At 40.9% G+C, this 104613-nt stretch overlaps 6 protein-coding genes, 1 long non-coding RNA gene and 1 other non-coding gene across 13 annotated transcripts; 1 reads left to right on the plus strand and 7 right to left on the minus strand.

Annotated features, from left to right (window-relative positions):
- Positions 1-4057: 4057 nt before the first annotated feature.
- Positions 4058-5848, minus strand: gpr65 (G protein-coupled receptor 65). The gene is made up of 2 exons (XM_030045050.1): positions 5739-5848; positions 4058-5565 (listed from the first exon to the last, which is right to left on the minus strand). Coding segments are annotated over exons 1-2 (990 nt in total). The 5' UTR covers positions 5741-5848; the 3' UTR covers positions 4058-4577.
- Positions 5849-7548: 1700 nt separating this feature from the next.
- On the minus strand, positions 7549-8535 carry LOC115354503 (G-protein coupled receptor 4-like). Its single transcript, XM_030044891.1, has one exon. The coding sequence runs from the start codon at positions 8533-8535 to the stop codon at positions 7549-7551; it is 987 nt and encodes a 328-aa protein (XP_029900751.1).
- A 2563-nt stretch (positions 8536-11098) lies between these two features.
- bdkrb1 (bradykinin receptor B1) lies at positions 11099-12172 on the minus strand. The gene has a single exon (XM_030044892.1). The coding sequence runs from the start codon at positions 12170-12172 to the stop codon at positions 11099-11101; it is 1074 nt and encodes a 357-aa protein (XP_029900752.1).
- Positions 12173-14334: 2162 nt separating this feature from the next.
- On the minus strand, positions 14335-16063 carry LOC115354433 (B2 bradykinin receptor-like). The gene has a single exon (XM_030044828.1). It carries the CDS (start codon positions 15611-15613, stop codon positions 14582-14584), a length of 1032 nt encoding a protein of 343 aa, XP_029900688.1. The 5' UTR covers positions 15614-16063; the 3' UTR covers positions 14335-14581.
- A 1210-nt stretch (positions 16064-17273) lies between these two features.
- On the minus strand, positions 17274-19277 carry bdkrb2 (bradykinin receptor B2). The gene is made up of 2 exons (XM_030044709.1): positions 19185-19277; positions 17274-18408 (listed from the first exon to the last, which is right to left on the minus strand). Exons 1-2 carry the CDS (start codon positions 19202-19204, stop codon positions 17370-17372), a joined length of 1059 nt encoding a protein of 352 aa, XP_029900569.1. The 5' UTR covers positions 19205-19277; the 3' UTR covers positions 17274-17369.
- A 15060-nt stretch (positions 19278-34337) lies between these two features.
- LOC115380684 (uncharacterized protein C14orf132) lies at positions 34338-67265 on the minus strand. Of its 6 annotated transcripts, none has more exons than XR_003930362.1 (4): positions 67191-67265; positions 64858-64977; positions 63594-63714; positions 62602-63204 (listed from the first exon to the last, which is right to left on the minus strand). XR_003930362.1 is itself a non-coding variant. In XM_030081836.1 (3 exons), the coding sequence occupies exons 2-3, from the start codon at positions 64864-64866 to the stop codon at positions 35646-35648; spliced, it is 243 nt and encodes an 80-aa protein (XP_029937696.1). In that variant the 5' UTR covers positions 64867-64977; positions 67191-67265; the 3' UTR covers positions 34338-35645. The 6 variants fall into 6 exon arrangements, 3 of the variants coding, with proteins under 3 accessions (XP_029937696.1, XP_029937695.1, XP_029937694.1); XR_003930361.1 differs by lacking the exon at positions 67191-67265 and adding an exon at positions 67045-67173; XM_030081836.1 differs by lacking the exons at positions 62602-63204; positions 63594-63714 and adding an exon at positions 34338-35879.
- Positions 67266-67587: 322 nt separating this feature from the next.
- Positions 67588-70084, plus strand: LOC115354575 (uncharacterized). The gene is made up of 3 exons (XR_003927784.1): positions 67588-67701; positions 68607-68812; positions 68926-70084. It is a non-coding gene; the product is annotated as an uncharacterized LOC115354575 (long non-coding RNA).
- A 5547-nt stretch (positions 70085-75631) lies between these two features.
- On the minus strand, positions 75632-75703 carry trnae-uuc (transfer RNA glutamic acid (anticodon UUC)). Its single transcript has one exon. It is a non-coding gene; the product is annotated as a tRNA-Glu (tRNA).
- Between the last annotated feature and the right edge of the window lie 28910 nt (positions 75704-104613).

A 104613-nucleotide genomic window follows, 5' to 3' on the forward strand; every position in this document is an offset into this window, starting at 1 on the left:
ATTCATTAAAATGTTGTTAATTTCCAACAGAAATAGCATTTTTCTTAGTGAGACATGATTTATCCAAATTCCCAAGAATCAGTGATAGATAGATATGATGCCGAGTGTTTATTTTTCTAGCGCTGAATTGAGACTGTAATAAATTGCAATGCCGCTGTTGCCATGGGAACTGTCATAATAAGATACAACGATAACATTGTTGTCAGGTCAGATACCATGAACACTAGAAATGTGCTGTTGGAGAAATTCAGAAATGACCTGGATCCTCAATCAAATCTTCTTGCTTTGTCTGTAATCTGGTTCAACAGTTTGTTCATCCAGTGACTGTATTAAGTTTGGCTGCACCGCCGTAATGAGATCATTCAGTTGTCCTCATCTACCTTACAAGTGTCTAACTCATCATACATGTGCATAACAAATTTTAAAAGAGTTCAGTAAAACTACTGGAGTTATTGGTTTCACAAATTGAAAGGTTGGTCTGATGATGATGCTAGAGGAAAGGTCACGGGGTCATCAAAATAAATAGGACTCTTCCTCTAGGGGTCATGAAGATAATAATAATGTGCACTGAAAATTTAAATATATCCGCATAAAAGCTATTTTAGTTCACACCCATGATCTGTAGTGGCAGATGTGGCAACAGTCGGGACAAAGCCGTAATGCCCCAACCTCATGTGTCAGGGATATAATTACCAAAACTGCTGTTTCAAGATTTTTTATTGCGGCTGAAGGAAAACATGCCCCTCTGTCATCCACTGAAAATATCCTGCCACCCTAGGGTTTATGAAACCTTTCAAAATCACTTGGACAAACTCAAAAATGTGTGGCTGTCAGGCAAAACCAGGCTGTTTTTCTTAGTCTCTGAAAAACTGACATTTTGCAGGTACATATATTTTCACCCACAGCAGCAGTATGTAATTCAGCTATGCTTTGTTAACTGGGATTTTATGTTTATGGTGTCAACAGGACGTAGCTCTGGTGAAAGACTCTCCCCGCCCGAACTCTAAAAAATGCCTGAGTCAGAATGGCAGGGTCCTGATGATGATAATTCCCCCACATCTACAGTTTCAAAGGTTGCAGCTGGAACAAGCGAGAACGGGAGCAAGGGTGAGGTGTGAAAGCACCGAGAGTGACAGGGAGGGTGATGAAGAGGAAAGGTTCGAGGGAGTGTCAGACGACTGTCTGGAGAAGCCCTGCCTGGTTGGCATCAAACTCTGCAGAAAAGAGACGTGCAACCTGCCTGTCATCGCGTTTGGCAGCTGCGATACTGAGAAGTAGACCGGGGAAGCATAATGCCTTGTCATCTAAACCACTCAAGAGAAACTGACATCTCACCGTGGCTTGTGAATTTGAAGCACCACACGGGCGGCTTTTGATCAAACCAGGAATAGGTTCAAGGTTTCAACCAGCTTTGGATAGAAGAGAGATGGCAGAGGTGCTGTGATTGGCAACATAAGTCAGATGGTTAAATTTAGCGATGATGTTAAAGGTTTATGTGATCAGATCTGCAAGCAAGCAGTTTTCCACTGTGACTGAAGCTTTAATTTTGAGCATATGTGTTTGTGTAACCATGACAAAACCTTTATATATTATAAAGCTTTACCAAATAACCAGATTTAGCTGCATAAACCTGAAGCTGACCTTTTTCACTTGCCTAAACATTTCAAGGCCCTAAGACTGCTGAGGAGATCAGAATAGCAGCTGGTCATCTATATGGGTCAATAAAGACTATAGATTACTTAATTCCCCTGTTAAAAACCTATTTTGTTGCACAAACCGTCAGAAAATGAGAAACTGAGATCCACAAGGAGGCTTCTCCGTGAGACAAGGGGCTTCCTTGCCGATGAAAAGGAGGACTGTGATTTTCGCTGAGTCAGAATGTGTTAGAAACACTTCTAGAAAGTGAGAAAGAAACAATTTTAGTGTTCCTCCAATGTAGAGAACACACGGACACACACACACACACACACACACATACACATACACATACACACAGACACACACACACACACACACACACACACACACAGATGGGGTGAAAGTTGGGGAAAAAAGACATCTTCAAAGGCAGACTCCATAAAGCTGTTAACTTAATTAATATTTTGCAAAGGAGACAAAAAGGGCATGAAAGAAATGAAAGTGATTTTAAACTAATGAATCCACTAGGAAGGTAATATTATTGACATTTTGCTGCACTATTGCCATGTTCATCACAGCAAATGAATTTTATAGTAGGAACAAATTGCAGATTATAATTATTAAACGGAGTGAGGGTACTGAACCAAAATAAAAAAGAGAACTCCACCTTCACAGCCTCATATATCCATAAAACTATAATAAAAAACTACGCTCACCCATTATATAGAGCTTATGTAATGCTATTACCACACACTAAACTGCTATATTTGTCCATTTGTTTCTATTTTTAGCATGTGTGTGTATTTGGTTCAGATTTCCTAGGAATCACGTGTTTATGTACTCTACCATGTTGGCTCGTGACTGCTCCCACGCCACCCAGCCGGGACCCAGCGCTGGTCACAGCTGCCAGGGCCTGGACTGGGACAAATGGAGCTGCACCATCTGAGTGAACCCCCCTTTACATCAAACCAATCAGGTTCAAAGGGCTCGCTGCATGAGGTTAACAGAAATAATGATCGGTTTGAAAAAAATCCAGAACTACTACCCAAATTCATAGTTCTTTAGTCTTCAATGATGTTAATCATACAACATCATTTTTAATCTAAACCCTTTGTATCCCAAAAACAAAACAGGTATGTATAATGCATATGAATATATTGCAGCTTGAACTAGTCTGATCATCCGTGTTGATACGAGTCCCATTCATTCATCATTCCTGCGTTGGGGCAGACTTTCTCCCATGTGCCTCTGCTGTGGCTGTGTATCTGCCAGTCTCCGGGTTAATGCTGGGACGCACAGACAAGACCTATTGATCTTAAATTATCAGATGTACATTCGCTTTGCATGTAGAGAAAGCTGTCTTTCACCGGTCAAGGGCGATGGAAGGTGAGAAGATGGGCGTTCAGAGGGGTTTAATAGCCCTCATTTCTGCAGATGAAGCATATTATGTGCCATGGATGGATGTGTGTGTGTGTGTGTGTGTGTGTGTAGAGGGGGTGGGGGGCAAAGATTCACATGGAAAGGCACATGTCCTCCTCTCTGTCCACGCCTCCCTCTCACCTTATGTGGAGCTGAGAGCAAAGTGTGCAGTGTGATGCATTTTGAATACCTGAGAAAACATGAGGCCAAAGTTTTCCCATGTCTGAGTATGTGAATCTTTGTATAGGATGTATATGACCGTGTTTTTGGTTCACTTTTTTGTTTTGGTTCATGCTTCAGAAGAGGTGATAATATATTTCAAGGCATCGCATGAAAAGTCTGGAAGGATATGTGTGTGTGGAGTTACATGTGTTTGTCCATTTATGTATTACTATTAGTGCTATTACCACCAAGTAATGCATTACTACTATACGATATGAATACAGTTTACAAATACAGGCCTATTCTCCTCCATTACTATATGTTTACATCAAAATGTGTAAAATCTATACTGAGCAAGTGCTTTGTATTTATCAAATAAATTTAATTAAGAGAGCTTTATATCAAAGAATTAACATTTATGTCAGTTATCATCAAACACTGGCACTGTAAACTTCATGAGGTGATCTGGTTTTCATGAAAGGGACTGACAGTGTGCTGCACTTCCATAAGGGTCCACTAGAGGGCTGCAGATATCCAGGTTTGTTTGTGTAGTGAAGTCAAGCCTTGTTACAATAATACCTGTAAAAAGTATTCACGTTGTTCAAAATGTCCACTTAACCACCTAAAGATTAATTCTTGAGTATAAACGAAATGTGGAACATATTTTAAATAATCAGTGATACATAAGGTCACCTCTGTAAATCAGCTTTTCTGTCATCAAATGTTTTATACATTCATATTGTTTTATTGAATGTTCATTTCACAGAACAGAACAGAAGAAAAAAAAAAGTCAAATACAAAGGTAGGTCTGGCTCTGGGTACACACTTATCTGGCCAAATATACAAAGCAGTATGGCAGAAGGACAGAAGCGAAACCACAGTCAAATGTGCTACACAGGAAGAGTAAATATGGTTTGGTCACAGAGCCAGCGGTCTGATGACACGAGGCATGTGTTCTGTGAACAAAACAAAAGAACTATTCCTGGATCACCCCAGTGAGGGCATGGGTCAAACTGGCACTGAAAACCCTTCAAGTGCCTTAGATTTCTTTGCCTGGGCTTAGAGGATGTTTTATATAATAGACTGACTCTTTTTGCTCAAGTTGTCTTTTTCAGGATGTTGTGTTAAAAGTATAGTTCATAGATTATTTTACTGACTAGACATTAAATGTGGAAGAAAAACACTAAAAAAATAGACTATTGCATAACAAATGCATTTCCTCTGGGCAATTACTTTTCATGATTCTCTGCTTAATTAGTAGAGATATCTGTGCTGATTTTATGAAAGGTGATCAGCATTTACCAACACCGTTGCAACGTAAAATATCACATTAAATGTATTTTACAGGCTTGTGTTCTTTATTTAGCCTGCAACATGGTATCTTGACCTTTGCCCCTCTTCTTGCCCTGAATGAAAAGAACAACCTGTGTGACGTTGGCCTTGCCTGTTCTGGTGACAAAACAGTAGAGGACTGGGTCTACCAGGCAGTTGAGGCTTGAAATAGCTAAGCTGATCTTGTAGGGATAGAGGAGCAACGCAAGGCTCCTGCAGTCATCCGTCAGCGAACGCAGCAGCATCATGATGTGGATGGGTCCGAAGCAGAAGCCCAGGCAGAGCAGGACCACCCCGAGGAGCCTGGACACCCGCTTGCGCTCCTGTTCCTCTGTAGCCTGGTTGGATTTCACCGCCTCACAGATCCCACAGCTGGAGCACACCACCAACACCACCGGGACGATAAACCCCAGGAAGAAGCGCACTACATTAACACGAGCCACATTTTCTGACAGTGGGAAGATATCAAAGCACACTGACACCATGTTGTATTCATTGTACGAGTCGTCCCAGGTGATGGTGGCAGCATTGAAAGAGACCACCAGGACCCAAATGGCAACGCTGACCACCGTTGCAGTTCCAACTTTCCTCAAGAACAAGTACTTTAATGGGTGAACCACAGCCAGGTACCGGTCCACGGCGATGCAGCATAGGAGGGCGTCACTGATATAAAAGTTAGTGAAGAGGAGGTAGACAGACAGTACACACACATGGCCTCCGTGAACCCAAGTGCCTTGCCACAGGAAGTCCAGCCACAGAGAGAGGCCAACGGTGAAGGTGAGGTCACTCAGTGCCAGGTTGAATAGATACACACCGAGCTCGTTCCTCTGTCTGATGTGCTGCCAGGACACATACAGGGAGAAGGAGTTGGACGGGATGGCGATGATGATGACGGCCAGGTAGAAGAATAGAAACGGCTTCCTCTTCCCTGCGCCCTCATCTAGGTGACACTCTGAGTGATTGCTGGCAAAGCTGAAGTTTTCCATAAGAGATGTGGCATTCATGTGCGCACACCTTGCAGAGAAACACAAGAATGCAAGAAGTAATTCAAGTTAAGAAAGATCAACAAATGATGTCAACAATTTAACTGATTCATAGAAAGTGTTACATGCAGATAGGGTAAAAACAGAACACATTTATAGTGCAGATTTAAACAAAATATGTCCTAAAGATGAGTTTGTACTTACATTTTACTCAGGCACGCTCCTGTTCATCCAAATTCTGTATATAAAACGTTACGCCAAAGATTAAAATGGTAAAAATCGATAGAGATGTGGAACAGTTTCAATCAGCTGGCTTGTGTCGCACTGCTTGCTCAATCAGCTTAATGAAACAGGAAGAGTCAGCCCCTGTCTTGTCGTCGTCCCTGGCTACCATGCAGCAGTCACTCAGTGGGTGACAGGCCATGACAGAGCAAACTGCCATGGACTACACTGCAGGTTTAATTAGGCTGCAAAGTCTATATAGCTGCTTGTCTTTTTTTGGCGTGTAAACACAGGCACGGACTCAAGTAAAGCTCATGTTGACATTATTGTCTGTTTTGTGATAAAGGCACACATACCTGCATGACTAATTGTTTCTAGAGTGTGGCATATGAAGGCCTTGGTTGTTACGGATAAGCATCTTTTTAGTACAATACAGAAGCAAAGACAGCACAGCAGGATATTGTCATTAGAGTTTTCTGTTATTCAAGTAAAAAAAAAAAAACAATCAGCAAATAAAAATATGGTATTTCAGTCTCAGGCCATCATCAGAGCACAGTGAGCAGTGTGCCAAAGTGATCGCCATATAGTTGGGGGAAATCAGCGCATTAATACAGTTAACCAATCACATCATCATCCAGGGAGTCATTAATATTACTTAAAAGCCTCAGTCATTTTCAGTTCAAAGCAACATGAATGTGAAGATAATGGTAACAGGTAAAATACAGGTAATGAAAAACAACCAAACACAGCATCATTTTTCCAGTCATCAGTGCTGGTTTAACAGGTTACATCACTTCAAAACAAGGTCTACAACATACATTTATAAGAAGTTTTCATTTTAAATATCCCTTGGTTTTAGAGTTTGAAGGGTAAATATCCAATTGGTCGCATGTTTTTTTTGTTTTGTTTTGTTTTTTGCATGTTACCTTTGCTGAGTGGAGGTTTGACATTTTCAAAGTGAAATGTTCTGAGATCACATTGCAACTCGCTGGAATGAACAGGACAGAATTACAAATGATATCATCTTTTATGGCGAATTGTTTTTCAGAAATGGGGTGGAAAAAGTGGAACTTCTCATGGTACGTGACACTGAGCACAGTGTCCCCAAGTTCAACCTTCCTCTAAACAGAATATGCCAACAATTTGTAAAGCATCCCTTCTATTCTTGAGAACTTGTGTGGGTGGAAATAAAAATAGGAGGCGACTATTTATTCCCCTGCATTTTCATGCAAAAAGCTGTAAACAAATTTTCTACAAGCTCATTCACAGACATCCTCAACCCAGGCAGAAGAAGAGATAAAAACTTCTCGTTCATTTCCTTATTCTGTATTTTAGCCTCAATGTTTTAAGAAACACAGTGGAAATAAACTGTTGCATTTTATTGTGTTTTATCCTTGTGACAAATTGCCTCCAGGCATGAGGCTGCATATATTATTTATTTGTTTATATATGTAATATCAGTGTCAGTAAAGAATATCAGCCAATCAATCAATGACAATTGATGACAATGTAACTGTGAGTTTTTCAGATTATTTTCAGGACATGCAATTTTGTACAGTACAGTACTGGAGATAATTTATCTTACAACATAGTATAAATGATCACAATAAAAATGAAACAGTCAGCAAAAAAATGACAAAAGTAGGTTACATGAACATTCAGTCCTCACTGTAATTATTAGCACTGAATTACACACTGGCTCATATCATCATTGTACATTCAAATCGTGTTTTAGCATTACACAGTTTAGAACAATTGGACAAACAAATAAAAAAAAACAGCAATATAGACCTTAAGAAATTGTTTTAACTACAACAGAGTTGCTTGGAGAGGTTCTCTTCCTGAAAACACCTCTGCCTTTCTCCAGAGCTTTCCTCATCTCTGCCTGAGCGCTCTCGCTGATTAAACAGTATATGATGGGGTCCAGCATACTGTTGAGTGTGGTGGTAGCCACTGTAACCAGGTATGGAGCTCTGAGCCTCTTGGCCCAGGTGCAGCTGCCCGACGGCTCCAGCACAGCCCTGAGCAGCATGACAGTCTGGTACGGCACAAAGGCCACCATGTAGGTGACAAGGAGCAGCATCAGCAGCTGTCCCACTTTCCTGCGCTCCACAGCCAGGATGGAGGTGCTCTCTCTGAGTGATTGCATGATCTGCTGGAAGCAGAAGATCATGATGAATACCGGGAGCAAGAAGCCCAGGGTGAACCGTGTAAGAGCCAGGTTGGCGTCTGCCTGGGTCATGGGCATTCTCTCATCACACAGGTATCTTGAGGAGAAAGCTCGCAGCGCCCCTGTGTGGCCAAGTAAGATAATGTGGATGATTATTTCCACACACCACACCACAATACTCACAATCACTGAAGTCCGCACTTCTCGAACCCTGTGGAAGTAGAGAGGGTAGACCAGTGCTAGATAGCGATCGACCGAGATGCAGCAAAGGAGGCCGGAGCCGACATAGAAGCTGTTGTTCATAATGACAGCCACTAAACTGCAGAGAGCGCCCCCAACAGGGCGACTCAGAGCCAACTCGATCCACACAGGCAGGGTGATGGTGTACAGCAGGTCAGAAATGGACAGGCTGACCAGGTACACTGCCAGGTTGTTCCCTTTCCTCATCAGCACCAGGGCCACATAGAGAGACAGGCAGTTCGCTGGAAAACCCACAATGAAAAAGAGAGAATATGCAGTCGGGTACATGTGCTCCTCCACCAAGGTGTTCTCCGTACAGGTATGAGGCACACTGCTGTTGGTTTGGTTGAGTGATGCGTGTGAATCCATCCTATCTCCGTGATGAGAGGAGGCCTGAATGAAAGGGAAGCTCTGTGTGCAGTGGAGATATTTGTATGCTTGGTCCGGTGACAAAAAAGGATGTTGATGTGGGCAATGTGCAATGCAAATACTTCCTACTTAAATATGTTGCGTCTCACTCTATGCAGACATACAGGCAGTCTCATTTGGCTGGCAAGCAAGAGGTCAGCCCAACGTCCAAACTGTAGCTGAACATTTGCAGTTACAAGAACAACAAAGCCTGAAAAACTTGATTTGATAGTTTGATATTCATGAAATTGTTTACTCATGGTAAAGGTGGTCAGTGTTAGCAGTGTCCTCGCTGCATGATTATTCCTTTTAATAACCAGATTAAAATAACAAACAAGAGCCACCACATTATGGTTTGCCTGGCACAACGTGGTGCAGTGAATCATACTGTTTGTTCAGTTGTGTTTCATTAGGTTTAACTGTGGTGGAGCTGCCTGAAGCACAGCACCACTGAGACAAACCAGACACAGAAACAGCCTGCCTAGCTGCAGCACATAACCCCCATGAGCCGGCCTGTGTTGACATTTAAACATACAATGACACTGAGGTGCTTTTCCACTGAGAGAACAGAGCAGCTGGTGGTCCTGGAAAAATATGCGGTCTGTACATATTTCTGTGAAGTCCGTAGAAATAAACATGGCGAGGCTGTGCACATTTGTTTACTCTGTCATCTACGCTGGTATTTCCTTTCCTTTGTAAAATTTGATAAGTTAGACGCAAAGAAAGCGATGCAGTCATTGTGTGTTCACATAAAGTGGATGAACCCACCAGGAAATTTGAAATATTCTGCAAATATAGGTGCGCTTGTAAAGCTCCATTTGAGAGGTAAAATTTTACTGAACAAATTAACATTATCGCTTTTCTGCCCCGAACATCAAGATATCATTGAGGATGCATCGCTTATTTTCCCTTCATTGGGATGTAACTCAGTAAAGAAGTTTAACTTGGTTAACCAAAGCAATCACAGTAAACCTTGATGGGGTAATTTTCTGTGATGTTTCTTCTGATTAGATTTAGAGAACAGCCTGTGAGGAAATGGATGTCAACTCGGGGCAGTTACCAGATCAAATGACAGACAGATTACAAGAGGTGAACAGAGTAGAATCATATAGAATAGAAATGGAGACAGGTGGAAAATTCTGATTGAGACTAGTTAAATATGTTAGTGTTAATCTGAAATATTTATGGTTAAGTGTAGGTGCATGGATTTCAGTATGCCAGCTAACACATATTACCTCAAGAATAACTTCCCGACCCTAACCCTTCAAAACGGCCATTGTTTTTTTTGTTTTTTTTGTTTTTTGTTTTTTTTTATTTTAATTTTAAAATACACTATCTGACAACAATACATACCTTGTGTCCAGACTGTTTATCATTTTTTTCATTGTGGATTGGTTCCCCAAAATTTTGCATTAGAGACGCTCCAGAAAATAAACAAAGAAAAAAAAAAGTTTCAAATTACATAGTGGTGTACTTTGCTTAATGTGCATGAAAGTCAAAAGGATAAAACTTTCACTGTGAAAAGATAATGATGCTCAGGGACAGCCTTAAAGATTTCTATTCTGTAGCATTTCAGTGTATTGGACAAAAATACTCAACATTACGCAATATTGCTATTAAAAGACTGGAATGGAATGATGGAAATTTCATTATAAATGGCCTCAAACAAACTATATAAACTACTGAATCATCTCACAGGCTCTTTTGTGGCTCGTTTCCAGCTGTTCACACTAAAGCCCACTATTGACTTTTACGTCAGTGCCTTGCTGCAGTCTACTGTAACTTTGAATAAATATTTTATCAGTGTCAGAATATACAGAGTTTATTATAAGGCAAAATGTAGACAAAGTGTGTGGGCGGCCATTTGTCAAGTTCGCGTGTTGCATGTAAACTACCTACCAGAGTCAACAGAGCTCGGACCAAGCATCGGTGACTTGGTTAATGAATAATGATTTATTTCACTAGAATGTGCATCAGAAAACAGGAAGATGAAATATATTCCTTAGGGTTTTTTTATATGTCCAGCATTAAATATGCATAAGTTACCAAGAGGCCATGTAATCATATCGAGATACTGATTCAGAACAAAAAATACAGTGTAAATAGAAAAGGCCATCTTAATAAAAGGGCCACAAATGAAACTGCACACACACACACACACACACACACACACACACACACACACACACACACACACACACACTTTTTCAATCTTACTTTGAGTCCATTACTCCAGCAAGCATATCTTTAGTACAATGTCAGACTCAATTTGGCAATGCCGTTTCATTGCACGCACACACACACACACACACACACACACACACACACACACACACACATACACATACACAAATACACACGTACAACTCTCTTTTAGAGTGCCATAAAATTGACTCTCAAGTCTCATATATCACTTCATTCAATTGATCACCCCCAAATTTGACTATATTTGAATTAAACCAAACAAAATAAACAAATCTGAAAGGTCTTTCGGGCAATCCTGGTATATAGTTACAGCAGCCACTCAGTTAGGAAGAACTACAGGCTTGATTTGCTCTGCTCTGTTGATATAAGTCGACACAACAGAGCGCTGGTAGGTGGTCATGTCTGATCCTCGGCGACGGCCTCTAGTCCTCCTGTAGATGGTGCTAACCTTCCTCCTGAAGTACTGCCCGGAGAAGACATACAGCACCGGGTTCAGAGTGCTGTTGAGGAATGCCAGATACACTGAAACCTGATGTCCGATATCCAGCGTGTGGAACCACAGCATCTCATCTAACGCTTGAACATCACACAGTATCTCGAGGAAGGTGAAGATTTGGAACGGACCCCAACACAGAAAGAACACCAGCGTCACGGCGTACACCAAAGCCGTGGCCTTTGTGTCGTTAGATTCATTGAAACGAACAGTCTCCTTCCTCTTCCTTAAGGCCCTGATTATGTTACAGCTGCAGAAAACAATTACCAGAAGAGGTAGAATAAAACCTGCCACATTCAGCATGGTCTCGTGGGCCAGCTTCCAGGAGTCGTCATAATCCAGGATACAGGACAGCGTCCCGAGGCTCTCGATGAACATGACCTTTCTGTGAAGTATGGTCGGCATGCTCATGAAAAGCCCAACCAGCAACAGGATGAAACACACTATCTTGGCGTGAAGTGTCCGCCTCAGCCACCGGGCCTCCATGGTCTTCACAAGTGCAAGATAGCGGTCGATGCTGATCATGGTCAGGGTGTAGATGCTGGTGTAGAAATTGAAAACGATACAGGAGTTTACGATTTTGCATAAGGCGTCTCCGTAAGGCCAGTTGAAGTGGTTGTGGATGTACATGGCCCAGAATGGGAGGCCGGCCAGGAGAATAAAGTCGGCCAGCGCCAGGTTGCCCAGGTAGATCTCTGGGACGGTCAGACGTTCCTTGTGGATGAAGAACACCAGCAGGACGAAGCCGTTGCCCAGCAGGCCGAACACACACAGCGTGAAGATGTATGGAGGAATGATGGCCCGCACGAGGCCCCATTCAGGAGGCTCAGTGGGGGGGAGGGAGACACTGCTGTTTTCAGTCCACACCGTTGGCACAGACACGAGCTTCAGCGTCTCCATGGGCAACACAAACTGAAAGTGATCAATGAATTGATGTTCACACGATTTTTAAAAAAGCACGTTCTTGTAAAATGTGATGCTGTGTATAAAATCAACAAGCACTACATGAGTTATCAACAGAACAGAAATTAAACTGGACATCAGGACTTTCTTATATATCTCTAATATAATATATGCTAATAAAAGCCTTAATGAAGTGCTTTAGTATCTATAATCTTACATTGTATATCACAACACAACTTCCAATACAGTTTAGAGGTAGAATCAAGAAAGAGCCTAATTTTCTGACTATATTCATTTCTTGCCATATTGTTAGATAAAACACACTGAAACAATCTGTTTCAGAGTTTGAAGTCAAATTGCTACTCAAAAAGAAAAACAGGGTGAAACATTAGATTGGTGAAAATGTCTTACCTCCAATTTGGTACAAATGTAGCCTACTTTTTATGGTTAAAATGCTAATGGTGAAACCTTTCTCTGAAAGTGTGCAGACGAAGCTTTGGACAGAGCAGAGTGAGTGAGAGGGGAGATCTACGAGAGAAAATGGTTTTGTATACAGAGGTGCATTCCTCCACACCCCCGACTCAAGCAGTTTAATATATCAGGTTGTTTACAAAAGGATCAAAATTGGCTCCTTGTACGTATTGGAGACAAACTGTGTTTAAAATGCAGATGGATCTTGCGCAAACACATTACATTAATCATCAGTATGGTAGCCTATTAAATAATGGACAAAGAAAAGAGGTAGGAACTTATTACTTTAACTTGAAAAAGGTTATCTTTTAATGTCACACTGACACTATCACATGCACAGACTGTGCCGCTTAATATGTAATAGTTCTGGGAGTGACTATGCCTTGCAGCTGAGATGTCACTAATTCATTCATTTCTGTTCAGTCTTTTTACATTACATGCTACACCCTTTATCAAAGTAACAGCTGTTACATTTTTAAATAAATCAATAGTGAAAGTCATTAAACATATTTTTTGATTCATTACTCACCCTATGTGTTCTTAGTTTTATGAAATGACAACTGTATTAAACTCAACTTGGCACACAACAAGCCTCCACCAGGATAAAAACATGATTAAAAGTCTGTCGGTCAGGAAATTCAGAGCTTAATCTATATGAGAGAATTAGTTAAACCGTGGTTTGCCTTTTTATGGTGAAAATGATATTAATGAGACATGCTTGAATAACAGGCGACATCACACATGCTGGAAGGGCCACAACTCCCGAAGTGGATAATTCATTAACTCATCCTATACTTATCTGGTCCAAGTTTTATGAAAAGACAACATCATTAAACTTCATTTGGCCCTGAAAAAGCCCCCACCAGGATAGCATATGAGTAAAAATCTTTCTTATCAGTCGGTAAATGCAGAGCTTTGTCTAGGAGAGAATCAGTAAAACTGTTGTTTGCCTTTTTATGGTTAAAATTATAGTAATGAGACACACTTGAATAACGGGTGACATCATGCATGCTGGAATGGCCACAACTCAAAAAGTGGATTTTTTGTAATCCATCCCATAAACAATCTTGTCTGGTCAAAACAAAGATACTCCATCCTCCTAATGTTCATACATGAGATGTTTCATTATCCTGTTATGTCATGAGATGCAGATGTACAATTCTTTAGACATGAGAAGATCTTTTTGCCTGTGATTTTTAATTACTAGTCATGCTTTTTTTTTTTTTTTTTTTTTTTTTAGTTTTAAGCCATTTTTAGTTAATTTAGTAAAGTTGAAACAATGAGTTTCAGTGGAATGTCTCAATGAATCAATGAATCAATCAATCAGTCAGTCAGTCAATCAGTCAGTTTATCAAGTAATCAAAAAAGATGCCCCAAAATGACTCCTTCTCTATTTTAAAATAAAATCATAGGAAAACTGGAGATTTATGTGTTTGAAACAAGTCTCAAATACCATCCCCATGACAGTGTCCCAAACCAAAACTACAGAAAAGGAACTAATCTTTATTAGAGAGAAAAATCGAGTTACAGAACAGTTTTGAAAAGAACATGCTACCCAGAATCCAAAAATACAACATCAAGGACAAATCTGAGTAAAATACAACAAATTTAGACAAACTGACCATCATTTTGCTTTGGACATTATCTCAAATGAAACAATGGACCTGCTTAATTTTGCACTCTTAAATGTTACTTTTACTTCAGTTTAAATATAATAGATTGCTTTGCACAGTCTAATAATCCAAATAAAATTATTTTCAAATCATTTTACAGCACAACAAAATTTGTAAAGTCAAAGGAGAGTTAATGATTGACTGCCGGTATGTTGGTAGGTGTGTGAACATGACAGTTTTTTTTTTTTTTTTTCATCAAACAGTGAACATTTATCATTGCTTTGTAGTGAAAAAATACAAAGCATATTTACATAGACATAGATTACACTTTGGTGCTGTCCGTGTATTTAGTGTTAGAGCTGAGATTGGCATTGGTGTGACTAGACTTCCTTATTTTCCATTTCCCCTTACACAACATTGGTCTAAACACTTCTCTGGCCCGGTGCTTAAAGTGCTTTCCCACAATCACATACAGGAAAGGATTCAATGCACTGTTGCTATAGCCAAGATAAGTGGTTAGCTGGGTGCCAATATCCAACACATACACCCACATGCATCCGGAAATGACCTGGTAATAATCCAGGGTATCCAGGAAGATCACAATCTGGAAGGGCAGCCAGCAGAGAACAAATACGGCAAGGACAAAAAGCACCAGGTAGGCGGCCTTCCTCTCCACACTGCCTCTGCTGCTTTTTTTCAGGCCCTGGCTCATCTTAAGGACTTTGGCGATGTGGTAACTGCAGAAGGATACGATGGGAACGGGGATGAGGAAGCCGACCACATTGACAGTCAGGTTGAAACGCAGCCTCCAGCCATCATGGGGGTACGCCATGTAGCACACGTCCACTCCGAGTTGAGGGAAGAACCGGACGGAGCGGAAGAGGAGCGCTGGGAGGCTGAGCAAGACCCCAACTACCCAGACGCCAAAGCAGATACCACGTGCCCGGGCTGCCTGCCTCGCCCTTCCGTGGGACAGGGGCCTGGTGAGGGCCAGGTAGCGGTCCACGCTCACCAGCGTAAGGAACAGCACACTACAGTAATAATTCATCCCGATGATGATGCTGACCAGCTGGCACATGGGCTCCCCAAACCTCCAGTGGAACTTGTGGATGATGGTTGCCACCCAGAACGGCAGGCAGGAAACCATGAGGAGGTCAGCAGCCGCCAGGTTACCCAGATAGATGTCGGCCACAGACCTGTGTCGCTTCTGGAGGCAGAACACGCACAGCACAAAGGAGTTGCCGATCACTCCCAAGAGGCAGATAATGGACATGTAGGCAGGCTGCATTGTGTAGACCCATTGCCATGCATCCGTGTGGTTGCAGGCGTCCTCTGCTCCAACATCGCTCTCCATGAGTCTCTCACTTGATGAGTTTAAGATCACTGAGGGAGCTGCCGCAAAGTAACAGTGATTTGAGAGGGAGAGAGATGTCGAGAGACCGAGATGTGTGCCTCTGTGTGTGTTTATGTGTGTGTGTGTGTTCAAAACTATCCAAAAAACATCGAAAACCTTTTAACTGTGTCAACACTGTTCAATGCATGTGCTGCCACCTTGATGTCACAATTTGTCTTAAAAGTGCAAAGGGATTTAATGGAGTGTGAGAAGAGAATGGAAGGGCCACATGTAGTTATCAGTGAGAGCGCACAGCCCTGCTGCATGCTGCTGTCAGACAGAGGAGTCATAGCAACAGATGGCCCATCTCTGCCGTAAAAAAAAAATCCCAGGCTTACACATTTACAGGAACACACACAGAAATGCATGCATGCACTCACAAGCACATACAGGATGCACATGTGTACACACTTAAGTACACACATACACACCGACACAGACACAAAACACATACATATGCACGCACACACTCACACAATCAAATTATAATTTTAAATACACTGGGAAGCAGATCCAGCAAGCTCCTCTGAATAGGAGGAGAATTTTTATTCTAGATGTGGAAAAATTGGGTGGAAAAGCCAGACAACACACATAACCAAATCAAAGTTTTTGTTTTTGGCATCAATTTCACCATTTGAGGTAACTTTGTCTGCCTGAATGTTTTTTGTTCCACAACAGTTTTCTGTGCCTACATAATGGTAAAGCCCTGACTCATAACAAAGATTTCCTGTTTGGCACAGCAAGCCCTCATTTTGGAAATGACCAGGGGTGTAGCCGTGCCCACAGCCCACACTGACTCAACATCTGGCCAATAACTTGCTGGTGTGGGGAAAATGCATAATGAGAAAACTGTTGTCCATACAGGCCACACAAAGGAACACAATTTTTTGTCAGCACTGGAAACTCTTAAAAAGATTACTGTTTTTATCCATGCAGACACTGAGTCAGAAACACCAGAAAACACGAAGCCGGGAGTTGTCTAGACTCTCGCTCGCCCTGGTTTTGTGTTTGACATTTAAACACATTACAAAGATTCAACAAGAACTACAAAATATCATGTACTCCTTTCAATCTGAGGAAATTAATATAGTTAATGGTACTATGTACATTTCAAACTGCCAACATTTCGTCACCACTTAATTAGTAAATTACATATAAAGAACCTATTTTACAGAAAAATATATTATAGTGTGAGTGAAGTGAGTGTACCGAGTTGGCTTGCACTATATTCATAGTGCAGCGTGACACCATAAAACATTGTTGTATGGACTTGGTAATAAGGGGTGTGGCCATGTGGCTGCAAGTTTGTGGCATGTTGTGTGTGTTATGGAAGTGTATGGAAGTGTGTTAAATGAGTGTGTGGGTCAAACTTGACTGTTCTTGTTGTGGTAAGACATATAAAATTACTCATTCTATGCTGAACACCACTGTGTTAGAAATCTGCTATCATGTTTGACCAGGAGAAAGGACAGAGACTGATAACTTCAAGAGGATATACATTTTTCCTGTCTTATACTGTGACATGCATGCTGTGAATGTTAAGTTAGGACTGACTCTAGACTTCAGTTTAGCTGATCATTTAAATAATTTAAATAACTTAAATCACTGCAGTACAATACTATTAAGTGATTGCCCACCAGAGGCATCGTAACATGAAGATCAAGGTGTAACCCTAAAATGAAATGTTCTGATTCTAATTAGTTTTCCCAACATTTGTTCATGCCAAGGTCTTGAGTGTTGCAGAGGACAGGTGTGAGCGTGCAGAGTCAGAGATCACCAGTCTCTTCGTGGACAGCTGCACAAACAGTTCCCTAACTTTTTTCCGGAAGTTCTTCCCCACAATGACATAGAGGATGGGGTTGAGCACGCTGTTGAAGAAGGCTAGGTAGCCGAAGACCTGGTTGCAGATCTCCAGAATTGAGCTGAGGCGGCACCCCTGAAGGACTTTAGCTCTCACAAGTATATCCAGGGCGGTGACCAGGTGGAAGGGGACCCAGCAGATCAGGAAGGCCAAGAGGACTGCCAGCACCAGAAGGGTGGCCTTCCTCTCTGTGTTCTCGGCATTGAACCTCTCTGTTGCCTGGTTCTTCAGAGCCTGAATAATCTTGACGGTACAGCAGGAAATGATGGAGACAGGGATGATGAAGCCAAAAATGGTCAGCATGCCATCAAAGGCCAGCTCGGTTGTCTTGTTTGGGTAGTTAAGGTAGCAGGCATTAATCTCGAAGTCAGGGAAGTAGTCAATAGTCCTGAATATGAATGTGGGAAAGCTCAGAAGCAGGCCAAAGCCCCACACCAGTAGACAGGCCATCTTGGCATATTTCGGCCTGCGCATTCTGCCATGGGTCATTGTATGCACTAATGCCACATACCGATCTATGCTCACCAGAACCAGGAAATAGATACTGCAGTAGATGTTCATCTTGATGCCCAGGTTCACCAGTCGGCACATGAAGAGACCAAAGGACCAGTTGAATCCATTGGCTACGTTGACGGCCCAGAAGGGCAAGCTGGACACCAGGATGAGGTCAGCAGCAGCCAGGTTGCTCAGGTAGATCTCAGCCACTGTGCAGGCCTTCTTGTGGAGGCAGAAAACCAACAGGACAAACACATTTCCCAAAATCCCGAGCACAATGACAACTATGATGTACGCTGTTTGTTTGGTGTTCAGCCAATGCCAATCCTCATCAGGACAGTCACTGCCATTGGTGTTGTTTTTGTCACCATATATAGCTGTGGTGAAGTTGACTGGGAAGCTGAGGAGAAATATGTGGAGAAAGAAAAATATATGAAAATGATACAGTATGTATTTCCATGTTCAGTTGACTTCATAAAAAAAATACTTTCACTGGAAATTGCACTTCAGTGATCACTACCCAGTCATTACATGGCCACATAATTCTGTTCCGCTATATGTACAAATTGCTGTTCCATTAATTAAGTATTGCTTTTCTATGTGTGCTGCTATTACCACACAAATATGCACTACAAAATAACTGTTTCCCAAACACTGACTGTGTTTAAGGCTAATATCACTATATCTTAACATATATTTTAGAGCTACAACAACATATTTGATATGAGGGACTGTGCTGACAATAAAAACTATATAGACGCATGCATTAATGTATTGTCATCATACATCCAAAACGATTTTTTTTTACCCATTTTAATTTAACTATTGAAGAGCTGAAGCTAGTGTTCACTGATATTTTACAGCGGGTACAGTCTATGAAAAGAGTGCACCAATGAGTATCTTTGAACATGTTAACACATGCCTACTGGCAGTGGCTATTTTCAGTTTCTGTTACATCTCACGCCTATTGTAGGTTTACTCCTTTTTTTTTTTTTTTTTAGCTCTTCTGACATGTCTACAAATTTTGCAGAGCCTCTGTGCATTGTCATTGACAGGAAATCATAATATTTTACTTAAAACTGTAAATGAAAGGCTTAAACAAGTCACAGTGAAGGTTTAAGTAGTACAGTGTCACACAAAGGGGTAAAGTATGAGACAAATTTAGCTTTTAAATACCTTGTTGGCTGAAGAGTCATTCCTTCTGAGTTTAAGTCCAGATATGAAACGTGCAGATGCCCAGTCACACTGTTACCAGTGCCCTCCCCTTCTCTCCTCTGTCTCTCAGCCGCTTTCTTAAAGGAGAAAAGAAACTCACAATGGAGTGATGTCACTCAAAACTTTGGTATTTATCTCCCTCTCTCTCTCTCTCTCTCTCTCTCTCTCTCTCTCTCTCTCTCTCCTCCTTCTCTCCTCCTTTTCCTCCTTGATAGTCATACAAGACACGACCTGAAGGATTTTCATGCTTACAGTTTTATTCCAGGGCTTTTAATATTCTTTAAACCTATGGTAGGGCAGATGAGCTTTTGTTATAAGTCAATATGCATGTCTATTGATGTGCACATATTAGCTGTTGCTAAAGCAGTCATGTTGTCATTACAGCTGGAAAAAAAACACATAAAGGATCTGCCCACTCTTCAACAATAGGAAAAAAGATCCCTCTGCCTGAGTCACTTGAAAAATATATTATTAATTTCCATGATGCATGATGCACTTCAAAACATAAATCACAAAGTGCTCCAGTAAAAGTGCTGCACAAAATCTGTCAAATGTTATGATCACATTTTCCTAAGTGACAGTGAACTGAGCAAATCTACCCAACTCATACGTATATACTATACAGGCTTTGTCTCATCACCTGCAGTATCTTTTGGGACAGACTTAACTTCTCATCACAACAACAGGAAATGTCATCACAGAACTCGCCATTCTTATAGAGAGAAATACTCATATGGAAATCCTTGGTCCTTATGCAGCCTCTCAAGAGGAATGAACAGGAAACATAAACATACCATCTGAATTTGTGGTGATTTAGTGGGTATTTCAGTAATACACACAGGAGAATACATTACAATTTAAAGAAAACACTGAATGCCCACTTCCACATCCATGCCCGGGGGATGTAATATTATCAGGAAAATAGTCTTTCTTCTGACAATAGTATGATGTTTGCATAGCCTGCTTCCATAGGGTATTCTGCTCAGTGCATTAGATAAGGATAAGTGTGGGACAGTGCGACCAAAATCAGAAACATCCCTCACAATGGATGAATTGTTGTCGTAACATCCTAAATCTCTCTGTTGACCAGTGACTGACTCCTTTTTCCATTAGCCTTCTCATTTTTCCAGCATCTGGAAGTCATTAAAACTGGGAAGCTAGTTCTGGGACATTTTTACCTTTTAAACTTAATTTTCTTTGGATTTTTTTCAATATAAGGTTGCCTGAGTGGGATTTTGAAATTACAAAACAAAATGGAAAGGCCTTTCTGAAATAGTTATCACACAATACTAAAAATATCATGAGTCAGATATCAGTGATTGGCCAGAACTCTTCGACATTTACAGTATACTGATTATTCAGTGTAAAATACTGTATATGCTTAGATTACAGTGACAGCTGCTAAATATTACAGAAAATGTGGATGCACTGTGCATCAAGTATACACATTTACCGTAAGTGCTGTGAAAGCAGCTCCCCTTTTTTAAACACGCTTTTTCTTAGGAAATTCTAGGGAGTTTCCTGATAGTTGATGAGCAAGGTACCCTTCTGTAACATAGAAAAGGATATTTTAAAAACAGCTTCCAGATATAGCGTATTGCGCAGGAACCGGTTCATCCACACAGTTCCACAGAAAGTGCAGTTCCCACCTTCAAGCCTGTGACTGGCTTGGCTAGTGTGGGTGTGGAGATGCGAGTGCTGTTATTGCGTAATGTATTTCATTGACAGCTTATGGATGCCCAACATGCCAACTTGAGATACATTAGAGATCACACGGTGCAATTCAAAATGGGAAAAAGTCATTCAAAGCACCTCTGGGGAAAGGCCAGTGTCCAGTTAGAATTTATTGGCGCTGATAAAAGGTTGATGGACTTAACTCAATAATGTATGAAATCCGATCTGTTGGTCGTATTCATATGAGAAATACACAGTAAATGCATGTCCATTAGGATGTAAGTGGCCAAAGTGATACACCGTAACAAGATTTAAATCTAGCCAAAGTGCTGCTTCTGTGTTTGTGGGAACCTGCAGTTAAAGTTCAGTCCCAAAGGAAATCCCCCTCAAGAAAACTTAAACATCACCAATATGAACTGAAAATACTTTTCCTTGGAAGGGTCCTTGACTCCAGTGATGCAGAGTGGTCACTGATCCTGGAGGCTGACCTTTGACAGGGGGCGGTCCTGTCGCCAGCTAAGACTGATAGTATTCTATTTCAGATTCAAAAGGAATTAGGCACCATCCTTTCTTCCATCATTCATCTTCTATGACAGGCTATAAGAGTTTGGTACACCAGATCTCTGTCATGTAATCCAGTGATGCAGTGAGACTTCCTGGTCCCCTTTCCCTTTCCTTTCCTCTTGAACTGGGAGGGTTAGGAACCAGATGAATGACTGATGATGTTTTGACAGCATTTTATTGTGTCAAACAATGCATGGCTCTGTTTAATTTATGTATATTAACATGAAGTGGGGGCTTGACTTCCCTTTGCAAAAGAAACCTTGGCTCTCCTCCATCTGTTCCACAAGATCAGAGGAGTGACAAGGGGGAAAAGACCCATTCAGACTATAGAACAAAGGAACAATTAAACAAACACTCTTTTTCTGTTGCTCTGCTCTTGCTGCTCCCACTAAGTCAATTTGCACAAGTGAGTTATCGAGAGACAGATTACAGAGTGCAGGTTCTGTCTGCTTGTCCTGTTCTGTTCTCTAGAAAGTTTGTCCTCCTGTTAGCCTCAGCCCAGGCCTGCCACTCAGATCCTGTTTGTAAATCAATTTCTCTCTGGACCCAGTTCCGTTCATGGCTTGCGTCATTGCGTGCGGTTATACTTGCCCTTCTGCTTTTGTTTGCAGATTCCACAGTGCACTGCATATTTTGATGCGCCTCGTCTAGCACAGACATAAAGGTATAGAACTGAAAACAAACAGCCCCTTCCCCATTTCCTGTTTCCTATTTCCATTTCAAGAGTATTTGATCCACAGACCATCCTCCCCAGTGTGAAATATCTCCAGTACATCAAAGATACCTCAATGGAAGGCTGCCTTTGATGCATTTTCCCTAATCAAATTAGATTTTTCTTATTTTATCTCATAGTGTTTCTCAAGATACAATTTCAACGCAATTTCAAAATAAAGTTTCCTAGCAAATAAATATTGCATTTTGTTGGTTTACATTAAGGACCAAAGTGGATGCAAATGACCAAACAACTGTGCACCGGGCACTCAATGTGCACAAGTCATTAAGTTTACACTTGAACATACAAATGCTTCATATTTGATACTTGTGAATTGAAGAAACAGGCACAGAGAAGTGTATTTATATAATCATTTTCCAACACATGCTGACATTATGAAATGTATACAGTTTTATTTATTGATATGTATTTATACAACGCTCTGCATCTCTGGAGAAATGACTCCTATGGGCCACCATGACGTTCTCCTCTGCTTTGGTAACAATAACAGTAGCAACAATTGGCCATGCATACAGTGACTGTGGAATTTGGAGTTATTGTAAAGGGAAAATGTTTTTATCTTGGGCTGTGTGTATGTTCCTTTCAACCCTTTTAACCGCCAACACAAGCCACAAGAGTTGATGTTTGCAAAGCACTAAGTCTGTGTCCACACATGATATTGATCAAACTGATATGGTGCCTATTCCGGTCCACTCTCCTTCCCTTTTTGTAAAACCTCCTCAAGGCCTGAGTACAAACCCTTGCCAGCTTCATTACACTGACTGACACATAAGCTCTTGCAGTCGCACAAACTGGAAAGTCCTTGGCTAACATTACAGAGTCAAACTCTCTTTGAAAAGAGTGTAAAACTCTGTGGTTAGTTATGTGTCTGGGGTGGTGCACGGCTAATGGGGCACAACACAACGTCTGGACGAGGTGGCGACAGCCCTCATGCTCCTCCTTGAAAACACTCAACAACACTTCTTTCTTGCACGTCTGACTAAATCATCTTCCTGGCTGCGGATATTAGTCAGTGCCGGCCTCCCTCTTGTGTCTTCTTTCATAACAGTTCACAGATTTGTGACAACAGAGTACGTCCTCATGCAGTTCCAGCTGTGGTTTCATGGGAAACGGTTATATTCAAAGAAAGGAAGGAGAGGTTCATCTGAAAGGATCTCTATTGAAAGACACCAAGGTCTGACTCTGGGAGTGGACCCATAAAACCTCAAATTGATACCATCTGTTTTTTTGAATGTCGATACGCCCAAAGAATATTAATGCAACTATAGTGCACTTTTTCCATCTGGGCAGTGAGGTTCACACACCCAAAAAAGACAAAGGGTGTGTTTTCTCCATCACAAAATACAAGCACAACAGACCTGACAGTCACACTGTGTTCAGACATTCAGATGAGATAATCAAATACCATTTAAAATCCAGCCTCTCCTCAGTTCCAAACGTTCTTTGCCAAAATGCTGTACTTCTAATCTATGTGTTGCATGTAAAGTTGAATTGTTCCTGTAATGTTTTCATTTGTGCATGTAAAAAAACACACACACATTTACAAATGATATGTGCAGCTACAACTCCGCTTTATGCTTTAACAAACATGAGTATTTTTATTTCTTTATTTATTTTACAGGTCCACACCTCTGGAGATTTGTTCAAATCATTTCTAAATGTTGAAAACTACAACTACAAATCACACAACATTTGGGCAACTCACTCACAAGTCTGTACTTAGTTGTACAAAACTTTTTCATACACTCACAATCTGCTAATAGTGTAAAACTGATTATCCTCATTGTGTGCATTCTGAAATATTAATGATCATTTTAGCCCACAGCCCCGGGCCTCGGCTCTTGTGTGTAGCCGCTAATGCAACATCAAACACTGGGCAATCTCTCCAGGATTCACAGAAATCTGTGAACCCTTGCTTTTAATGCTGTGTGTCTAGACTAATGTCGCTTGCTGAAAGCCACAATGTTGTGTTTTCTGTTGATCAGTGCATTTGTAATCAGTTGTTTTGAAAATCTGTGGAGTTAGGGAAGGGCAGATTTTTGTGTAAACTCTTGTGTGGCTCTTGTGTGTAACCACTAATCTCTCCATGAGACACTTGGCCATTTCTTCAGAAACTTGAACAAAAAGACCCCTGCTATAACTGCTGTATAGCCAAATAATGTCCTTGGCAGACTATCCACTATTCTTGTATTTTCAGATGTTGAGACGGTAATATCAGCTCATCTGCAGGCGAGGGAGAGGCACATTTTGGACAGTTTGCACGCTTTCCCCTGATATATCTTGCTTTCTCATTCCAAATGTCCCAACCACCATTTTTATCCTGCTTTCAAAGACTGAGAAAGTATTAAAAAGGAGTCAGAATATGGGTGAAAATCAAATGTAAGTGAACCAGCTGTCAGGTAACAAAAAGAGGATGCCTCCACATCCCTTTTTGGATCACAGCTCCAGTAATTGCAAAACATTATGCAACACTCTGAGTCAGCTACCAGTGGCTTTCTCTCTCCCCCAACAGCATCTGATGCCCACATTTGAGTTTTGTTTTTCATTTTTTCCTGCTTTGAACATCACAAGACAGGGAACCTTCCCTTTTGGTTTTGTAATAAATGTGTGTTTGTGGCTGTAAACCTGGGTAAAGGACCAAATTTCAGGCTGTGGGAGTGTTTACCAAGACACTATGAGTGAGAAGTAAACTGTGGTGGAAAAACAGCTTGTTTGGAAAAGGTTATTTGATCACTCAGCCACTTGCAAAGTGGAGCATAATGTGCAATACGGTCATCATTATATGACTCAACATGGAGCTCTAAACAAAACAACTCATCATTTGAAAGTCCCAGCATCGAACTTACCACAGAAGATTCTCAAAAGCAATATTAAAAGCTTGAGTGCACCACAGTAAAAAGGCCCATCTCAACAAGTCATTTTGCCTTACACTCTGTCTTAAAACATTATTTGGCATAATGGCTAAATAATGGCATAGTTAAAGTTTGTATCATACTTGTAGGTTTTATACAGTACAGGATTACACAACATGGAATTTGTACATGTCCATGGTATTTGTAAAATGTAGCTTTTCCGTGTGTTAAATGGCTGGAAGTTAAGTGTGGGAAAACAAGCAAGAGTTACAGGAAGCTAAGAGGCAAGGTAGGGTAAACAGAGAGCAGCCGTGGCTCGTCCCAGACAGCTCAACCATCTGGCTTTTTAAAAATTCTGATACAGACTGACAGACGACATGAAAAGTGTGAGCCTCAGAGGGCCAAGAGAGATGAGCGCTTGTTTCAGTGAGAGGCTTGTGACAATATGGTGATACTAAGAGAGTGGGCTGTTACACCACTAAAGGATTTCAAGTGTCTGTCTCTTCAGTCTTGAAAAGGAATACCCTTCAGATACCCAGCGGAATGAAAAACTGATGGGAAAGGCTTATTTTCACTCTTCCACCTTCATTTCAGTGTAGTCCATTTCATGTCTGTGTGTTTACTTAAACAATAAGCTATTGTAGTGAACGGAAAAAAGAGAATAAAAACAGAGCAATGATCTTGTCACATATCAGCTTCAAAATAGGTTTTGGCCTTAAATTGAACATGTTGTTGAAAGATCACATAGAGGGCTCAACCATCATTCAATAGGCCTATAATATATATATATATATATATATATATATATATATATATATATATATATATATATAAAATGACTTTCCAATCTGACAATTTTGCAACTAAAACATTCAGTATTGTCTGTCTACATCATAGGTGAAGTCTGAACTACAACAATATGATGCATCGGTTCCTTCCTAATCTTGGACAGTTAGATAAACAGCATGACATGTACAGTAGAGCCCTCTGCTGGACAATCAGTACATAAATTAGTCTGCACCTGGACACAGTGCCAGGAAATCCAACCCTGCGTTCCAATACTCATACTATCATACTATTTAGTAGGGAAAAAAAAGATTTTGTGTGTCCCAATACATAGTATGTCAGATGCAGTATGCCAAGAGTACCAGGATGTTCTACTATATCCGGTCAGATTTCGCAGTATGGATTTCAGCATGCTGCTCTGGCCATTCTGACCCACAATCCTTTGTGCAGCGGACGTTACGTCGCACTGACTGAGTTGCGTGTACAGGCCACGCCCACATACGGACGACAACAAAACGCACATATCTCACAAAAAAGTGACAGCAGAAGCGACAGGAAGACAGAAGATCAGAAATATGACAGAGGACAGCGCAGTATGAAAAAGCACCGGCATTTTGACAACAACATTCAAATTTGCCGCTACGGACGGCGGTGGAAGTGAGCGAGAGGGCCGGACTTCAGGGATGATGTATGTAGTGTGTCCCAAAAGTATGCATATGCATGCATATTTCATACTAAACTACATACTTTGTAAGGGCAGCTGCAGTACCTACTAAAAGTAAAAAGTATAAGTATGCGATTTGGAACGCAGGGCAAGTAAGAGGACTGCCCATAACTAACTAACTGAATACATAAACATACAGACATACATGCAGATATTACATATGACATACACACAATGTGAATATGCAGTGCATGTATATTTCTGGCAGGGATTTATGTGAAGGCTCCTGAAATATGATTTTCTCTGATGAAACCTGAAGTCATCATCTCACTGTACAGATCTGAGCAGTCTGGGAGGTGAAGTCATTGTGAGTGAATGGAGAGGAAGAAAAAAATAAAAATAAAAAAGCAATGAAACAAAATCCCACTGGACCAGTCTAAACTGTGAGAGGTTTGACTTTATGTTGTGAAGAAATGAAACTAATGTACAGCGTCATAAATCAAAAGTGGTAGACGCGGGGACATTGCTGCAAACAGAAAGCGGTCTCCCTGGCCAACTTGCTTGTGGTTCACAGAGTTGCACACGTCTAAACTCAGCAGCCATCAATCTCTCCGCTCCTCTGCGAGAGAGCACCTGTCAGACGTTCATCACGGCACGGAGAAGTGGACAGAGGCTTCCACTGTTAATTCTGATGATGTTTCCTTTCCTCTCCAGTCTCTTGCATTTTCTCTCTTCCCTTTAAGTCTGTATTTTTCTGTCTGTCTGTGCATTGTTCCATTTCTCTCTCTCTCTCTCTCTCTCTCTCTCTCTCTCTCTCTCTCTCTCTCTCCCTCTATCTCTCCATTCATCTCTCTCATTGACCCTGGAGTGCCTCCCACTTTAATTTTGGCCGGCGGCCCTGTAAGTGATATTCAAGTGAGCCTGCTCGCGGCTGCCAATCGGTGCATCAAGTGATACATGTCAGTCTCCATGGCGACAGGCAGCATGTTCTGCATGCCGATAACCAATCACAATCTCTGACTCAAAGTGACAGCGCTTTGGCAGAGGTCTGCTGAGCGCTCTTGTAAGTTTTGAGACTCCTCGATAAATGAATATGATTTTACTACATCTCTGCTTATAAATAGAATCTCAGATCTATTTTGGGAAATTGCTCAGTCTCCATGAGGGCAGCTGTAGCCAAGCGGGTGACAAAATTAGATTGGCTTTGCAGGGCAGCACCAAAATGCATTTTCTGCATTCTTCCTCCTTAAAAGTGCAACTTTGAGGGTTGACTGAAGATAAGCATGTAAATTATCAGTGGTAATTGAGAACCACACAGACTCAGCCATCAACTTTAGTCCATATTAAAGTTGAGTCTCACTTCTGTCGACACTTTTCAGAGTGCACCTTTAAACTGCTGTCCTATGATGATGCTGTATTAGAAATATGAATGTGTTCTGTTGAACTGCTTGATGAAACAAGAAGATAAAAACAAAATTACAAACAGCTTTATACCTCGGAGATGTGATGCACAGCTCAGGTGGACAGGGGAGCTATCCGTCTTTGCTCAAAGGCCAGCATCCTCGTAAATTTCCTGTCTCCCTCTGAGAATGTTTCCCATCAGAGATGATAGGCAGACAGAGAGACACGTTATGATACCTTATCTGTCCTGCCTCAGAGAAAAGGAGAGAGAGAGAGAGAGATGGGGCGAGTCAGCCATCCACTCAACAGGGATACTAAATCAAAAGAATATGCCGTCTGCCTTTTGGGTGACAGGTGATACTGAGCTCCCATCACCGGCTAATGGTAATGAAGCATTTTCAGTGATGCTGCTGCAGAATTGCTTGGGTGGGGGAGGGGCTGGGGGGGTGGAGGGGGGCTCGGGATCACAGTAAAGACTCTTTGTTCCCTGTCACAGGTGACACACTATTTACCGTCTTCCATTCCCTGCAATTTGAGGGGTAGAAAGGAGAGCATGATGCCGGAATTGATTAGATGAGACTTCTTTTACGCTTTGCCTTGGTCGTCTTGTGTCTTCAAAAAAAAAAAATCATCATGAGGAAAACGTTAAATTATGACTCCTCGTGAATTGATTCTCATTGAAGACACACATCATCAGCTAAGTGCTCCATGTCAAATTTTGCATGATTGTTAATTCTATCTGATCACAAATTACGCCGTTTACAGGGCTCATAATCTTGCTGAATCGGTCTGATTAGCCAGAGCAGGAGGTGCTGCTCTGTGTGCACCTCATCAAAGAACATTAGCTTGATATGACAACGATCTACGCTTGTAATGAGCAGGGACATTTGTGTGTTTGTGTGTGTGTGTCTGTGTGTGTGTGTATGTGTGTGAATGAACCAGAGAGGGAGATGGACAGAAAGAAAGAAAGATAGAAAGAAAGAAAAGCACTAACTAGTGCAACTAGTGCAAAACAATACTTAGGTTCAGAAATGGTGGCTATGATCCAAAGTGCTGTCCGAATCCATTACAGCTTGTTGTTGCCATGGTAGCAGCCCACCTAAAATCGTTTTCCCACCACCCTCTTCCTCCCCCTGACACCTTATGAAGAAGCGATGACATGATGCCTCCAGTTTCTGAAGTGTGTGAAAGTGCGATGACACCTGTCAGTTAATCACATCGTCATCAGATCAGAGACTCGATCCTGCTCGTGCGTTCACCCGGTTACTTTCACCAACATTTATCATTCCGTCAGAGTCAATTATAGATGATGCTAACACAGCACAATTTATGCCATGCTCTGGTACCTTGTGTCTGCCTCTTTTTATCAGTTAAAGAACCCAGCAAAGTGTTTATCTCCCGTATGTTCTGCTGCAGTGGAGAGCTGAGTGATGTAGCATCACTTCCTCACTCCCCTGACACTGTGCCGGATTTGTAAGATGTTGAGCTGACAAGAAGACGCCCTCTTTCTCCATTTTGGACACTGACACACTTTGATAAAAGATCTATAATTGATTCAGTTCACAACTCAGGCTAAAAGAGACTGGAAGGACATTAATCTGCAGCAAACTGATGAATCTCAGTCCATCTCCATATATTGTGATATATATATTGTGATCTCATGCCCTGGGCTCACTCGCCTGGGGACAGACATTAAATCTCTAACTTTAGCCCTGCAGCTCTCAGTTGGGCAGTCAGGTCCCTGCTCTGATACCTACTGACTGGCAATGGCACTGTACTGTACTCCTGAAATATTGTAGCTGATTATACAGGAGTGTGTGTAATGTCTGTAAGCACACACTCACCATCGAGCCTACAAGTGCTCATTCTCACTCTTAGGATAATACTAACCAGGATTACTTAACAAAGTTTGCATCGAAAAAAAGTACTCCTTCAGACACAGAGATGATTGTGATTTATTTAAGCAATATGGGAGGGAGGGAGTGCTGTTTTACTGTCAGCATGGCTGTGATTTGGTCATAGACACTTAGGCTGACGGCCAAGAGCTGAGGATAATTATATACATCCAGTATAACAGCACAACCTCCAATGTGATATTGCTTTTACGCAACAGTCAGGTAACTGCAATAAACATGAACAGATTATAATTTATATATTTGATCAATCTTTTGCCAGATCAAGAAATCAAAATGAACATAGCTGAACAATTTCCCAACCACAAGCAAGCTTATTGAGCTGCATTTGCTCATGGTATTTTCTTGCCCTAAAATTCGCCTGTAAGGCAGCATTTCCTGACCTTCGTCTTCCCTTACCTCATCCTAACTATAGCCATAATCATAACAATAATATAGTGCAGCATTAAAGTCAGAGTTTGGACAAAAAAAAAGTTTTAAGTCTGTCCTCATGTCCTCTTAGAAGTGCATGTGTGGGGGGTTATTAGACAGGCACAGTGGAGAGAGGGGACGACATGCAGCAAAAGGTCTGGGCTAGACTTGAACCCAGGCTGCTGTGGCTTAGCCTTCATTTTACATGGTATGCACTCTACATAGTGAGTCACTGGAGCATCCAAATTAGCTATTTTTTACCTAAAAAGTGGTTTTAACAAAGGTAAAAACTTTTTTTTTTTTTTTTTTTTTACATTTTTACATCAGTACTTTGACCTCTATTTGAATAAAATATAGGCAAAGTAACAATACCTCTACTTGAGTAAGATGCTTCAGGATTGTTTCCACCACGGCTGATAAATGAGAGCTGAAAACTAAGGCACCAAGTGAAAATATAGAATACACCATGGCATGAGCCATACAGAGGGCTTTTGGGGGCATAACTGTGTGGAGGAGATGATTTTTCAAGTGTGCTTGAGCCTGTCTTTGTTGACAGGGAGCAGTGGGCTGGAGTGGGAGGACAGAGGATCTCCAGCCAGAATCCAGAGATGACAACTGAGAGTAAAAGGCTCCTAGTAATTGCAGTGGAGCTGCACAGTTACTTCACACACCCACACACTGTAAGCACTACCTCTAACACTCGCACACCCCAATGGATATACCATACCTCTTCCTTTTATCGCTGCAATCGTGTCTCACAAATAAGAGCTGAGTAGTTACGGGCATATTTACGTGGCAGATCATAAGGATGATAATGTGTACAGTAGTCATTGTTACACTACTTGAGATACATCCCGCTGTCTCTTCCTGTGTGTCTTGACCCCGGCAGTTTGAAGACGTGTCCGCATATATTAGCATACCCAACACCTCCTCACTGAGCTGTCACTCGAGGCTTGACAGGAATAGGTTATGAAGTGTTACATCCTTAGAGGCTCAGAGGCAATCGTGGAGCAGAGGGTCAACCTCTCCTGTCCTTCACTCCTCTTTTTCCACCCTCTCTACTCTCTTACCCCTTATCCTGTGCTTAAATTAACCATATGATCTATTTTTCACATGCAAAGCTAGACTCACTATGCGCAGGCCACATAAATAGAGTCAACGCTGCAGTGGATTTCCTTCAAACCATCACCTGAAAGTCCTATAAAGACTATTCAGTTACAGCCCAGATCACTCCAGGCAAGGTCAGCAGTTATCCATTTCATCTTGCTCCTTCTGAGGGAGGCTTGAGGCTCCCTTGCCTGTGGGGGTCGGTGGCTGTATCGTTTTTTTCCGCAATCGAGTGCATATAGAGCAAGAGCAAAGAAAACAGGAGAAGCAGTGTGAAGGCTGGTCAGTCTCTCCTTTGATGGAGAGACCAATGCGAGGGCCCACCTGCAGGCTCAGCCGACGTGGTGTCTCTCAGAGGCTGTAGCGGGCCCAGCTTTAAAGCTAGAGTGAGGATACTGGTATTACATGAAACAACCAACATGACACTTACAAATTCTCTAGTCGTCAAAAAATTAATTTAAAATTTTGTACCAAATCTGTGTAACAAACGGTATCAACCCAAAAACTGACACCTTATGAGGCATAATTTAGCATGGGAATGGACATTATATACTTCCATCATAATGTTCTAACCCTTATATACACAATAAATAAATAAATAGGTGCTGAACTGCATCTAAAATTACTCTTCAGGTTCCCAGCTTTCAGATGATGCACACCACTTCTACTCGGCATCCACTGTTGACCTTTTCTTTCCCCCTGAAGATCCCCGCCCTACAAAAATGGGCCTATATGGCACTGAGCCTGTGATTTTTTAATGGTCATAGTATTAGTGCTCAATTTTAAGGCGGAGAACAGTTTTAAACTCAGATTCACAACAGGAGTCTTGCACAAACTTACTGGACTCAACTCTATATTGTAATTGTTGTGGTTATAAAGTCTACAAAGCATAAAAAGTGTAAGCCCCATTACACTGAAACAGGTAATGTAATGAACATTTGGTTACAGGAGCAGCATCTGTGTAATCTTTGTCCTTCATAATAAACAAGACCATTCCTCTACTATTTTATACTGTAAATTTTTGCTGCTGGTCTTAACTTCCGGCACAGTCCATTGGTTCAGAAAACTGAGCACAAGAGGGATGGAGAGGTCCAAGCAGAGTCCAGGTGGTGTGCAAGCAACCAGTGTCCGCATCAGAATGACTGATGGTGCCATCGGAGCTCAGCATCAATCTCACCTGATGGCTCAGCAGTGACTGGCAATGTCTGCCAGTTGGTTGGCCTCAGCAGGAGCAAAGCCAGGAGTGAGGTTCAGGCCGAGAAAACACTTCCCCGCATGATCAACTGGTGTGTGTACGCTCTCCTTTACGTCGCCATGATTCTCCCAATCCATTGTTCCCCCCTAATCCGATGCACCCACATACAATTAACTATTTTTATGGATTCTTCATTTGCCAAAAGAGGAAAAAAATGAGTTAATATTGCAACTTTAATAGTAAGATACTTTTTTTTTTTTTTTTTTTTTTTTACAAAAGGAGCACTGTGTATGTGGTTTACAACATGTCTAAATATGCCCACATCAACCACTTAGTAAAAATAACAGGACTGAAAAGTCTCTCTCTGAACATTGTAGAAGTAGACTTGTAATAACAGAGATGACTGGTTATAGATTGTGTCTGAATTCCTCATCACATTGGAAGAGCAGGGTACAGTGAGCCAATTTTCTATTACGCAAGCCTAGTTTGTTGTGTATGAGCATATAAACAAGACATTTCTGTATCTTTCATCCTTCAGCATGTTGGTGATTATCTTTCCGCTAGATCCCAGGGGAAATATTAGCTTACCACCAACAGTGCAAACAGCTCTCTTTCCTCTTTTCTCTCTCTCTCTCTGCCTGTGTCTGAACATACATGAATCTAGTAGACATACAATGATGTCAGGATGAAATATTAATGTTTTTTGTCACTTGGCTTCATGTGAAGAAAGACAAGATGATGTCCACAAATAATACCGAGGATGGCAAGACGCTTGTCATGAGTTGTTGGGTTGATGTGCATCAAAACAGGTAAGATTAAATTAAAATTAATTAATTAATAGATAAATAAATGACCTGTCATTTGTTTAGCCTGCTTTATTGGAAAAGGAATGAAAATGTGCGAAAGAACCAGGAACACAATGAGATGATTTTTGAAAACTGAAAACCCACCTGCAGTGTTTGCGCGATGTTTGTGGAAATGCATTGTAATGTATGCTTTGTGTGTGTGTGTGTGTGTGTGTGTGTGTGTGTGTGTTTGCTGTCAATGAACACTGAGAATCAAAGGCATAAATATAACTCGGGCTCCAGGTCCTTGCTTGTCTCTCAAACAGAGCAAAGTTAATGTTCCCAATTAAGGGCAGGATTAATCACCATGGAAACGACTGCCTCTGGATTCCATGGTAACAGGAAGCTAAATCACTGAGGAGCTACAAATTTAAAGAGGCAGCTTGATATACCAAGGCTATAATGAAGTATTGTATCAGCCATTTATAGATATTAGATCAACATTTACAACAAGACTGCAGATCTTAAAGTAAAACTGTGGATTATTATTCAGGTTATTCATTAACTCATTTGATTTACCACACATTTACATCTTCAGTGATGCAGTCCTTGGTAGTGGTTAACATCAGGTAAACATCAGTTTATTTCCAAAATGGATATACAGTATAACATTTTGGAATGAAACCATAAATACACTGCATATGTTATGGAAAATGTGGGAAAATTTGTATATGGCAAGAGTTGGTAAATGTACACATTTAGTGGTAAATGTGTACATTTACAACCAGGGCCGGCCCTAGCCATTTTAGGGTCTTAGGCACATTTCAAAGAAGAAACCTCAATATATTCTATGCCATAAAAATGAGACAACAGTAACAAACACCATCATACTCACTTTATAAGAGATGCTTTCTGCTGCTGAAGTTGAGTGAGTGAGTTTCTGTCAGCTTTTTTTTATTATTTATTATTTATTTTTATTTATTTATTTTTATTTATTTATTTATTTTTATTCATTTATTTATTTATTTATTTTTGCAAAATCAAAGTCTGGGAAATATAGAGTTACTTACTCTAACCCAGAATTTTCATAATGGCACAAAAAAAGTATTTGAATGGCAACCCAAATTTGCAAATATTTTACCCAATTTGTCTGTATATTATTTTCCTCTTCTACTCTAAATCTCTCTGTGTGCCACTGCTGTACAAATTCTTATAATGCAATTATTTTTTATTTATTTATTTGGAAAAATAACCCTCAGTTTTGGCAGCCTCTAATTGAATAGTGCCCTAGGCAGCATCCCATATATCCGTTGCCCAAGGCCAGCCCCATTTACAGTTTCCCACATTTACCATAACATGTAGGCTACATCATAATGGGAAACTTCATCTTCTCTGTTACAAGTTCTTGTGCTTCTATTTGATTCTACTTTGCTAACATCCGAACATACTATGGAGACATAAATGGAAAGACCATGACAATGAAATCAGATGTGGAAATTATGTACATGACAAAATGTTCATTCAAAGGAACTGAAGTCACTGTTTGTATTAGACTGAGTTTGTGTAACAGACAAAAAATGGTTTTGTGACATTTTAAGTGAGCTCCAAAAGGAGCTTTGCTAGAGTCCAATCATTCATTTCCTGTTAGCAAAATTGTATAGATGCATAGTATGTACACTGATAATCAAAACCCTACAAATTAGTCCTTAAACAAGCTCTCACTTCCTGTGCCTCAAGGCGGGATGACACGGAGTAAATCCCGGTTCTTTTTAAATGTTTTAACATTCACCATCTCTGTTCAGCTGCATAACTGAGCAGCACCACCCCAAAGTGCCTAGCAACAATCTGGGAGATGTTTGAGATGGCCTAGATCAACCCGTATCTTAAGCCCCATTTAATCTTCATCCTCAGCTCTGCATTACAAGTGAGTGTGTTGTCTGAGCAGAAACACGGAAATAAACTTAGCTTGAAAAAAAAAAGTAACTTAGTCTCTTGGTTGAGAGTGTAATGAGTGTCGTCTCTGCGTTTTAACTAGAGATCTGCACACAAATGCTCCTTTTCCAACTTCCAGCCACAGAATCCAAAAGTCTTTCACTTAGACAAAGTCATATAGCACACAATAATGTCTGTGATCACACCTTCCACATCCTCAGGGGCCCACGCTAAGCCAAAAGTCAGGTGAGAGGGAGACAGAGAGACAGACAGGAAAAGAAAGACAGAGAAAGAGAGAGTACATGTGTGTCTGCCCACATGGCACGGCCGCACTCGAGGGTCCAGAGATCCAGAAAAAGCAGGATGTGTGGGGGTCTACATGTTTTTAGGCCTATGTGATGTTCATCAGAAGGTGAAGGCGTAGACCACGCCCACCACCACAATGTTCCCAATGGTGGCGACGATGGCAATCCAGAGCCAGATGGCATCGCTGGACATGGACTGCGGCTCGTCCTGCTGCTGCACCGAGGCAGCGGAGGCAGCGGCATGGACGCTGGCCGAGGAGTTGAAGAGCGAGTGGTCACCGCTGTAGTCATCGTTGGGTGAGGAGTCCATGAAGGCCCCCGTCATAACAGGGATCTATGACGGGTAGAGGAAAAAGAGGGAGAGAGAAGTTTGTTTTTATTGTTTTACATTTCAGAGCTTCTTGTTTTCTTGAGGCTAATTGAGGAAGAGAGAGAGACAGAGATATGATTTATAGAAATAGAAACGCTATATGAATGAGAAAAGAGATGAAAAGAGAGAAGACATTTTCACACCACAAAAAAAAAAAAAAAAAAGATATTATAAGAGTCATTGTCCAATAGTTCATTTTCTTGTTATTGTTGTCCATTCAGCTCAAGTGCAGCTATCTGAATGGTTGCTTTTCATTCAAGAGGGAGCCTGATTATGCTTTCCATCACTTTTTATTATTCTGGCAGCACTGGCTTACTTTAAAAAAGAGGAGTAGCTATTTCAACTTGGTAAGAACAAACCACTTTACAGTCCCAGTGCAGTGACTCAAACCTCCTGGTGCAAAATCCTGCCTCTCCTGACGATGACACGACAGCAGATTTGTTCCTGTTGGTCATGCATTAGCGAGTTCAAACGCTAAAGAACTGAGAGGTTACTGGATCACGACATCTTTCGTAAATGGTTACAAGGTTTCGGTGCGTGCATGGGTCATGCTGAACTCTCTCTCACACACACACAATGTCGTGCGTGTGTGCATGCGTGTGTATTTAGAAACTGGGGCTTGATTAATATGGAATGAATATTTTAGATGTGGCAAGTGAAAATGATTTATTGCTCAGGACAATTAGAGCTCTGTGAAGGTGGGTCATCAGAGCAGAAGCAACTGAGTGTTTTCGTGTGTTTGTCTGTGTGTGTGTGTGTGTGTGTTTGTGCCTCTGTAGCAAGGTGTACGCCTGAGGAATGCTTGAAAGCCCCTTACCACGCTCAGATTGGAAAACAGACTGATGTTGAAAACAATGCTAAAAATACCTCGGAGGGATGTTGAGCACTCTCGCATACACAGAAATTCTCTCTCGCATGCTCATTTGCTTACCTCCTCTTTCTCACTCACCCTCTCACATACACACACACACAGGCTAATGTGCAAAGACATTAACGCACACACACACACACACAAACACACACACACACTCGCTCGCTTGTTGAGGTCTTCCCTTGCACAGGAGAAAACACTGTTCAAAAAGCTTTCTGCTGCTCCCCATCCGCTGGCCCCTGGTGGTGAATAATGACATGACACATCCTGTGAAGCGCCTGCTGTTCACATGAGCATGATGGAGGCGGACAGGCATGTTTGAAGTCCAGCAAACCTGGGCTTCCCTGCCCCCCAACCTACTCATTATAATTGCTGATTCCTCCTCTAAGAAGAGTGCGATCTCTGTGTGTAGTTTTCATCCATCTCAGTATTCCTTTTTTCTGTATGAAGTCACGAGCATCACACAGCTGATAAATCCTCCTTATGGGAACGGTTAGCTGCATTAAATTTGAGAGGGTAGGCTACAACAATAAAGATCTCATCACAAAAGCAGTTGTAACATTATCACGTTGAGAAAATGAAATCCCACGATGTTGAAATCAAAGTGAGGCTTGTATTTAAAGGCAAATGTGTATGCAAACCATGCAAAAATAGAACATACATCTATATTATTAAAATACTACATAGAAACACGGCAATAATGTATGTATAGTCAATATCCAGTTTACTAGGTATTCCTAGCTAGTGCTGGGTGGGACTCTCCTTTGCCTCCAGAGCAGCCTGAATTTGTTAAGGCATGAATTCAAAAAAGGTGCTAGAAGCTTTCCACAGAGCCTCCACAGATCTTTGTTGATGCTGACTCCACCATATCATGCGGTTACTGCATAATACATGTTTTGTCGGCAAATTCATGCTGAAAACAAATCCCGTTCCACCTCATCCCTAGGCTGCTCTGCTGGGTTCAGATTTGGGGACGATGCGCAGGCCATTGGACTAAACTAAAGTCACTGTCATGTTTCTGGAACCATCCTCAGATGACATGTGCTTTGCAACATGACACATTATCCTGTCGAAAGTATCCTTTTGAAAAAGGGCAAACAAGCACGAGTGGCCAGTGAGGGCTGCATCTGTTCATCTGTTCGCTGGCGATGAACAGATGCTGTGGCATTCAAACAATGCTCAGTTGGTACAAAACAGTGTCAGCTGTGTCAAGAAAACATTCCTTAAACCATTACACCACCAGGATGTACAGTTTACACTAAAATGATCACCCTATAACTGGCATGTTGCAAAATCAGTGAAGACTTGGCAGAGCAGCTAATGTTTTTACAGTCTTCAACAGGTCCAACAGCCGCAAGAAAAACAAAACAAAACAAAACAAAATCCCCGTTATGCAAGAGAATCCTTTTGTTGCCAGCTGTTGGACCATGTCTGGACAGTAGGAATGGCTTGATGATGTTAAGTCTCTGGACTCAAATCTCTGTCATCATCAAGATATTTTTGCCCCTAGGACTGCTGCTGATGGTATTTTTTATATTATTTATAACACCATTGTCTGTGAACCACACACAGCGTTGCGTAAAAAGTCCCAGGATGTCAGCCATTTTTGAGATGTTGGACCAGGTGGGTGGCCCCAATGATCATACCACATTTAACGTCACTTACATCACATCTGTAGCAAAATCTTACATTCAGTCAAACACTGAATGAAGCTCTCAGCGCTTTCTGCATACTTTATGCTCCAGCTTATGTATGAAGTGGATAGAGCTGTTGGTATAAATGGGAACGTGTACATAAATAAAGAGGTGACTGAGTGCCTGTGGAAAAGTACTGTAAAATTACATCTAAATACTTGATAGCCATGGCTTAGTGCTTTTGACAGACGTATATGTTTTGATTGTCACTATATTATAATATTGCATGGGACTCCCTTCCTACCCATTCATTCAAGCCCACAATTCCCATGTGCTGGGGAATACGAGGTTAGCCCAGTGAGCGGTTAATCATTAATGGAATAGAGGAAAAGAGAGTCCCTGAGAAGAGACATCCCATGGCATCTGAGCACTTAAGCGGGCAATGAAGGTCATCTCCCATGCATTACCTCCGGGAAACCAATGCTTGTAGACACACATGGATGAGTGGCTTCGGTAATAAACCTAGGCAACTGACCAGAGTTTCCTGGAAACCACACTGTGGTCTGAACTTCACACTCACCTCTCCTGTATAATAGCATACCACTGGCTAAATGGCTTCAACAAGCACATCCATCCATCCTAGGCCCTAGATCTGGCTTCTTGAGCACACAGTATAAACACACAGGCCTTAACAATTACAATATTCCATGCCTTCTCGGTTTTGAGTAATGGCTACACCTGTGCACTGCAATACCCAGCGTTTGAAACCCCAGTCGATGGCGGAGCTGAGAAAAACAATGCTGCAAAGTTCTTGCCACTGTACAATGCCACCTGCTCTGCCTTTCACAGCTTTGATTTATTTGTCCCAGCTGTTCCTAGCGCTGTGCCATCCTACGCGGATGATTACAGTAACTGTGGAATAGAATGGACTGTAATTGCCTCCTGTGGGACACTGACACCAGTAAGTGCTCAGCAAAATGGCTTTGGGACAAACAAACAAACCCAAATAAATGGTGTTGGGTGGTAGGGAAACCAAAACATATACCAAACCACAAGAGCGCTTCAAGTGTGGTTGGAAAGAGAAAATCAGAACAAATTACTTTTCAGCTCTCGAGGCTAATATGAGGTGAATCTAAAATCTAGCAATGCCAAGCTGATACTTGACTTGTTGTGGAGAACAGACTTCTCCAGCTGCATTTGAGAGAACAAATTAATGATGAAAACAAGCGCAGGGAAGTGTCTTTAGGGTCTGACATGCACTGTGTGCTCGGTGTCTCATATACAATCACTTGAGAGATACGGCTGTTCATTTTCCCTGCTATAACAACCATCTCTGTGCTATTGATTATCGTGCTGTTTGGACGTGATGGTCACTCGCGTAATGAGCCTGGGTGCTTCGAATTTGCTCTCATCCGTCAAATCACCGATATGATATAGCCTCGTCTGGCTAGTAAAACTTCAAGGATCTTTATCTGTCCACCATCCATTCAGTCTTTTGTTTTGCAATCATAGTTAAGATATTACATCAAACACATCATGGAGGAGACAGAGATACTGAAGCCAGTGAACAGTCTACTGACCTAAGGACATGGAGCTCTTCAGCTTTATTTTATCAACAGGAACAAAACTAAAAACCAAACAATCTTCTCAATTCTGGGCATAAGTCCAGTAGTCTATCTGAAAAAAAAAAAAAAAGAGTTTCAGTGCTCTTTGCCTAGCCCAGTGCCTAAAACATTATTAGTTCATTACTTATTATGCATTTAATACCTACTATTATTGTTTTCTATCTCAAACAGCACCCAGCAGTCAGCTAAAATCTCTAAAACATGTTTTTAGTGTTCGGATCCCGCTGTTGTCAGTAAGCTCAAAGCAGGTTCCCCTTGCTCATCTAGCAGAAACCCACTGAAACACACAGCGACGTGGGGAGGTTTTAATTGCACACAGATGTGCCTCGCTGTCCCGCTGGGCCCACCTGGCTCTCAGCAAAAGACAAACGCTCGGTCCTCAAACTGCTTCCCACAGGTGTGTATCACCATATCCGTGGGTTAAACCAGAAATCAAACAGTTGCACTTGGTAGCGTGACGAGTGAACATGAATTCATTCAAACACTTTTAGCTCAAAAAACTAAAGTTTGCAAATCAACATCTCAGAAATGGACAAACAGAGCCGAGCATTTCTAAAGGTATGCTTTCCATTCCAAGAAAAATAATTACACTTCTTCTTCTGGTGAAAAACAAATAGCAAATGCACATCTAATGGCTGTCAAGTGTACAAATCAATCTCCACCTCACCTCCTCTCATACGGAGAATAATAAATGATGCCACTTTTCTAACAGGGAGTGTTCCCCATACCTTATTAGCAATCCACAGCAGCACAGAACAGGGAAATAAATAAACTGGCATTATAGCATACATACAAATGACAGAGAGGTATTTGTATTGTATTGTATATATGCTGCTGGAGGGTAGAGGCAAGGGGGGAAAAAGTAGCCACTGCTCTGTGCAGCTATGAGAACAATAGATTTAGCCTCTACTGTAGCATATTGACCTCATCTTGCTGTAAATCTGATGGGAGAAATCCAGAGGTTTTACAGAGGCTTGTTCAGCCTGACAGAAGTGGTGAGACCTCTGGTCTGAAGCCTGCCCAGATTTACAGCTCTGCTTTCATTGATTTTCTCTGTCTCAGCAGCCCAGCAGCATTTTATAATAAATCTTATAACTCAATAAAACAAGTATAGCCCAAGTGATCCTTAGTGGACACCTTGGACAATCTGTCAGCTCAATGAAACTTCTACAGCACAGGCAGAAGTTTATCATTTTCCTCTAATGATATGGATAATATGAATATCACGTTCACACCCCCCCCACCCCCACCCCCAATGCCATACTGGATGTTTTATGGATTTCTTTTTTTTTTTTCAATGTGGTAGGAACTGGATCCATGAGAAAAACAAGAATAAACTTTAAAAATATATAGAGAATGAAAGCATGTCTTTAAAGCATGAAGGAGAAGTAAAGAAATAATTCATGTTAACATCTGGGATTGTGATGTATACTGCTACTTAGCAGTACCGTGATGACTAGGAATGGGGGATCAAACTAAAGTCTTACACTATTAAACATTCAAATCCATGACAAACAAAAGGTGATCTCTTATTCCGTGCAGATGAGGACTGAAATGCGGTGCCAGATGATTGCTCAAATAGGATCAGAATTACAGGATGAGTGTATCTGTTTATTTATGTTTGTGTGACTAATGTGTACATGTAGAGAGAGGGTGAGAGAAAGCGAAACTGTGTGTGTGTGTGTGTGTCTGTGTGTGTGTGTATCTGACACATATCGTGGGAGCTCTTGTTGTTCCGGTGTCTGACTCCTGACATGAGTGAGTGTACGTCTCAGTCTGTAACGCCACGGTCTGTGACTCCTCATGCTGCACATCAGACTCCGTCAACACAGGAAATAAACCCATCCTTATCACTAAAGCCCTTGTTGCCACAACCGTCAGCTGTGCCTACAACATGGGACAGACGGAGGCTGAGGAATCAGGGGAACCGGAGGGTTTTAGGACTTTCATTTCGACGATGAGTCAGGATTTCCTCTTTAATCTTCTAGAAAATGCTACCCCGCTTCTGCTCCCCAGAAAAGGGATTGAAGCCCGGCTCACCAGGGTGTGCAGCACTCTGGTATTAAACAGCCGCCTATGGAAGCTGTTTCCATAAGTATTCTCTTATTTTCCGGCTAGATGATTGTTATGAATACCTCCACCAGGCTTTCAGATTACACAGTCTAAATTCCACTCATTCTATTCATTAATTTATCGTCACTGACAGGAAGGCTTTTGCACTTTGGGAATCAATTACTGTATGAAACTTAAGTCTAAAGCTGCCTGAGTCAGACTTAAGTTCAGCTCTCTGAATTCTTTATTTCTCTGAGCAACTAGTTTTATCCCTAGTGTGTTTGTGCTGGGTCATAAGTCTTGTTTTAAACATCAAGCCTCCAATGAGTCTTAAAAACTTGCCTCTGGCAGTATTTTATACTTTCTGGAATCTCATGAAATGTAAACATGGGTTACCAGATCGATTGCAGAGGGTGTTACCACCATCATCATCGTCTGCCTCTGTCTGTGTGATTGTGTGAATGCACAAGGGACTCTGTGCTAACAAGCCAGATGACCTTACTTTTACTGATTGTTTTTGAGAAACAGGTGTAACCTTGTGACTTTTAAGTGCAAAAGTATGTTTACTGTAGTGCTGCTGCTTTTCAAATTACTGCTAAAAAGTGTTTCACTTAAGCCTGAAACACAAGACACACATATTTATGCTACTCACTGATAGAATACCAACTTAATACAGGTATATAAATATAGAAAGAATCAGGAATATGATATATAGCATTTCCCTTGGTGGCCTTATTTGTGTACAAGACCATATCTGAACCCACAGTTCAATTAATCATGAAAATACTTTTCTCACACTGTGGCTACCCTGTGCAACAATTCATTACAGCTTTTTTTGGGCTCTAATTAACTATTCAGGTATTCATCATAAGATAGCTTTCAAAAGTTACAGAAAAATGCTTTTCCACCACAGCCAAGGACCGTTAATTATTTAGAGAAGCACATATTTTAATAATGTATAAAGAGGATTAAATGTGCAGCATGTGTTTTAAGGTATAGTTTACACCCAAGAACACATCAGACTGAAGCCACCGAGGTGATTTCTTGCTGTGTCGTATCGCACACTACTTCCAACTTTATGTGTAGATCTCACTCATCTATTTTGCATTGTGAGACATTTTAATTAAAACACACCCAGTGGACACACGTCACTTATTCCATGCAACTGTAAGGACACCAAAACCCATATCTCCTTGCCAGGCATATGTGTCAGGTCCTGAAGGTACCACACACGGTCCAATGGCCTACAACACACCACTGCCATATTTAATTTTTTTTTTTTTTTAGCAATAGCTCAGTAATTAAATCAGAGCACTGGGCTGTGAGAACCAGAGTGTTGAGACTGCAAAAAAAAAAAAAAAAAAAGCAACACAACTGATAGCCAAGCCTGCAAAAATATCCATCTTAATAAATAATTTAATTTACCCCTGAGTCTTAAAATCATTATTCCAAAATGCCCAAAAATGGTGAGAAAATGTAACTTTTTTCCTGTTTATTTTTGTAAATAACTGTTTTTTTGTCTTGTCAAACTGGGAGCAGCTGAGACTCTCCAGAGCTCTCCATTGTACCTGGATTGTTTGTTGCCGGGGCGTGAGATCAAACCCTTGTACGCACATGCATCCTATGAGAGTCACATGATCAGGATGATACCAGCAGCAGTGAGCAACCATCCCCCATCTAACTCTGCTGCTGTGGAGCATTTGTGCATCTCTCCACATCTGGGGAGCTTTTCTCAAGTTGTGTGTGTATTAAGAAGATGGCTGGGGAAAAAAAAAAAAAAAAAAAAAAAAAACACTATTCACTCAGTGGATCTATTGCTGGCGTCAGCCCCCCCCTACGGCTCCATCCATGTCTGCTCATTCACTGTGCAATTCAGAGAAATTTCAGGCGTGGAGATGGAAGCCCTTAATTGAATCTCCACTGGAGTAAGACTTGGTTGGGTGAGGGGATGGCCCTGCTTTGCACCCACTCCAAACATACAGCGCAAGCAGAGAGACACCAGGCCACTTTGATCTTTGCTGAGCTGCAAAGCAGAGGGTGGTGAGACGACGAGGAGACGTCAAATGACAAACAGCTCTGCTCATGTGTACGTGCTCATTGGAGCACTGCCATTTGTAAATAATCATTAGTAGGGCTTATGATTATGAAAGATTATAACGCCGTATGCTCAGCCACTCAGGGAATGAAAACCTCTTGTTTGACCACCGACTTAATCTCTCTCTCTTTTTGCTCTTAAAGGATAGCAGCCATACACTTTTAGTTTTGGCTCATTGTCAATACCGCTCTAAAGAAGCAGATACAGGCTAGCAACTGCCATCTGTGCTGCTTGTAGACGGTCTCTCCCATTATGCTCCTAACAACAACAAAAGCAGCTCACAGAGACACAGTGACTACTTGAAGGGACTAATCCATTGTTGCAAGAAAAGATGCAAAGGATGAATGTATCCAGCAACGCTTTACAATGCTAATATTGGCAAGTGTCCTGCAGACTATTTTCAGGCACTCTCTGATGTGCCTTTCTGCTGCCTTTGAGTTGGCACAACACCAACTACCGGTTGAAGGATTTGCTTACACTTGCCTCTGTTTGTGTGATTACGAGGTTGGTAATGAGCGAAAAGTAAAATTATACCAGTGTTGTTCTTTATTGTAGATTACTATGCAGTGGGAAGAAGGCTGGGCGATATAAACATCAAAACTTTGATATGAGACAAGATATCGTCTGTAATTTTTGGATATTCTAATATTGTGATATATTTTTTTTGCCTTTAAAGGCTACATTACAGTCAAGAGATGCAATTTTCTGAATTCTAACCAATAGTCTTCCCTACAATATTGTGCCAATATTGATATCAAGGTATTCGGACAATGATATTGTTCAATTTCTTCCATATCACCTTGTTCTAAGAGGGAATATTATCAACAATATTACTCAACAAAATGGCAGCCAGAATGCTTTATCCCTCCTAATCTTCAACTTCCCCCAATTCTCCTCATGTCGCTCCTTCAATTCAAGACCGTGGTGCCGACATACAGCTAAGATGAGACCCCCCCCACCCCCCCACCCAGACGTCCAGGTCATGGTTCCGCCCTGTAGGCTACACAAAACTAAGCTCTGTTCTCTGCCTCTACCAGCTCTATTAGCTCCCTCCTCCCTGCTCCTGCTCTTGTCATTGCTGGTTTCAAATCTTTTTCCTCCTGGCTCCCCAATGCTGGAATGACCTTCCCACTCCAGTCAGAATAGCAGAGTCACTCTTCATCTTCTGTGGGCTGAAAACTCATTTCCTCTAGAAGCACTTCATGTTTCCCCCTTCCCACTGAATCATATCCCCTATCATCGACTCTAACTGCTCTCAAAGAAAAAAAAATCCTCTTAGCTTGTATTTATTTTCCTCACACTTCTCATAAATAATAATTCTATATTACAGTTGACCCTTGCACCTTCCTATGACTGCTGGAAATTCAAGAGTTGAACTTTACTGCTACACTCGCTGTACGTTTCTCTGTATAACAGCATTGGCTTCATGCCAGAAATGTGAATGCAAATGGAGCACCATCAATTATCTATCTCCATTTAAATAAGTTTCAATCATCACAAAGCAGACAGCTGCACTGAAGAACACGGTGTGAATTCAGTGATAAATGGTAAGTGTGCAAATTACTCTGCCGACAGACTGCAATAACACCACACATTAGCATGAGGGGAAAAAACTGATTGGGCCACTGAAATGAGCTGCATCATTTTACACAAAGAATCCAGAAGCACATCAGCATTTCAATAGCACAACTTTCACCGACCTCAGCTGAAGCTGGTGGTCGTTACAAGAGAGCGGATCAAACATGCATGTGCTCGGCTGAGTAGTGCTCTGTATTGTCTTCACGGAGCTAATAGGCAGGTAATCTATACATGCATGTATCCCTATCTTTGTTCCAGCTGGCACAACTGTCATTTTCCTGTCCATCGGCCACCTTGTAAAATGGCAAATGCACTTGCGCCCACCTGAGCACCCAAGAGCGTGTTGGTCTTAAAGCGAGGTCTGGCCAGGTGTATTGCTATCTTGGGGCAGTTGAAAGTGACTGCATGGTTGACCAACAAAAAGCAGGTCACTGTTATTTCAAGGTTTCATTATCAAAACAGTAATGTGCACCTACATAGACGGGTGCAGACGTGTGTACACTCTGCTTGTTATGCACACAGGGATGCCTGCTTCAGCCCTGGGAGCTTTGTGTACATACTGGTGGAATCCTGCTGTTGCTATAGACGGCCTGCTTGTGCACCTTTACTTCCTGCATGAGCAGATCTGTTTAATAGCAATCCACCAACGTGCAAGCGCACCTTGCTTTTAAATGGAATAGGAGATGGCACTTGGTTTGTTGCATGTTATGCCCAGAAAACACACCCATGATTAATGACGAGACTAAGTATAACCCCTCTGAGCCATGCACCTGGCGCAACAACCCTTTTTTCCACCGTTAAAATAGCAAAAGTGGACTTGGACACACCCTAAATGCACTTGTTTCATGCTTCTCAGACCGTGCACTTAGATCATTATGATGATCATGATTAGATCTTGCCCAAACTTGGGGGAACAGTACATCTCACTGCGGCTTTCAGGCACGGATTACCAATTGAACCAGAGGGGGGTTGTGCCATTTCTGGGGGAAGGAGATGTTCAGTATCGCCTTGTTTTCTTCTCCACTCTCCTTGGGATCTTGTCTCATTGATTTCTGTCTTCTGGAGCCCCAGCAGGGCCTCACATAGCATGATATCTCCATGGGGTAACTCTGCTGGGAAATGTGACTGAAAGATAGCAGGGGTTATTCAGAAAAGACAGCCACATGGGAAAAACTTCTTTCCCACTCACTTGCGTATATGTGTATATGTTCACATGCGAAGAACACTACAGGCACACATGCTGTATGCAGACATAATGAGGTGGTTGCTGTTCACTTCACTGCACCGTATTCTGTAGTTTTACAGAAAAATTTACTAGAAAAATTTCAGACAAAAACTTATTTAAGAGACACTAACTGAACTTTGATATAAAACACTCAGTTAAAACCCCAATCTGGAATTGCAGCATCCAAACCAATGCCTCAGCTGTCTCTGTGTTTGTTTTGTACACAGCTTTTGCAGGGGTTCAAGGCAGGGCTGAGGAGTGAGTGTGTGAGAGCCCAAGAGTCTTGGAAAGAGCCCAAACAGCTTGTGCAAACAAGTTAGTTTTGGCTAACTAGAGTTGCTGAGCGCTGAAATTTCTTCACTTAGCGTCAGCTGATAATTTGTTTCCCTCTATGATTAAAAATCAACTATTTTATATTGTGGTTGTGACGCTGCAATGATATTACATAGCTACCTGTCCTGATCTCTCATGAAACTGAAAACAATCCTTACTCAGCCACAAATGTCCTGCTCTCAACAGTGAAAGGTGCAAAATCAGACTAAAAGGCTCCATTTTTACATTAGTAATAATTATGATAAGCTGCAGAACAATGCTTGATCTGCAATATCAGAAAGCAGACCTTCAGCAGCTATTCCTATTGGGATTCATGGTGATCTTAGACAGGGTTGTACAGATGCTAGCACCACTGAACTCCACCGACTCTCTTCTCAAATTGGCTTAATCTTGCACAGAACAGATGCTCAAGTACTGTTTTCACTGGAAATCATGTCTCACTACTCTGACAAGCCCATCAACGTCTCTGTGGCATCTGCGTCGCCCAGCTCGGCGTTACATTCTTCTCGTTGTGCACGGCACGTCTGCGGACCCCCTGTGCGGCTCCGCAAACACCATTACTGTTTAAGTATAACACACTTCAGTTCACGAGAGCCTGTATCAATGCATTGTTTTTACTTTATAAACTCCATCGTGGCATTTTAAAGTAAGTTTCTTCTCGTAATACTTTTCCTGTGTTGTGTAATGGCCTGCTTTGTACTGTCACACTGTCAATCTCACGGAGGCAGACAAGTAATTATTGTTCCATAGCAAAACTCCATCAAAGTGCGCCTTATAGCTTGTGCCTCTGAAAACTCATCAAAATGAAAGATTGGTATTTGCTAAATGTCAAAGTTTCTGCTATAACCACAGATGGGGAAAACAGCCTCCTCCAAAACAGTGGCCTCTTTATTTTATTTAATGTAGCCTCAGTCTACGTACCAATCAAGTGCTTTACTCTATTTAACCCAGAGAGAAAAGCTAAGTGATTGTTTCATAATGTAACGTGTTGAAGTTTCAGCTAATGAAGTTTTTAATATAGCGAAGCGCTGACAGAGAAAATCCTCCTCAGCACCCACTGGGTGATAAACACGCATGTTGTGGTTGCTGGCATGACAGGCTCACACTAATGGCTCTACAGTGAATTCATCTGCCACCAGCATAACAACACAGATGCTGTAAAATGAACCGTGTGTGTCACTGCCTATTGTTGTCCAGCCATAAAGCTGTAGGTTGGACTTGGTATTTATGGATGGGGATGTATTTTCCTGCGGGGTGCCATGAATTTATCATGTGTGTGCCATGTTGGAGTAGTTATTTACAATGTTTCAGATACAATAACAGTTCAGCAGTGGTCCCAGACAATGCCTGCCCTAAACCTTGAATGAATATAAATGGGAATGTATGTGTGTGTGTGTGTGTGTGTGTGAGAGAGAGAGAGAGAGAGAGAGTGCAAATGCATGCACATATGTGGCATGTTTGTTTACTTGTGGACAATTCTTGAGAGGAGCAGATGTATGAATCATTCCATCGCAAACAATCTGGGATTCCTCTAATCCAAATGCTTGCACGGACGCACACACATACACAGACACACACACGCATGCACACACACACACGAAATACCTGCACCTTGAGGTCTTCTGTCTTTCATTCTGTGTATAGTGTCTATGAATCACAGCTCAATAAATTGATTTCACCGTGTGCCACGCTCCTTTCAGACTCTCAGATGGATATATATATCACAGGGAGCAATGAGGTGGGCGGCAGGACACTGAAGGCTGTTTGTGCATTTATGTGTGCGTGTGTGTGTGTGTGTGTGTGTGTAATACTGGAACACCACCACACTCTCAGGTGTGAAATTAATCAATTATAGAGTACTCACAAACAGCAGCAGGAGAATAAATAAGTCTCATGTGGTAATGATGATGAATGATTAAAAAACATACAAGTGTGTTTTTAAACCTGGACGGGCAAATAGTCCGTCTACAAACTTTGCTGTAAAACAGTGCTGAAAAATGCTTATGTTGCAGCTGTGAGCCAAATAGTACTTTGAATATGTAACATACATATTGCATGCTGTGTTGCAACATGACAGGTTGCAATGTGGAGAAGTGCAACTCTGTTTCCACAAGTCAGCAATGTGCCGGACTCTTCCAAAGTGCCTGGACCCCTGATGAAAAACTCATAAGGTAATGTACTTTTTTGCTGCTCCTCTGTAAATAGCTCAAGGGTTGAGCAGTGAAACACAGCAGCAAAATATATGAGGCAGAGAGAGACAGGAAGATAGATAATGACAGAGAGAGAGACATAAATATGTGCTGTGGACAGAGATGCACAATGTGTTTAGGAAAGAGACAGTGCTGAATGGAGTTTAGTACGACATTATGGTGTTTAGCTCGGGCGCATGTCTGCAAAGATAAGCTCGGAGCTTTTGCTGTGAATTGTGCCATAAATCCTCATGAATGTTTATTAAATAATTTTTAAGGAAAATGAACTATAATGTACTTCTCCACTACAATATGTACACCAAAAATAATCTCATGCCTACCAGCAGGCATTTAAAACGATTTCCATAAGTAATACCACTGACTGTAAATGTCTCATTTATTATCCGGGCATTAAAGTTGCATGTGCCAGAAATGGGAAAGTGGCCACACAGTTAGATCTGCCTTATATAAAATGTTACATGGGCTGCATAGCATTCAAAGAGGTTTGGCTAATAGGAATAAAATAGCTGCTATAAATCCTACAGTCTAAAAGATCAAGAAGCTAGTTAACGGCATGTCGGGGGGAAGTGATTCACCTTTTGACAAACACGGCAACAGAAAAAAAATGGAAGGAGCCTGAACTACCAGAGCGATTTGTCACATAAGCATGATCACATAATCCACGATGAAGACTCACCGATGTGACCCTCAAGTTGCTCTTGACTTGTGACAAAGTTGGCTAAGACTCATTGCACTGTCACTGGTGCCTTCACTACTACCTTAGACTCTAATTTGGAGATTAAAAAAAGTGTTTTTATTCTGACTAATGGCAGCAACTATTTTTGAATAAAGCATCAAAATTGTGTGTATCTTTTGCTCCTTGCAAATTAAGCAGGTGGTGAGCAAGGCGGAAAACAAAGACCCACCTTTACTTTCTGAACAAAGCCAAAGTCAAGCACAAAGAATCAAGCTGAATACCAAAAATAGAGCATGTTCAAATGGAGATTTTTCTTCTATGATGATGTTGGTATTTATAGATGTCTTTTGAACTCTCCAGAGGGTTTTTAAAGCCATATGATGTGAAAATGACTTGTTTTGTACTGGTGATACAACGTACCAACCATGCTGTGGTCTAAAAATGTGATATTATGTCACCAGATCTGCCAGCCCTCTCCCTGCTTCACCATCCTCCTCTGCAAATTCACATTAGTGGGTTAGTTAGACATTATTTTTCGAGGGGTGGGGAGGGCTGGGTGTGGAGAGACCTATTATCTTGGCAGTGGTATCATCTCTCATGTCTGTGTGGTGTTGCTGCGTTCATGTCATATGGTATTTAGGGTTAGGGTTAGGGTAAAAATTCTGTTGTATTTTTCTGAAACATCCTATATATCCAATTAGGATAATGTTGAAAGTAACACAGGAATATCAGGAGAATGGCATCCTCATAACCCTAACCCATTCCAGTTTACAAATTATATTGTGTATGTTTTTTAACCACAAATCAGCTCCATCCACTGAACATTTTTTTGTTAATTCTTCAAGAGTTTTGTTACTCTTGAAGAATTGTATCGTTAGTTTCCAAATGACAGAAAATGCAAGTCAACAACAGGGATCTTGTCTTCCAGATTGTGCTGTTCCAGTTGGGTTTTCCACCCCTGCACGGCTGTTTCCTGTCTGCAATCAAGCCGGTCCACTCCTCCCTGCATCAGCTGTCCCTCATCACTAATTAGTCATCAGTACGATCCTGTGACTCAGCGTAAATTACAGAGTTAAACATGCCAAATACTTCTACTAATAATAATCTAATACTCGATCATATTTTAAGTGTTCTACTAAGAGCACAAATATGTTGCTCTCAGAATAAATAATTTGTCCAAACCCATTCCCTCTGAGCGCCTACGTCTACAGGCTGCATTCACACTGTATCACTTGTCTTGTGACTTGAATGTTCACATGATCAAATTGTTGCAGAAGTGTCACACAGTTAACGAGACAGATTTGAACAATAACAGCTTAGCATCAGCTGTTATTGTTTAAATCTGTCTTGTTAGCTGTTAGCTTGTTGCTGTATGAATGAATGTAAAATCATTAAAATCATAAATGTGTACAAAATTGTACACCAGCTGATCCAGGGACGCACAGCAAACGTTATTATTGTGTCCATAGCTTTTACTGGCAATGCTTCTACGATGAACTCCATACTAGTCAAAAACATCTTTTGCTGATGGGGTGGTGTGAGAAATCATGCCTTGAATGTTTTTTTCTTTCAATTAGGAACTTTGTATTTATGATTCTGTTGATATGCCATGAACACAGTAATAGAATCAGAATCAGAAATACTTTACTTATGCCAGAGGGGAAATTGGGTACAGACCAGCCATTTACTCAGTAGTCTAGACCAGATGGTTTTGTGTTTTTCACAGCTTTCCTGTGTTTTCCTCCTCTTGGTAACTTTCTGTTATGCCATGCCTGAACCCTACATGGCTTATCTGCCTGAAACTGGTTATGAAGAACTCTGGTTTGCTTGCCTGTTGCATTTCACTTTTTCTCTCAGTAACATATTCAGCATCATTCATCTGCTTCTGTGTGTCTGCATTTGTGTCACAGATAGCAGCCAAAACATTTGCAACGATTACGCCTGAGAAATGTGTTCTCAAAACAGCATTTTCTGTTTGTCGATGACTCAGTCTGCACCCAAGGATGATATCACTTTTAGCTTGTTGTTATTTTATTGCTTTTCTCATTTTATTAAGTTTTAGTACTTTGGTTTTGACTGTGCTGATTCTAAAAGGCATAACGATTTCAATAAGTAACAGCAGGTATGGTGATCAAACCTGTTTGCTAACATCATAATTCATCCTTACTTTTTGCTCAAATACGGTGTAAGCAGAGGCTGCTGCTCAGTGTTTTGCACTGATGCAGTGCGCCCACCTACTGTTAAAACTCTCATGATTTCCACCCTTTTCTTCAGAGGAATAATGCATGAGCTGAATTTATGTGTTCTTTGATGGCAAAAATGTCAATATGGTGCTTTTTTTTATGATTATGGTATTCCTAAGCATCAAAGTTCTACACAAAATCATAACTAAGTCCTAACACAAAAGTCCTAGAATCAGCTTTTCTCTTAAAAATATAACTGTAAGCGATGAAGGTACACCAAAATTTTCTCAGGATCAGTGGAGAAAATATTCTTTTCAGTAGGATTGCTTGATTTATACCACTGAATATCAGAGGCTCAGTGATATAGGATGTGGTGGTTTGGAGCCCATCAGGAATGATGTTATTACTTCATACTTCCCTGTCACAATCCATTAAGTCTTCACTGCATTCTCCCCAGGACTTCATATAATATGCAATCACTCATTTCCAGGTGCAAAACAGCTCGGAGACGTTATTGCCTGCAATGCAAACACGGTGTCAGATAAGATGACTTGAAGACGGCGACACATGATGTAACACCATGTTACATCTCAGACACTTCAATCGGTTGAGTCTTGTCATGGCAACCCTCACTTCCCTAGACCAGTAACACCATACATGGCTGTTTCACACCTGCCGCAAGAGTGACCTGCCATGAAGACCTGCAATTTCCTGATGGTTAATCAATTGTTCCGATGGAGAGTGTATAGATTTTTACTTTGACGGCGAAGGGAGGAACCTGGGGCTGCTCATTTAACACGACTAACTGCAGTGGCTGTGAGTTGCCCATGATCAACTACAACTCAAAAACACTTCCTTTTTAATGAGGCTTTGTTTTGACTGTGAGGGAAATAATACATAAAAATAACTCAAGAGGCAGTACATTGAGCCTGGCCTGAATGCGACACATTCCTGCCCACAGTATCGTCTAGGCGCTCTCCAGTAAAGGTACATCCTTCAAGCTAGAGGAAACCTTGAAATGGCCCAGCTGTGAAGAGCCTGACCTCTCCATCAGCCCCGCAGTGAAAATCATCTATTAATGGAGATGTGTCAAACAGGGTTATGTCTTTATCACTTTAAGGCGTCCTCTACATCTTCCTTGTTAACAGGATCTTCTCCTCAGCGTTGCTCGCCACCCCTCCTGTTCTCATAAATGTCTTAAAAAGCTGCTGCTGGCTGTGCGTTGTGGCTGTTGTACGAAATGGTGAAATCACGCTCTCACAGTGGATATGCACACAAACACATGAACGCAAACAAAAAACAAATATGTTCTCACAGAGATAAAATTGTTTGCGCTATATTTAGGGAATAGAATCAATATGTAGGGGTAAAATGTGCGGATAAAGTCTTACCAGTTCATATATATGAAAAGCACTGGTTTTACTAAGGAAAGCATCAAAGAGTTTTTATGTTGTACTTTTGTTGGGTATCTGACAACGTTGTTTACACACTGCGGGCTTGGTGTGACAAAGTGTCAGAATAACGCTGAAATCTTGGGTTTCTGCAAGTTTCCCTATCACAAGGCCACAGACCCCATATGAAAGCAACTGCTGACAAAGCAGACAAAAGACCAGAGGGGAAATGAACTCTTATAGATGAAAAGGCTAGGGTGCCATTATTATACCCTTCAAAAAAGCCTGTAAAAAAGGGCCAGTCTGGGCGTGAAGAACGTGCTTCAAGATAACATGATTATGTAATGCCATTTATGTGGAACTGAGAGCAAAGACTGGCCCCATATAGGCCTAGTGGCTGCTGCCATTTTTAAAGAGTGTGTAATAGGAAAATAATCTGATCTGTGAACTATTCAACTTCCACTTCTATATCTCCCATCATGTCGCAGGGTGGTGCACAAAACAACTCCTCTAGCTGTGTCTTCAACCGTTATCAGTTTCTATTTGATCTTTCTCAGCTCACATGTCACTTATCTATCACACTGCTTTACGAGCAAAACTGCTAGATACACAGACAGGTGGGGCGAGCTAAATTTATCTTATACAGCTTTGTTTTTTGGCTATCATACAAAGCCAGATGGTTAAGGTCAAGGTTAACAATTACATGTTAAAGGGGAGGCAGGCCTGTCATGAAGCTTTCGCAATTAATTCCACACAGCAAGTAGCTGCCTGACACAGGGAAGTTTGATGACTGAAATTGTTTAATTAAATTTTGTGGCACTTCTTGAGACATCTTCCAGTAATTTGGCACCTATAGGCTAGGGCAAAATGGTGTTTGAACCAGGCAAAACCAGGTACCACTATTCCCTCTTTGCTCTTTCTTTTGCTTTAGCCTGTCGTCCCTTAGACGAGACGAGAGAAGAGATGGACCGTCCACTGAGGTAGAATGGGCTCAGAGCCATTTTCCAGAATTAATAAGCAAATGAGTGATGAGAAATGCTGAAAGCCTGCAATGAGGAGACAAAGCAATCTGAGGTGCACACATAGAAACATCCAGATATTGCTTCACTTGATTGTTTCTTCCTCAGTCCAGTCACTCAAGTAATGAACATGTTCTGATTTAACGAAATTATACATAGTGCTGCTGATATACAGTAAGTACTAGATATGGTGTGTGTGTGTGTGTGTGTGTGTGTGTGTGTGTGTGTGTGTGTGTGTGTGTGTGTGTGTGTGTGTGTGTGTGCGCACTGGTGTGTATGAGTGAGTGGGTGAATTTGACACTGTCTCCTACTGGTTTGTCAGCAGAAATGAGGAAGAGGGCAAGCCCAATGGGTGACCATGCACTGAATAGACAGGGCCTGTGGGGCTTTGCTGCTCTGTGTGGCAGATCTGTCAATTGAAGCAAGTCTGAGGCTGGCAAAATGCCCAGGATGGCTCTGGAGCGCCGTCTCAAATGCGTCAAGTGGACCTCAACGTGGACATGGACCACTCAGTGAGCGACTGGTGAACACCTTGGCCTATTTTCATGCCACAGGTTCTGCCGCTTTAATCGTGTGAAACGTTCTGAGACTGCACGCTGCAGCAACACATACATGCTGTGATTAACCATGCGGTCCTAAGAAATCTGAAAGTGAGGAAAATGTGTGCAGCTACACTGCAGAGTGAAAAGATTCTTTTCATGCATATCTAAAGGCTCATGTCTTCTGGGTAGGGGGAAGTTATTTGAGCGTTTCACAGGTGATTCTGTTTGCCTACAAATCGTCTCATTGCGCTCAACTTAGTATTCAAGAGCTCCATTGTGATTGCCACCTATTAATCCATGTTTTGTAATGCTTGAGGATGCCACCACTTTCAGCCTAATGGAGTATGCCCTTTTCATTTCTAACCAGTGAAGCATCGCTGCCATATGCAAATCTTTCACCAAACACAAAAGCACACATTGTTCAGCAGACAGCTACTTAGTTCTTATTATAATGTTGAACACAAAGCATTTCAGCAAAAGGAAATACTAAAAAAATACTTGTTTATTCAAGAAACTCAGTCCTGCAAGATTAGTATTACTAATGTGTTTCATGTGCAGGCAATACAAACAGCTTCTTCCCTCTCCCAATTCTTTATTCTCCTCCAAAGGGGGGAAATCAGTAGCTGTCATTGCAACTGGTACCTCTAAAGTTCAGTTTCTTAAAAACTCCTACAGTCTTTAGAAGAGAATAGTTATGGCAGCATCCGTCATCTTTTACAGACAAAGTGATGGCGAAGGTCCAATGACTCACAGGTGGCGGAGCTATACTGAGATGGATGGGTGGAAAATCAGCCATTCTGAGGTCGATCTTCAAAACTCCAGGGAAATTTTCCTGACTTCATTCAGAGTCACCATTATGGAGTGACTCTGGAGCTCTGGAATTAATTTCACCTCTGAAAAATTTGACATTACCTTTTTGGGGGGAAAATTTTTGTACTCATGAGGAGAAGGCACATGAATGTTGAAAAATGTCAAAGGGAATTTTAGTGAGCAGTAAGCAATCATTATAAAGTAATAGGAGCCAAAAGGAAAGAGAATCTTTGCATCAGCTGGAGAATCAGGCAAAAAAACAACTAAAAACTAAAGTCGGTGGTTATTTTTGACAGCTGCCAGGTGTGAGAGTGAGTGTGTAACCCATTGTTCCTGCTGTAACTCCTCAAGGCTGACAGTATCTTCCTCCTGCGTTGTATGAGAGTCTGCCTGCTCATCTCGCCTGTCCCAGTGGGCACATTCAGGATGTAACTTTGGCCTCTGCATGTTGCACAACCAAAGTTTTAAAAACGGCAGAGCTCCTTTTAAAATCTTTCATTGCAATCTGTGGAGGCTTAAAGCAGTTATTTGCAAAAACTGGGGTCCAAGGACATGTCAACATGTAACAGTTGACTTCATTTTTGAATATTTCACTCTCTTAAAAGTTTGCCCAATAACAGAATAGGCTACAACTGAGTGTTTTAATGATGAGGTTCTCACTCTCCACTGTTATTTTCCCACCTACAGCACAGATGGGTATATAATTCTGTACCAAGTGATATCTAATAATAAAAAAACACTTTCAGGTGTGTCTCCTTGGGTCTCAGGTGGTGAGACCAGCCGGGGTCTATGGTTTCATGTATTTCTATTAAAGGGTTTTTGATGTGAAAAACTTTGAAAGCTCATGACTCAGTCTGGCTCGCAAGGCGGTATTTTGCAGCAGGAACAATGTCATGAATACTCTGACAGCCAGGGCACAGAAAATGGCAAGGTGGATGGCACCAGACAAACCACGAGGAGCCAGACAGCGAGGGGTGCAGAGCGAGGAGCAGGGGAGGGCACTGAGGAAAACCACAGCCCTCTCTGACAAAAGACCTGCTCCAGCATCAACACAGGCACATCTCAGGTTATCTGCATGTGTAGACAAAAATCAAAACTATGTTGTAAAACATATCCAAAACTTCCCCTGTTGTGGTCATAGAAAATCCCAGCAATAGATCATGTCTTTGATACTGATCGATTCCATAATCAATAACAAGGATGTGCCTAGAATGTTGCCAGAATCTTAAACTGGTAGTAATCCTATTCATACAAAAACTAATGCTATTAAAACAAATGCAGCCAGTACACACAAATTACCACATTTTCACCCATTTTAATCACAATCTGTTTTCAACAATGACTATTTCTTTGCTCCCTATATTGTAAGAATAAGTCAGTCAAGAAAAAAAAAAACAATTTCTATAACAAATTTTACAGTGATACTATTACCTACCAATACCACAACTAAAAGCAAAACTTACAAAACTAAAACCTGTAATAATTTAATGCTATAGTTATTGGGGGAAAATACCATAAAGTGGGGTAAGATCTTTGCAGATGCACTATTTAGAATCACAGACACACTTTAAGCCCTTGTAGCCAAGTGATGAGACATTACGGTGTTTTATGGTAAACATTATCCTACAGTATTTGTCATGACGGCAAAATTCCAGACATGGGAAATAATAGTTAAAACGCCACAGGAGCTCGCGGACTTGCCACGCCCTTGAGAGAAAAAAAAAAGTTCAGACAAACCCACAATATTGGTGGAAAATTGAAAAAAATCGATGTCTTACCTGCGCAGCCATGAATGACAGATCCATAGTGGTGCTGCGTTCAAGCCAAGGCACTCAATGGAAGATGCAAATGTGCGCGCCTTGTTTTTTTTTTTTTTTTGTTTTGTTTTTTTTTTTAATTGTTATTATTATTGTCTTATTCCCCAATAGAGCATTTGCCTTCCTGTTGGGGTATCCGGCGGCTGTGCAAGTTGGCAGACTTCATGTGAGGAGCATGTCGCTGTCCGCGGAGCTGCTTCCCCACAGCGGAGCAGACGGAGAAATAAGAGCCGCGCATGAGGGAGACAGCATGAGAGAGAGAGAGAGAGACAGAGGGGAGGCACTGGAGGAGGCTGTGGTACAGGACTGGCACATATTATGAGGAGGTGCAAGCACTCTCTCTCTCTCTCTCTCTCTCTCTCTCTCTCTCTCTCTCTCTCTCTCTCTCTCTCTCTTCCACCCCGTTTCCTTTTTTTTTTTTTTTTTTGGCTGTGCCCTGCACCTTTTCTTGTCTCTCCTGCACAAAACTTGTGTATCTGAGGACAACAGGTGTGTGACCAATCAGAAACACTGGAAACACTGGACTCCCACCCAGCAGTGTCCATCAAACGCTTGACTGAGGATTGGTGACCTCAAACTAACCATGCGTTCTTGAATTAAGTAGGCCTGGGGTGGAAAAAAAGAAAAGTAATGGTGTATTGTTATTCAATGGAGAGTCTATTCAAAAGCCAATTACTAGATCCTACTTCTAAAGAGCAATTAATTTATTGGTGACCTGGCCTTCAAGGCATTTCAGCCTGAATACTAAATTCATCGCCTAGTGAGTAAGTACACACAGGGAGCTTTCAGAGGGCTGCATGGCTTGCTGTTAATAACCTGTTTTTTTGTTACCAGCCAAGGTCAAGTGTCTGAGTGTTTTGACACGGATCACTATCATGCTAGGGGAAATGTGTAACTTTCTCATTGTGTCATGTCAGTAAACTACAGCAAAGAGGTGGGAGCATCTAATTTCTGGCAGAGTCAAAATATCACCCACCAACCAGATAGATGTGCACATATGAATATATCATTGACTGAAAATTGCATGAGGTGATGTCATCAAATCAAGAGGAGTGGTTCAGTTAAACTTCCAATTGCTCTTCTTCCTCATGAGCTTATGCTCTACTGAAATTTTCCACCAAAGTAAAATCTGAGGTCCTGAGGTGGCGATTTCCGCTGCTACCTTCTTCCTCATTTTCCTGCCCTTTCCTTTTTGAAAAAAGGTAGACTCTCTCTAGCTAGTTTTTTTTTCAATGTTTGTTGCAAATGTGATCAATGAGCTGTACACATTTGTACACCTATTTTTTTATTTTTGTATTTTGATTATCAGCGCACTTGGAGGATGGAAGGTGAAAACATATTATCAGCCATCCACCCACAACCAGTTGGCCTACTACACCATCCATAAATTGGTTTATCGCTTCAAACTTATTTGTTTGAAATATAGTTAGCTTATTGCGAGACCAACCTGTTTTTTTTTTCTTCTCCAACTGTTGTATGATTTAAAAAAATCAACCAATGGGGACACAAGACTTTGTTTCTGGTGTCCCCTAGTGGCTGAAACTGTCTGGTTCCCCAAGTGGCCACGTGGTTAAACCGTGCCTGGCCACCAGTTGTCTGTATAATGGGTAAAGGCTGAACCACTGACTAACAAATATAAGAATGTGTTAGTTTTATCTCTCCTTGGCTCTTTAAATTTGCTTTGCTAGCCCTTTGCTTGTACATGATTGTGCGACTGACCTGATCACTCTATAATTTTGGCTGTTTGTAATTGTGATCTAAGAATTAAAGCTCATTCTACTGAGCTAGATTCCTAGAATTTGAACATACATGGTAATGCTTTGTCCTTTTAGACAATGCGTACAGGAGAAAGTGATGTACCGTTTATGGGGGAAAAGGATGTTAGATGATAATAAATTTGATGGGAAAATAAAAATGTCTTTGAGCTGGGTGAAACAATGAGTCCTGACTCGAGTTGATATCCTTAGCCAAATCCGGTTATATGTTTTGATGGTTTACTGTGACTTCTGCCATGGAGGAGATGAGGCACATCTCTTAGATCAGCAGTTTGGACTTTGTCCTCCCCCTGCCTGTCTTTCTGCTGAGCCGACACACAGCCAGTTCCCCAGTGTGGGGGGTTTCACCTCGCTCCAGCTCCCAGTTCCAGTTCCACTTTATTAGGGCAAACGTTTACATAATTTCTTTTAACCTCTTAATTTGTACTTGTAATGCATATTATAGACCAATTCTTTGCAAAAAAAAAAAAAAGATAGTCGTAATACTATCACTTATGTAGACAATAATATAGCTATTGTAGATATTGTTGTTCAGACCCTGAAGAAGACTGAGAGGCAATACACGTTGATCTGTTAAGTTGCCTTGCTCATGTAATACATTATTTTGCTTCATTCAAAGAGTACATAAGTTTTCTCCATGGCTGTCTGCATCACTGAAAGACTTATGTTTAGCAAGACCTCCAAGATTTTGTCTCTATATAGAATATTGTTGTTGCAACGGACAGCACATACACGGAAATTTTAATAATTGCACTGATTCTAGGATTTTTCACAAACACCTGCTCATTTGATTTGGATCTTACATTTTCTGTCATGGTCTTGATGTCTTAGGTCAAAATATGCTTAGAAATAAAGTAAGGTAAAATAAAATAAAGTAGAGTAAAATATGCTTGGAGGCAGCACAGTTAATTGCAAGGATTTTGGTTTATCAGCGCCTGATGAGTTTACTGTAACCTGTTGGCTTTTCACAGACAAGGAAGCCAGAGTTTGCCAAGGAAAATTATTATGGATCCTTGGGTACTTTGAGGATCCTAATATTTCTTAAAGCCAGACTGTGGAACACATTTTCTCAGTGGCTGACTCAGTGATGTAGTTTGCAAAGCAGCATATAACCATCATCTCAGTGATGCTGTGACTTATTACTTCCACTGTGGATGTGGTCTTTGGTATTGAGTTTAGTGGCAAAATTAGTCTAGGAAATTGTATTTATTAATAGTCCAATATCTGTCATGCATGGTTGCAGGACAGTGATTTTTTTTTTCCTGTTGAACACTGAACACTGGATCCATTGCTGAGCCAAACATCCACTCTCCACTGTACCTGAGTACTCAAAAAAAAAAAAAAAAATCTGATGGCCCAAGTGAGATTTCCCCAGAAAACGCGATCCTGTTATTTTCAGCAAAAGTGCTACACCGTTGATCTGTTTACCTAAATAATGAAAAAGTAGCAACTTTGCAGAATTTTCATATCGATTTATATAATTGCCTAATACAAATGATCCTCCTTAACACAAAGACATACAGAGTGCAACATGATGAAATACAGAGTAACATCAGGTAACACTCTGAGTCTGATAGACGGTGCCGCGGTCCTGCTGCTCAAACCTTGTCTCCAACTACACTCAGACTCATTGTTACAGACATGCCACTGGGCATGAGCTGGCCCCAGTCCTCAACAGTATGATCAGCTGAAATAGATTATTACCAGGCATCGAACTGGGCCTTGTCATATTAAAAAAAAAAAAAAATCGGGTTGAAGGTAATGAGTTGGAATAATGTCATGTCACCTGCTGGTCTGCTCAACATTTATGAGCGGCTGTGTTGTGATTGACATACTGTCACCTACACCTATATCGTCCACACAGTATGTGTTTCTATATGTGCATCCATGCATGCTACAGTGTTTGTATGTGTGCGCGTGCGTGTGCTCTGGGCATTCGGTCATGCTCTCTGAGTAATCCTAAATATCCTTAATCTTGGGGGACTTTTGTTGTGCATTTGGCTGTGCCAGCTGTGAGTAAAACCCATGAATAACATTACTGGTGTCGAGATTTAAGCCTAATCAATCAAAATTCAATATATGAAGTATCAAATGGAGATTTGGAGCCAGAACCATGGGGGAAATGATACATAATGAGAACAACCTTCCCACCCCTGCTTATTATCTGTCAACGTAGGTGTGGAGATGGGGAAATTGATGATACTCCCACACACAAGTGCAGACATACACACAAAAACATAAACACAAAAGGCACATTCAAGCTCACAAATATAAACACACGCAGCCATCTACATCCAGTGTGAGCTGCGAGCTTTCGTTCTTCATGCACTCACTATATAGTATGTCTCAGTTTGCTTCCTGTCAACTGATGCATAGCCAACAAGGTAGGTAATTTATAATTGATGCTCAGCTGAATATATTGAAATTCATCATGTGTGTTTTTGACCATGGGTAAACCACAGGGATATAGTCAAACATTGCTTTACACACCATGTTTCTCCCCCAATATCTCACACGAGCACCCCACTGTGACTTAATATTTCACACATTCAGCACAATTTTATGGCACCTTCTCCGTACATGGAGAGGGGGCCATGAGCGCTTTCTGTGCACCTGCACACCACATGTTGTTTAGCTAAATTAATGCATTTCACACACATTGGAATTGTGTCAAATTGGAAACGTTTCTGTGACAGCAACTGTTATTGGCCAGTCAGATTTGATAAAGCACATTGGCACCAAATGTAAAAGTTAGTTCTGAATAGAGCACACAGTCAAGCACCTAAAGGTGAAAGGATGACAACACACAAGCACAAATTTATGTTTGAATTGGTTAGGACACATTATATATTACAGATAATTTATTAGATTTTAGTCACTTATAATTGTAATCAATGGCATAACACATGACATTGCCTCAGAAAACTCAGTGGATTAGGATTTTTGGTTTTGGAGTACTTTGCTAAATTTGAGGTACAAATACAGATATGAAAAAGTGTAAAATTACAGAGTTCAAGAAAGTTAACTGAGTTTGACCACAAATAAGCCAAATAGCCATGAAAATCAGGCCAGTCTATAATTTGCATAAGCTGATTTATATATTAATGATATCATGTTAACAATGCCCAGAAACTTCTAAACCAACATGACCTGATTCAAAGACATTTAGCTAATTTTATCTCGATGCACCAACTGTCTGGCCACCCTGTGAGGCAGAAACTGAATCATACATTCTGTGTCTTTAACACTGTGCCAGTAGTAACTGGAGCCAACAACCAGCTTACTGGTGCTTGCCAGAAAAAAAAATTCTCTTTAGGCTTAGCCTACTTAAGAGCTACCTCCAAGAGCCTTTTCAGGTTAGATGTAGATCCTTAGATTCAGACTCTAACATCTAAGATGTGGGGAGTCGATGCGATGCCATGCTCTATGGTGTAATTTCTTCGTCTTTGCTGTCTGAAAGAAGATGAGTCTTTGTAACATCATGAGCCCAGTGTGTAGTGTGCCACAGTTTCTGTGTGCCTTAAGGCTAGTAAGCATATTCTCAGACATGAGGAAGCTGACAGGTCACATCAAAGGTAACTGATGTGCTTAAGCTGATGGAAATGGGCGAGAATTCAAGGTTCTTATTCTCACATTACAGGTCTTGTCAGAGGTAATCTTTTTATGTCTCACAAGTGTCTGCAATAAGAATGCATTATTTTGGAGGGTGATGTAACAGAATACATTTTTGTGTGTGCATGTGTGTTCAGAATATGAAATGATATTACAGTAAGTGAACGGATGTAGTGTGGGCAAGAGTGTGCATGTTTCATGTGGAAGTGGAAATCAGTGTGACCCCTGACCATCCATCCTTCAGCTCTCATTGCATCAGTCCTGGCTGCTAGAAATGCTTGTCCTGCTGCGGCAAGCACACCAAGGTCCCTCATGTAGCACCGTGCCCTTTCTCAGTTCTCCAGTAGCAAGCTGGACCACACACACACACACACACACACACACACACACACACACACATACACACACACACACACACACACACACCCACACACACACACACACACACACACACACACACAAACACATACACACCAACGTATGTGACCTGGGTAAATCTAGGTAATTTGAAACCATTCAGGTGTTCAAAAGAAAGGAGAAAGAAGAAAGCAAATAAATCTTTTGTCCTAGCTCTCACAGCATGCCTCCAGTTACTCTCATCCATCACAGACTTATGGAAATGAATTGCCCTTTCTAAATCTACATGTGTAATTTTATATATCGCTCCCTAGATACATGAAATGTCCCATAATACCCACATCCTCAATTTACAATAATCTCCCTTTTACTAAACAGACTTTAGACTATTGACTGTCATTTTTCTACACTTCTTGGCACTCATTGTGTTGTTCTCTGGCAAAGTAAATGAATTGAATAAGAGCACAGTAAATTATATAAAAAAGCATTTGCAACAGGTCTGGTGCACACATCTACGCAGATACCCACACACACACCCACACACATACACGCACGCACACACATACACACAGACAAAGGCAAATTCTGTCATGCTTGAATGTCACGGCACCCTGCCACACTGCTGAGCTTTTTGCCAATGTGTGAAAACATGCACACATTTGACTTTTAGCTGTAAAAAAAAAAAAAAAAAAAAAAATGGAGGCAAAAACACAGCTTGCATTCTTATGACCCATTTTCTCTCATAGCATGGGTGCAGTATGTGCGTTTTGTTGTGAAGTACATACTACTAAAGTTGGACACCTGGATGATTTGCAACTTTAATGTCTTGGATTTCAGTCTAACCTATAGGACCTTTGTTGCATGTCATTCTCTTTTTCCCTCTCTCACCCAAATATCTTCTGGAGCTGAAACTTGTTTTGTGTCAAAATATCACATCTTCCCTTTTGGCATATTAACATTATGTCAAATAGAAAAACACATTAAATTGCCTGTTGTGGAGCTGCCTCCTTTTCTGAACCTTGCTGTATGTATCCTGACTGTTTCAATGCCAACATGTGATTCTGATTTATTCTGATTTCTGGTTGTGTATGTGTGTGTGTGTGTGTGTGTGTGTGTGTGTGTGTGTGATGCGCTTACCAACAACATGGTTATGGGCTTCCCTTGTCACTGTGACCTATAGGACGGCCTCGGTCCCTTTACTGCAGTCGTGAGCGCCATTAGGCAGGAGACTCCCGCACGCCCGGGTCACAGGCTGCACTGAATTGCATTCAAGGACAACAGGTTATTTATTTGTCTCATTAAATGCACTCTAGTAAATGTCATCTGTTGTTTTTTGATTAGAAATCCAATTGGAGCTCAGTTTCTTTTATTACTCTGTGCATGGGAAGATGCGAACCTGATGTAACCTGTTCAAGGTCAGTTTAAGTGGGCTAAGCTAGATCTCATTAAATGCCGTGAAATGCCATCTCATACGGCATAATCCCATATTTAATGATTTGATATAATTATGCTGTATATAATATTATATATGATATAATTACATGCTGTATAGAAAAACATCAAACATCACTGCATGGTCGCATATTCAGATTACACTGAAGTTTCTTAGACAACAACAGTGGGATGAAATAATTAATGGGGTAGAAATGTTCCAACATAGAAAAAGGTGGATAACCTCTAATATCAAGAGATGGAAGAAAATACTGTAAAGAAGTTGATTTATGTTCAAAACAAGTGAAATATCACTCTTTCTTCGTTTTTTTTTTTTTTTTAACAAAGATAGTGAATACTAGTTCCAAGATATTGCAAGATGTATACATTCTTCTTTTTTTCTTTTGAGCTTGAATTATCACTATATGCTAGAAATAATTATAAACATTTTATCAGTGCTCTGATCTACTTTGGAAACTTTTGAAGTTTTGTTTTTCCCCACACTGTTTCTTGTAGATACTATAAATAATACAATGTGTTTATGTGCTGAGTCAATACTGAGCCAGAGAAATATGCAGCTCCCAAAGAAAACATAAGTGCCTCTTTCAGGTATGCACTCACCTACCTCGCCACTTTTTTTTTGCATAAATTTTTTTTTACACATCACAACACAGGTACTTAAGCATGGAGAGCATGAAATCATGTTTTCAGTTACCAGAAAGGGTCACTTATTTCTTAAAAGGTACTTTGGAAGTACACAGTCTCCTTTAAGTGGAAATAAGTGCGTGCATCCATATGCACACACTTATTTTTCAACATGTGGACTCATTGTGCATGTTTCTTGACGCTGTCTCTGCAATAATTATTCCCTCACTTGTGGCTTTGCATTATGAAGTGCAAAGTAGGAGCCGATCAACATGGGTTTTTCACAAGACAGATCTCCAGTCACGCTGAAGTTCAGCCGAAGCAGCTGTACCTCCTGATAATATGACAACAGAGAGTAATTGCATGACACGTTTTCCCTTTAGATTTTACAGAAATTAATTAAGCAACAGGCATTATCTTGAGTTTACACCACGGCACTGTTGCCTCCGGACGAGACTAAACTCTCGTGCACCAGTTCTGTCCTTCTATCTAAAATTACGAGACGGGATTAGTTCCACTCGCTAAATCGCTTGACAATAGGCTTAAAGATGCTGTGAAGACTTAAAAATGTCACCTAAACAAGTAGAAATATGGGCTTTCCATGTAAGAACATCCTATTGTGGCTTTCCACTCTCTCACAAGTGCATGTTCAGTATGGTGCACTTTACATTATCTCTCTCCCCGGCTGCTTTTATGGCTGAATATTGCACTGGAAAGTTTACATGTTTAACATTAATCGACTCACATGAATGTAAAGCTTCTGTTGTATGCAAAATTGTGATGTAAAACTTGTTCAGTGTCATGGTACAACAGTGTAACATTTTTTGCCTTGCATTTTCAATGTTATCCCGTCCAAAAATAGAGGAATATGGCAGGTCTCCTTTCTCACTGATTGCATGGCTTTGAAAAAAAAAAATGTTCGATTTGAAATGTGAACTCGTTCTGTATTCATGTCACACTGTGGACAGAGCTGATGTGGGGGAAAAGCAGCAACACCACGAGATATGTAGCATTTGGAAAATATGACACCTACTGTACACTGACAAAATATTTGCAGGCATAAAAGTAAAATTTTTGCCCTTATAAAATGATACAGGATCATTTACAGGTGCACTATACAAATTGCAGTAGACTGATTTAAGTGTTAAGTATGAAATGTGATGGTTGAGTCCACATGGGGACGTCAACCCAACTCAATGATTTGTTGAGTCTCAATGTCCTCACTTCATTTCATTTTTCATACTGTACCTTTAGGACTATGTAAAGGTCGTGGTTTTGCATCTCTGGTGTTTTGGACTTTTTGTTTAGACTCAACCTTTGTTTCTCTGTGTTTTTCCTTGAGTTTTGGTGTAGTTAACTTTGCCCCGCTGTGTCGCTTGCATTAGTGGTTTCACCTGTGTCGGGTTCCTCGGTCTTGTTTGCCCCGCCCAGTTCCACACCTGCCTTGAGTCTGTGATTATCCCTGGTTGTCTTGATCCCTCCAGCCCTGCGTTCCAAATCGCATACTTATACTTTTTACTTTTAGTATGTACTGCAGCTGCCCTTACAAAGTGTGTAGTTTAGTATGAAATATGCATGCTAATTCTTTTTTTTCCCTACTAAATAGTATGGTAGTATGAGTATTGGAACGCAGGGCAAGCGTTTCCCTCTCCTCTGTGCTCTCCTGTCTTGTGCTCCAGCCCCTCTCCCAGGTGTGTCTTGTTATCTAATTAGTTCCTTGTGCATTTAAATCCCGTCTTCAGGTCTTTGCTGCGTGTCATGCTTGTGAATTACAGTTCTCCTAGTGTCCCCCGTGTTTCCTAGTGCTTCCTTTCTTTTGAGTTATTAAATAATTTTGTTTTCCCTTGAGCTTACCTGCCTGCTTGCTCCTGCAATTGGGCCCAACCAACCTCCTCACACATAACAGTAAACCCTTTGCTTTTTTGTCTTATTTGCTTGCTTGCTTGATTTTTTTTTTTTTTTTTTTTTACCCTTTGACCTTTGATTTTCCCCTAAATGCACCCTGAAGTAATTCCAAATAACATAATTCTTCCCTATTGTATGACAGTCACATTGATATATATTTACATATATTTACATATATTATTACTCTTATAGGATATGCAAAGGTTCGGTATTTGTTGTGTTTATTTTTCCAAATATATATTTCTCTATTCTAGCGTTGAGAGGTATATTTTGTGAAGTCTACTATTGTTCCTGTGCAATATCTGGATACTGTGCTGCTGCAACACAAAAATTTACCAATTTGGGATTAATAAGGTACATCTATGTATGTATCTATCTATACATACATATTCTGTATCTGCTGGTTGTAGCACTTGACAGAAGGTACATCTTTTATATTACATCTTAAATTGAGTGAAATATTCAGAGCCAAGATGCTATTGTTTCATTGCTGCCCTATTACATCAAATAGAAAGGATGGAGATGCCTTGTGCATCATTTTGTGTACATTTTCCTGTAATTCATCAGGACATATTTGGTATCTTTCAAAATGCTAGGATCTTCACTAGAATTTAAAATGCAGTTCTGTGGGTCTGAACAAAGCTGGGTTGCAATCAGCACTGTTTGAAAAAGATTTTATAATATAAATTAATATATTTAGAATAGAATATAATGCATTTTTTTGGAGCATACTGTATAAATATCACAGAAGGATTATCTAATAATATATTCGTATAGAGGTAACCCAGAAAAACGTCACACTGCAAATCCCTGTACGAACATTATAGTGACCTTTTATTAGGAATTTTGGAGAAAAGACTTCATTTATCTGTTTATCTGTGTGTTTCTGGGTGTCTTCGCGAGAGACTGAGGAGGTGGTGATCGAAGCAGAGTTGTTTTTTTGTCTGCCTTCCTCTCGCTATGAGGCAGTGATCACCAGGGAGACGGGAGTTGATCCTCTGGAGTCACAGTTATCCTCTGTGATTTAAGAGAAACGGCATAGCGTGTCCATCAGCTGGCACCCGTGAGGCCCTCGACACCACTGCTGCGTCCTGATTGCCTGGTGTAAACCGTAAGCAATGCCCATTTCCTGGAGCCATAACATGTACCTGCCAACATACATCCATAATCCCCTGCTGTCACCAGCCGCCCATGACCTCACCTTTCACTTCTCATTCTCCACAGCCGCTCGTCTTCCTTCTTACATCACATATTCAGATTGCTGACTGCCAGCATCGCTGTGTGCACGTACCACTGAGACTGAGGCTGAGGCTGTGGCTTTGCATCGAGCAGGAGATGGACCATATAGAATGTCACAAGGCGTCTGCTAACATCTGGAGGAGGGAGATGACAGCTGGAGCGGCAACTCGCAAGACAATGACCTTCAAACAGCACACAGAGGTCATCTTGGATCTTTTGTGAAAAGTTGCACAACCAGTTAATCACAAGGCTTCATGATCCTTGTTATTATTATGGGATGGTGTGTAGAAAATACAGTTTGAGAATAGAGGATTTTCTGTTAAACTCTTGAACAGTGTATGTATCATAGGGAATAACAGCAACTCATAAACCTTATTATTATCTGCAGTTTTTTAAGGAATGAAAGTTGCCTCACTGCTTCTACACAGTGTCAGCTACTCAGTCACATTAATGCAACTTCAAATACAAATTGTGTGTGTGTGCTCGTGTCAGCATGTGTGTGTGTGTGTGTGTGTGTGTGTGTGTGTGTGTGTGTTGGCATATGCTCAGATGTGCATGGTGACAGTGGGAGCACTCAGGTCACTGATGACAAAGGTTTGAGCCCTGCCTGCCTTTCTCAGCAGATTTCCCCATGGACCCACCTTTACCTTTTCAAACTGTCATTTTTTCCTTCTTCTTCTTCTTCTTCCATTTGTGTCTGGCCTCTTTGCTGAAGCCAGGCCATTTCAGCTCGTCTCTCTGATCCGCCACACTTGCACGCCTGCTTTGTCTCTATGCACAGACAGTGGCAAAATGCAAATGCATTAACAGCAGTGGAGTAATTTGATCATTTTAATCTGCAAGCGCTCACTTTGACTCAATTAGCATTTTGCATGGGGAGGAAACTTGATGGAATATTAATTAGATCAGCAGTTTTTTTGGTTGTGTGACATAAGACATTACTCCTAAAGGCCTATTATGTAGTTGCACTAAAAATACCCCATAGAAACACTGTTGCCCCACTGCTGATTTTGCTCACATTGTGTTTTCTTGGCTCTCCTCACCATTTATTGTGTGAAAGCACATTATGTAACCTCTGCATCTATTTCATTTACATTGTAATTCCCTAGTTTAGCTTAGTTACTTGAAATGTCGCTTTAAAATAGACAGTGTATGGTTATGTCCCACTGTGTAAAATTTTAAGCTCCATGAACAATAACATGACAGTCTGAGCACTTATTTCCATTCTGTTTCCTGTTGTTGATGGGTTGCATAGTTATGTGGTGTTTATGGTGGAATAAACAGCAGCAATAACAGAATTACAGCAACTATCAAGACTATACTAAATGCAATAACATCACCAGGTTACAGCACATACCAGAAACTACACAATACAGTTGCACTGGTTAATGACAGCATCAAACAAATGGCAATAAATAGCATCAATAACATTAACAGCAGCTCAATATCAAAATAACTAAGGTCAAAATATTACATTATTTGTAAGTGTTGGAATAAAAACTGTATTTTGCATCATGAATGCCTAAAAAGTTCAGAGAGAAACTCCTCTAGAAAAGAACTGAATAAACTTGTGCCTGGATATTTAAATAAATCCCAAATTAAATCTTTAAATGAACACGCAGAGAATCAATCGGAACGTGTTTCGAAATCATTAGCCGAGGTGTTAAATGGCGCTTTAGGTTGCTGCTTGTTACAAAACAGTCTTTTACTCTCTGGGCATTCCTTTACCCTTTAAAAGAGTCACATAAAGCAAGAGGTAATTCCCGTTTCATATTTCTTCATGATAGCTTATGAGCGGGGTGTTTTATTTCTGGGCATAAAAGGCTCTCCGAGGACCGCAGCTTCACGTTGTGTGAAAAGTGTTTGTGGGGAAAGCATGTGAGCTGGAGGAGGCTTTTTCTTCTGTTGATGTTTGAGGGCAGAGGCTGTTTAGCCTGTAATTAAGACTCCTTCAGCAGCGGGCATGTTCAAACATTTATCAACACCTTAAGGGGTCTTTTCGGCGCAGTTACCCGAACTCAGCTTCTATAATGTGTGGCTGACGCGTTGGCATCGGTGTTTCCTCTGCGTTTCCCCTGCGTTCCCCCCCTGTGATTTATCACATCAATCAGCCAGTTACTGCTGTATTGTTCTCACAGTCACAGCGACCCAGCTGAATGAATTATGATTCAATCGGGTGGTGACGTTTGGAAGGAAGGAGCAGAGGCTAGTAATGAGCTTGTATGTCAGGATTGTAATCTCATCTAGATGCAAATGTATTCTGGTTCCAGTTTGCCCACTAATTTATTCATACAAATGCAACTTCATCAATTTATCCCCCCGTTTTTCTATCAGCACATCGTATTAGGCTCTCTGAGGAGAGTGGTGAGCGATGATGTCTGACTTCGCCGTAAGTTGTTGTTCAAGTTTTCTTCCAGCGGGGGAAAACATAGACGGGGCTTTTTTTTTTTTTTTTTTTTTTCAAGTTCAAATATGAGATTGAGCAGCAATGTGGCCTGCATACGGCCATGTAATTGCTTCATATTTAATATGGCGAACATGAGGCTGGGTGGGTGAGAGGCTGTCACAGACGGAAGGAGCGATTGCGTGCCCCATACTGCTACTCCTGCTTTTATCCTTGCTGGCCTGTTTCCGGTATGCACTTCTCGTGTTTGCTGCAGTGGTGCATAAAACGTGTCACCAAATGAGTGAGGCCAAGCACTCTCTGTGAACCTGTCCCATTTGTGTGTATGTGTTCATGTGTGTTTGTGCATGTGTAAATCCCAGCCTACATATCCTCTTGCACTGGTCAGATGTAGACTGCCAGTATCTCTGAAAGCAAAATGTAAGCTTGAGCATTTTTTTTTTTTTTTTAATCTCAATGTCCTGTTCTTTTTTTTTTCCAAACAGTAGACGGCTCCTGGCTGTTGTTGCCAGAATTTCTAAAATATGAATCCTCACCACTGAAATATTGATTTTGTGTTTTCTTGCTGTCACTGTGCTGTCTGGGGACAATGATTCGATCACTGTGGAGTTTCGCTGGAAGGCCTAATCTTGTAGACCAGATGAATGGTAAGTGGTCTCTAAAAGGCTGTCAGTGTTTATTAAATGATAGCTCTTTGAAAAGGTCACCAACCATGTCTGTTCTCACACACACACACACACACACACACACACACACACGTAAACAGACTGGCACACAACCACCATTCCTCTACCGCAACTCTCTCCATCCAAAGTCATAGCAAACATTATTTATGTAGAATATCGCAATGCAATGTGCTTTAAAAATCAGCAAAATACAATTAGCAGCATGGTAAAAGGTGTTGCTACTGCTTCATCAGGCTTCATTAGGAGATGGATCACAGGTATGATATACAATAGGGTAGTCATGTGGCCCTTGATTCTCATCATTAAATAGTTCAATAAATCATAGTAATTACTTGCAACAATTTCACATAAACCTATTAGATACATGATAAATTAGATGCAAATACAGTTCATTACAACAATATGGATACAGCAGTAAAAGTTACTTCAGTGAGAAAAAAAAAGACTGCCTCATGCGCAATAAATCACCTAGAAAGTATATCCGCAGACAAAAAAAAATCTTAATGAATGAAAAAAGCTTAATGAGTTACTTCGAAAGCATATCTGCAGATTGCAGTGCACTTAAAAACACTGCTCCTACGGCTGAAGCTACTTCAAGAAGCCTACAGGGTAAGGGAAAGTGAAGGGGCATCGTATGTGTGTGTATGTATGTATGTGTATGTCCTCTGTTTTTAAAGGTGAATATCCAGAATGATTGCCTCATTAGCAGCTTCTCTTCTGAAACAGGGCCTGATTCTCTCTACACCCTCTGATCCATGGGTCTTTTCTCTATAATTTATGGCTTCTGCATAATCCACGTTCCCATATTTCCTATTGTTGCTTTATGTTCTGCGATTCCCATCTTTAAATTTCTTTAGCTCTGCCTTATGCACATGAGTCTGCAGGGACGCTTCAGTTGACATACAGCTGATGAGCTGAGTGACAGTTTTAGTGTTATGTGTGTGGGACACAATTGCCACATCTATAATTTCCCCATTAATTATTTTGCCAGCATGTTGGTTGCGCCATCAGTACTCATGTTTTCATGTCAGGGTCCAATGATGAAAGCCCATTTGTACTATCTTTGGTGTAAAAATAGATTTGCTCTACGTGAAATTTAACCCTTTTTGAAGTGGTGCTCTTCAAGCTTTTTATAGTTTGCTGTCATAGGAAACAGCATTTTCCTTTTATGGTTTTATGTTTAGACTTAAAACAGAGTCACAGTACGACAGGACGCAATATCACATGACATTTACTTTGAAAGTCTGTCCAGAGGTAATATTGTGAAAGTGCATGTGAACAATGATGAGAGCACATCCATAGCGGGAGGCAGACTCTACTGCAAAAAGTTCAGTGGTCATCAGGTCACCAAAATTCATTAAAAAACGTAGATATTTAAATTTATTTTCAAATCACTGCGCAGCAATAGTAAAATGCCTTTGAAAAAATGCAGTGCCCAACTTTGAATAACCATAAAAATATCTGCAAGTGAAGGACTTTCTTCTCCAAAATGTCTAGAAGTTAGTATTTGAAAGCTAAAAAAAAAAAAAAAAAAAAAAAAAACAACTCCCTCCCTGAAATTATTCCATTCCTAATGACTTTCCAAATTTGATCAGCCCCCATAATATGTTTGCATAACACCCAGCCACTTCATCATCCAATACGACTTCCCAGCTGTGATGAGAACACATTCTTGAGATTAAGTTAAATTTTCAATATTTCTACATACTGTCACCGACTGATGTAATTATTCAGTGTCAGATAAGTCTTTCCTGCAAAAAAATGCCAGTAGCAACAGCCACCCAGACTAATGAGACAAATAAAATACAAATGCATTGGAAAAAAAAACATCACTAACTCAGTTTTTGATTGCCAAGTAATCTTTAGGAAATACAGATGTTGAAACGTTTTTGAAAAATAATCTTCTGAAAGAGAGTGGGTTCCCTGACGCTGCACACCGCACTGTATGTCGCTCAGTTCAGTCTTAATTTATGGAGCTGAAAAGCTTTCAGAAATTTTTTTTTTCTCTCTCCCTCTCTCCCTCATTCCAAGCTCTGGTGAGACTTGGTGTTCACAAATCGAGACTACACTGTCCAAGATCAAATGTGTAATCATATGACGTCGCTTCTAGGGTGGATTAAGGTCGTGCAATGGATGCAATTAATGAGCGTGAATTATTCATGCATACAAGAAGATGCAATACATTAGGCGCTCACTCCCAGAAGGTGACACATTCTAGGCTGCAGCTAATGGAGCAATTGTCTCCTCTAATTTTGTCAGTGGAATCAAATGAACAGATATTTTAAAATTACTGACTCCAAAGGCCTTATTTCTTAGTGGAATCGTATTTTACTCGGCCTTTGGAGAACAAGGTGGGGCCGTCACAAGGGCATGCTTTGTCACACTCTCATTAAGGAATTGGTCAGGTGTCGCACAGTCAATACTGATGACACATTTATTGTGTGCTCTAAATCTCCATGAGGCTGCAGCTCATGAATTTTTGATAGATTGTTGTTATTTTCACTTGTAACATCGTTTAACCCTGCTAAGCACTAAGTGATATTAATTTAGCAGCTGCCTCGTTTGCTGAGATGCTGAATCCTGCAAATGACCACAGAGCTCATGCTTCATTTTGTGACCCTTTGAGAAATCACACTCGAGACTGAAGCTGGGTAACATTAAGTGGTATTGTGGCTGGGTCGTGGAGAAATTTGCCATAAATCAGTGAAATGGCAATATCAACTCTTGCAGTGCTCTGGGCTCTGTTCAAGCTGTGAATCTCTTGACACTCATCGCCCCGTTCCCAGTTTCTCTGTGAGATGTAGAGAAAAAGAAAAAATCATGATTACCTGCTGAATGAGTTCGGTGGGGGGGGGGCGGCTGAGTAAGCTGCTGTCTTGACATGAGCACTCACGAAGACTCACCAAAAAACCACAGTATATCCAGTATCCTTGCTTAGTGCACTGCCAGACGACGCTGTGTGGAGAAATGGAAACTGTACACAGTACGTTGCTTCATCAGGCACAAATTAGGATTTTGTATTTCTTTCACCTTGATTTCATCTTGATCCTGCAGCCCAATGCTGTGCTGTCAATGTAGAAAATTATTTTGTCAGTATAAACTATGAAGTATGCTGATTTTGGTTTCACAGAGGAACTATTTTACTAAGTACCCTGCCACACCATAAATATTACAAGGTCAGCAATGAGGGGTCTGAGAAACAAACTGATGAAATTAAATACTTCATTTTAATTTTGTTATCCTGTTTCAGTGTTGTTTTCTGTAGGGGAGATATCCCTCCTCTGTTGTTCGCTATGAGGTTTCCTCTATTTTTTTTTATTTATTTATTTATTTTTTTTTAATTTAAGGGAGTTGTTCCTTATCCCATATGAGAGTCTAAGGACAGATGATGTTGTATTGCTGTAACGCCCCTTGAGGCACATTTTGAATTTGTGATATTGGGCTATACAAATAAAATTGACTTGACTTGAACTACCACACTACTCAAAACATTTGTCACTGGGTCTAAGTATATGAAGATCATTTGCCAAAAAATAAGCTTTGGAGTGGAATATAGATATACTTTATTGATCCCAACCAGGGAAATTCTGGAAAGTTGACGTTCCCATACCGGGAGTTGAACCCGGGCCGCCTGGGTGAAAACCAGGAATCCTAACCGCTAGACCATATGGGACTCCAAGACCATATGGGACTATAATCAGTGTGTCAAGAGATCAAAATTCAATCTAGATCTATGTCTTAGTTAAACAATTTTTTTTTTTTTTTTGCACAGAATTCTGGCCAATTTACAATTTTACATAGATATCATATTTTCTCAGGGGCTGCCCTCTAATTGTCTTTTATCACTTGATGACTTTTTTGCTCCTGGTTGTCTCCTACTGTGTGCTGTTACCTTCTGCATCAGCTAGAGGACAGCAGCTGACAAATTTTGGTGCTGGTGGATCATGCAATCTCACTGAAAAAGGTGAGAGGCTCTCCTGCTTTATTCATCATATACCGCATTTGGTTGATTTTATGGCAAAAGCGTGGTATGCGCTGTGGAATCATGCAGATGAGATGCAATGTGTTTATGGGTTTAGAGCAAAGTGAAGCTTAAACCTCTGCTCCAGATTTTTTAAAAAAATTGCACCAAAATAGTTTCTGATGATTAGTAATTGCACATTCATTCTTATGATGATACAATACCTCAAGGTGATCGATCTAGTGTATGTGTTTAAAGCTTTTAAAGCTTTGAAATTATTAATTCAGCTTGACAAATCATCTGTGATGTGATTATTGTATTGATTATACTCAACACTTTACATTAAAATAGTCTCCAATATTATTATCAGATGTCTGTAAAGAAAGAATATTTAAACAATATCTTCTAATATCGTCTGCATTCTTCTTTTTGACAAGCTGTCAGGCCCAAACCCACCGTCAGCAGAGGGCAGTGTGTGTGTGCAGTGAGCCCGCCTCGTGTGTGAGCTGCTTGCTTTCTCTTGCTCTCCTCTTCAAAGCAGACTCGTCTCTGGGGCCATGAAATTACTCTGGCAGCTCAAATAAAGACATCCCCGCTGTTCCTTGGCAGTCATCTGCATACTTGTTTTGTCTGCCTCTGTATCCTGTGCCTGTCGTCAACACGCTGTTTGTCGTAAAACAAAGGGCAGCTCTGTATTTCGACCTGACAGTTGTGGAAGCTGTGGTCCAACAGGCATAGAGACGCTGTGTTGATTGTGACCCTCTTAAAATATGACTCTGCGCCAAGCGTAGAGGGCGGCTGCTGCTGAAACATTTGACGAGGAGAGTTGTTGTCCCCTCTGAGGTGTGACTGATATCACTGAAACCACCCCAGCAACATCACGATGATCATTTCTCCTGTTATGTTGACAGTTTGTCTTGTCATAGCTCATCTATACAGAACGCTTTTTTCTTTTTTTTAATCCTAGGTTTTGACCCATGGCTGGGTTATAATCCTGTTTCCTTTTAAGTCCCCTCATGCGACATTTGGTGGTATTTATTCTTGAGCCCGGCCCCAAGGGCAAGATTAAGTTTTCTAAATATGATGTGATAGCATGCAAGAGGCCTGCAATGCATTTGTGATCCACCTCATGGAGATTCCTCCTCTGAGGTCAGCGTGCAGCATGTATTTTTAGAACAGCATCCATTATTTTGAAGAAAATAATTTTAGCTGTGCACTGTTTGGACAAGTCAGGCACAACAGACCAAATGTTATAGGTTATGTTTGACAGCTGAAAACATTTGGAGCTTAGGCAGTTGACCTAAAACCCAGTTTACTGTTTATTGACTTACCATTTAGCTGTAATATGACTGTTTTATTACTAGTGGAGTGGCTTTCTGTGCTCGTAATACTGGCCTTGTCCCCCCTCACCGCCATGAAAACCCTGTAACAAATGAGAATAATTTCATTTGACCTCAGTTACAATTCATTTTTGATGTAATTCATACTTGTGTGTGAACAGTGGTACCAGTTTCTCAATAAATGCACACGTTTATCCATCAGAGCTATGTGGTGGGCCACGTTTTTTTTTTACCTTCCATCAACCTGTGTCAGCATATCCATGTGTCTACAATATGCATTGATATCATTTTCACCACAGCATATCACTCCTGTGTGGACCTGAAGGATTATATGCAATGGGTTGAGAAAAATCTCCAACCTCTTGAGGTTAAAACAAACAAAAAAAAAACTTTTACAAACTCACTGGATGAACCGAAACAAGGCTGTTTTTCAGCTTACAAGGTCTCTACATGATAAAAACAATATATATTGGAGGGGTATATGCTGTGACTAGTCCATTATGTCTTCCTTTTTAGTGTACAGGTTTGTTCCAATACCATGACAGACATCACACAAACACAAGAAGCTCCTTGGATGTGCTTCAAACAGCAGGAACGGGCGAGTGTACGTTCAGCAGCTTCACAGCTTGTGTGCTACCTGAACAACTGGACTGATTGAAGTGCACTGGGGTGTTTCAGCCCTTGAATATGACTGTGTCTGGTCGACGGCTTTTTTTCTGCTTAAACCTCGGCTCTGCCCGGCCTTAATCATCTGGCCAGAGAGTCATCCATTCCTCTCCTCTGGGTACAAATCAGACTCAAAGTGAGAAGTACAGTAAGAGCAAAACCTATTCTGCTGAGCTTATCCACTGTAGTATATGTAGTTAACTAGCATTGATTTCACTTTAAATCAGCTCAGACTCCTCCTTGTCCTCTCTGACCAGCAGCCTTTGCAGTTTTACACTGAAGTTATAATGCAAAAAAGCAAAAGAGGGTTTTATTCGAATCAGCTGTTGTTTTTTTCACTTGCAGCAGGCTCTCACACAGACATTTCACCATAATAGTCAGGTCTACAGGAGCCCCGTGGTCTGCACCCTTATCGATCAGCTCAGCAGTCTTTGTTTAGACAACAGTGACAGATACTGTGAGCTGAGGAGCCCAGTCTCAGCTCCAGACAGCACAGCTGTCCCTCTCTCCTCTCCTCCCTCTTCTTTGCCCATTAAAAAACAGCTTGCTGTGATCTGTCCTTTCCACTGCCTCCTTTTTGTTGCAACAACAAGTTTGACCACTGAATCTGTGTTCCTCGCTTTCTTTCATCAGTAAAACTGACACAGCATCATTTGGTGACGTGATTTAATGACTTTAATAACTTCATTCACACCGGAATATAATTATCAGTTATGAAAATATGGCCTATATACGCTGGATACACACACACCCAAAACCCTCCCAGCACGGTGAGCCGAGAAGCAGCGTGATCTCCAAAACCACAAGTGAAAATCTTCCAACTTAAGGCGTTGCAGTTGGCTGACACAGTACTTAGGAAGATCTGCCTGGATTAAAAGGCAAAAGTTGTCTGACAGTTGACAAGAGAGCTACTTAATGATGCTGCACTGTAACACCAGAGCCTAAATAAATATTAACATAATTAATCATAGTCAGCACATCACTTGTGTTAAAGGAGCCCCGCTGAATTTATGCAAACAGTTTTCTTTGGGTGCTCACACCACCCCACCCCCTTCACCTAACGGGGCAAGAATGTATTACAACCAAGGTCGCTCTCCTCTGAATGCAGATTAACCCACATGTAAGGACAGAAAACGTTTCTGTTTTTAATGGATGCTAACATTTATTTTATTTTTTTAATGGATGCTAACATTTATTTTCCACTTAATATTTTTCTGTGTTCAAGGGCTAAAAATAATTAAAACAAATAAAAAATACTCAAGGAAATCAGATAAAAATCAGATTAAAATATGCTTAAATGCATGAAAATGACAAGTAATCCTGCACCTCTGTGTCTGTCGCTCAAGTATAACATGAAACTGAGGCTCATGAAGTTTTATATTCAGTGCACTGTGTTGATGATGATGATGATGACCCACTTTCTAAGGTAAAGATGACTACAAAGCATGTTTGCTCTGGAAAGCGAGCATCCTTGGCTTGTGTCCTAAATGCAAGACAAAATGCTTTGAAGCAGCTTCTTCTTCTAATGACTTTCTCTTCCTCCTCTCATCTTCAGCTAATAAAGCAGTGCATGTGTGTGTGTGTGTGTGTGTGTGTACAGGGGCGAAGAGCAGTCGGTGTGTTGTTTGTGTCTTATAACTGTACAACAAGCATAATAACACAAGAGTAGTTTGGTTCCCTCAAATAAAGGGGATAACAGATGAAATTTGTTTTCCATTATGTTTTCGGCGTGCATGTAGGACGGATCACCACATGGGTAATTTTTCAAACTGGGCAAAGATGGACAGGTAAATTGTTTTACCTCTTATTTACACTAGAAATTATCACTAACAGAGGGGATGGAAACTCACAGAAACAAAAGGGCAGTTACCTACTTCCATCCTTTTCAAACCTGTTAAATACCATCTGCGTTAAATTCATTCTACCCACTTTCTCCTTTTCACTTCTCTTCACCATAGGATCCACATCTGTGATCTTATGCAACTCTCTTGGCCAACAGGTTGACACAAGTGAAAGCATTTCCCATGCAAGACAGATCTGTAATCTCCGACAGGCGAGCTAGCCCTGACAGTTTGACACTTCCCTCTCAAGTTTTACATTTATATCAGGATTTGTCACAGCTTTCAGCTCCATTCCTGATTTGATCACAGGATTTATTTCACTGCATGAATGGATGCAAAGAAAGGCAGCTGGATATGTGCGCCCTGTGTGACAGGAAATCTATACGGGGCACCTCTGCTGGGGGAAATCCTCTCAGATGTCTAATTGAGGGAGGACTGTGGCAGAGGAGGGGTGCAGGGGAGTCGTGCACTGACGCTCCCAGGTGAACTCTGACTCTGCAAGGCCAGCAGGTTCACAGCAGACAGCTTGTGTGTGTGTGTGTGTGTGTGTGTGTGTGTGTGTGTGTGTGTGTGTGTGTGTGTGTGTGTGTGTGTGTGTGTGTGCGCACAAGTGGAAAAACTGTCAAATAGTTTCCCCATTCAAGCCTTTGCCCAAACCTTTAACCAAGAACAATGTCAGAGAGTTAAAATCTGTATGACCATAGTCTAATTTACTGGATTCGTTGAAACGGTTTGAGTTATTGGTGACTGAATGGATACAGACTTGTGTGAATGTATAACAACCAAGTCAGTCCCAAGCTGTGTGCCCTGACAAACTCTCCATTCACACAACATTTCATCCCGAACTGACCACTCACAGTTGTGGAAAGATACACAGACTCTGTTATATATCATCACTGTGCTCTCGGAGTTATTTGGTGATGATGAAATGTTTTGGTGATCCCATTTTCCCTCAACATGCCTTTTTTCTTCTTCTTCTTCTTCACTCAGTGATTTCTTACATTTCTCAAAAGCGAATTTCAGGAGGCTCTGCCCGTCTGCCTTGTTGCATCTTGTTGTTTTGGGCTGTTTTTGGTGACAGTGATACCCTTTGCTCAAACTCTTGTGACTGCATGACATGCAGGTCTAATTGAGGTCACTGTCAGTGGACAAACTGGCATTTCTTCCTCTTGTATGATCGATTTCTTATTGTACGAATGATGGACTTTGGTAAAAATGGCCCGTCTAGAAAGAAACCCTTGATTCTCATGTCTTGATGCAGTGGATCATCTATGTTTGGCAGATTATCTGCATGAATAATATGTTGATTCTTACTCTGAAAAAGCTGTTGAGATTCATTCAGTCAAAAAGGAAAAAAAGGTTGCACACTCTCGACTTGCTCCATATGTATTTGCTCTTTTATTTTGCTAACATTTACACCCCAAGGTGTTTTTTCAAGATCAAGTGAAAGGTAATCACGTGTAGCCACATGTACACATGATCATACCAGGTGTGTTGCCTATATAGACCACAAATGACTGTGTTTCACTCTTTCACTCGATCCTGAAGAAGACCCTGGGGTTGAAATGTTATCCAAACAAAAGAGCAATGGAAAAGAGCAAGAGAGTGCAACACCTATTTCCTTTTTCCAAGTCTATTTCCAGTGATCGGCACCTCGCAATTAGACAAAAATAGAAGATGGCACTCCTGATGCTACTTTTATCTAAGAATAATAACGATGTTGGGTATCGTTATGTTGTCATGAAGGATAATACTTTGCAATGACTTGGTCCATATTCTGTTGATGTTCAGCAAAAAACAAGCCTTTAAAATGATGCTTGGTTATATTATCTGGCATTATATTATTAGGCATTAAATTTAAATGCTGACTGATCACAGGTTGAGTAACCTTAAAATAAAAATAGAGAGAGAATGGCATTGCTGAGGGTGAACATGTCTTCTTGATTTGGTATGGCTTGTGTGGTGGATGGATTAATCAGCTGCATAGCATTTCTGTGAAACCATCAAAAACAATGTCAGCTCAACTCGATAGAGATGGAGCGTCTGCACGGACAATCTGCTTGGTGGAATCATCCATCTGTGATGCATCACATTCTTCCACACATTGTTCACCAAAAGCATCTTTCAGCTTCAAACGGGGGATGATCCCGGGCTACACGGGCGTCTGGATCCAGGTGAAACAATAGCTTAAAGCAGGCTTCTGGGCTTGTGTGAATTTAAGCAGCTGTGGTTCCTCAAACAACGCTGTTTACTTGGTTCGTTGCCTAATCCAATATACTTAAAAAAAAAAAAAAAAAAAAAAAAAAAAAAGTGAAGTCAAGCTGTTTTTAGTGTCTTTTTTTTCCTCCAACAGGATTATTCCAGTATGTTAACAGTCACAGAGCATTCTTAATGGATGGGGAAATTATTCTGACATATATATGACCTAAATGATACAAACAAAAAAGGCTATGGAATAAAAATAGACTTGTTTTGGGGTGTTTTGTCCTGCTAGCTTTGTCTTCCATCTGTTTTTTTTTTTTTTTTTTTTGCTCCATCTTTCAGATTGATTTGCAGCTCGACAGAGAATTATGTCTTGTCGAATATAATGCTATAGACTCCTTGGTTCATTTTTTTCTCCTTCAAGGCTCTGCGGTAATTTCCATATAGCTGTCAGACTCAGAAAAAATAAATTCCTCTTCATATGTTGTTGATTCTAAGGTGAAAATCCTCCAGTGTTGATTAATGTTCTTATTTGACCGTAAAAGAAACATATTCAGTTCTCCATCCATGTATAAAAAGACAGTATTTACATCAGTGAAATCGGTTTCGAGATGTATTTATTTATGTTTTTTTGTAACAAAACTGCAGGCTGAAAAATTCCATATCATAGTAAGGAAAAAAAAGAACAAAATACTAATGAACATTTTTAACCCCTCCATTTGTTACCAACAAGAGACTATTCAATGAGTTATTCAAAGAGATTTAGCATACACATAAATAAAACATAGAAATAGTTCAGATTACATTTGTTTAGGAAAGATAAGTAAACAATAACAATAATAGGAATAATCATTTTCACATCAAATATGAATACATTCACAAGACTGTCCATGTGCTTACTAAGCTCTCCTTTTCCTTACTCTGTGAAATGAATAGGGGCTCCTCACCTAAAAAAAAATGTATGACTTAACCAACCAACCCATACAATAGAAATCCAACCCAATCTTGAATGCAACAGATTCAGCATGATGCACGTTTTCTTGCAAAACGTCCTTCATCGTCTTGGCTGCGTGATAGATGGCCATAAGCTCTCAGAGCACAAGATAAACTCAGGAAGATAAATTCACTAGTGTGTGTTTTCCTTTCCTTGACCTCCGGATTGGTGAGGTTGAGACACTTTGATCTCAGGCACTTTCTGAAATCATGAGGTTGTTGACTGAAACACACAAACATAGTATGTCACACACCCACTGTAGCCCGGTGGTTCCCTTTACATTCTCTACAAACTGTACACGGTTATTTATACGCCTCTGTCCATCTCCCATAGCCCCTTTCTCGCATGCTCATACATATAAATATGATAAGAAACTGAAAATTAGAGATAAATTGTTTGGCTTGGGCTTGTATGTGTATATATTTATATCTATATCTATATATAGATATAGATATAGATATTGATATAGATAGATATCTATAGATATATAGATATATAGATATATATATCTATATATATAGAGAGAGAGAGATATATAGATATAGATAAACAGGAGTGGCAATCAGTTCATATTGTCATGTGACCTCAGCTGATCCTTCATCGGGTGTGAGGGTTTGCACAGATCCTGATCAACCCATTAATGCAACAATCATTTCCTACATATTTTCTTAAGGAAAAAAAAAAAAAGCTTTCGTTTTAAGTTCCTCAACAGCCCTGGGTCAAACACCAGCTTCAAATACATTTTTGCTCGGTTTTAATCTGCTAAAGACTGCCAGATGGATGGAATACATTTTTCAATTTCTATGTGACAAACTGCCACCCAGAGTAAAAATAAATAATAATATGTGAATAAAAACAGAAAGTACAGCAGCTCCCAATATAGATCTGGCAATCACATGTAACTCAAATTTCACATTTCACACAGCATCTGAATTCATTTTGCGAGACGTTTTAGAGCGACACAGAGTAAATTTAAATAATGACCTTTCATCGCTCGGACCGCAGCAATAGAAAAAAATACAGTAAAACATTGGCACTGTACTATGTGGAATCCCTCACAAAGTAGCATTAACCTGATCATTTTATACATCATGGAAATACCAAATTTCCTCGTGTTTTAAGGCATACAGTCATTATGCACAAGTTTTGAAATATTAATGCTTTGCGCTAACTTATAAATGGCGTTGGCTAAAAGTATGCAGTCTATCCTAAGCTCTTAAGCTCAGAAAATGTTATATACATTTAGAGAAGTGGACAGATACAGTGTAATCATAATAATAATGTAACTGGTCTTAAATGTGCATGTTGACACACTCATGCAGATTGAATTTTGTGGTCGAGCTTTACAAAATTACTTCACAAAATAGCTATATTAGGTAACTGCATCTGGCCTAAACCACAAAGTACAACATTTCTCTCTCTCTCTCTTTCTCTCTCTTTTTTTGTTCTCATTTCTCCTGAGAAGACGCTCCGCACAAGCCAGAGACATTTCCAAATGCTAAAACCAAGTGGATACATCTCCTTTCAACATTGCATCCCCTCCCGGTGACCTTTTAAATGCAGAGAAGATGTTGAAACGTAGAAACTGCCTTTCAAATTGATGATCATTAAGCCATGTTTTGTGTAATTACAAAGCAATACAACATAAATACTGTTACATAATACCAATTTCTGCAACTACATCTGATCATCCACCATCTGACGTCAAGTACAATGTGATTAACACTCAGTGCTGGTAGCATTTCAACACTTTCACCTGCCAAAATACTATTTCAAGACACCACATTTTCTCTCAATAAACACATATAAATTGACTTATCATTGTGTTAATGTAATTAATTTTCAGATGATCACTGATTTAGTGCCCAGTGAAATAACAGAACACATCCAAAGTCATTCCCCCCTCCCAGAAAACAGTAATACAATATAAAAACAACCATTAAATCAAGCTGAATAATAAATCTCTTACATTATATCCATTCAAATCTCAAATATAATAAATGTATACATTTTCTCATCATGTTTTACCGAGAGTAGCACTGAAGAAAAATAATTAACTGTAATGTATTTACTTTCTCCATAGATCTTATCCAACTTTTCACAGCGTGTCAGCAAATCAGATTATTTTCACTTTCGGTTTTTTAGTAAGAATAGCTGCAAAGTATTTTTCAAAACAGTCTGCAAAGCCCACTATATGCAGTCTTTTATTTCCCTGTTTAGGTGTGGGTGAAAGCTGCATCCTCTGCAGACCAAGCATCTCTCTCTTTAGCTGCATGCATTTATGTACAAGTCAAAAGTGAGCAGATATTCTGGATAATTCTACCTGTAAAGGAGGGAAGCCCCACAGGAACGGGCCATTCTCCCATAGTCTCAGCTCAGTTTGTTGGAATCGCTGTAGGAGAGACGCCATATGGTGATCACACGGTCTTACAGTCGGTATGCCGCTGGGAAAGTGGAGCGTCATTGTTGCTCCTCCCAGCCTCATTTGTGAGTCAGTCAACATAACAGGTAGCAGCTCCGACAGGCTCAGATTTGCCTCCTTATCGAGACCAAGCGTGGAGAGCGTGAGCGGGGCCTACAAGGTCGTGTAGATGTAGACAAAGATGATCACTACCAAGTTGAGAATGGTCCCAATGATGCCCAACATGGCCAAGATGGACTCCTCCTTACTTTCCTTGTCTTGGATTCCCTTTTCCTCATCACTGTAGACAGTGTTTACCATTTTCCCTGGAAAAGTCTGCAGTTTTCGTCTCAGACCAATCTGGAATGTGCAGATAAGAGACAGAGAACCAACATCCATATGTTAATTGATGCAACTGGTTAGTTTTCCTTTGATGATGTTCATGGCACAGTGAATGGTGAGCGGCGATAATAACAGGCAAAGTAATCTGTGTTTGAGATGTAGGCAGTAAAAATAAGTAGTTAACGATAATATTTGGTTTTGTTTCTTTTTTAATCGTTTTGTTAATATGTTTTTCCCAACAAAACAGTGGAAAAACAGATGAGAGACCCAGGAGGCAAAGAAATGAGTAGGAAAACAAACTATATCTTGAGTGACAGAGAGTGATCAATGCAGAAAAATCTGCTTCAGGGAATGTTACATCTATAAATGCAAAGAATGGGAAGCTGTTCTAGTCAAGGACAAATATTTTACTGGTTTCTGCTGTGTTTTTCGGCCTGGCTTGGTGGTGTTTCCAGTATAAGGCACACATAAACAAACTTCGCAACACCAACAAATGGATATGATTATGAGGGTGTTAATTACCCTCCAGCACACACACACAAACACACACAGTCTTGACACAAACACACACACATTCTCTCACATTAGAAGACCTCCAACTGTAAAAGTGTAATGCTCATGCACAGTGAAACTGTTGCTCCTTGCATGTTGCATTACATTTCCCGAGCTTCCATACAACCATGTTTTATTTAAGAGAATGGGCCAAGATTTTTCATCAAAAATAAATTACTCTGCATCATGTCCTAAATAAATTATAGTCATCGTATGCATGTAAACACTAAAAAAGGATGTCGACCAACAACTGGAGTCCACACTGTTGCCTGTTCTGCTATCAGATTGCTTAAGATGTTTCATTAATGAGAAATGGAGGATCTGCCTGGTGGGGTGCTGAAATCATTTTGCATTTAAAATGGTCAATGTATTTAAGACTTTGCATGTAACCCATATGATATGTGCAGTGCTCATAATACCTGAATACAAGCCTCATCACAACAAGGAAATAGAATGGTGCATTCATATCAATAGCCTGTAATCTTACGTTCATGCACTGCAGCGTGCAAAATGGCAAGGACATGGTGTGCTAATAGTTTAGACAGAAAATTTTCAAATAAAACTCCTCCAGGCACACACAGACTGGCTTTTTATAATAGCTGTTTTTCATTTTTGGTTTGTTGCAGTTTGGTGTGTTTGAATTTTGAACACTTTCAACTAACTACAGCTGGTTATATAAAATTCAAGTGCAAGCCTCAAAGAGAGGATGAAAAGCACTTGGATGGATGAATAGTGCAAACAGGTGGTGCATGTAGCAAATATAAAGCAGTGAAAAACTGTCTGCAACACCTCCATTTTATTTGAAATACAGTAACCTAAAGATACCGTTTTCTCTTGGAAAGGGCAATTGTGGACCTTTGCTGACCTTTTTTGAAAGTAAAATGAATCCCACTGCATGACACAAGTGACATAGGTTTTACACTAAAGCCAGTATAAAGCTTCACTTGTGTTGTGGGGATCATGTATCTAGGCAATATGAACATGATATGAAGTCTGTTGCAGATAATGCTGCCCAAAACACACCCAATCTTTACTTTACAAACTACAATGCCAGGTCAGTAACGTACATGATACTTATAGATCGTTGCAATGGCTGTTTTTTCATCTTTGAGCTGATTACCTCTCATCTTGATCTTTGTCGATGTCAACCAGACCTGAAGCAGAGCAGCAAGAGTTACTCTGTATAACAGTATGGAGACAGTAACTCATGTTTCTGAATGCAGGCTCCAACTCTGGTCTGACTGACACCATGGACATCGCAGGAATAGCCCAGGCAGGTCTGGGGGGCATGGTAAGTGAAATAAGAGAGAAAACATCCAAACAAAGTGAATATATTCAGTTTGTAGAAAGTTTTGTGCGAGGCAGGATTCTGGTGGGGGATTTCTTTACCTAGGGGATTTCCGTGATCCCATCCAAATTCTATCTGTGTGTGTGTGTGTGTGTGTGTGTGTGTCTTTGTTTGCAAGCACATATGTGTAAGCGATTTTGTGTGCGAGTGTGTACACATGAGCGTGTGTATTGATTTGTGCAGCCCGGGGTGGAGTGTTAGAGCTTGGCTGTGTGTTTTTAGCCCACAGGCGCAGCAGCTTGTGCAGGTTGGCTTCCAAACGCCTCTCGCGGGACCAGCGCTCCTTTTGAGGGTCAGTGGGTTTTATATGTGAGCTTGAAACAGTAGGGCACATAAACCAAGGCATACTAAAAGCATACTAAAAATAGACCTGACTGGGACCAAAACATCCTGATAAAATGTTTTAATACAAGTTAAACTAGAGATTCTTGACTCCCAGTTCAGAAAAGTTAATGCAACTGCAAATAGTAAAAACAGAAGTAACTCATATTAACATTTTTGAGTGATTCATACCACAAGAACTGAACTGCTAAAGCACAAAAAAAAATGCTTGAGAGCTGTCTTGTGTGCAGTGCCCCTTCTCAGTTACATCAATAATTACAATATCGTCCAACAGCTTTGGAGTAGTGGGCTGTTTAATGACAACACAAATAATATGCTCTATTTATTTGCCTGCGAGACTGCGTCCCCGCCTGTGCTTGAGCAAACACACACCCTGGCCTGTGTGCTGAGTCCACTTCAGAGGAAACCATCCACCAGCAAAGCATTTCAACATTAAGATGCTGCCAGCTTCCACGATCACAAACTCAAACACAAACATGCATTCCAAAGCACTTCCTTTAGCTGATGATGACTTTCATGTCACACAGTTGTTTAGTGTAATTAACCTCCACTGGAACCAAATTATTATGGTGCATTTGCAGCGCCTACATCATCGTAACTGAAATTCATGTAACCTTTTGGGGCAGGCCTGCCAAAAGGGGAGAGTCTCATGTACATGGGGGCCCTTTTTAGCTATACTCTCCCTTTCTTTGACTTACTGATTTCATTTTCAAACTGTCTGGCAGAGGAGAAGGTCTCGGAAAATCATAACCTGCCAGGAATCTGTTACAGCATATCAAAGTCTAGGTGTTGTCTGCTGTGGAAGGATTACAACAACGGAGAAGAATCCAAAAGAGTTTAAACTTACCGAGCCAATCATGATAAGAGAAAGTTGTTATCAGCTCAACACTTGGCAGACAAATCCTACAGTAGAAATGTTGTCAAGCTCAGATGCATAGAAAATTTCAATTATTAAAGGACCACCATCAAGTAATAACTCCTGCATTGATGAATTATTATGCAAGGCGTTTGTCTGCAGGCGGTCTGGTTTCAAAAGTAAGATTGATGACATAACGGTTGATATTCATGACTGGATGACGTTCCGTATGGCATCCATACTGTCCCAGGCATGAAGGCCCAATCATCGCTGATGCCCAACCATCGACAGGCATTGTATTCCTGAAGTGCATGAAAAACCCATCCCACTCCTTCTTCCGAGGGGCTGAAAGCGCTTTCTCTGCCTCTGATCTCTAACAATGGGCTTTGATTGCCTCTCCTGGGGAGCGCTATAAACAGGGCTTCCCTCAACTTGAATGCAACTCTTTGTGCGTCGCTCTTTGCGCTGGATGTGCCCTCATGCATGAAGATGGCTGCTCTCTGCTGATATAAACAAACGCTCAGCAGAAACAGGAATATGAAAAAAACGTGCTTGAGGATGTTGAGGGAGATGTGGGTGTGTGTGGGGGGGGGGCAGGCTCTGCCAAAATCTGGGCACCAGGGAAACAGCTTTACCACCGAGTACAGCTGTGCGTCACAAAACAAGCACTCTGGACACCTTCCAGTGGATCCTCGTCCAATAATTTCCTGCTCCAGTCTGTACACTGTACAGCAGAGACCTGTTTTGATTCAAGTGGCAACCAACACTGGCATCTCGCAGGGTGCCATAATCATTAAGCACCCATAATGACTTCAAACACCTGGGCTGGACAGTGTGTGATGTGATGGTCTGACTCTTTTAAGTTAAGATCACATTTGTCATGGCCCACAACAAGCTAGAAATTAAAGTCATGTTAAAAAGAGTACAAACCTATAGAATCAAGTGACTATTAAAGCAAACCAGCCCAGATTTGTTCAGTACATACAACAGCTTCAGCTTTTCTACCTACTGTATAACACCCCTAATCGATTAATCACTTGACTGCGAGCTATTCTTGGGTACAGAGGATTTAGTTATCTCACTATCGATTTCTGTTGTCACTCAAGAGCTCATTTCCAACACGTCTCAGAGTGTTAACGTCTTAACTTTGCCCTCCACAGTTAATCTGACCAGGCCTCTGGCGTGGCTGTCATCACCACTCAGGAGAGACCTGATACATGTAGGAATCTCTGGCCAACGATGCACAAGGCCACATTCACAAAAAAAAAAAAAAAAAAAAAAAGCATCTTGGTCCTAAATGGAGTCCCCTGTTGTCTGAGTAGATAGTAGCTTTTGTCTTATGAGGCAAGGAAAACAAAATATCAGCTCACACCTGGCTGTGTACTCTTAGAGCAACAGCCCGAAGCACATTTGTATAAAAAGAGCAGAGGGAGAGAGAGAGAGGGAGAGAGAGAGAACAAAAAAAGGGTGGGAGGGGTCGGTGGGGGTCGGGAATGGGAAGTGGGGGGTAAAGCCATACCTGGGACAACAAATCCAGACACTCCTGCTACACCTAATAGAAGCCAACATCTCCAGATCAGTGGAGAGTAAAACCTTTTGCCACTTGAATAATCGTGAGCATGTCAAACAGCTCCAGATGCTAACAGGCTCTGACAGGCAGAGTCGCTTTTGGCATTGTTTTAAAACGGAATTAAAGCAAACAGCGCCCATTCCCTCCCAAGTATGTATAGGTCGACTCCCATCACACACATAAATGGGCGCATTACAGAGCAACACACATGGAGACATACACTAATGAAGGCGTAGAGACTAATACAAGAAGGAACATAGCTGTGTACAACGTGTGATGAGTGCCTTTTTTTTTTTTTTTTTTTAAGATGGACCGGTTTACAGGTTTTGGAGAAATGCACTGAAATCCTAGTGAGCTGGACGATTTTTCATCAGTGGAGGGAAAGTGACAGATCTATTTTGAACTGGGCAAGAATTTCTGTTGCACATAAACTGTTTATCATGCTCCAAAGCCTGCTACACCACTGACAATTATACAATATTTCTCTCCTCAGCTCAGACATGCAGAAAGTTGCATCTTAATTTGATGAGGGAGAAATTTACAATTTGAGAGACGGTGGTGGTTAGATGTATTATTAACACAGAAATATTCCCATCTACCGTTTTCACAGGAGGCATGACTGCAAGCCTTCTCATTAAACGCTTTTGGAGGCTTTGCTTTAGATGAACGGAAACTTCAAGCCTCGTGAGGACAATGAAATATTTTAAGATCTCTGGCTTGGTTGGGCGCAATGATGAACGGATATCTCTATCAAATAATGCCAGTTGTTAGTGTCAAAAACTCATTAGGGTAATGTAGCTTGACATTTAAACTTACAAAATTAAAAAAAGATGCAACTCTCAGAGGAACATGTGGATGTGTTTTCTGGGCATGCAACCGCCCCACATAACAGAATCTCTTAGGCAGGGAGTATGGTTTGATTGCAAAGCTACATTTAAGGTGTGGATACTACCCTGCTGAGGGATTCATACCAAGACACTGAGGCTGCAAATCATGCCATAATTATAAATATACATATTGAGAAAACTTATTATGGAGCAGACTAAATTTGGAGGTATGAGAAATGAAGACTGTGCCAGACTCATGAAGTATTTGTTACAGTTTATAGGTGCTCTGCCCACACTTTGCGATGCTGAGCCCAGTGAAAAGGCTCTTGGCATGACAATGGCACAGAGATGACCTACCTTGCAAAGCATCAGGAAGAACATAGCACTGGACATGCTGGAGGGGGATGCCTTTCCGTAGCGCACAGACATCCCTGGCAACTAAGGTGAAAGTCCGCCCCTCTCATCCTTCAGCCGTGGAGGGGTGCAGGATCCAGAGAGGGCTGGCTCGTCTTCCAGGCTGTCCAATTTTAGGGGTTTCGTTGGATGTCGTACCCTGCAGCGCTCAAGCGTCTCCTCCCCGAATTTCATCTCACTAGTGGCCAAGTTCTAGCTGCCGTCACTTTCTCCTCCTCAGCCTTGGAGGGCTGAAACTGTGCTGTCCACCTCCTCTCTCCCCTCTTCCTCCTCTCTGTGTGTGTGTTTTCCTTTTTTTTCCCTCTCTCCACCTCGTCTTCTCTTCTCTGCTCTGCTCTCCTCGTCTCTTCTTCTTGTCTGTGGAAGGATGATGTCAAGTTGAAGAATGTAGCCAGTTGATGGGAAGATGGGGAGGTGTTGGGAGGGGGGGATAACAAAGCTGTTTCACATGTGCATTCCCGTCCCCCTCTGTCTTTACTCCACAAAGATTGAGCAAAAAAAAAAAAAAAAAAAAAAGGTTTCAGTCTTTTCTATCCTACCAAGACACCCTGTATATATCAACCCTTAACACAGCAGATATTCATTTTAAAAGACTCATCCACACTATCAAACTTTTATACTGCTCAGTAATGGAAAACATGTTTGTTTAGCCGGTGTCTTGGCGTTTAAAAATTTCATACTGAAAGAAAAAAGGGAAAAAAAGGCACCCCTGCTGAAATGGAGGAATCCCTTGCTCTAAATGATGTCTAACCTAACATACCTTCTCTTGCGCTCCAGTGGCTGAGCGTGTATCCCTAACTAACTGAGCACAGCGTGAACGCTCGACGCCTATAAGAGAGGGGGTGCTGGGAAGGAACTCGTCGTCCCACACTGACGCTGTCGTGGTTGCTTTGCTCCAGAGGCAAGAGGTATCCCCTGCTCCCTCTCTCCCGCGCATATTAATGCAGCTACGGTTGCCTGGCAACCGACTCAGGGGAGTCACACAACGCCTGACGACAAGAAGCATTTGTGACAGAGGCCGGGATGAGGGACGAGGGTCTCCTCCAGTGTTTTCCTCCTCTTTTTGTGAGGTGCATGTGTGTGTGTGTGTGTGTGTGTGTGTGCGAGGGGGAGAAAAAGAGAGAGAGAGAGAGAGACAGAGAGAGAGAGAGAGAGAGTTGTGTTGTCACGCATAAGGTACATGTGTCTTTTTGTGTGTGTGTTCATACAAAATATGCATGCTCATGTCAAGGTTGAACAGCTATCAGTCAAAGGGAGTGAGTGTGCATGTGTGTGTGAGAGAGAAAGAGAGAGTGTGTGTGTGTGTGTGTGTGTGTGTGTGTGTGTGTGTGTGTTCATGTGTTTATGCAAAATATACACCCTCCTGTCAAAGTTGGGTAGCCATCAGTCAACAAGAGTGTGTGTGTGTGTGCATGTGTGTGTGTTTGTATGTGAGTGTGTGTGTGTTTCCATGTAAAATATGCACGCTCATGTCAGAGTTGAACAGCCATTGGTCTACAGGAGTGTGTGTCTGTGTGTGTGTGTGTGTGTGAGAGAGAGAGAGAGAGAGAGAAAGAGAGCAGATCATGCACTATTTTCATGCATAAGATGCGAGCATGAGTGTGCATATGATGCGTGTGCATGTGTGTTTGCTTGTGTGTGTGTGTGTGTGTGTGTGTCATCTCTCAGGTTGCAGTGTTCAGGTTCCTTCTTATACACACTTTCACGGTCCAGAACTTCCTCTCCTCACCTTTGAAATGCATCACTTCAGTGTCAGCGACTTGTGCCTGTAATGGATACACAGATCAAACATGAAGAGCCTCCAGGACATTAATGTGGAGCACCAGGACTAACCCGTGCACGGTCAGCCGCCCCATCCCGTCCTCCCTCCAATCCTGTTTTCTCACTTCGCCTCTGCCAAAGGGAACGACAAGCTCCCAGTGGGGGAACCAAGAGCAGAGAGACTTCTGTCTCTGTCTTTTAGAAGAAGTGACACTACAGTGTGAATCATCCAGGCTGCATTCCCCATTTCTCATTTAAAGGTATAGGCATTTTCACTATTTGAATTTACATACTTAATTAGTCATTCACATTACAGCCTTTGGTGCCCTGTAAGGAATTTATCTGTCTTTCCAGGGAAGAGGACCGAATAAACGACCACATATTAAAACCTTTCTGACTTTTGAGGTCCTGCTTGCTCCTGTTTTGTTCACCGTGAACAGTGACAGATGTTTTAGCTTTCTCACAGCCTCAGCGTTTTCCATCGGCTTCGGCCTCGTTCTTCTCACTGCTTTCCGAGGAAGGAGAGCGCATACTGGAAATATGGAGAAGTAGCTTGATTTCATACTCAGATGCGGACAGCCGCGGTGCATTTCAGTGACGCTGGCGAAATTCAAAAATCAAAGGTCGTGAAATTAAATCAAAGAGTTCAGAAATAGGTTTTCCTTTGAACAATATTTCATTAGGTTGATGGGCACGGTTGCTAATGGAAATGTTTAGAATGTGAAACAGCCTAAACAAATCGGTTTAGGCTTGATGTTGCTTTGCGCATGAAATGACCCGGAATGGACAGCAATAAAAATGGAAATGTAAAGGAAACATTTCCCCTGAACTGAAACCACTGGCGTGCATAATTTCATTGCTTACTTTCCATCCCTCTCTGCCGCAGATTAACTAACTTATGCTATTGCTGTCTGCATGGGCATTTATATTGATTAATCAGAGTGTCCATCTAATTTGTTCTTGTCATCTGGTAACCAAATCACTGAACGCTCTCCCAGCTAGGACAATCCTAACTCATGGTGATTATCCTTTCTTTCACATCAATTTCCATTCAGGCAAGATGTCATCAGTCTCAACACATGCCCAGGCACGGCGTCTTTTCTCGTCAGCTGAGTCTGTACCTCTGACCACAGGGTGACCTTAATGTGGTTTACCTTTACTCACAATATTAGCTGGTGGCTTCTACCTCCAACTCCAGGACTCGCTTACATTTAACATTTAACATGAAGAGGTTTTATTAAAAATCTGCTTCTATTTCCTTTATAAGGGTTTTAAATTTGCCCTTATATGATGCTCAAGGTCCTCTCCTTTGTTTGATGTTTCCCTGACTCTAAGATTTTTTTAATCCTGTTTTTCTTTGCACATGGTGACTGACAGCAGCATTTAACCCCTTATTTTTCCACTTAGAAACAAAACATCTTTTCCATACTGTTCGACAATATCACATACATATTATGCATCTGCTGGTTGCTACATTTCACTGAAGCAGCGTCACACTTATATTTAATGAAATACTCAAACCCAAGGTGCCATTGTTTTATGGCTGCACCATTACAATAACTAGAAAAATATCTAGAAGTCTTGTGCATCATTTTATACATATTTCCCTGTAATTCAACAGGACATTTTTGCATCTTTAGAAACCTCGGGATCTCCACTAGAATTTCAAATAAAGATCTGCGTGTTTGATCAAAGCTGTGCCACACAGCAGTGACAAACCCAGCTGTTGGGCGCAGCAGAGTTGAATAAGTTAATTGTGCAAGCCTTCGCTTTAGATTAATTAAACTCACGAAAGGTGATCCTTGCTCACAATTTCTCATGTAATGTAGATCAAAGATGATACTGCGGCCTTGTTGGAGACTGACGTGGCAGAATATCTCAGCAACACCACCTCCAGGTCTCAGTGTTGTGTTGCGATTCAAAGATTCAGCAAATGGAATCAAAAGTAAATGCCATATTAAAGCACAACTAATGGACAACTATCATCACGACTGTGGTTTTCTCTGCCACATCTGTTCGCTCGACTTATTTTTGTTTCTTCGCTCAACTTTTGCTGTCCAATTTGTCCTTCAGAGAACGGAGCAGAGATGCAGCTCAGTACTGCCAGCTCATCTATTATTGAGAAGCCAGGAAGTTGTGCCCTACACAAACAAAGTTCACTACAAACACTGCGCTCAACTCAGTGGCTGCTAGCTGACGTTTAAGTGCTAAACCTCTGTTCAGCTCACAGTAAATGTAACATTAACAAAAGGGAGAGGGAGTGAAAGAACAGCCAGTCCAGTAAACCCTTTGTGCTGGCGTCAGGAAACCTGAAAGGCACATCAAACAGAGGTGAGTCTGACAAACCCACAATATACTGACCTGTCTTTAAAGGAGAATGAGACCTCCAGTCTTGACGTGGGCGTTTTGCTGGGAAAGAGACCCGGTTGAAAGTGAAGTGGGATTTTAAGAATGGTTGCAGGAGACTGAGGAATAGGAGAAAATTGTGGCTGCCATTAATCCTCATTACAGGAGAACATGACAGGAGCATATGGGTGTCCTCCAGTCACCGAGGAATCGTCTACAGAGCCGAGCGGCTGCTCTGTGCTCCTGCCCCTGTCGCTAATAAAGATGCCAGGGCCAAGGAAATAAAATTCAAACTTCAAAGCATTTGTTTTTTTCAACCTCCCTGGGTAAGATAGATGGGCCATGAGCATAAGGTGGACAATGTTAAAGCACTCCTGCTGATCCTGTACTAGTAACCTAGTGTTGTCTGTGCGCTAAACATGTAAAATGACATATTTTTCCTTAGCTTAAGTCATTAAAAGTGAAAGAATAAAAAAACCTTTGACCTTAAAAAAATACATATTTCTCTTTTAAAGTAAATCACTTAGCAATAGTTTCAGTAATGCTTTTATGCTTGATTGGTAAAGGCTCAGCGCTGTCCAACCCAAAACTTGGCTTCATATTGGCATTTTCATTCAATTTCCTTATGGATCTTCATAATCAAATGAGACACTGTATGGTCACTGGAAGTCTGATTTGACCTCCAGTTCAAGATATTAGCCTCTAGTTTAAGATATTAGTCTTCCACATACGGCTTTGTGCTGGATAGACAATCATGCATTCCATTTAAAATGATGGGTGGAAGATAAACTAGTGCACATGTTGTGATCATGAAGGAAATCTTTCAACAGGAATGAAAAGTAATGGTTAAGCAGAAATTAAACCATATGCTTTATCACATTCAGTTGATTATTTGTTGCATTTGTTTGATTACTCAGTTATATAGAATGTGTGTTGTAATGATGGATCATGCAGTATCAGAAGAACGATCTTTATTGTCATTATACTCAGGCACAATGAAATTTCTCATGACTTTTTTGTTTTTCAGAAGATCATTTTCATATCAGAGGAACATCATAGGGCCTGGTCTAAGATTTAATTTGTGACACTTTTATAAGCACATGTACATATTTTATTATGCAGATGATCATACATGACAATTGTAGACAGAGGATTAAAATGATTCAAAACTCATTTTGGATAACCCTCTAAATTGTCTAGGTCATTTGTTTGGTAGCATAGCAACATAACTGGAAAACCTTCAGCCTGTATTCATGAGTATTTGCCCTGCTGAACCACTTTAATGTGGTAAATGTGGTGTTTGCCTCAGTGCACATGGGCAGATGGGAGGGGACAAGGTGGGCTGAGAATCTGCCACCCTGGACTATCTTCTCCCCGAGGAGCTGTCTCTCTAGAAATAGAAATTGTTTATATCAAGGTAAGTGCCAAAAAAAAAAAAAAAAAAACTGGTGAGGATACTAATGAGGGTTTTAGGAGTTTTAAAGGAAACGCTGTTGGATTGTTGGAGTACGTCTCGCTAAGTGGCAGAGAAGCTCTTGTTTGATATGGGTTTAAAAACGAGCCATATGGGCGATAGATCTTGAAAGGAATATCGTCTTTGAAAATGATTTCATAAACTTGCTACATAGATAAACATCAGGTGCATTTCTCTTGATCCCCCCCTCCCCACCACCCCATCTCTCTCTCTCCTTCTCTCTTTCTCTCTCTCTCTCTCCTTCTCTCTCTCTCTCTCTCTCTCTCCCTCTCTCCCTCTCTCTCTAAAGGCCAGCCTGATATCCTCTCTGCCTAATCTCAGACTCTACTACTTACATCAAAAGCCTGTCAGCCTGAGCACATGAAAGCCTGTTTTCTGAGAGCCTCTCGTCGTCTGACTGGAACACTCGGCGCAGCTTTCATTTTTATCCTCCAAACATTCAAGAGAGGAGAAAGGATGTAGCTCATCCTGAGATGTCCACGGGTCAGCATACATATACACTTAAAACGTTTTAATCTCATGCAAATACATTCAAATGTATTCCCATTTCCGTCAGCCGGTACAATAAGCAGCATACATTACACTATATAATGCCTGAACTTCTGCAGCACAAACAATAGCTCATCATCAATCGAGGGCAATACTTGCAGATGAAAAGCATGAAAGCAATCAGACCGTGATGGTCAGCTCTGTCGAGTTACTGTCAATTTTCAAAGGAGGCTGCCGAGTTTGTCTTTGTTTTCCAGCACATGCACAGTGCATGCAGTGCGTCAATACTTAAAGCATAAAAGCTACAGTAAACATCATCTGGCTCCTTGAGGATTCCTCATGGCATTTAGGCTGTTATGAAATATTTCACATTGTGTGTATAAAGACAGAACTGACGGTGATGTAGTTTATATCTACAAACAGCTTCTTGAAGCTTATAATATCTGTTTATTTGTTTTTAATGACTGCTACGTGTGACAGTATAAAGAGTAACTGTATCAAGATTATGCATACGTAACAGTGCTTACAGCTGCAGTTTGACAGTGGCCTGTGAACCAATCCATACAGTCATTTTGAAGTGGTTTATTAATCAAGATAAGGAACAAAACTCAGCCTCTTTTTTTGTTTTTAGCTTTTGCTTGCTAAGGATAGTTTCATACTTCTCAGATAGCACACTCTCTTCTGGGGTTCGGCTGGTACAACAGAAGGTGCAGTAATAAATCATGTGTTGCATGCAAAAGCATCATAATAGCTCAGGGGTTATTCAATATTGAGATGCTGAGATCTGAATCAAAATTTAGAGAACAGACTCTGTCTCTTTTCCATTAAATACCGTGTGTTTGCGAAACATTGACCTGATGTTCAGAGGAATTTTCCCCAAGTCTTCCAGCACCCACATGCAAACCGTTTTTTGTGCTGGCCACAATGCGTTCAATTCGACAAAACCAGTGGATACCCAGGCTATATACAGTGTCTCAAATACATATGCAATAAAAATCATGTCCTTAAGAACACTGGCCGTAAGCTATTAAATAATAATCCAATCATCAAGGACAGTGCAGCATTAGCAGGACTAAAAAGCATCCTCCACATCAAATGATTTTTTTTCCCTTCCAATTTACTGAAAGCAAGATAAGTAGGCTAAGTAGGACACTGTGGAACTGAGAAGTAGATTATTATCAGAGCTGAGTGAGATACTAAACAGTGAAAGCGCTGCAATAAATGCTAAAATAAGTCATTTAATTTCATTTTTATTACTATGGTGAGACGGAAAAATAATGTGTTCAGGAACGATGCTGGCAATTAAAACAATCCTGCTGAAATGGCACACAAAAGCCCTCTCTGTGGTTTGTGTCGACTAGTTAGCGACAATGTACTGCTCACCATCTGCAGTGCACCATCTTGTAAACCACCGCGAGAAATAAAACGTAACTCACTGGCCGTGCTTACAGTGCATTCTCCGCTCCATTTTGACACAAAAAAACATGCGTGTATTGTGTTGATGGTGAATAAGCTGTTGAAATGCACACTGAGATTTTTTTTTTTTTTTTTTTTAACTGCCTTTTGTGAAAGGGATGCAAGCCCGTCTGCTAAGTCTGCCTGACGAATGATCCATTTGGTGGGAGACATTAACATATTGAACACTGGGGATATCTAGCTCAGGGATTACAGCAACACAATCCAAGACGGATCAGATGTGGAGGAATAAAAGATGAAACAAGAAATCTCACAGCCTTGGACTTGGGCTGTTCTGTTCTGCTCATTTCAGGTAATTTAGGAGGTTTAACAATAGTACTTATCCTGTGGGGCAACAACCCTCCACTCTCTGACCAGCTCACTCTCAACTTTAACTTTCAATCTCTGTTCTTTTTTTTTTTTTTTTTTTTTTTTTTTTTACACACGTGCACATGCACATGCACACCAGTTTTCATTCACACATGCGAGATTAGTGGTTGCATCTTTCCAGTAATATGAAGTGCTCAGATCTTATTTCTATCAGTTCCTCAGTCAGTGCAGTATTGACAAGACACTGACAGAGACAGTATTTACACAGCAGCTCAGTAGAGAGCCTCGCTGTGCTTTGCCAGCGGCTATGTGGGGAACAAGGGAATCTGTGGGTTGCACTCATGGTTAGTTAGAGGGGATCCAACCCATTATCTAATCTCCATTTCTTATATAGTGAAAAATCTCTATGCTATGTTTTTAACAGTTCATAATGTAAATGTCAGTTTTGCAGCTACATTGTAACACAACAGCGAACCGGCCTACATCCAGTTTATGAACTTTTTTTTTTCCTTTGCTACCCTGAGCATCTGAAAACAGGTGGCTGTTTCTCTGAGAAACTAGTGTGCAGGAAGTGATGCATTATGCATTTACGGAAGCAGCAACAACAGCAGGTTGTTGGAATAAACAGATGAGGAATTAGATTGTTCGCATAAACAGGAAAAGCCACCATGGCTGAACAGACAAAGAAAAAAAAAGTGGCATCTACAGAAACTCAAACCCAAAAGGGAACAGATTAACCACTCCGAGGAGGGAAAGCGTGCTAAAAAGGAAAGCAGCCGTCTCTGAGCCCTAACTAAAGCCAGCATCAGCATTGTCTTTCCAAAATGAAAGACGCTCAAAGACAAGAAGAAGCAAAATGCAGATGTGGCTCTCTTTCTTTTAGACGTGTGGGTTTTGCCATTGCATATTAGCTTCAGTCTACCTTTATATTATGCTGAGCCGGTGTACTGAGTTGCAGCTCGTCAGTTCTATTGCTAAGCTCAGACGTGGGTGTAGTGCTAACTGTACTGTAAGCAGTCACTGTCTTTTGTTGATAAACTGTTATTATCAGCTTAGTGGGCCATTTGTCTACAGCTGTTGCAGTAATAATTGAACTAAACACTTATCATATTATTATATAATGCAGAAATGGCCCCTCTCAGCTGTTAGGAGGCCTGGCTTTCCAAAATGTAAGCACATCTCCATGCATGACAACCAAGAGGAATGCCTTTTCCCACCGTGAGAGAATTACGTCACCACACAGACTGATGCATCAGTGTAGCCGACGAGGGGGCGGGACTCCTGGCCAAAGAACGAGCCGGAGGCAGGGCTTCAGTTCAGTCAATGTCCAGGCCAGTTGTACACAGCTTTATTTTTCCATAAAGCTCCCAAATTTGGCAATTTTTCAGCCAAAGTACTGGCTTAGGACATAGTGAAAATGCCAAAGGAGAGCCAAGACTTTAGGATTTTGAATGAATGTTTACTGTTTTCTGCTGATCAGTTCAATTCCAACATAGAAAAAAAACTGGGTTTGGAGCCTCGGTTCTTTATGAGGCATATTCTATTAAAACTCTTTTCATCAGACATTCAAGGAGACTTCATTTTGTGATATATGCATGGGAATGCTCGAAAGTAGACTTTAATCCAATTTTTCAGAAATGCTCACATGTTCAAGACTTATCTGAAAGTACAAAACTGAGAACTCGCAGCTCTAAAGTCAGATTAGGTTCATTTAATGTCTAAACCTGCCAAGTGTGTTTAGGGGATAGGTGAGGGGAAAAAAAGGCATGCTGTGGAACTACTTCTGCTTCTGCTTGACTAACTACCACAGCCTCTGTTACTCACCAGATGTTAGTTTGGGTATACAGGTGTGTCTGTTTCCTTTGTCGAAGCTCTGTTTGCATTGATCTTGACATCAGTGACAACATCATACATGGCAGCCTTCATCTTTAAAGGTACAAATGGAATTGGTGACATTTTAATGCATAATTTGATCTTTACTTATGCAATCTGTTACACATGTTTATCTTTCAATTTAACAGCTATTTTACCGTCTCTTGGGTTTTTTATCCACGTTTTCCTCCACATTAAACTGCAGCGTGAACGCAATGATGCCGGAAATCTCCAGGTTGGAATTTCCACTTCCCAGTTATTTTGAACGCAGCACATGTGCTCCACATTTTTTTGTCTTGTTTCATGGAAAAGGCAGGCTGTTTCCTACCTTGTTCCACAGTTGTTGTTTTTGTTTGTTTGTTTGCTTGTTTTGCCATGCTGAGAAGCCGTAGTTAACACTGACATTGTCCACCTACCTTTGCATTCGGGTCCTCACCTCAACAGCAGCTACAAACGTATATAAAATCTCCACCCTAAATTCCACATACTGACAATAAATTTCCAATTGCAAAAACCTCCACTTTGATAAAAACCAGTGCCAGTAGTGGTGTGACAGCATTTCAGCAGCGGTCACCATACCTTCCTTCCCTGTTGGGGCCGTCCAGACAGCACCAGTATTTATGTCAGTGCAGCATGATAGGGAGAACAGCTGAGCAGTGTTTCTAAGGCAGTTATATACACAAGATTCAACATTATTATCCTTATGGTGCCTCTTTTTATTGTGTGCATGTGATGCTGTGGAAATCTGATGTGTTGAGTTGAGTTTTTTTCCTTATCCTTCCCTTTGGCCATCACTGATATAAAAGGATCCACATGTTAAAAAAAAAGGCTCCCCCAATATCAAAACTGTTCTTTAGTTATTAAATTCTGAAGATATTAGCCCCAGCGGGAAATTATAAATTCTCAACGATGGCCGATAACCGTCTTATTTCAGAATCTTCATTACATAGCTCTGTGATAGGCAGAAAGAGAAATCACCGTTCATTGGCCACTCAATGAAAACGGCTGATACAGAACATGTCGTTTTTAGATGATAAACTTGTTTAATTCCACTGTACTTGACACGACGGTGAGAATATGCATGAGCGAGTATGCATTATTAAAACGGCCCGTTCAGGCAGCCCTAACGCAATAAGAAGAGGGGTCCTCCGTGTTAATCTTACAGGCATTCCCTGCTGCTGACTGTGCGTGTATCAAAAGTTAGGGGCTACAATTCAGGTCTTATTTCATAATCATATGCAGAGTTTGCATATTTTATAGAATATTTTCGACAGAGGGGGAATCCTGTTACTCTCCTCTTTCTGGAAGTCGCTGTCTAGGCTCCCCTCAACCACTGTGAAAATGAATGACTTTTCTTCTTTCTCTCTTCGCTCTATGAGCCTTTACTGCATGCACTGGTTTCCATATCTATATTTAGGTACTGTGATGCAATAAAATATGCTAAAAACATACCTGCGCTGATAAATGTATCTCTTGATGACAGATGATGTCCTTAATTTGAGGGAAATGAACAATAATGCTCCAAAGTGATCAAATAAAATGAAATCAATGATCTTGTTTAATCTTATAATAATTTCTTAGATCAGGTCCACATGTAGTGTTTGATAAATTTTGCCTCTCCCACAGAGTGTAACGGCCAAGATCCTGTTATATAAACATCAGCATTAGCAAATCTATAAACTGCCCCCCAAATTTCTCATTTGTCTGAGCGTTGTAAAACATCTATTACGGTGTCAGACGGTAAATGTGGAGTTGAAATTCCCTCCACGTCGCCTCTCCCTTTCATGGCAAGTTTTTGAGTCTTGAAGCTCATTCCTCTGTATGCAAAAGAGATTTCATCAGCACATTTTGAGAATTCATTAGGATCCGTGGGCCACACTGACTGTCAAAAGCCATCTCCCATAATTTGATAGAACCCTATTAGAGGAATGTTTATCTATTTTTAACTTCTGCCTCCCAGCCTGATGAATATTTGAGACTAGCCCAAGCTTAATTTCAATAAGGACAACATCGTTCTTGGTCTGCTTCATTTTGAAAGTTTTTTTTTTTTTTTTTTTTTTTTGTTAATATTTGGAGATAGCTGCTATAATGGATGGCAAATTTTAGTTTTCCTTTTTTCACAGGTAGACACCTTCCACAGCAAGGAAAGCTAAATTAAAACCCAAGTTGGCATGTTTTGACTTGCAAGAGTCTGCCACATGGACTTCACAAGTGTGTTTATCAATCTTCCAACAGCCTGAAAATGGATAGACGCACCGCAGGCAGATGTTGGCATATGAAATTGCCCCTAATAAACGTTTATATGCATTGCTGTTCCACTCGGCGTTGGATGTCATTCCATTCAGTGAACAGCTGACTGTCAGCAAATCTTCATTTGCTAGAGCCACAACGCCGGCCTTCGTATGGCAAGTCCAAAGAGCTGAGGGAAGCGTACGTCAATAAAACTAAGCCAATTAAAATCACTCTTCATTTAAGCTGTGATCTCTATTGATTTGCCTTTCAATTCCCATCCATCAAGCCAGTAGACTGTCTTGAAGGGTTGGAGGGAGACTCCGACTGATTCAAAGCAGCTCCCAGCTGCCATTGTAACAGTGACAACTACCAGCACCTTTTACAAAGGAAAAAGAAAATCAAGGTTGTTTTGTATACAAAAGTTGTTTCACAGATGACAGAAAACCTTCAGCTTTTATGGCTATGAGCTTTCGCTTTAATTGTGTTGCAAGGCTGTGATTCAGAGGGAAAATGAAAAGAAAGAAAAGTAAACTCAAAATGCAAGATAAACAATAAAAAAAACAGATCAACCCAGATTATGTATTATGAAATATACTGTGCATAAAACTATATTTTAAGATGATTTTTCACAAAACCAAGGATGGTAAAATGTTCTCAACCAACATAGGAGTCGATGCAATCCCTTATCTGAGGTGGGAAGTTTGATTAAAATCTGTTTGACTGGTCACAGATAAATACATTCAGGTCTTATTCTTCCTGAATGATAAAATTATACAGTTATTGATAATCACTGTCTGATCCTTAGTTTAGTTTCTCTTTAACATGCCCACCATTAGCTCTGTTTTGGGTTCAGAGCATGTTCACCGGTGTCAAAAATGTGTCTAAGTCAGCCCACTTAATGATCAACGACATGTGAAGGTCAGATATAAGATGTGCACCGGCCCAGAGGCTGCATTTTCTTTTGTTCT

This window comes from Myripristis murdjan, chromosome 22 (genome assembly GCF_902150065.1).
Source record: "Myripristis murdjan chromosome 22, fMyrMur1.1, whole genome shotgun sequence".
Lineage (NCBI taxonomy): Eukaryota > Metazoa > Chordata > Actinopteri > Holocentriformes > Holocentridae > Myripristis > Myripristis murdjan.

Excerpts from the sequence above, each read along its gene's own strand:
- LOC115354503 (XM_030044891.1), bottom strand. The coding sequence starts at position 8,535 with ATGGATTCACACGCATCACTCAACCAAACCAACAGCAGTGTGCCTCAT.
- bdkrb1 (XM_030044892.1), bottom strand. The coding sequence starts at position 12,172 with ATGGAGACGCTGAAGCTCGTGTCTGTGCCAACGGTGTGGACTGAAAAC.
- LOC115354433 (XM_030044828.1), bottom strand. The coding sequence starts at position 15,613 with ATGGAGAGCGATGTTGGAGCAGAGGACGCCTGCAACCACACGGATGCA.
- bdkrb2 (XM_030044709.1), bottom strand. The coding sequence starts at position 19,204 with ATGACTCTTCAGCCAACAAG. Across the intron at positions 18,409-19,184 it reads ATGACTCTTCAGCCAACAAG|CTTCCCAGTCAACTTCACCA; the intron begins GTATTTAAAAGC and ends ATTTCTCCTCAG.
- LOC115380684 (XM_030081834.1), bottom strand. The coding sequence starts at position 57,964 with ATGGATCTGTCATTCATGGCTGCGCAG. Across the intron at positions 35,880-57,937 it reads TGTCATTCATGGCTGCGCAG|ATCCCTGTTATGACGGGGGC; the intron begins GTAAGACATCGA and ends TACCCGTCATAG.